Source organism: Gracilinanus agilis, chromosome 4 (genome assembly GCF_016433145.1).
Source record: "Gracilinanus agilis isolate LMUSP501 chromosome 4, AgileGrace, whole genome shotgun sequence".
NCBI lineage: Eukaryota > Metazoa > Chordata > Mammalia > Didelphimorphia > Didelphidae > Gracilinanus > Gracilinanus agilis.
In genome coordinates this window covers 133,064,567-133,195,970 of record NC_058133.1, presented here as the reverse complement: position 1 = coordinate 133,195,970, position 131,404 = coordinate 133,064,567, and the positions used below count along the sequence as shown (strand labels likewise).

At 37.0% G+C, this 131,404-nt stretch overlaps 1 protein-coding gene across 2 annotated transcripts; it reads left to right on the top strand.

Moving 5' to 3' along the window:
* The first annotated feature begins 13,891 nt into the window (after positions 1-13,891).
* Positions 13,892-127,862, top strand: NVL (nuclear VCP like). 2 transcript variants are annotated; one of them, XM_044676361.1, is made up of 20 exons: positions 13,892-13,911; positions 17,351-17,414; positions 19,247-19,504; positions 21,455-21,581; positions 21,859-21,935; positions 22,597-22,731; positions 24,244-24,345; positions 26,741-26,858; positions 31,437-31,581; positions 52,545-52,803; positions 57,805-58,023; positions 66,983-67,087; positions 69,672-69,734; positions 76,688-76,807; positions 81,114-81,213; positions 93,147-93,253; positions 94,712-94,788; positions 98,656-98,744; positions 104,733-104,803; positions 127,767-127,862. In XM_044676361.1, exons 3-20 carry the CDS (start codon positions 19,259-19,261, stop codon positions 127,857-127,859), a joined length of 2,253 nt encoding a protein of 750 aa, XP_044532296.1. In that variant the 5' UTR covers positions 13,892-13,911; positions 17,351-17,414; positions 19,247-19,258; the 3' UTR covers positions 127,860-127,862. The 2 variants fall into 2 exon arrangements, with proteins under 2 accessions (XP_044532296.1, XP_044532297.1); XM_044676362.1 differs by lacking the exons at positions 13,892-13,911; positions 17,351-17,414; positions 19,247-19,504 and having other exon boundaries at positions 21,495-21,581; positions 21,863-21,935; positions 52,545-52,809.
* The last annotated feature ends 3,542 nt before the right edge of the window (positions 127,863-131,404 follow it).

Sequence of the window (131,404 nt, the reverse complement as noted above, 5' to 3'; positions counted from 1 at the left end):
TTTGTTAGACTGTTGATATGGTCAATTATGTGGATGGTTTTCCTAATGTTGAACCATCCTTGCATTCCTGGTATAAATCCCACCTGGTCATGGTGGATGACCTTCGTAATTACTTGCTGGAGTCTCTTTGCTAATATTCTATTTAAGATTTTTGCATCTATGTTCATTAGGGAGATTGGTCTATAGTTTTCTTTCTCTGTTTTTGGTCTACCTGGCTTTGGAATCAGTACCATATTTGTGTCATAAAAGGAATTTGGTAGGACTCCTTCTTTGCTTATCATATCAAATAATTTGTATAGTATTGGGATTAGTTGCTCTTTGAATGTCTGATAGAATTCACTTGTGAATCTATCAGGCCCTGGCGATTTTTTCTTAGGGAGTTCTTTAATGGCTTGTTCAATTTCTATTTCTGATATGGGATTATTTAGGTATTCTATTTCTTCTGCTGTTAATCTAGGCAGTTTATATTTTTGTAAATATTCATCCATATCTCCTAAATTGTTATATTTGTTGCCATATAATTGGGCGAAATAGTTCTTAATGATTGCCTTAATTTCCCCTTCATTAGAGGTGAGGTCTCCCTTTTCATCTCTAATACTGTCAATTTGGTTTTCTTCTTTCCTTTTTTTTATTAGATTGACCAGTACTTTGTCTATTTTATCTGTTTTTTCAAAATACCAGCTTCTAGTCTTATTTATTAATTCAATAGTTCTTTTACTTTCGATTTTATTAATTTCTCCCTTAATTTTTAGTATTTCTAATTTAGTTTTCATCTGGGGGGTTTTAATTTGCTTGCTTTCTAATTTTTTGAGTTGCATGCCCAATTCATTGATCTCTGCCCTCCTTAATTTGTTAATATATGCACTCAAGGACATAAATTTCCCCCTGAGTACTGCCTTGGCTGCATCCCACAGAGTTTGGTAGGATGTCTCATCATTGTCATTCTCTTCAATGAAATTGTTGATTGTTTCTATGATTTCTTCTTTGACAATTTGGTTTTGAAGAATCATATTGTTTAATTTCCAATTGGTTTTTGACTTGCCTGTCCAGGTGCCCTTACTGATTATTATTTTTATCGCATTATGATCTGAGAAGGTTACATTTATTATATCTGCTCTTTTGCATTTGTTTGCCATGATTCTATGCCCTATAACATGGTCAATCTTTGTGAATGTACCATACCAGCTGAAAAGAAGGTGTATTCCTTTTTGTCCCTATTTATTTTTCTCCACATATCCATTAAATCTAATTTTTCTAGGACTTCATTCACCTCTCTTACCTCTTATTTATTTTTTGGTTTGATTTATCTAGATCTGAAAGAGGAATATTTAGATCTCCCACTATTATGGTTTTACTATCTATTTCCTTCTTGAGCTCTGCCAGTTTCTCCTTTATGAATTTGGATGCTATGCTACTTGGTGCATACATATTGAGCAATGTTATTTCCTCATTGTTTATACTGCCTTTAATCAGGATGTAATGACCTTCCCTGTCTTTTTTTTACTCATTCTTGAGTCTTATGCTCATAATCCTTACATTGTATTAATGCTGCTGCTTTTTTAATGAACCTTAGACCTGGTTGTATATTTTTCCATAATCACAGCCAAAGATTGCGCATTAGGCACTTTAGACTTGAACAAGTACAACTATGATTCATTTCCAATTTTAGTATCTCTAACCTTTTCCCTTCTCAACTTGCCTGTTTTAGTCAAAGTAAAAATTCCAGCCTATTTTACACTTCTCCTTTTATCTGCATTTCAGATCTTTTTATCCTTCAAAACTTGAGTTCTGATTCCTATGAAGCCTTCTTTGATTACCCCAGATAAAAGTCTTTTCAAACCTTCCCAGAGTGGCACTTTGGATTTTTCCTTGGCCCCTAATTCTCTTTTTTCATATCACAAACCAATATCAATATATGTTCTTTGAAGATGGCCATTAAAAAAAAGACAACTTTGTAACTTTTGTACCTTGTTTAATACCCCAGGTAGTTGGCAAGACTTTGTTAGTTAATTTTTTCATAAGTTTTTATTGATATTGTCTATCATTTATATCATTTCTTGCCTTCAAGAAAGGCATCCCAATTACTTTTTAAAAAGAAAAAAAATTAGTACATTTGATCACATTTAAAAAGCCCCAAAACCTATGAGTAACACCTCTAGAATTCTCATCTCCCCCAAGAGGGAGACTTTTCATTCATGTCATGCTATAATGCTGTTACATTTAATTTTGATTTTTTTTTTTAAACCCTGGTACTTCGGTGTATTGTCTCATAGGTGGAAGAGTGGTAAGGGTGGACAATGGGGGTCAAGTGACTTGTCCAGGGTCACACAGCTGGGAAGTGGCTGAGGCCGGGTTTGAACCTAGGACCTCCTGTCTCTAGGCTTGACTCTCACTCCACTGAGCTACCCAGCTGCCCCCTTGATTTTTTTTTTTTGAGTGTGGTTTTCTTTTCATCTGTATGGTTGTAATATATATTAGTTATTTTATGGTTGTGTATTTGGCTCTGCTCTTTTGGTTCTGCTTGCTTTCCTCTGCATCAGTTTGTCTAGATCTTTCCATGCTTCTCTGTATTCACACATCATTTTTTATGTCATATTCCATTACATTCACGTACCCCAGTTTGTGCTTCCATTTCCTTACAATCACAAAAAATACTATTGTAAATATTGTGTATATGAGAACTTTTCCTCTTCTTGATTTTCTTGGTATATAAGCTCAGTAATAGAATCTTTAGTTCAAAGGGCAATAAGGACATGTTAGTTCCTTTATTTGTGTAATACAAATTACTTTCCGAAATAGTACCATTTTACAAGTACACCAACAATGCATCCTATCATCCCACAACCCCTCTAATGTTAACTATTGCCATTTTTTTGGTCATCTTTGCCCTTTTGCAAGATGTGGAGATGAATTCACTTCAGGATTGTTTTGATTTGCATTTCTCTTATTAGTGATTTGGAGCATTCTTTCATGTGGTTGTGAATACTTTGCAATTCTTTTAAGAATTATTTATTCATGTCCTTTGCTTATCTTTTAGGGAGTAGTCATTAATTTTATTTATTTTTATATATCTTGATTATCAAGTTAAATCTTTAAAGAATAAATCTCTAACAATATCAATAAAGTACTATTTAAAAAGCCCAGCAGTTTTTGGTAATTAACTCATCATGTGTATAAGTGATAATGTTATACGTTCATGAACTTAATAATAGGTGCCATAGTGGTCAAGTTTTACAGAATACTTTCTATACATTATTGTATTTGATCCTCTCAAAAGCCTTAGATACTGTTATTCTTTTTTCACAAATAAGTAAACTAATGTTCTGAGAGTTTAAGTGACAGGCCTGTTTCTGCAGTCTTAAATATACAAGGTAGAATTTAAATTTGGGACTTAATTCCCAGTACCACTCTTATGTGGAGATTAATTTGGACTAAATAGCATATTTTCTTCAAGAATAATATTTTTAAAGAAAATTGACCTCTAGTCTTCCCAAAACAATTCAATTACTCTTATTGATCTCTAATATAGAATTTTAGAGTTTTAGAAAGGTCCTTTGAAATTATGTAGTCCAATTCACTGTTTCTTAGTAACTTTACTGACATTTATCCAACTAGTGCAAGTAGACTTCCACTGAGTCTTGCTCAATAACAAGTTTATTTTATGTTTGTAAGGCCTTGACTTTTAGAAAAATTTTGTATTGAACTGAAATTGGCTATCTTACATTTCCATCCATTAGTTTTATTTCTGTTTCTTGAAGAAACTGTAAAAATAATGGGTAAATAAATTGATTATTGTTTATAAACTGATTTGATACTCTGCTTGTTGTGCTTACAAAGTATCTTCAGTTTATATAATTGAAGTGAAGTTCATAAGTGAACTTCTCTTCAGGGCCAGGTGCAAGGATGTAAGGAGACTCTTGTTAAATAAAAATAAATTATTTATTGAGAATATAAGGATAAAAAAAAAAGATTTCTAACTCTTAAGGGATTCTAACTTCACCCAAATAAAACTCCCTGATTCCACAAGGAACCGCTTCTCCTGTTTCATAAAGCTACACTGATCCTTCCTGATCTCACTAACCCAAATTTTCCCTAGTCTACAATAAAACTATTATTAATATACAGTCTCTAGTGTTTCTGAAGTTGTTAAAGGAAAATCACTTAGCTCCTTCAGGTTTTTCCTTCCTTTCCTTCTACCTCAGACAAGAGAGAGAAAAGATGTCACCTCCTCTCAGCACTGCAAGAGAAAGTAACCGCTTACTCCTGCAGAGTAACTGCCACACCCAAAGAGAATAACCCTCACAGAAAAACGGTCAAACTGTCAACATTTAAAACTAACACTCTGTCTCAGATCTGTTTAAAACTCCAATTCTTTCTCAAGCCAGCTTCTCTACTTCTTATCTCTAAACTAATATAACAAGATTTAATTTCTAATATCATTCTTATAGTACAGTGTCTAATTCTTCTTCCATATATAACAGCCTTTCAAATACTTGAAGATGGCATTAATATTTTCACTACATATTCTCTTTTCTATATTAAATACACACAATTCCTTTGTTTCTCTTTTGACTTTTAAGAAAAACTTCATTTCTTAATTTGTTGCCTTTATATACACTCTAGTTTGTCTCAAAAATGTGGAGCCTCGAACTGAATATGATAATTCTAGATGTGGTCTGACCAGAATAAGTAAGACTTACTCTGGACAGTAAGTTTCTATTAATGTTTTATAATAATAATAAATATTATTATTATTTCAATTATTTGCCGTGTAATTAAGTTGCATTGTTAACTACTATTTAGTTAATTTATACTCTTAATTAGACTTATCAACTTATAGCTAATTTATAACATGTTTATTCAGTTTATAGTAAACTGTTCTTTTTGACCCAAACTGTTCTTATTTCTCCTCTTTCAAATATGAGCTTCTGTTTTGTTTTTTAAACTCCTACTTTTTGCCTTGGCACTCTATAAATTGTTCTACCTAGCTGCCTTCTGTTTTGTTTGGTAAAACCTAACTATAGGACTTCACACCTGTTTCTGTTTGGACAGATAAAAAAAGAGAGTTGGGTTTTTTTTGTTTTCTTTTGTTTTTTTCAGAACATCAAGCCAGGAAGAAGAAATGTGTAATGATTTTATAAACTTACTACATATTTTCCCATGAAAGTTTGCTTTGGTTAGGATAGAATATTTAGTTATCCAACCATTGAAATATTGAAAGTGGTTTTTTTTTGTTTGTTTTTGTTTTTTTGCTAAAAGCAGAGCAGATGGAAAGTTCAAATAGAATTTAGGTCTGGAAGAGACCTTAAAGATCATCTGGTTCAGTGGTATCAAACTCAAATAGAAATAGGCCATATATTGACTTACAAAACCACAAATTAATATCTATGTTGTATAATATTTCCTTTTATTATCTATTCTATATCTCTTCGATTTATATTCTTAGTTACATTTTTTTTAAACTGTTGCTTTCCGTCTTAGAATCAGTACTGTGTATTGGTTCTAAGGCAGAAGAGTGGTGAAAACTAGGCAATAGGGCTTGCCCAAAGTCACACAGCTAGGAAGTGTCTTGGAGCCAGATTTGAACCCACGACCTCCCATCTCTGGGCCTGGCTCCCAATCCACTGAGCAATCTAGCTGCCCCCACTTAGTTACATTTTAATTCGGTTCCTGATCATGAGTTTGACACCTCTGATCTAGTCAAACCTGCCTTCTCCCCCTCCCCCCCTTAAATGAAAAAGCTAAGACTCAGATGGAAAATGATTTCCTAAAGTTACAAAGCTGTGAAGTATGAGAGCCAGGATTTGAATTTCACACAGTGTTCTATTATAGCATTGCATTTCACTGATAATTTCATCTTCAGAAGATCACACTACAGAGGGAGACTGTTGTGTTGAACTCTTAATTGGACCAGATAGGAGACATCATTTGGTGAAGTGGAAATGACTGCAATATTGGGATAACCATGGCAGCCATTTGAGTTTGTGTTAAAAGATACTAGGTATAATAAAACTTACCAATGATTCTGAGGGAACTGATTTCAGAGTTTAGATAGAGTAAGTATAATCCCATTGCCTTTTGGCTGAAGAGGAATGGGAAACACCCGGGAACAAGATTGCACCATGTAAATGTGAATTATTCTGATAAATGAAGAGTTGGGGTGTTGGAAGGAAGATGTCAGGTAGATCTGGCTAATTCCACAGATAAGTCTGGATTTCAGTTTCTCTGATAGAAGCTTTCATGAGGTCCTGACATGGAAAATGTCTTAGATAACTGAATGGTTAATTTAATTTGGAATTGGTTGAATGATCATTAATCCATGTGGAGTGTCACAGGGCCTATAGCGTTTGGGCCTAAGTTGTCTTAACAGTTTAATAATTTACTTGGCTGATGTTATAAGTTTACATTTTATTATATTTGCAAATTACATGTTATTGGGAATACCTGAAATATTGGATGACTGAATCAAGATTTAGAAAGACATTAAAAAGCTAGAATAGAAAATCTAAAATTATTATTTGTTCCTATTCAATTTTGAGTTCTTGTCATAGACTGCAGTAATAGAGTGTCCAGAATGAAACTACTTATCATCCTGCTAAAGTATTCTGATTCAGATCAAGTCTGAGATAGTATGTTCAGTTCATTTCCAAATGCCACATTTTAGAAAGGATGTTGGCAGTCTAGAGTTATTCAATTAGATATAATAGGTGTGGCAAAGATTATGAGGGAACTTGGTTATGCTATGTGAGAAAACTGGCTAAAATCAGCAGAAATATTTAGAGAAGAAAAAGACTTATTAGTAGGACTTGTTTCATTATTTGAAGAGTAGTTGTGTAGAATAAATTTATTCAGTTTGTCCTTAGGAGAAGATCTAGTGGAACTGAATAGAAGTTATAAGGAGGCATATTTTTAACTAACTGTTAAGAAAGTACTCCTTGTTGACCAAGAGGGTAATGGGCTATATATATTGGCAGTTAGTATATATATAGAAGGTTGATTGTAGTCAGGTTTGAAGACATTTTATATGCCAAAAAGTTAGTATTGTAACCTTTAAGAATTGTAAGCTCAGAGGAGTCTAAAAGTTTTTGAGCAGGAAGTGACATGATCAATCTTGCACAAGATTAGGAGAATTAATTTGGCACAGTTATAAGGGATGGATTGGAAGAAGAGGTGAGAGAGAAAAAATTGGTTAGGACCATTATAATTGTTGGGAGAGAATGAGAACTTGAACTACAGTGGTGGCAATGGTGATAAAAGAACAGGAATTTTGGGGTATGAGATGTTGCTGAATTGGAATTACCAACTCAGCCAATAGTGGCCTCCTTCTTCTCCCATCTCTAAAGGAATCTGGTCATCCCATTTTATTAAAAAATATATATATTTAGGCTAAAGCCCAAAAGGTTAAGTGATTTTGCCAAGTTCATAAGGGGAATAAGGAGCAAACTTCAGATCTGAACCCAGGTCTGTTGATCTTTTCTTTTGAATTTCAATCACTTCAAAGGTAGTTCTCTTGCCATTGTACCAAAGTGCTACTTAGGAAAATGATCATTCTGATTTGAACTTGAGTGACTAAGATAATGGTGCTGTTGTCAACAGAAGTAGAAAGTTTAGAAGTAAGGAAGATAGCAAATTAAGTTTTAGAGAAGTTGCATTGTGATGATGTGATATCTAGGCTGATGCCCACCTTGCAATTTGAAATACAAAACTGACTCATGGGAAATCTTAACCTTAAAAATAACCCAGTTGAGGATAACTCAAATGATAGTCGAATCTCTTAGGTGAATTCACCATTTGGGAAAACAGAGGGGAGAGAAAAAGACCAATGACAAATTTAGGGATGAGAAAGTGAAGAGAAATACTTTTGGAGAAGACAGAGAAGGCACTTTTGGAAAAGGAGAAAGAAGAATAGAAGAAAGAATTTAAGTAGCAAAACAAGGGAAAATAGAAGGAAATACAGAAATAATTTTTATAATTGGATGTGAGTAGAAGTTACTCATAAAATGAAAGAGAATAGAATGATCTAGGAGGCAGAATCAGACAGTGTTATTTACAAGAAACTATTGAAACACAAAGATTCAGAGTTAAAATGAAGAGCTGGAACAAAATTTATTATCTTCAGCTGTACTCAAATAAAGAGGTATTAACAATCTACTGAGCAGACAGCTAGGTGACTCAGTAGATTGAGAGTCAAGCCCAAAGATGAAAGGTCCTGGCTTCAAATCTGGCCTCAAACACTTCCTAGCTGTGTGACCCTGGGCAAGTCACTTAACACCCATTGCTTAGCCCTTACCACTCTTCTGCTTTGGAACCAATAAAAAGTATTGATTCCAAGATGGAAGGTAAATCTTTAAAAAACAAACAGTCTTAAAAGCTTTTTTAAAAGCACCGCAGATGGTGAATCAGTATCATTATTTTATATGTGTGTGTGTGTGTGTGTGTGTGTGTGTGTGTATACAGTATATATATAATAATGTAGCATCTAAATAAAATTTAATTACAAAATTAAACTTAAAAGAAAAAATCAAATTAGAGGGGAAATAGATAGGAAAACTGTAATAATGAGGAACCCATTTATCCTTACACAAATCTAACTAAAAGATAAACAAGAATTAATTAAGAAACATGAATTAGATATCAGAAAATTTAGAGATGGTAGATATCTGATAATTACTGAATAGGAAAAGGAAGAAACTTACTTATTCTTTAGCTATATGGGACCTTTACAGCAATTGACTGTGTAGAGGGACATAAAGACCTCACCAAAAGATGTAGAGAAGCAAAAATATTAAACACAATTACTGGTCACAATGAAAGAAAAAAGTTTTAAAGGTAATTGGAGATTAACATTATAAAAACTGGCAGGTCAAGGAACAAATTATAGAAACAATTTTAAAATTACATAAAAGAAAATAATAATAAAGAACAACATTTAAATATAGCCAAAGCAATTCTGAGGGGAAGATTTTTATCTCTAAATATTTTCAACAAAGGAAAGAATAAATCAATTCAGCATTCAATTAAAAGATTTTGAATAAATTCTGAGGATTATAGAAGAGATTAATAAAATTGAAAGCAAAAACACCATTGAGTTGATATATAAAAACGAAGGTTGTTGTTTTTTAAGGTAATTAAATAAACAGCTAATCTAATTTAAAAGGAGAGGCAAATCAATTTGGTCATGTGAGAGAATACTCATATAAAACCAAATCCCAAAATAAAAAAACAGAAAGTGAAAAATAGTATGCTTCAGTCTGCATTCAGATTTCATCAGTTCTTTCTCTGGAGCATTCTTTATCATAAGTCCTTCAGAATTGTTATGGTTTTGTATTTGTATTGCTGAGAATAGTTAAGTCTTTCACAGTTGATCATCATACAGTATTGCTGTTATCGTGTACATTCTTCTCCTGGGTCAGTTCACTTCTCTCTGCATTAATTCATGTAGGTCTTACCAGGTTTTTCTGAGATCATCCAGCTTATTTCTTATAGCACAATAGTATTCCATCACAATTACATGCCACAGTTTGTTTAGCCATTTCCCAGTTGGTCATCTCCTCAATTTCCAATTCTTTCACACCATAAAAAGGAGCTGCTTATAAATCTTTTTGTACAAATAGGTTCTTTTCCCTTAAAAAAAAAATCTTCAGGATACAGACCTAGTAGTGGTATTACTAGATCAAAGACTATGCAGTTTTATAGTCTTTTGGGCATAGTACAAATTGCTCTCCAGAATGCTTAGATGGGATCACTTCCAGTTTTGCCCCATCTCCTCCAACATTTATCATTTTCCTTTACTGTCATATTAACCAATCTGATAGGTGTGAGGTGGCCCCTCAGAGTTGTTTCAATTTACAATTCCCTAATCAAGAATGATTTAGAGTGGGGCAGCTTGGGTAGCTCAGTGGATTGAGAGTCTGGCCTAGAGAAGGGAGGTCCTAAGTTCAAATCCGGCCTCAGACACTTCCTAGCTGTGTGACCCTGGGCAATTCACTTGACCCCCCATTGCCTACCCTTACCACTCTTCCACCAAGGAGCCAATATACAGAAGTCAAGGGTTTAAAAAAAAAAAAAAAAGAATGATTTAGAGCATTTTTCATATGACTAAAGATAGCTTTGATTCCTTCTGAAAACTTCCTGTTCATATCCTTTGACCATTTGTCAACTGGGGAATGACTTGTGTTCATAGAAATTTGACTCAGTTCTCTATATATTTGATAAATGAAACCTAGCCTTAGATTTTAAGCTTGTTAGGGTCTCTGATTTCAAAGCTTTCCTTAGTGCTTTTGCTACCTGATCCAAATAATAGAGTTGGAAGAGATCTTGGAAATTTACTTAATCTAATTCTATCATGATATGATGTATTATTTGTGCATTGTGTTCTATGAATGTATATTGAATTTCTTGAACAAATAATATACAAGATAAAAAGATAGAGATCTTGTTTATTTATAATGGTGTACTTTCTACTTAAACGACTTTCAGGGCACATTGTTCCCAATGTAAACCTTGTTCTAAACCCTGATTTTGCCTGAAGCAAGAAAAGCCAATCTTTGTCCTTAAGAACCTGCCACTTTAATGGAGCAGGACTATACATAAAAATAGAGAGCTAAAAAACTGGAAAGGGGGTGGAGGTATAGATGAACCCATTAGGAAGGCATTATAATCACCTTGTGTTTCAGATTGTCAAATTGGCAAGGGGAGTTATCTTTGCACTCTTTTTTCTAGCCCTTGAAAGTTAAACCTAACTAAGCCTGTTAGAATAGTGTAGTCATATCAAATTTCAATTTGGGAGTGATCTACAGGAGGAATAACTGATTTCTGCTTAAAATCCAAAGTATAAGGAATCATTTCATTTCTTCTGTGACGTTTGGATCGAGTAGTTAACAAATCCGAGAGTGGAGCTATCTATAAAGTTGCTGCTGAGGCAATTATTTTTAGGAATTTTCAGGTTTGCCTTTTGCATGGTATTAAGTGAATTTAGTAAAAAATAAAATAGGATGAGCCTAACACGATTTTAATCAAATCAGGCATTAATAGCACTGAGAAGACCTTTATTAACAGGTAAAATGAACTACTGAACTTTATAATTTAGGGAAAGTTGAACTAGGCATTTGATGAGTTATTTCATATTTCTTTTTTTTTTCCTTTCCTTTGGTTTTGTTTTATTGTTTCTTGATGTCTAGTGAAGTCATTGGCTTCTATTTGCCCAACTCTAATTTTTTTTTTAATACTATGTATTGGCTCCAAGGCAGAAAAGTAGTATGGGCTAGGTAATTGGGGTTAAGTGACTTGCCCAGGGTCACAGACTTGGGAAGTGTCTGAAGTCAGATTTAAACCTAGGACCTCCCTTCTCTAGGCCTTAGGAATTTTAGATCTCTAGACTCTTTTTCATTGGATTTTTGTGCCTCTTTTTTCATTTGAACAATTTTGTTTTTAATTTGTTATTTTCATTTTGCATTACTTATATTTCTTTTTCCCATTTTTCTTTGACCTGTCTTATTTTTTTTATTCCTCTTTGAGTTCTTCTAAAGCAGTGATTCCCAAAGTGGGTGCCACCGCCCCCTGGTGGGTGCTGCAGCAATCCAGGGAGGCGGTGATGGCCACAAGTACATTTATCTTTCCTATTAATTGCTATTAAAATTTAAAAAATATTTAATTTCCAGGAGGCTAAGTAATATTTTTTCTGGAAAGGGGGCGGTAGGCCAAAAAAGTTTGGGAACCACTGTTCTAAAGGCTGAGACCAATTCTATTTTGCTCTGAATTTTTGTGGATCTCACGGCCCCCTGTTGATTCTGTGCTTTGCTTTGTCTCCATAGAAATTTTCTAGGGTTAGGTGTTTCTTTTGCTGTTTGTTCATTTTCCCAGCCTTTTTTTTTTTTTTTTTTTTTTTTTTGGCCTGTGGACAGAGAGTTTTGAAAGCCATTGATTCGGTCTCCTCTGCTGATGGCTTGCGGGTCTCAGAACTATTATCACTACAGCACAGTCTTGAATGTGCCAAGCACTATGGACTTCTGGGGCCTCATTGTAGGCTGGTAACAGGGCCTGGGACTTCAAGGGGTGGGGGTGGGATGTAAAGTGCTCTGTTGTCAACATAGGCAAGATTCTGGGATCCCAAAGTTGGCCTATGCCCGGGCTCAGAATCTGGTGCAGTCGGTGGGAGTAGTTGGCCAGCATTCCTCTGCTTCTCTCATGAAAATCAACTCTCTTTCTCTCTCTGCCTACCTTTCAAGTTGTCTTCAGTGGGAGCACCCCCCTACTCCAGCTTGCTGTTGGTTTTTGACTCCTGTCGTTTTGAGGCACCTTTTAAAGATTGAATTGGAAGAATTGTCAGAGCAATTTTGGCTTTCACTGCTACTAAGCTGCCATCTTGGCTCTGCCCAAACTGAACTAGACATTCAAAAAATTTAGAACTTAAGTGTTTTTTGCTGCTACCTTTTGCCAAAGAAGCTATTACTCATTTAGACTTCTAGGCTTAGTTTTGAAGCAAGGTCATAATTTTTGATGGAAAGGAAATAGGCTCCTCTTCCATTTATTTCTAATAAATGTATTTTGGGGTTTACAAAACATAAATATTGGTAAAATTGAACCCTGGCCTTCAACTTCTTATTCTTTAAGATGTACTCTGTTCTGAGGATTATAGTTATTGATATATCTTATTCCCCTAATAGATTGCAAGCTCAGCAAGTCCAGAATGAACCTCCTTTATGTAAACTGTAAACTTCTTCAGTACCCTGTAAAATGTAAACTTCTTAAAGGCAGAGATTATTTTATTTTTGTTTGTATATTATAGCATAGTGCCTGGAACATGCCATGTTTAATAAATATTTTAGTTTAATTGGTAAACATAGAATTGAATCATCACTTTAAAATCTCTATTCTCTTTAAGTCACTCTCTAGAAGATGGTCTCCATGTTTGGGAAGAGGCTTCATTCCTCCAAATTGTACTAAAAAAAATTATTTTTTCACATTTTATTTATTTTTTAGAATATTTTTCCATGAATTATTGTTGGCTCCAGGAAGGAGAAGGGAAAAAAGGAGGGGGAAAAACATGAGTCATGTAATCATGGAAAAATACTTTTAAAATAAAAAATAATAATTTTAAATAGAATATTTTTCCATGTTACATGATTCATGACCCTCTACACCTATAGTCTCTCCCATTGATTAACCAGTTTATGTCAGAATCTCCATTTTAAGAGGCCCAGGCCACCTGTGTTCATTCCTTTTCAGGCTGCACTCCTGACTCTTCTCATTACTTTCTTTACTATGCCTTTCTGAAGGGTACCTTCATCTCTATCACCACCCCCTCCCAGTTTTTCAGCTCTCTATTTTTATGTATGATCTTACTCCATCAGAGTGGCAGGTTCTTGAGGGCAGAGATTGCCTTTCTGTTTAGCACTTAGCATAGAGTAATCCTGACACATATTAAGCTCTTTAAAATGCTTGTTGATTACAATTGGGAAACAGGTCTTGATCAGTGACACGTTAAAACCAGAGGAAATACACATCAGCCATGGGGGTGGGGAGCTTGGGGGGGTGAAGGGGAAGTAAGAGCATGAATTATGTAACCATGTTAACTTTTCTAAAAAATAAATATTAATAAATGTTTTAAAAAATTAAATAAAATGCTTGTTGGTTGACTGGCAGCTTCTTCTTTGTTAAACTTATTTCATTGACTTTCAGTGTAGACTATGGCCGGAGGAAGAGAAATGCTTTTAGAATTCAGGTGGAAAAAGGTGAGTTTCCTGATATGTGTTAAAATATTAACAAACATTGTAGAAAGCATTCTTACTTAATGGAAACTTTTGTTCTAGTTTTTAACATAATCAGGAGAGAGAAAGAACTTGAAGACCTACCTGAATTAGAAGATGAGCACCGGGCAAAAAGAGCAAGACAAAGTCAAGAGTTTAATGAGTGAGTATTAAAAGATAGGTGATTAGAGGCAAGTGGCTCAGTGAATTGAGAGTCAGGCCTAAAGACAGGAAGTCCTGGCTTCAAATTGACCTCATACTTCCTAACTATGTGACCCTGAACAAGTCACAAAACCCCCAATGCCTAGCCCTTGCCACTCTTCTGCATTGGAATCAATACGTAGTATTGATTCTAAAATGGAAGGTATGGATTAAAACAAAAAGGAGAAGATAAGTGATCTTATTTATTAATTTTGAATATAGAGGTCATTTTTATGTTTATATTTATAGCAAAACCAAAGAAAAATAGATTAAAAACTGTCTTGCTTATGTTTTTCCTTCTAAATGTCCTTCTGTTTCCCTTTGTGCACTTAAGAAAATTCAATTTCAATAGCTGTCTCATTTGTAGCACAATTTTTACCCAATGTTCCCCTCCCTTCCAATTAAAAAACTGAAGGAAAAAATACTGGTAAGACATCATCATAACCAATCAAAATTAATCTATACTACTATCTTGTCAAATATAGTGTTTCTGCACCATAAATCTATTACCTCTCTGTCTTTTGGTGAGTATGGTGAATAATAGTATTTATAATGGTATAGTTTTATAATTTTAAGGTCTTCTGTAGTTGGTCATTGGATCAGTGGACCAAAGATAGATTTTTCAAAGTTCTTTTTTCTTTACAATGTTATTATGCTTGTACAAAATGTTCTATTTATTTTCATTTTACTGTTCATCTATTAATAATACCCAAGATTCTTGGAAATGATGATTTATATAGAGACTACCTACTGTGATACAGAGAGGAGGGCTTAACAGTTTGCAGGCTTTTGCTGAGTGCTTATGTCAGTTAAGAGGTTTTAAAATCTTGGAAGAGTTTCAGTTGGTCCTGGGAACTCGTGGAGGGAATCAGGGCCAGCTGAGCTCCTTCTGGAGATTGAAACCTTAGCCTAGTTTTGCAGTTTTTTGATATTTGTTAATTTAGATAAAACCTTTGAATCTCCATACCCTACCTCATTCCCTATCTTCATTTCCCTTACCTAAATGTCTGAGAGGAGTGAATAAGGAGAGTGAATCAGAGAGTTAGTTCAAATCTGTGAGAGTTTAGCCCTACCCTTGCAGTAATTTATATAGAGAGGTTTTGTATCCATCATCCTAATCCCTTTTGATTTCAAAATCACCTTGAGATCTGAGTAAAGGCAGAACCTTTCTCAGACTCCCATTCCTGCTTCCCTTCCCCCACCTGAGGTTTCTTTAAGCAGCTGTTAGGGCTTCCTTGATCCCTTTACCCTGACAATCTATCCTGAGAAGACAATAAACCCCTTTGTATTTAAAACAGACCTTTTTGGTTACTTCATTAGTTAATTAATAAGAAAGGGAAGAAGAGGAATAGAATCAACATACTCTGGGTTTGAGGGAAGTCTGGGTATCCATCTTGAAGGAAGTGTAACTTCAAAACAAGTCCCTTCCTGTGATATTAACTAAAGCCTGTAGTTAATTTCAATCAGTCTATTTCCCTTAAGTGTTTGTCTTTAGCCTAAGTCCTAGTCTGTATTCCCAACTGCTGTTTGCCTGTTTTAGATTAGTTCATCCTCTCCCTGGCAATCCGTGTTACCTCAGTGTTATATTCCCTGAACTCAGACATTCCCTTATTTCTCCTACCACCTCAACTGCCATCCTTCATCATTGAACCTTCCTTATCTACTATATTGCCTTAACTTCCCTACTACCTAGTCTATTCACTTGATTACCTCCAGCCTTGGATCCCTTGCCTTGTCTTATTCCCCGATCCTACCAGTTATTACCCCTAGCTTCAGCCTCATATTATATTCTGCATCTCCCTATTACATCCTACCTAATCCCCATATTACCTCCCTTCCAAGTCCCCTATAACACCACTATGTGTGTTGAATGCTTTTTATAAACCCATAACAATGTTAGGAGTTAGTGTAAGAGGGAGATTTTAGGTATTTATTTACACATTAGCAATTATTGCCCCCATTTTATACATGAGGAAACTAAGGCAGAGAGAAGTTAGATGACTTGCCCATGGTCAAAGAGCTAGTATAATGTCTGAGATCAGATTTAAACTTGGATCTTCCTGACTACGCTGTGCTACCTAGCAGTCTCAGAAGAAAAGTCTTCTCTTTTGTTATTTCTTGCTTTATTGTTTTTTTTATTGGTTAATTTGGAGCACAACACTTCAAAAAAGAGATATGCCTGATGACTCTTGGTCAGGCTATTCATTTCTTATATTAATTCTAGTAATTGTCGAAATCTTTTTTCAGGAATGTTACCCTTAATAAATTAAGCACAAACAAAACAATTGCAACCAAGATTAGAAGAAAAGCAGAAAAATGGGGGAAAAAATTTATAGTAGATATCTCTGATAAAAGTCTCATTTTTCAAATATGTAGAGAATAGTCAAATTTATAAGAATACCAGTCATTACCCAATTGACAAATGATCAAAGAATATGAACAGGTAGTTTTCAAACAAAGAAATCAAAGTTATCTAGAGGCATATGAAAAAAATGTTCCAAATTACTCTTGATTAGAGAAATGTAAATTAAAACAACTCTAAGGTACCACCTAACATCTGTTGTATTGGTTTATATGACAGGAAAACGATAAATGTTGGGAAGGATTTGGGAAAATTGGGACACTAATATACTATTGGTAGAGTTATGAACTGATCCAACCATTCTGGAAAGCAATTTGGAACTGTGCCTAAAGGGCTTTAAAACTGCCGACCCTTTGGTCTAGCAATACTGCTATTAGGTAGGTCTATATCCCAAAAAAGGGAAAAGGACCAATTTATAAAAAACTATTTGTGGCAGCTCTTTTTATCTGAGCAAAAAATTACAAATTGATATCCATCAGTTGAGTAATGGCTGAACAATATATGATTGTAATAGAATACTGTGCTTTAAGAAATAATGAGCAGGGTGATCTCAGGAAAACCAGGAAGATCCTATATAAACTGATTCAAAGTGAGTGAGCAGAACCAGGAGAATATTGTACAAAGGAACATCAGTATTGTACGATGAACAATCATAAATGACTTCCCTGTTCTTAGTAATACAGTTATCTAAGATAATCCCTGATGATGAAAAATGCTGTCTTCTCCAGAGAAAGATTTGATAGAATCTGAATGCAGACCAAAATTAATTATTTCACTTTTTTAAATTGTTGTTCTCTTCCACAAAATGACCAATATGGAAAAATGTTTTACATGATTACATATATAAAATCTGTATCAGATTGTTCTCTTCAAGAGAGAGGAGGGAAAGACAGAGGGAAAGAATTTGGGTCAAAAGGAAAAAAACGAAGGTTAAAATTTGTTTTTACGTGTAATTGAGGGGAAAAATTCTTTTGAAAAGAACATTACCCTATCAGTAATTTTATTTAAAATGTTCCACTTTTTCCTTTCTTCACTTAAGATATATAGCAAACAAAACAGATGATGATGATGATTCAGATGTGGATGGTTTCCAAGATCAACAGGTGAGCCAAATATTTTAGCTACCATATTTTTAAAAAATTATGAAACTTTGCAAGCATTATTATTGACAAATGTTTATTGAATATTATTTGCTAGATGCTTTCTTAGTATACATCAGATTATTTATTCTACTATGTGTGTTTATATTCAAAATTCAGAAGGCAAGAAGAGAAGAATTTGAATGTAGAACAGAACTGAATTGTTTCACTGACAGGAAAAGATAAGAAAGGGAGGGAAACTGAAGTGAACTAAATTGGAGAGAGATTGGAGAAACTGACAGTCCAAGGAAGAACAGTCTAGGGCAGGGGTTAGCAACCTTTTTGGCCATGAGAGCCATAAACGCCACATTTTTTAAAATGTAATTTCGTGAGAGCCGTACAGTGCTCACAGTGTGCGCTCCTGTAATAGCACCTGAAAAAAAAAAATTGACTTTATGGCTCCTACAGAAAGAGCCATACGTTGCCAACCCCTGGTCTAGGGGGTCATAAGTAAGTCAAATCAACAGAAATCAAGTGCTTTAAAATGCAAGTTCTGGGTCTATAGGGACAGAATGATCTTCTAGGTTAAAAGACTGATTGTGACATGGTAGCTAAAGAAGTTAGTCAGGAGTGGGCTCTAAAAAGGAATGAAGGAATGATAAAAGGATTATAATTTTTAAAAAAAAGGAATTTCAGAGTTCATGAATATCAAAATCAAGATCTTATGAATGATGGCAACATTTGAGGTATCTTTGGGTATAGCAGAGTTGGAGAAATGGGTCCTGGGAAAAGAGTAGTTAGAAGTTATTTAGTCCAGCCCTCTCATTTCACCAGGAGGGAACTGAAGTCCCCAAAAGTTCAAGACATTTGCCTAAGGTCCCATATGTTATACTAAGTGACATAGGAAAGAACTTTTTAACTTTAAGTGACTGGGTTCTGCGTTATTTAGAATTACTGGGGTTCTATTTGGAAGTATTGAGCCTCAAGATATGCAGTGTTTGACAAACTTCCTGTGGACATATGGGGAACCTTGGAACTACATTTCCCGTGGTCCAACGGGTTTCCTATTTTAGATGACTTCTTCAAGGTGAGGGACGGCTTTGAACTGTCTCTTTGCTACTTGAGCAGGCTCACAGGCGTTCGAGAGAGACAAGATGGAAGAAGATAGGTACTGGCGGGCATTTTGAATAGATCTTAGCCAGGCACGTAGTCGATTTATCTCTATCAGCATGGCTTTAATTAAAATACTATTTTAATATCAGCCTTCATCATTTTTAAAAACAACAGTTTTAAGTAATAATATGTAGTATTAGTATGTTGCTACTTTAAAAAACATTGATAAAGTGAATTTCTTTACTTTTACTTGAACTTAAACTACTCTCTTCAGAGATCCTTGTTATTTTACTGGATCTTTTTTTTTTTTGGCCTTTTTTTTTAATATGACTCTAACTTTGTCAATTCCATAAAATATATCAAAGCTTTGATTTTATGTTACTTTTCTGCTAAAAGTTAATTTTCTCACTTCAGTTAGAGGAACTTATTTGTATGCTCTTAAAAAAATGATGCTTCTTACTAATTCAGTTATGAGGACACAATTTACTTTATATTAAAAAAAAAAATGAAGTCAGAGCTTTGATGTGGTTCCTAGAGTTGAAAAGCTTTAGTTTTATTTGGTTGATTGACACTAAGTGATAAGGGAAGGAATTTTAATTGTAAGTTACTTGTTTGTTAAATCACTCTATTTTAGTGTTTTAATATAAACAGAAGTATCATGCCAATGTAAGACCATTGTTAATATAGTTGATCATATTTATCTGAATGTTTGTGGATTCATTTATGTAATCTGTTTTTTGCAGTCTGCAAATCACATGAACAACTCTCTGCTGTCTTTGTACCGGAAAGGAAATCCTGACATTTTACGAGAAAGTCCTGAAATTGAACAAGGGAAAAATAGTCTCTCTATGCCAAAGAATGCCTTCCCTTTGATAACACCAGCCTTTACCAGGGTTTCTGAAGGTGGATGGTTTATTGACAAAAACCCAATTGGAAAAAAAGAGAATGCTTTTTTAGACCTTTCAGATGAGCAAATTAACAATAAGAAGCCAATTTTTGAGGTACAATTATATGTGTTTTCATAAGTTAGTCTTATTTTTCTAGTAGCATGCTCATGTCCTCTAAATCCCCATCCTTCAGTGGATGCTTTTTCAGGTAGATATTTCTTCTGTGTAAAAGAAGCAGGAGATTTTTATATTGCCTTAATTTAGCATGTCAAGTTTTAGAGAGTACTTAGGGTCAAGTTCTAGTGGTATTGTCTTTTACTTGATTGCTAATTAATCATGTGGAAAGTTTTTGACTATGAAACCTTGCTTTGTTGAACAGTAATTTTTAGTTCTCAATAATCCTATATAAGTGATATGCTGAGAAAATGGCTTGAATGAGTATCATTGTTATCTGATTCTTCATGTCAGATGAAATGATATTAAAGAAATGTATCACTAACCTTTATTGAGTAGTATACTGAAGGTTGTTTTAGACAAGGGCTAAGCAATTGGAGTTAAATGACTTGTCCATGGTCATAGAGCTAGGGAGTGTCTGGGGACAAATTTGAACCCAGGACCTCCCTTCTCTAAGCCTTACTCTCTACCAACTGATCTACCTTGCTGCCTTTATTTAACTTTTCCTTTAAGAATTTAGATATTGTGTCATTTTATACATATACAAATATATACATATATTTAATGTTGATATTCATCATTTGTGGAGCCTTTTTTAATAATGTAGTTTCCTTGTTTATCTCTTTATTTAGGTCTACTTTTGCTTTTGCTTCATTTGAGGACAACCCTGCCTTTTTTACTTCTGCTGAAGCATAATAGATTCTGCTTCATCCCTTACTTTAACTCTGTATCACCTCCATTCTCTGATGAGGCATTAGATAGGACACTTTGGAAGTTCTGCAATATTATACTTTTAAAAATCTGTTTTAAAATCTTTATTACTATAAAAGAACACATAAATTTTAAGATAACTTATTAAGTGAAACATAGGTAGCAAAGTAGCATGTAGCCGCAATGAGAAAACATAATTACTAGAAAGTAATGGGATCAGTGTCTGTCAGCCCAGGAAGCATGGAAAGTATACTTCTGTTAGGAACATTTGGAGAGGTAAGTTCTATTAAGATGTAATAGAGGGGCATCTGGGTAGCTCAGTGGAGTGAGAGTCAGGCCTAGAGACAGGAGGTCCTAGGTTCAAACCTGGCCTCAGCCACTTCCCAGCTGTGTGACCCTGGGCAAGTCACTTGACCCCCATTGCCTACCCTTACCACTCTTCCACCTATGAGACAATACACTGAAGTACAAGGGTTAAAAAAAAAAAAAAGATGTAATAGAACTAGGGGCAGCTGGGTAGCTCAGTGGATTGAGAGTCAGGCCTAGAGACAGGATGTCCTAGATTCTAATCCAGCCTCAGACACTTCCCAACTGTGTGACCCTGGGCAAGTCACTTGACCCTCATTGCCCACCCTTACCACTCTTCCACCTAGGAGCCAATACACAGAAGTTAAGGGTTTAAAAAAAAAAAGATGTAATAGAACTAAATAGATTGGATGCTTGAATTTTAGCTGGCTTTGTTCTCTTCTTACTTGAATGTAGCCAGGAACTCTTGATGTCTGAGAGAAAAAATGTGAGAGGCAGGAACAAATAAAATTCTTGTCAGTACTGTTCTTTAAAGATATCAAGACTTTAAGGGGGCAGCTAGGAGGCCCAGTGGATTGAGAGTTAGGCCTCTAAATGAGGGGGTCTTGTGTTCAAATCTAACCTCAGATGCTTCCTAGGAGTGTGACTCGAGGGTCAAGTCACTTAACCTCCGTTGCCTAGCTCTTACTGTCCTTTTGCCTTGGAACAGTACATAATATTGATTCTAAGACAAAAGGTGAGGATTTTTTAAAAGTTATATACATTTTGAAGAGTAAATGAGAATCAAATGGAATAACATGCTTGAAATGCTTTGGAAGCAGTAAGAACTTTATATAAATGTTAAATAAATCATCTCATTTGGTGTCTTTCTAGGATCCAAAAGATAATTCTTTTCCAGAGGACGACGGAAAAAGAAAAAGCAGATTTAAGAAAACCAAGAGGAAAACCGAGGATCTTCAGAAAGTAGACAGAGAAATAAAAGATATTTTGCAAAAAAAAGGTTAGACTTAATGGGTAGTTTACATTTATATGGGTGTGGTAAGTGGTCCTAATATATTATTAGGTAATACCTAGCTTTGTATTTCAGGAACTAGCTTGGGAAAGGTAGATGCAGAGCCCTGGGATTTTAGGTTTTTGAGGTGGGAGTGAAGTATAAGGAAGCCTCCACTAGAAAATATTTCTTATATATAGTAATATACTTAGTAGAGGTTATTAGAGTTAGGTATTCCTTTTGACTTGCTCTGAATTCTTTATGATTCTTCTTTTCTGCTTGGTAGCCAGACCTCAACCATTGGAGCTACAGATTCCATCTGTGAGATTTGAAGATGTTGGGGGCAATGATATGACACTGAAGGTAGGTTACTATATGACTTGATCCTGTTGTGCTACTATTAGTGATAGAAGGAATTTTTTGCCTCTCTCAAATATGTATCCATAGCAAATAAGACCTTGAGGTGGGTTAACCTATTCTTTGCCTTTTTTGAGGCAAAAATAAGTGACATAGAACATAACACTTTTGATTTAGGGTCATTTGAATTGTTGTTTGACAAAGACTACTTATTTTTAAAATAGGGCATTTAATTCAACTTAAATGTATTTTTCCCCTTTGGTTATTTTTTTTGAACCTTTACCTTTCATCTTAGTCAGAAGAGCAATAAGGGCCTAGGCAATTGGGGTTAAGTGATTTGACCAGGGTCACACAACTAGAAAGTGTCTTAATGCCAGATTTGAACCTGGGACCTCTCATCGCCAGGCCTGGTGAGTCACCTAGCTGCTCCTCCTTTTGGTCATCTTAGTAGAGGCCATGATATATAAGAAAGAGTATTGAATCTAGTCAATTTAAATTCTACCTTGGTTCTCTTATTTGTTGCATTACCAGAAGTAAGTCACTTACCTGCATTTGAAAATTTTTATACTCTAGTGCATATTTCACAAGGTTGTTATGCTGATCAAATAAGATAATTTATATAAAGTCCTTTACATGACAGTATTATTTCCTTCTTTTCTCTTGACAGGAAATATGCAAGATGCTTATTCATATGCGTCATCCTGAAGTGTATCGTTACCTTGGTGTGGTACCACCTAGAGGATTTCTTTTACATGGACCTCCAGGTTGTGGAAAAACATTACTTGCACAAGCAATTGCTGGGGTACAGAATGTTGATACTTGCTATTTCTTGCTTTGAATTTCCTTAATTTATTAACCGATGGTGTCAGGAAAAGGACAATTAGGAATTATCTTTTTTTTGTTTTTTTTTTTAAATCTTTTTAAAATTCTCTGAATTTCTGATAATTTATAAGAGGCATTCCAGTTTAGTATTCACGTTTTCTATATTCCCTTAGCACCCAAACTGAAGACAAAAATTGTCATCTGACTGCTTTATCCTCTGAATGATTTTCTGAGTAAAAAAAAGTATCTCTGAGTAGAACACTGGTCGGTGAAAATAAATCACCTTTAAGGTGATCATAATTACCCTATTTATTGCCAATGGTACAATGACTTCATATAGCTTCCCTCTAGTAATAAGGCTTCTCTCTTCACACCTGAATCCCTAAATTTGTTAAAAGTGAAAAGAAAGTTTTGGGTGTGTGCCTTGTCAGATCAATCTCCTGTTCCTGTTCTCTAGTGTAACAATTAAATTTAGGTTTTGATTAAATGTGAGAGTTATAAAAGTGAGATTGTTGTGGTCGCTGTTTATAAAAATAATTAACTTATTTTTATATTATTAAAAATAATCTTGGGGGCAGCTGGGTAGCTCAGTGGAGTGAGAGTCAGGCCTAGAGACAGGAGGTCCTAGGTTCAAACCCGGCCTCAGCCACTTCCCAGCTGTGTGACCCTGGGCAAGTCACTTGACCCCCATTGCCCACCCTTACCAACCTTCCACCTATGAGACAATACACCGAAGTACAAGGGTTTAAAAAAAAATAATCTTAAGTAAAAAAAAATCTGTTAGTGGCTCTTAATAATTTAATATAATATAAGTGCAGCAAAAGAGAGAAATGTGGGGGCAGCTGGGTAGCTCAGTGGATTGAGAGCCAGGCCTAGAGACGGGAGGTCCTAGGTTCAAATCCGGCCTCAGACACTTCCCAGCTGTGTGACCCTGGGCAAGTCACTTGACCCCCATTGCCTACCCTTACCACTCTTCCACCTATGTCAATACACAGAAGTTAAGGGTTTAAAAAAAAAGAGAGAGAGAAATGTAAGAGAGAAGTAGAAAATATTTCCTAGCTAAATATCCTAGCCAAATACCCTACTCTTATCGAAAGGACTCACAAGTTCCTGACTGAGTTAAAAGGGTGGGGCACTCCAAAGTACTTGATTAAGTTAAGATAAAGAAATTCCCTTTCACACTAGGCAAATGATATTTTAGAATATGTCTGCCAGCCTAATCTAGAGTTTGGGAAGATTATAGCTCCTTAGGTTTCAGACTAGCTTTTCTGGAGGAAGAAAACAATCTTTAAACTTTCCTCTGCCAATGATAGAACTAAAAACAAATATAGAGTCTTCAGGCACTGTCTAAAAAATATGAAGCAAAAATATCATTGATTACAGTGTTTCATTTGCATTGGACCAGCATAGCTTATTTCTTTTGGCTGGGTGAGAAGGAAGTAATTCGTTTTAAAACTTGGTAATTTCATCATTCTTTTGTATTTATATTCAGGAGCTTGAGATGCCAATTCTTAAAGTAGCCGCTCCGGAGATTGTGTCTGGATTGTCAGGGGAGTCTGAACAGCAGCTAAGAGCACTCTTTGAACAGGCTGTGGTAAGTTAAGGTGACTTCTAGCTAAACAAGTTATTTTATTAGGAGGTTATTTATAACAGACTCTTCTCCCATTTCTTTGGCATCACCAACATTTGTTCATTCATTGAATTGACTGAATAACACTGATTGCTATGCCTACAGGGGCAGGAGAGAGTTAAGGAGGACTTCTAAGACATCAGCAACTGTGTGAAAGAGACAAGGCCATCCTGTAGATGGCCTTTAGAAGCCACTTTAGTGTTTAAGAGAATACTCTATCTTATTTTGGATTTCATGGGGAAAGAAAGCAAAATGTAAACCGCCTCATGCCTAGTAGAATTTAAGAATTTAAAATAAAATTTAATTGTCTCCCGTGAAGAGGAAAGTCAGTTATGTTTTACTCGAAAGATTCTGGATTATTTCTATCTTATCTAAAACTTAGGTTATTAAAAATTTTAAATAACTGAAGAATATTACAGAGACATATATAAGAATAATATTTGTATTCAGTTAAAGTTTGTTCCAGTACTTGGCTATTTCATTTTTAAACCATTACAGCTATTCATTCTTGAATGGAAATTAGGGACGAATAAACTTTTTTCTTCATTATTTGGAACAATGAAAATTTGTGTCTAATGAGTTATGTCCAGCCCAACTGGAAGTACCACATTATGAATGGAATTGAAAAAGGGAGATGTAGGAGAGAAAACAAGGAGAGTTGGCAATTTACTAGATTTGGTGGGAAATTCACATTAAATACAGTGGAGGCAGTACAAGGTAGGAACAAGAAGAAAGTGCAGTTAAAATTATTGTATTGCTCAGGCCCTTGAACTGATAAATAAGTGTGAAGAATGTGGTCAGTTATTTTGTGACATGATTTGTATTTGTATAACATTTTAATTTAAGGTAGAATTGGGATATTTCTATATAGAGGCAAATGAAATTTCTAGGTTTCCATTCTTCTTGGTCGAGTCTTTTGTGAGAGTTGCAGTGATCTTGTTTAATAAGATTAGTTACTATGAATGGTTGTTTTTTCCCCAGTGACATAACTGTCACTGGTTCACCAGGTAAGGTATAGATAGGAGAAGAGGTAGCAGGACAGAGCTGGGATACCCAAGGTAAAGGGATGTGACCTGAATGAGTTTTCAGCAAAAGAAAATAAGAGGGAGCATTTATGGTTAGAAGAACCAAGAGTGAGTAATGTCCTAAAAATCTAGAGAGAAGAGAGTACCAAGGAGAAGAGGATGATCTTCAGTGTCAAGGATGGCAGAGAGGTCAAGAAAAATGAGTTTTGAGACATTTCATCTTGACCCAAGCATTTTCACTGACTGTCTTTATATTTGTCTTCTGTCCTACCTCCTCACTTCTGCCTGACTTCGTCAAAGAAAAATTGAAGGAAAACTACTTAACACAGCAACAATACCCCACAGCATGTGTTAATTCCATTCTAGAATCTCTTCCCATGTCAGGTGGCATCTAGACTGTTTTAGCTGTGGGATAAGTAGCCAAGGAAGTCTATACTGCTTGCTCAGCTTCAAACCAACCCTTGCACTTTGACATGCCCACTCAAACAAAAGCTGATGGAATCTGTCCAGGCTATGGGGAATCATTTCAGGGAACAGAGAGTCATCAACTGACATTTCTTATTCATGAAAATCACCTTCTGGGACACTAGGATTTACCATCTATCCTGGAGGTGAACCTTTTTTGACTAACTGGGTCATGTCCATTTCGTAGCTACATTCTTCTTTGTATTTTCTCCCCCATTGGAATATAAGATCTTTGAGGGCAGTAATTGTCTTCCTTTTGTACATATATTGCCATCACAATGCTTAGCACATAATAAGAACTTATTAAAATACTTTTTCATTCATTCTTGAACTCTACAGCTCAGCCAAACTGGTCTTGTTACTGTCCTCACATGTCACTATTAATTACATCTTTGTACTGACTGCCATTCATGCTTAGAATATTTCCTTGAATCTGCCTCTTGAAATCCCATTTCCTTAAAAACTCTTTACTATCTTCTCCATAATTTCCTTTTCCTTACCTTCTCACCTGCTAATACTCTACTTTTCCCCCAAATGTACTTTGTATTTATTTTGTACCTATTAATGTAGATTGTCTTCTCTTTTGGGTAATTGTTTTTTTAATCCCTAACTGTGCCTATCACATAGTAGATGCTTAATAAAATTTTATTTTATTGAAATCTAGTTTTTTTTTCAACTATATCTGCTCATATTCCTTCATAAGTTTCTTCAGAACCATCTAGAATCCCTTTGGGTCAAAGATATTGGTATTAATGTGTGATCTTAAAATTTTTAAGTTTTTTAATGATGTGTGAGTGCTTTTATAAATTGTTATGGTATACCATTGTATGACTGATTTCTTCATTAAATGATGGCATTCTTATTTTTAGTCAAATGCACCTTGCATCCTTTTTATTGATGAAATTGATGCTATCACTCCCAAAAGAGAAGTTGCTTCAAAAGACATGGAACGGAGAATTGTGGCCCAGCTCCTAGTCTGCATGGATGGTTAGTTTTAAATAAATATTCATTTGAAAAGTATTTTTTAAAGATATAAATTTTTATTATGACTAGATAATCCCCATTGTGGTATGTTACTTGTTTTGTGCACCTGTTTTAATTTGCAGTAGAAATATGCTTGATAGCCTTAGCAGTTATGTAACTTTCTATGATTTTAAAAAAAAAGTGGATCTTGCTATTTTTTTTTTTGGTTACCTGTTTCCTGTATTCTTTTGGATTTTAAACCTTAATACATCTTTCTGATGAGAGTTTACTCTAAGATTCCATGCTGGGGATCATTCAGACTATAGTTCATATTTATAGTGCTGCACACAATATCAAAATACATTACAAACATTATAATAATTAATTCTCAATAACTCTCTGAAGGTGGTTTTGTTACTACTGTTATCTTCATTTTTATTCATCACAAAATTGAAGTAGAGAAATGAACTGATTTGCCCAGTTATACCACTATACATCTGTAGAATAAGATCTTAAACCCAGTTTTTGTGACTTCAGATCCATTTATCTTTTCCATTAGACATGACAGCATATCATTTTAAAAGTCTAGTATCTTTGAACCTGGATCAGTTTTCAAAGTATTATCCTTTTAAGCTGATCAGAAAATTATACAATTTTAAAAATCATGGAGTATAACCTTCTTTTACATGAACTCAACACACAATTGGCAATCAGGTGGAAAAGGCAGAAAAATATGTAAAATAAAAATTTTCTAAATCTGCACCATTTTCCCAAGCAGCATAAAAATCTCACAACATTTCACCCAGTCATGCTCATTCTCTTTCTTAGAAGGGATAGTATCACTCTTTACATTGTTTTGTGCCAAACATAAGCCTCTTCATCAATATTTGCCTGGAGTTCTTCCTTGTAATAGGTCATATCTGTGTCTGACCACTGCTTCTCTTTGTTTCATTAACACTATTTATTAATAATGGCCCTAACGTACAAGAGTAGTAGTTCTGGTAGCTCTGATAAGCTTAAGAAAAGTCATATAGTGTGTAGGTATGTTTTTATAAGAAATCCTTCTTAAATAATGAGGTTTGTTATTATGCATGGAGAAAGAGTGAGGATGTGTTAAGTAATAGGTTGGCAAGTAGAATAAGGCTATATGAGAGAAGTTCTTACACTTGATAAAAGTAAGAATGAATATGATTTGACTGCCAGGAGGATTTAGGAGACTGTGCCTCAATGATGTTCTAATGTGATTTTGATTCAATTGAACCGTCTATGTTTCTAAGTAACTTTTCCCTTCATTCTCCCCACCCCCACCCCATTCCCAAAATAATCAGCCCTGAGCCTTTTTGCATTGTAACCTTTGGCAAAACCTAGACAGAATGTAGCTCTATTCCTGGTCATGTGGCGCCCATGATTGTTATTCAGTTAGGCACTTTGGCAGTGGGAATGTGAGAGAATGATAACATGCCATATTCCTTGTACTTGAAGGAACTTGACCAATTTTTAGTGATCTGGCCCTTCAGTATCAACCTTCAGTTTCATTCTTATCTCTAAGCACTTTTCTCTCTTCTGTCCTGATGATATTATAGAACCTACCATGCTATTATCAGAATTTATTTACCTAGTAAAATTTTAGTGGGAATATTCAGGTAGTTTTAAGTGTTACAGTTAATTAAATTTTTTTTTTTTACTTTTCTATGCATATTATGGATGGATCCTCAAGTAATATGAGCTTCCTGAAAACAAGAACTGTATGATTCTTTTTTCAATCTTCATTGCCTAGTGTAATGGAGAAACCAGGGAAAGGTGCCTTAAACAGTAAACAGGTGGGTGTGTAGGAGACAGGAATGACAGGAAGGGGCCCAACAAGTAGGGAGACTAAAGTTTAACAGCAAAGGGGTATCTGTTACTGAATTGGCTGTTAGGTCCAACTGCCACTCTGAAGCACCAAGACTAGGCCTATGGTAATCAGCAAAGTAAAGGCAAGAGTTTATAAGTTAAGGCAACACCTTTAATCAAGGACAAGCTAAGATTAAGGAAAGGAATAGGGTTTACTACACTTAAAAGCTAAGGGCAAACCACAGGGGCAGGGGAGGGACTTATCTACACTAAACTAAGACCTAAGCCAGGCAGGGCCCAGAGAATAACAGGACTGGAGTGGGAATCCTCACAGTAGAGTCCAGAGATGTTATCAGGATGCCAGGAACCAACTCCTCCAGAACTGATGGTCCAAAGCAGCCTAGTAGGGAGAGGAGTCTGCAAGCTGTCCACCAGATCACAGATCACACCCTACTCAATGCTGTTGTGCAGGATAGATGTCCTCTGCTTCCAACCTTCACCACACTCCAGGATCCCAGGGAATCAGTTACTGCCTGTAACTCCCACCATGGAGTCCTTCTCAGAGAGTGCAGGCAACTTCCTGCTTCCCCATTCCATGGGGAATTCTCCAGCCCTTCCTGCTAGGTCCACATTAACTATATATAAACTAATACCTAAATAATCCTCACAACACTAGTAATAGCTTTACATAGGTTAATAATAAATATTTGTTGGGGTAGCTAGGTGGCTCAGGGGATAGAGCACCAGGCCTGGAGTCAGAAGGACCTGGGTTCTAATCTGGTCTCAAACACGTTCTAGCTATGTGACTGGGCAAATCATTTAGTCCCAATTGCGCCTAGTCCTTACTGTTCTTCTGCCTTGGAACTGACCCTTAGTATTTTTTCTAAGACACAAGGTAAGGTTTTTTTTTTTTTAAAAAAACTGAATATTGAATCGAATTGAGGAGAGATCATATATGTAGGGGAACTAGAAGGTGTGTCAAAATGCCCAAAAAAGATCCTCTCCTAGGAGGAGGTTCCATTCAGTGATGGCAAATGCAAGGTTAGGAGGATGAGGAGAGTGCAAAGGCCCCACTACTTTTGGTGTTATTTTTAGTGGAGAATATTTAAATGCTCTATTTTTTTTTATTTTTTATTTTTTTAAACCCTTAACTTATGTGTATTGGCTCTTAGGTGGAAGAGTGGTAAAGGTAGGCAATGGGGGTCAAGTGATTTGCCCAGGGTCACACAGCTGGGAAGTGTCTGAGGCTGGATTTTAACCTAGGACCTCCTTCCTTTAGGCCTGACTCAATCCACTGAGCTACCCAGCTGCCCCCTATTTAAATACTTTAAAAAGTTATCTTTGTTTTCAAATACTTAGAATACCCTTTTGTTTATGTTAATTTCAAATAGTTTTTTATTCATTAAAACAGATCTCCCAGATATTACTGCTATTCGGTTAACTAGCTTCCATACTATTTCAGAAAGCAGTAAAGCTTCATTTGTTCAAAATATTTCATAAATCAAAGTAGCCTTAACCTGAAATCAGTTTTGAGAAAAATATAAAATTCAGTTTCCTCTAAAAATGTTAAGAAACTAAAGCCAAATCCCAGCTCTATTTGATTTCTTTACCTCTAATTTTATTTCTTTTTAAAGAATGAGGATTATAATGATGTTTAAAAGAGTACCTTTCTTTTTGTTTTTCCATATTTTTTTTTGATATCTAGTATTTATATTGCCTGTGTGTATGACTCCATCCCTCCATCCACCCAGGGAGTCAACCCTTTTAACAAAGATTTAAAAAAAAAAAAAAAAAAAAAGGAGGGTAGGGGGAAAGCAGTTTAGTAAAAGTAATCAACCTGTCTTTGTGCCCCAAAACAAATGTATTATTCTGGACCAAGAGAAGGAAGCATTTTTCTCAACTCTTTTCAGAGCAAGCTGGAATGTCTTGGTGTAAAGGTCTTTTTATGCTAGTGATTAAATAAATTGTTGAACTTCCTGATTAATTAATTGATCAAATCATTATAGAACACAGCACTAAGTTGAAGATTCAAGACATACAAATGAAGTAGAATATTTAAATCTTATCTTCATACTTACCACCTAACCTCACAATCTAGTGCAAGATAAAATGTGAAATAATAAGCACATTGCAAAAACAATGTGTAAATTATATGGTATGGATTATATATATATAAATGCCAGTGACCTTTTACATAAAGAGACCTTACGTGAATTTAAAATACCAGAATAGCTGGTGGCATGAACATTGGGCTTCTTGTGGATTGGGGTTGAGGTGGGGAAAGGTTCCTGTGATTTTTTTTTTTAAGGCCTCTTAAGTGCTGTGCAAGCCTACTTAACACTTAAATTTGAATTCATCAAGCATCTTTTCCCTTCAGAATTGGATGGCACACGTAGCCCAAATCAATTTTTTTTAAATGTCAAATTATCATAAATGAGAATTTCCACTGTTTAGAAGGGAAAAGCTCACTGTTTGACATAGAACTGTATCATTTGACTTCTCTGCTTTAGGTTTTCTAGAAATGGGAATAATAGCTGCACATTTCTACTCAGATATTGTGAAGATAGTTGAAGTAATGTAGTTAGAAGAGATCTCTATAGAATGATCAAGGTTAAATAATGAAAAAAAAACATTGTTTTCTGGAATCAGAAGTGTACACTGGGCTCTTTCTGGACCAGTATCAGTTGTTTATTTTGAAACATAATTTTTCAGGTAAAACCAAAAGGTTAATGTTTTCACCAGATCCTTGACTAATTCTTTTTCTTTTAGACCTGAATAATCTGGCTGATACAGCTCAAGTCCTAGTCATTGGAGCTACCAATAGACCAGATTCCCTGGACCCAGCATTAAGACGAGCAGGAAGGTTCGACAGAGAAATTTGCTTGGGTATTCCAGATGAAGCATCCAGAGAAAGGTTATTTTTTTTTCTAATTATAAAAACATTTATTTTTTTTAATGTCAATTTCTGAATTCTCTCCCCCTTCCTCCACCCATTCAGAAGGCAAGAAATATATCAGTTACACATGTGAAATCATGCAAAACATTTCCATATTAGCCATGTTGCAAAAAAAAAAGTAAAAATTTATGTTTCAGTCTGCATTCAGACACCATCATTTCTCTAGAAGTAGATAGCATTTTTTTATCTTAAGTCCTTCAAGAATTTTCTTGAATCATTGTATTTATCAAAGTAGCTAAGAAATTCACATTCATCATACAATATTGCTGATACTATTTATAATGTTCTCCTGGTTCTCTCATTTCACTTTATATCAGATCATGTAAGCTTTCCCAGGTTATAGTATTCCATCAGGTTGTTCAACCTTTCTCCAAATGATGAGCATACTTTGTTTCCAACTCTTACCACCACAAAAGGAGCTGCTATAAATGTTTTTGTACTAATAAGTCTCTTTTTCTAATAGAGGTATTGCTGGGTCAGAATGTATGTTGCTCTCTAGAATGGTTGAATTAGTTCATAACTCTACCAGCAGTAAATTAACGTCTCAATTTTTCCACTTTCCCACCTACATTTGTCATTTTTCTTTCCTATCATATTAGCCATTCTGACAGGTATGAAGAGGTATCTCATAGTTGTTTTAATGTGCATTTCTCTAATCAGTATGATTTAGAGCATTTTTTCATACGACTCTAGATAGCTTTGCTTTCTTCTACTAAAAACTGCCTATTCATACAATCTGACCATTTGTCAATTGGGGGATGATTTCCTATTTCATATATTAGACTCAATCCTATGTATATTTGAGAATTAAGACCTTTATCAGAAAAACTTGGTGTAAAAATGTTTCCCCCCAATTTCCTATTTTCCTTCTAATCTTGGCTACATTGGCCTTGTTTGTAAAAATTTTTAAATATTTAATGTAATCAAAATTATCCATTTAACATCTTATAATCCTTGCTATCTCTTGTTTAGTCATAAATTCTTCCCTTGTCCATAGATCTGTTATAAATAAAAATCCATCTAGAGGCCTATTACTAGATTTATTAACTTTTAGTAATAAAGAGAAAGAGAGAAATAGGTTTCTGCCTTTCTAACTTTAGGTAAAAAAATCCAGTCCTCCATGGCAAGCCAGCACTCTGAGCCTTGGCAATCACCAAATAAGTGCTGCCTGAACAGTTATAGTCAGCCCAGCCAGAGAGATGGGAGCAAAAGAGACCCCTTTCACTTCAAAGGTTGGCTTTTCAAAACTTCCACTTCTCCCTCTCGGTCCTGGGTCTTTGCATAGGCCAGTGGCTTGCCATCTGGCTTCTGTCACACCGGTACACTGATGCTAGCTGCACCAGCATGCTGGCTCCATGACTCCTATGTTGAGTCTTTCTAAGATGGACTAAGGTAGAGGTACCCTAAATATTTACCTTACACGGTTTTAAAAATAAATTTTTCCAAGATGACTTTGATACTTGTAATTATAATCCAGAATTTAAAAAACTTTTCCATTCCTTCGTTACCAGATCCCTTTGAAAAGGACCACAGAATCTTAGAATTGTAAAGGGTTTTTGAAGTCATCAACTCCAAAATCACAAGCTACTTGTATGTAAAATACTTCTGCAGGAAGCTAGGTGGCTTAGTGGATTGAGAGCCAGGTCTAGAGTCAGGAGGACCTGGGATTCAAATCTGACCTCAGACGTTTCCTAGTTGTGTGACCTTGGGCAAGTCACTTAACCCTAACTGCCTAGCCCTTACCACCCTTCTGCCTTGGAACCAATAACTTGTATTGATTCTAAGATAGATAAGGGTTTAAAAAAATACTCCTAGGCACTCATGTTAAAGATACTCTGGAACTAATGGGAAAAAAAGATTTTTATTTTTTGGACAAATATCCAAAGATTATGTACAGCAAATGATGTAATTCAAAATAAGATCCCTATATAGGCTATGTACTAAAAATTACAAAGTAACATTATCTTTGTTTTATTGTATTTTTATTTAGTTGGTTAAACATTTCCCAATTACATTTAATCTGGCTCAGACTATTATCTCTGCTATACAGCATTAAAAAGAATGTTGTAGGTGACATTCCTGGCCTACCATCAGTAAAGTAAATGCTTCTAGTCAGGTTAGGGACAGTCAGACTATGAATAAAACAAACAAACAACTAGCCAGCCTATATGTAGCTTCAATCTTGGTATCATGAATATCATTCATTTGGTTATTCAACAAGTATTTGTTAAGCTATTTTTGGAGATGATTCACTGTGTATTCAGAATATTTTTCCCAATCAATATCATGCCCACAGAACATTGCTAGTATCTCCCTAATAGATATTTGAGGAACATGAACAGACTAATACACTATCCTTGAACTAATAAGACATGGTTCTTATTACTATAGCAACTTACTTGGAGTCTAGCAATTACATTGTAATCACTTGCACTGATGGTTTCATAACTCCTTTAGGCAGCAGTGTCAGCAGTCAGTCAGTGAATATTTGTTAAGCTCCTACTATGTGTCAATCACTGTGTTGCATCCTGGGGATACAGAAGGTAGTCTTTGCCTAACAGGAGCTCACAGTCTAAGGGGGGAGAGAACAGAGAGATAAAGGTTGAACACAGGGCCTGGAGTCTGGAAGACCCGAGTTCAGATTCCACCTCAGAATACTTACTAATGGTGTGATTCGATGTAAGCCACTTAACCCATCTGCCTACTCTTCCTCCTTTGTAAAATGGGAACAATATACAATACCCATTCCTATCAAAAACACTAGAAAGCTTAAGAATAAATGGATCACTCCTTAAAATAAGTAGTATCTACCTAAAACCATAAGTAATATCATCTGCAATAGGGATAAATTAGAAGCCTTCCCAATAAGATCAGGGGTGAAGCAAGGATGCCCATTATCACCACTATTAGTTAATATTGTATTAGAAATGCTAGCTTTAGCAATAAGGAAAGGGAAAAAAATTGAAGGAATTAAAGTAGGCATTGAGGAAACTAAATTATCATCCTGCAGAGGATATGATGGTATACTTGGAGAATCAACTAAAAAACTAGTTGAAATAACTAATAATTTTAGTAAAATTGCAAGATACAAATTTTTTTTTACAAATTGATAATTTAAAAAATAAATCCATGTAAATCATCATCATTTCTATATGTTACAAAAAAAGTCCAGCAGCAAGAGTTAGAGAAATTCCATTAAAAATCACTCTAAACAGTATAAAATACCTGGGAATCTACTGGCCAAGGCAAGCACAGGAATTATATGAACACAATTACAAAACACTTTTCACACAAATAAATTTAGATCTAAATGATTGGAAAAATATTAATTGCTCATGGCAGTGCTAGTATAATAAAAATAACAATTCTACCTAAACTAATTTTCTATTCAGTGCCATGCTAATCAAACCACCAAAAATTATTTTGTAGAACTAAAAATAATAATAACAGAATTCATCTGGAAGAATAAAAAGTCAAGAATATAGAGGGAACTAATGAAAAAAATGTGAAGGAAGAAGACCTAGCAGTACTGGATCTCAAAACTCCACTATAAAGCAGCAGTCATCAAAACATTCTGGTACTGGCTAGGAAATAGAATGGTAGATCAGTGGAGTAGATTAGATACATAATATACAGGGGTAAATGACCTTAACAATCTAGTGTTTGATAAACCCAAAGATCCCAGCTTTTGAAATAAGAAATCACTATTTAACAAAAACTGCTAGAAAAATTGGAAAACCGTATGGCAAAAGCTAGATATAGACCAGTATTCACAATAGAGTGATACCATGACTAAATTAGGGGAACACAGAATAGTTTACCTGGCATATTTTTGGAGAAGGGAAGAATTTATGACCAAACGAGATAGAGAATATTATAAGTTGTAAAATGAATTTGATTACATTAAATTAAAAAGCTTTATACAAACTAATGTAACCAAGATTAGAAGGAAAACAAACTAGGGAAGAGTTTTTATAACCAATGTCTTTGATAAAGGTCTAATTTCTTAAATGTATAGAGAGCTAAGGCAAATTTATAAGAATACATGCCATTTCCCAATTGACAAATAATCAAAGGATATGAACAGGCAATTTTCAGATGAAATCAAAGCCATCAATAATCATATAAAAATGTTCTAAGTCATCAAGCCATTCCCCAATTGATAAATGGGTAAGAGACATGAAAAGGCCATTTTCAGGTAAAGAAATCAAAAGTATCAATAAGCACATGAGAAAGTGTTCCAAATCTCTAATAATTAGAGAAATGCAAATCAAAACAACTCTGAGGTATCACCTCACACCTAGCAGATTGGCTAAAATGAAAGAAGGGGAGAGTAATGAATGTTGGAGGGGATGTAGCAAAATTGGGACATTAATGCATTGCTGGTGGAGCTGTGAACTGATCCAGCCATTCTGGCTGGCAATTTGGAATCATGCTCAAAGGGCTATAAAAGAATGCCTGCCCTTTGATCCAGCCATACCATTGCTGGGTTTGTACCCCAAAGAGATCATAGATAAACAGACTTGTACGAAAATATTTATAGCTGCGCTTTTTGTGGTGGCAAAAAACTGGAAAAGGAGGGTATGTCCTTCAATTGGAGAATGGCTGAACAAACTGTGGTATATGTGGGTGATGGAATACTATTGTGCTAAAAGGAATAATAAACTGGAGAAGTTCCAGGCGAACTGGAGAGACCTCCGGGAACAGATGCAGAGCGAAAGGACCAGAGCCAGAAGAACACTGTACACAGAGACTGATATACTGTGGTAAAATTGAATGTAATGGACCTCTGTACCAGCAGCAATACAATGACCCAGGACAATTCTGAGGGATTTATGGTAAAGAACGCTGCCCACATTCAGAGGAAGGACTGCAGGAGAGGAAACATATAAGATAAACAACTGCTTGAATGCATGGGTCGGGGTGGACATGATTGAGGGTGTGGACTCGAAACTACCACACCAATGCAACTACCAACAATTTGGAAATTGGTCTTGATCAAGGACACATGACAAAACTAGTGGAAATGTGCATTGGCCATGGGTGGGAGGAGTGCGGGGGGCGAAGGGGAAAGGAGGAGCATGAATCATGTAACCATGTTAAAAATGAATATTAATAAATGTTAAAAAAAAAAAAAAAGGTGTCCTCAGGCACTGGGAAGAGGGAGAGCAGAGCAGGTTCCAGAGTGCCAGCTGTGCACATATGCTGTGGCTTCGCCAATGAGGTTATAGGGCATCCCAAAAGTCTTGGTGCTATTAATACTCTATTATTATTTAATTTATTAAAGTTTAAAACTACATGAAGACTTTGGGGACACCTTGTGTGATTTATCAACTTCTAATAGCTATTTTTATTCAATCATTTCCAGTCCAAAGTCATTCTCCTTGGCAAAAAGAATAGCATAATTAAAGTTGAGCATTAGATAATGGCTGGATTAAGAAACTCCACCTGCTAATTCAGGTCAGAACCTTTTCTACAACATAAAATCTCAGAGAGTTCTCTCCTAAAGCACTAATTTCATGATTTTCCCAGTCACATAGCATGTGTCATTTTTTTAGTCACACACACACACACATTTCATTGAATCCAGGTCTTCTTGGCCCTGAGATCTGTTCTTTTAGCCACTATTTATACTGAGGGGGGAGCACAAGCAGCTAAGGTGGTGATGGCAAACCTATGACATATATGTCAGCACTGACACGCATAGCCATTTTTTATGACATGGGGCCTCATGCTGAGGATGAAACATTTGCTGTAGTGTTTATTTCATTTCATTTTGTTTATTTTATTTACCTATTTTGGTTTATTAAAATAATTACAATTATACATTTATGTTATTTAAACTATAAATATCATGAAATTATGGTTTTTTTCTCAAAGTGACACAACTCGAGTTATGCTTGTTTTTTTGGCAAATTTTTACACACCAGGCTCAAAAGGTTGCCTATCACTGAGCTAAGGGAACCAGAAATTTTCCTCTCTCAAAATTCAGTCTCCGTCTTTTTTTTTTTTCTTCTTGGTTCCAAAGTTATACAAATTACCTTCAAAATTCCTTCTCCCTTTTCAGTTCATCATTCTCCTTCTACAAAATCTTATTTCATAGAAGTCAGAAGTAAAATGCCTGGCAATAAGAGTAAAAAGCAAAGCATCAAAACCATACTACGTTCAATCAGGATCAGAGTCAATAAACATTTTATTATACAGTTATTATTTGCCAAGCACTGTGCTGAGTTCTGGAGATACAAAGAAAGACCTGCCCTCAAGGAGTTCACTCTAGTGGGGGAAGCCAATGCATAAAAAAGAATTTGTGAAAATGAATGCTATAAAAAAAAAAACCACTGATTTCTGGGCCAGATCTTATCCAAGTTCCCATTACAGGAAGTCTCCTGACTCACTTACCAATATATTTTCCACTCCATCCTGGCTGCCTCTATAGATATAGGCATCAGCAATAAGGGAACCTTAAAAAAAAAAAAGTTCTAAGTCACTCTTGATTAGAGAAATGCAAATTAAACAATGCTGAGGGACCATCTCATTCCTATAAGATTGGTCAATATGGCAGAAAAGAAAAGTGATAAATGTTGGAGGGGAATCTGGCAAAAGTGGGATACTAATGCATTGTTGGTGGAGTCATGAATTGGAGTGCAACTTGGAACTATACACAAAGGGTTATAAAACTGTCTATACCCTTTGATGGTTTGTTTTGGGGTTTTGGTTATGTATGACTTTGCTCTTGCAACAATGATCATTGTAGAAGTGTGTTTTGTATGACAATAAAAAAACAAAAATCTAAATAAATAAATGAGCAGATCAAATGGGGGAAAAATGAGAGTGATAACACTACCTACATCATAAAGAGTTTAGCATAATGTCTGCCACATAGTAAGAGCTATTTGGATGTTAGTGATGAAGATGATGGTGTTGATGAAGAACAAGCCAGGTGAGAAATGCTAAAATAGCTGCCCTGAACTCTCAACCTTAAGTAGAAGATTTGGCAGGGAGCTCTCCAGGCAAAGAAAGAGAGGGAGTGCTCAGGAGGAAGGAGTTTCAGACTCAGTGTAGTCTCAGCAGGAAAATGAGTTTGTGGAGACAGTGGTGAAGATCAGGAGTAGAACTAAAGATTATAATACAGGTGATTCCCCTGACTAGCTGCAAGGCTGGTCACAAAGTAGGGAAGTAATGGTCTTTGTAACAAAGACATACCTACCAGAAACACTGGATTGTCTAAAAAACAGAGTGAAAGCTTTAAAAAAAAAAAAAGATATTGTTATCACAGCAGGGTTATCTTCCCCTCTCCATAACACATAGCTTTGTCACCATAGGCTTTTAAATGTTCTGTGAATGAATCTGACATGTTATGTTTCCATCATATATATGAATGCATTGCAGTAAGGGAGAGAGGCATGAAAAGTAAAGAGAAATAAAAAGAATTCTAGAAGAAAAATGGGAAAATAGAAGTGATTAAAGAAGCACAAAAGGAGAGAGAATAGAAGAAGCGGTCTAAAGACATGACTTTGCTCTAGCTGATCCTGCCTTTTACTGGAATCGGTATAAAGCACTGTGCTAGTCCCTTTCTGCTCTAGCTCCCGTGATTCTAGTTACATTACATATAAATACACTTATAAGTGTGTGATTACAACAGAACTGGATTTTTATTTTTTATTTAAATTTTTATTTTGAATATTTTCCCATACTTATATGTTTCATGTTCTTTCCCTCTCCCCCAAGGCCCACTCGCCCCTGTCACCGACGCACAATTCCCCAGGTTTTACATGTATCATTGATCAAGAGCTAATTCCATATTATTGATAGTTGGAATAGAATTATCGTTTAGTGTCTACATCCTCAATAATATCCCCCATCAGCCCATGTGTGGAAGCAGTTGTTTTTCTTCTGTGTTTCTACTCCCACAGTTCTTCCTCTAAATGTGACCGGTTTTCTTTCTCATAAGTCCCTCAGCCTTGCTCTGGATCCTTACATTGCTGCTAGTACAGAAGTCCATTATGTTTGGTTGTATCAGTCTCTGTGTAAAATGTTCTCCTGGATCTGCTCCTTTCACTCTGCATCAGTTCCTGGAGGTCATTCCAGTTCACATAGAATTCCTCCAGTTCTTTATTCCTTTGAGCACAATAGTATCCCATCACCAAAAGATACCACAATCTGTTCAGCCATTCCCCAATCGAAGGACAGTCCCTCATTTTCCAATTTTTTGCCACCACAAAGAGCGCGGCTATAAATATTTTTTTTTAATTTTTTTTTTTATCCTGGGACTCCTTTTTTCTAGGAGCATAGGGACACAACCAGTAGGCAATGGGACACACAGTTGCTCAGGGTCACCCAGCTGGGAAGTATCTGAGCCCGGGTTTGAACCTAGGACCTTTCATCTCTAGGCCTGGCTCTCAATCCACTGAGCTAGCCCAGCTGCCCCTACTTTAGGTTGCAGTTTCTTTAGCAGATGTAGTTTTTACAGGGTGGGGTTGCTAGCCCCACACCCAACCCTCCTCCTTTTTTCATCCGGGCTAGGGACCGTCCTTGGCCCAGGAGTAGTAAGGGTGGGCAGTAGGAGTCAAGTGACTTGCCCAAGGTCACACAGCTGGAAGTGTCCGAGGCCGGACTTGAACCTAGGACCTCCAGTCTCTAGGCCTGGCTCTCAATCCACTGAGCCACTCAGCTGCCCCTTTTTATATTTATAAAAATATAAAATATTTTTATACAAGTCTTTTTCCTTATTATCTCTTTGGGATATAAACCAACCAGTGGTATGGCTGAACCAAAAGGCAGATAGTCTTTTTTTTTTTAAACATTTATTAATATTCGTTTTTAACATGGTTACATGATTCATGCTCCTACTTTCCCCTTCACCCCCCCGCACTCCCCCCATCCATTGCCGTCAGCAGATAGTCTTTTAAAGCCCTTTGGGCATAGTTCCAAATTGCCATCCAGACTGGTTGGATCAATTCACAACTCCACCAGCAATGCATTAATGTTTCAATTTTGCCACATCCCCTCCAACATTTATTGCTTTCCTTTGCTAATATGTTAGCTAATCTCCTAGGTGTGAGATGATACCTCAGAGTTGTTTTGATTTGCATTTCTCTAATTTTAAGAGATTCAGAACACTTTTTCATGTGTTTGTTGATATTTTGATTTCTTTATCTGAAAATTGCCTGTTCATGTCCCTTACTCATTTATCAATTCGGGAATGGCTTGATTTTTTTATACAATTGATTTAGCTCCTTATATATTTGAGTAACTAGACCTTTGTCTGAATTTTTTGTTATAAAGATTTTTTCCCAATTTGTTGCTTCCCTTCTAATTTTGGTAGCAATGGTTTTGTCTGTACAAAAGCTTTTTAGTTTAATGTAGTCAAAATTATTTATTTTACATTTTGTGATTTTTTTTCTAACTCTTTGTTGGTTTTAAAATCTTTCCTTTCCCAGAGATCTGACAAGTATACTATTCTGTGCTCACCCAATTTACCTAGTTTCCTTCTTTATATTCAAGTCATTCACCCATTCTGAGTTTATCTTGATATAGGGTGTGAGATGTTGATCTAGGCCCAGTCTCTCCCATATTGTTTTTTAATTTTCCCAGCAGTTTTTGTCAAATAGTGGGCTTTTGTCCCAAAAGCTGGGTTCTTTGGGTTTATCATAGAGTGTTTTGCTGAGGTTGCTTACCCCTAGTCTATTACACTGATCCTCCCTTCTGTCTCTTAGCCAGTACCATATTGTTTTGATGACTGCTGCTTTATAGTATGGTTTAAGACCTGGTACTGCTAGGCCACCTTTCTTCATATTTTTTTCATTATTTCCCTTAATATTCTTGGTCTTTTGTTCTTCCAAATGAACTTTGTTATAGTTTTTTCTAATTCAGTAAAAAAGTTTTTTGGTAGTTTGATAGGTATAGCACTAAATAGGTAAATTACTTTGGGTAGGATGATCGTTTCTATTATGTTAGCTCATGCTACCCATGAGCAATAAATGTTTTTCCAATTGTTTAGATCTAGTTTTAATTGTGTGGAAAGGGTTTCGTAGCTGTGTTCATATAATTCCTGTGTTTGTCTTGGTAGATAGATTCCTAAGAATTTTATATCGTCTAGGGCAGTGATGGGCAAACTACAGTTTTCAGGCCAGATGCAGCCCCCTGAATTGTTCTATCCCTGCTGGCCATTATTGCTAAACTGACGAATACAATGAGTAGGATACAATACAATGAAACTTCAAAAGAGTTGCCTTAGAAACAGACTGACAGATGAACATTTCCTTTCCTTTGGCCCCGTCTTTAAAAAGTTTGCCCATCACTGTCTCAGACCATTTAGTACTCCAACCTCTCCCTATGAATAATTCTTCTAATTACTATAATAGTGAATACATTTTTTGAGAATTACACATTTCTCTATATAGGAATACAAAAATTTGATCTTATTGAATTTTGGTAGCATTAGTTGTGTTTGTACAAAAACTTTTTAGTTTAATATAATCAAAATTATTTATTTTAAATTTTGTAATTTTTTTCTAACTATTGCTTGGTTTTAAAATCTTTCCTTTCCCAAAGATCTGACAAGTATACTATTCTGTGCTCACCTAATTTACTTATAGTTTCCTTCTTTATATTCAAGTCATTCACCCATTCTGAATTTATCTTAGTATAGGGTGTGAGATGTTGATCTAGACCCAATCTCTCCCATATTGTTTTCCAATTTGTGTTCATATAATTCCTGTGTTTCTCTTGGCAGATTCCTAAGTATTTTATATTGTCTAGGGCAGTGATGGGCAAACTGTGGCCTGCAAGCCAGATTTTGGGGGAGGGGTGGGATGGCCTGAAATGTTCTATCACACTATGGGACATTATTCCTAATCTGACTAATACAATGAGTAGGAACAATACAATGAAACTTCAAAAGAGTTGCTTAGAAACAGACTGACAGCTGTGCATTTCCTTTACTTTGGCCCCCTCTTTAAAAAGTTTGCCCATCACTGGTCTAAGGTGATTTTAAATGGAATTTCTCTAACTCTTGCTGCTGCAATGTGTTGGAAATATATCGAAATGCTGATGATTTATGTGTGTTTACTTTGTATCCTGCAACTTTGCTAAAGTTGTTATTTCCACTAACTTTTTAATTGATTCTCTAGGATTTTTTAAGTAGACCAGTGGTTCCCAAACTTTTTGGCCTACTGGCTCCTTTGCAGAAAAAATATTACTTAGCCCCCTGGAAATTAATTTTTTTTAAATTTTAATAGCAATTAATAGGAAAGATAAATGTACCTATGGTCATCACTGCCTCCCTGGATTGCTACAGCACCCACCAGGGGGCGGTAGCACCCACTTTGGGAAACACTGACGTAGACCATCATATCATCTGCAAAGACTGATAGCTTGGTCTCCTCACTGCCTATTTTATTACCTTCAATTTCTTTTTCTTCTCTAATTGTTACTGCTAGTGTTTCTAGTACAATGTTAAATAATAGAGGTGACAATGGGCATCCTTGTTTCACTCCTCATCATATTGGGATTGCTTCTAATTTATTCCCATTGTAGATGATGTTTGTTGATGGTTTTAGATATGTACCGTTTATTATTTTTAGGAAAGGTCCTTCTATTCCTATACTTTCTAGTGTTTTCAATAGGAATGGATGTTATATTTTGTCAAAGGCTTTTTTAGCATCTATTGAGATAATCATGTGGTTTTTGTTGGTTTGCTTGTTTATATGGTCAGTTATGTGAATGATTTTCCTAATATTGAACCACCTTGCATTCCTGGTATAAATCCCACCTGATCATAATGAATAACCCTTGTGATCACTTGTTGGAGTCTTTTTGCTAGTATTCTGTTTAAGATTTTTGCATCTATGTTCATTAAGGAGATTGGTCTGTAATTTTCTTTCTGTTTTTGATCTACCTGGCTTTGGGATCAGTACCATATTTATGTCATAAAAGGAGTTTGGTAGAACTTCTTCTTTCCTTATTATGTCAAATAGTTTGTATAGTATTGGGATTAGTTGTTCTTTGAAGGTTTGATAGAATTCACTTGTGAATCCATCTGGACCTGGGGATTTTTTCTTAGAGATTTCTTTGATGGCTTGTTCAATTTCTTTTTCTGATATGGGATTATTTAAGTATTCAATTTCTCCTACTGTTAATCTAGGCAATTTATATTTTTGTAAATATTCATCCATATCACCTATATTGCTATATTTATTGCCATGTAATGGAGCAAAATAGTTTTTAATGATTGCTTTGATTTCCTCTTCATTAGAGGTGAGGTCTCCCTTTTTATCTTTGATATTGATAATTTGGTTTTCTTCTTTCCTTTTTTTAACTAGATTGACCAGTTCTTTGTCAATTTTATTTGATTTTTCAAAGTACCGGCTTCTAGTCTTATTTAATAATTCAATAGTTCTTTTACTTTCAATTTTATTAATTTCTCCTTTAATTATTATAATCTGTAATTTAGTTTTTAAATGGGGATTTTTAATTTGTTGGCTTTCTAGTTTTTTGATTTGCATGCCCAGTTCAATGATCTTTGCTCTCCGTAAATTTTTTTTTTTTATTTTTTTTTATTTTTTTTTTTTTTATTAAAACCCTTACCTTTCGTCTTGGAGTCAATACTGTGTATTGGCTCCAAGGCAGAAGAGTGGCAAGGGTAGGCAATGGGGGTCAAGTGATTTTCCCAGGGTCACACAGCTGGGAAGTATCTGAGGTCAGATTTGAACCTAGGACCTTCTGTCTCTAGGCCTGGCTCTCAATCCACTGAGCTACCCAGCTGCCCCTCGTAATTTGTTAATATATGCACTCAAGGATATAAATTTCCCCCTGAGTACTGCTTTAGCTGCATCCCACAGGTTTTGGTAAGATGTCTGATCATTGTCATTCTCTTCAATGAAATTATTGTTTCTATGATTTGTTCTTTAACTTATTTTGGAGAATCATTATTTAATTTCCAATTAATTTTTGATTTGCCTATCCAAGTGCCCTTACTAATTTATTTATTTATTTTTTTGCATTATGATCTGAAAAGTTATATTTATTGTTTCTGCTCTTTTGCATTTGTTTGCCATGTTCCTATGCCCAAGTACATGGTCAATCTTTGTGAATGTATCATATGCAACTGAAAAGAAGGTGTATTCCTTTTTGTCCCTATTTATTTTTCTCCACATATCTTTAACTCTAATTTTTCTAGGATTTAATTCACCTCTCTTAACTCTTTCTTATTTATTTTTTGGCTTGATTTATCTAGTTTTGATAGAGGAAGATTTAGGTCTCCTACTAGTAATAGTTTTACTATCTATTTCCTCCTTGAGCTCTGCCAGTTTCTCTTAGAAATTTGGTTGCTATACCATTTGGTACATACATGTTGAGTATTGTTATTTCCTCATTGTCTATATTACCTTTTATGAGGATGTAATTACCTTCCCTATCTCTTTTAATCAGATTTATTTTTACTTTGGCTTTGTCAGAAATCATAATTGCTGCTCCAGCCTTCTTTTTCTCAGTTGAAGCCAGTAAATTTTGCTCTAGCCTTTAACCTCAACCCTGTCTATGTCCACCTGCCTTATGTATGTTTCTTGTAGACATTTGGTAGGATTTTGTTTTCTCATCCACTCTGCTATTTGCTTCTGTTTTATGGGTAAGTTCATCCCATTCACATTCAGAATTATAATTATCAGCTGTTTATTCCCCAACATTTTGGTATCCTCTCCTCATTCTGCCCCTTCTACTTATTCTATTTCCTTTTAAACCAGTGGTTTGTTTTAAATCAGTACCCTTTATCCCCTCCCTTAGTTTACTTCCCTTTCCCACCCTCTCCCTTTTTGTTTGCTCTTATTTTTTTTTAGGGCCTGATGAATTCCTTCCCCCTTCAGTTCCCCTCCCTTTTTGAACTCCCCACTCTCCTGCTCCCCTTGGTTTATCCCTTCCGACTTTCTCAGTAGGGTTAGATAGAGTTTTATATCCCAATGGATAATATAGCTACTCTTCCCTCTCAGGGTTAATTCTGCTGAGAGTAAGGTTTAAATATTACCTATTGTTGCTCTCTTCCTCTCCTTTTTATAATAGTATTCATCCCCTTCCCTTCCCATGCCCTCTTTGTGTGGTATATATTATCCTATTTTTCTTATTCCTTCAGGTTTCTCTTGGTGCCATGTTCTATTCCCTGCCTCCTTTTTTTCCCCCATATCATGTTAGACCATTTAGTATTCCAACCTCTCCCTATTAATAATTATTCTAATTACTATAATAGTGAATACAGTTTTTGAGAATTTGACATAACATTTCTTCATATAGGAATACAAATAATTTGATTTTATTGAAGTTCTTAAGCAAATTTAAAAGTGAGAGTTTCCTTTCTTTCCCCTCTCTTTCTTATTTACCTTTTCATGTTTCTCTTGATTTTTGTGGTTGGATATCAGACTTTCCATTTAGTTCTGGTCTCTTCTTTGCAAATACTTGGAAATCTTCTATCTTGTTGAATGCCCATACTTTTCCCCTGGAAGTCTATAGTCAATTTTAATGGGTAGGTGATCCTTGGTTGTAGATCCAATTCTCTTGCCTTTCTGAATATCATATTCCAAGCCTTGAAGTCTTTTAGTGTGGAGGCTGCCAGATACTGTTTAATCCTGCTTGATGTTCCTTGATATCTGAATTGTCTCTTTCTGGCTTCTTGTAATATTTTTTCCTTGACTTGGAAACTCTTGAATTTGGTAATTATATTTCAGGGGGTTGACTTTGAGGGTTTAGTGTAGAGGGTGATCTATAGATATGGCAGTTTTCTTGGATAATTTCTTGTAGTATGGTGTCCAAATTTCTATTAATTCCTGATTTTTCAGTAAGACCAATGATTTTCAAATTGTCTGTTCTAGACCTGTTTTCTTGATCTGTCGTTTTCTCAGTGAGATATTTCATGTTTCCTTCTATTTTGTCAGTCTTTTGACTTTCCTTTATTTGTTCTTGCTGTCTTACAAGATCATTGGCTTCTACATGCTCAATTCTGGTCTTTAGAGACTGGTTTTCTGCTTTAATCTTTTGATTTTTCTTTTTGATTTGGTCTATCCTTTTTTTCATGGTTTCCTGCTGTTTAATTTGGATCTCCAATTTGCTTATCATTTCATTTGATTTTGGGGCAGTCTTTCTCCAAATGGGAGTTTCTGTCTTTTAAACTGTTAATTTCCTTTTGAGCTATTTCCCACTTTCCTTGCCAAATCTCTTCCATCTTTCTCATGATCTCAGATTTGAACTCTTCAAGAGCTTGTGACCAATTTTCATTTTTTGAGGGAAGGTTTGGATGTGTTTATTTGTTTGTCCTCCTCTGCTGTCTACTCTGTTGTCTGGATTTTTTCTGAGTAAAAGTTATTGAGTGTTAATGCTTTTTTCTGGTTCTTTCTCTTGGTTAGTTCTTGGGCCTTGCTTACCATTATTATGCTTGTTTTTCCTTCTCAGTCAGAAGTCTGGGTGAAGCAGGCAAGCTTTCTGTGTATAGAGTTGTAGAGTAGTTTTTGCCTGAGGTTACTTTACGAGTCACAGTGCAGTTCTACCCCTCTCAGCTTTATCCTCGCACCCAAGGTCCAAGCTCTTTAGGCTCCTAGGGTCTCAAAAAAAAGTCTATCTGTTCTCAGGTCAAGCCTCTTGGTAGTCCCAGTCAGCTGCCAGGACCCCAGATATTGCCCCACACTTGTTCCTCTGCTTGAGGCTCCTTTATGAGTCTCAGTGTGTGCTGCTTCCACTGTCAGTCACCCCTCCACTCTAGGTCCATGCCCAAGGTCTGCGCTCAAAGTCCGCATTCTTAGGCTCTTGTCTTAAGTCTTGCTACTCTCAGGAGCAAACCCCTGGTAGTCCCAGTTAGCTGCCAAGAATGCCCCATGCTTACTCTAACTCTTGTGAGCTGGCTCTGAGGCTGTAGGTGGAGTGGGGGAGGGTTGATCAGCTCACATTTTAATGGGAGCTATTTTACCCTCTTCTAGCATGAAAATGCCCAAAACCCAGGTACCTTTAATGCTGTGCCCTATTGTGTGGTCCCTTCATTCATCTGGATTTGGTTTTCTTGTCCTTTTGAGCTATCATGTATGGATCAGTGGTGAGGAGAGTTAAGTGCCCTGCTTCTACTCTGTAGCCATCTTAACCCAGAAGTGGATTTTAATTTTTTAAATTTTTATTGGAAAATGAGCATAGAAAAATCTGAGTTCAAATTTCTACCTCTGGCATATACTGGCTGTTTAATCCCAAGCTATTAATCTCTCTGAAAGTGGATGCCAGACCAGGTAATATATGATAAATAGAAGTATGTGACATGGCCCTCTAAAAATAGTTTAAGGAGAGGTAAAGCTTAGAATGAATTTTGGCTGCCATTAGAAGCTAAAGACAATGAAAAGGGATTTTAGTAATGGAGAAAAAAGGAGAATCAAGTGAATAGGACCTCTGCTTGTCATGGATAACTTAACAGATAGAAGGCAGAAATGCTTGACTTTTGTTTTTTTCTGAAAAGGAGAATAACCTTTATACTGGAAATGACATTGTCAGGAGAAATAATGAAACAGGAAGTTGTTACCCAAGATAAGGAGATAAGAAAATTTAGTAAGTTTCCTTGATAGTTCAGATTGCCTAGAGCAAAGAGAGTATAAATGAGAAATACTGCAAAAGCAACATTCACAGAATTTGAAAACTCCTGGCATTGACACCTAACCTACTGGTATAACCTAAGGATACTGTGACCTTTCCATCTATCCTGTCTCCTTTTTTCTGTAGTGTTTCCCCCAGAGTATGAGTGTAAGAGACTGTCTTATTTTTTCTATTCATATCTCTTGCATTTAACACAGTACTTGGCACGTAGTAACCACTTAAGAAATGTGTTAATTCACTGATTCATTTATTTGCTTTTTCTAAGGATGACATTATCATTAAGGCAAGCCATAAATTTATTAGTTACTCAAATTTTGACATAGTGTTCCAGAAGTTGTCTTCATAGTTCCAAGTTCTCATTACCACTATCTACTACTTGGCTACTTTCTCAATCCTTTGACAATCACTTATTATGCATATATACTGTGTGAAATAATGTGGTAAACACCACCTCGTTTAGTGTCTTTCTGTACATAGAAAGAATGAAACAATTCCTATCAGGGAGCCATACCTTCAGACATGCATATATAAGTATAAACAGAATAAATATATAAACATAGAGATAGGGACTAGACCTGTGATTTCATTAGTATAAAGCAGCATTGGCGAATGTTTTCAAGATCCTGTGCTCAAACTACACTTTCAAGCTGCCTGTGAACCCCCTCCCACCTCACCCCCATTACCCCAGAAGGTGGAGGGAAGAAGTTCTCACATTATGTGGCTAGGCAGAGGGGCGAGGCATGCAAAAAAATGCCCTCGGATGCTGTGGAGAGCCCTGTGCCATGACTGTACCAACATGAGTATAAGGAATTCTCAGATGAGGAAACTCCTTTCACCAGTGCAGCACTTTTCTGAAACTTACAGGTTTCAAGAGACTTGCAGGTTTTCTTGAATCCTAGTCTTCTGACTTTGATGCTTGCTCCCTATCCACTATGCCATTTTCACTCTCATAATTAAAGAAAAAAAAGAATCAAAACATATCAGAAGTTAGGACTATCCTCAGAAGTTTCACTTAGACAGTTTTTATCTTAGTTAAGAATTTGCTAACCTGGGGTTAATGATGCCATGGTAGTATGATGTTTTGCTGTGGGTTTTTTTTAATAACTATTTCAATATATGGGATTTCTTTATAATCCTAAGTATTTTATTTTGAAATAAATTTATTTATTTTTAAGAATATTTTTGAAACATTTCTTGCAGTTTTGGGGCTTCCCCAAAAAAGCTAAAAATCCCTTTTCTAGGTGGCATTTAGCATATTCCAGTGACGATATATTTTGCTTTCCAGAGCAGTATCTCTCTTCTACTTCCTCTCCTACTAAGTGGCAATACAAGGAAACAAATTTGAATTCATAAGTATCATTAAGATCTTTAATTCACCTTGCTTTTTCTACAGTACATTTACTTAATGGTTAGATATCTGATACTGTGGGTTTTTAATTGCTAGTTCCTTTCTTGGATTTTGTGTCACTTTGTGGTTGATATATAGCTCTTTTATAGCCTCAACTTGGTGGATAGATTTTTCTTTTTCTTTAGTTTAAATAAAAATTTTCTCCCTTGTCCTTTTTAGTTTAATGTTCTTTGGATTACATTTTCAAGACTACGTAAAATATATTTGAGATGTTTTTTATTAGGAAATCTCCATCCCTTGCCAAGAGTCTATCATTCTTGTATGTCAAAATTTGATCTAGAAGTTCAAATATCATTCTTAGATGTCTTTTTTACTTATAAGTTTCTCTTCCGAAGACCTTACTTTGAAATGGCAGCAGTGAGAGAAAGCAATACCTGGGTCTCTATATTCTTCAGTTTCTTGTCTGGGATTACTATTTAGCATTGATTTTCTTCTTGCTCAATCATTTCTGAATAGTAGTTATGAGAATTTGATTAGTCTTGGCAAGTTCTTTATCTAGTATTGGAGACATTTTTGTGGAACATAGATTTCTCCATAATCTTACTCCTCCTCTTGGGGAATTAATTTCTCAGGTTCTTTTGATCTATATAATATGATTTATGGTTCTGAGTCTAATATCTTCTACTTTTGATAGGTGTTAATTTGCTTAACTATAGGAAGGGGACTTAGCAAGTCTGGTTTGCTACTTTAATTAACAATATACTCTCAAACAAGTCCTTTTTCCTCCCTGACATCCATTTCCTCTTCAGTGAAATGAAGGAGTTGTACTAGAATATCTCTGAGATTTCTTTCAGCTCTAAAATTCTTTAACTCCTACTTTTTTTCTTTTAATTATTCCCATACATGCAAAACAGTGTGATGTAGTGGAAAGAGTTAGAAGAACACAGTTTTAGTCCTAACTGAGCAACAAATTGCAATCTCATACAGATCATTTACCTTCTCTGAGCTGCTGTTTTCTCAACTGTAAAATAACAATTTGTAAGCACTTATGAGTTTGAAATTTACATAGCACTTTTGCAAAATAACCATGTGAGACAATTATTACAGTATTGCAGTTATTATTAGCCTAATTTTCCGTTAACAAAAATGAATTATAAAAATGTTAATCATAGTCATATAGCTTAAGAAATACCAAAATTGGAAACTTAAACCCAGGTTTTCTATTTCTGAGTAAAATGTTCTTTCCACCAGGCCATGAGTCTTCTCATGAAAAATTTGATGTCAAAAATAGCAACAATGAGGGGCAGCTGGGTAGCTCAGTGGAGTGAGAGTCAGGCCTAGAGACAGGAGGTCCTAGGTTCAAACCCGGCCTCAGCCACTTCCCAGCTGTGTGACCCTGGGCAAGTCACTTGACCCTCATTGCCCACCCTTACCAATCTTCCACCTATGAGACAATACACCGAAGTACAAGGGTTTTAAAAAAAATAGCAACAATGTTAGTAGTAGTAGTAGTAATAATAATAATAATAATAATAATAATAATAATAATAATAATAATAATAATAATAATAATAGCTAACATTTATAGACAGTTCTTGCTTTACCTGTGGACCAGTTTGCCTAAGTAAGCAATTCCACAGACCTCTATGTAAAGCAATTTTTATATAATGTGCATTTTCCCACAGCTAAGGGGAAGGGAGGAGGAAGAAAGTACCTGTGGAGGTAAGGGACCAGCATTCAGTTTAACATGACATGAAGTCCTGACTGGAACCAAAAGGAAGAACATGCAGAGATCAGATACTTGTTGGGGCCAGACATGGACATAGATAAGAGGGGTCTGGTGACCTGTGGGAGTGGAAGACAGACATGCAGCCAGACATGAGGGCTTGTAGACAGAGCAGAACAAAGGTCCACTTTCTCAGAGTTTCTCAAGCCAAGCCCCTGATCCACAGTGCCCAGTGTCAGTTACAGGTCTCTCCACCTCTCTCTTCTTCTACTTTCACTTGGAAGGAGTTTTCTTAGTGTTGTGTGTGTGGTGTTTGTTTTTTGTGAGGGTGAGTGGAAGGCACTGAACTGAGCGGCAGGATTGGAAACAGTAGTACTGTACAATACTGTACAGGAAAGTTAATATAGGTGTTTTTTGGATTGTCGATTTCTTTCAGAATTCCTTAGGTAAAGTGGAATTATATAATGCAAATTTATATATAGCCAGAACTGTCTGTATATAGCACTTATATGTTTGGCAGAGTGCTTTATAAACAACTCAGTTGAGCTTCACAGCAACCCTGTGAGTTAGGCATTGTTATTATCCCCAGTTTACAGATGAAGAAATTGAGGCTTAAAGAGGTTAAGTTACTGGCCTATCAGGTTTTGAGGGAAGACTCAAACTTAGCTCTTCTAGACTCCAAGTCCCAGGTACTGTGCTATACACTATGGTTACAAAAAGTCAGGAAAGATATGGCTCTTCCCTCACAAGTCACATTTAATGAATGAAACAATGCACAAACTTTGTACATACAAGATAAATATGAAGTAGATGCATAACTGTCTCAGCAGGACAGAACTAGTAGTGGAGGACACCACGTGGCTTGAAGGAAGCCAGCAGGTGGAAGTAAGGGAGAACATTTCAGGCATGGGAGACAATCAGTGAAACTATCGAAATAGTAGATGAGCTCTTTCATATGTTCTTTCACTTCTGCTGTTCCTTGATTGTAGATTAGGCAGAAAAAAAACAGAGTTTATAAACTCTTCAAAGGAAGGAAGGGGTTTTTTGATTTCATTATGTCATCACTTTATCAGAAAACTTTGGAATCATAAGCACTCATTAAATATTTGGATTAGATTGAGTGAATGAATTTGATTTTTTGCTCTTCTATCATCTTTAAGTATTAATTTTGACAGATCATTTTAAATATTTTTAATGGATACTTGAATTTTCATCTGTGGTTTCTCCCCATAATAGAATTCTTCGGACTTTGTGTAGAAAGATGAAGCTACCGGAGACTTTTGATTTTCAACACTTAGCCCACCTGACACCAGGCTATGTTGGTGCTGATCTAATGGCACTACGCCAGGAGGCAGTCAACTGTGCCATTGACAGGGTCCTGTTAAAGCTGAACATGCCAAAGCAGAAAAATAGTCCGTCTGAAGGTGTGACAACTGAGGGAAGCCTGGGAGAGCTGATGGAAACAGAAGATGGTTCAAAACCACAAGACCTTTCTGTAAAGGTATTATAAATAGCCATACACCTTCTTCCTTGGGCCCTTTATCTTTTTATTCTTTAAAATCCTCATCTTCTGTCTTAGAATCAATACTGTGTATTGGTTCCAAGGCAGAAGAGTAGTAAGGGTGAGGCAGTGGGGATTTCTGTGACTTACCCAAGGTCACACAGCTAAGCTGTGTCTGAGGCCAGATTTAAGCCTTTATTTTAAATAAGGAAAGCCACCTTATGTTTATGAGCTCTATTCATTGGCATAATTGCATAGAAGCAATTAGATAATTATTTACATAAGAATTGAAGGAAAGTCTCTAACTCTAAAAACTTTACAGTTATTTCTTTCTGGTTTATGTTAGGTAGATTGGATCTATAGTAAATTTTATATAGCTCTAGAACTTTTAAGCAGTAGACTTATGGTTGATTATTTAAGATAATATTTCCTCCCAACATAACTATAGTACCTGTTTCATGTTAGGTACAGTTATGGAGTTCACTCAAATTAATCTCAGGAGAATCTGTATCAGGCAAAAACCTATTAAAGAATAATACTTTATGAAAATTTTGAAAGCAGTTATTTTGGGTCTAGATTTAGACTAGATGGGTCCTTAGAGGTTGTGAACCCTTTATTGTAAAGCCAAGGAAAACCCTGGAGGTTAAAGAGCAAACTGGCAGAACTCGGATTTGAGCCCAAAACTTCCATCTCTAAATCCAACCTTTATGTGCCTTTCTGTGTCTGTTTAGTTCTTATTGGGAACTACAGCATACTCCATATTAAGTAAATCAATTTAACTGTTATTTATTAAAAAGTAGATTAGTTATTAGGAATGTGTCCATGTACAGATTCATTCAGTATAGAATTAGTGCAGTGAGAGTAAAGAAGAGAGCTGATGAAATTTGAGGAGAACATTTGGAAATCTAGGTAGTTTTTAGGAAATTTCAGTGAGAAGAATGAAGGAATGGAAGCGATGGCTGATTTAGATTTTGGAGATAAACTTTCAGAATTCTTACTGAGCAAAGAGTAGGTGACCAATTAATTAGTTGTTGGGGATTGTAATGGTGGGACACCAGGGATGTTAACTATTATTATTGAAATGTAATCTAAATGGTTTGTGGGTTCACACTGGGTTGAAGGAGAGACTGGACCAACCAGGATAGGGAGACCAGGGTTTACTGCCACACTGTTAACTGTCACAGGAATGGCATTTAGGCCCAACAGTCACTCAGCCCTCCTAGGCTAGGGTCTATGGAAACAGCAGGCAAAAGGTAAAAGTTTATAACAGTTTAATTGAGGGAAACAATAATACAGGATGGGAATAGGGGATTCTATACTTACAACCTAAGGGCAAACCACAGGGCAGGGAAAGGACTTGACTACACTTTTCTATTGACCTAAGCCAGGCAGGGCCCAAAGAAAGCAGTACTGAAGTCACAGGGAAAGCTCCTCCAAACCTGGTTCCAGCCAGGTTTGGTCAGCTCAGCTAAAGGGCCTGAGGATGCCTTTCAATTGAGGTCTCACGGTAAATCCAAGGATGGTCACAGGATGCCAAGAGCCAACTCCACCAGGACAGATGATCCAAGGTACCCAGGTAGGGAGAGTGAGTTTGCAATTCTGTCCACCAGATCACAAACCATTTTCCCACTTGGTGCTGCTCTGCAGGTCTGATGTCCACTGCTGAAAGCCTCTACCTCTAAGGATCCCAGGGATTCTGAATGCAGTTTTCCCTAGCTCTGAGATCTCCCAGGGTTAGCAACAGTTATGTCCCCAACCACTAATGGAGTCTCTCTCAGAGTCCAAACCCCCACTTCTGTTCCTTCATTCGATCTTGGAATCCTCTAGCCCTTCCTGCTAGGTCCAACACTAATACTAAATTAATCTTCCTCACAACGGGATATTGTAGTAGGGATCCTTATTCAGGTATGATTTAGATTAGAAGATGCCATCTAACTCTTAAATATGCAAAAGTTAATGAAATAGTTATAAATTGAACCACATTTAAAATTTATAGGGAAAGAACTGTTTTAAAGAAGCCCATGGTATGTTTTTGTTTTTTTTTTAATTCAGCTCCTCCTTTCCTCCCTACACCATAAAATTAGTATATTCTTTTATAAAGCATAGAATCCTCTTTTAAACTTAACACAAATGAAAGGATAATTGACGTTTTCATTGTGCCCATCCACTGCTCTGTGCTTAGATAGGCTGGTCTCACTATCCTATAAGCATGCCCTGCTTTTCTGCCTTTACTCACATTCTTCTCTTTTTCCCTTTCCTCATCATCAATAAGCCTGAACTAGAGTCTTACTTCTTCCACTAGACTCTTATCCTTATAGTTTATAGGCATCACACACTTAGCTACATACTGAGGATAATGTACACCAGAGCCTGTCAGGCTTTTTGTGTGTAAAATTGTCTCTGACGATCACTTAATTGTAGATGGGAAAATTTGATCTGGTCTTCTGTCTGCATCATGGTTAATATTTAAAACATTAAAGACTGATGGTTATATATCCAGTTTTAAAAGCTATTCTGAGTTAATGTAATCCATATTTATTTGTTGGTTGGTTTGTTCATAGTGATTCCATAGTTTTTTTAAGAAAATCTTTTCTTTTTAAAATAGTACAAAGATATCATGTCTAGTTTATGTTTTCCTTTTACAAATACAAATTTATTGCAATTTTCCTTTGCCACATGTTTTCTTTCATAGGTACATATTCTTTTAGACTAAATAATTAACCATACCTGTCACTCTTCTATATAATCTTCTATATAATCCTTAGTTCCTTCTATCCTGTATTTTCAAGATTGGAGATTTCATTAGTTATTGTGATTGCCTGTTTAACTATGTACTTAACCCATACAGCTCTATGTCATCTTGACTACTCTGCTGTTAAGTGTATTTCCTTTAGTTTTATTCTCTTAGTTAAAGAAGGTAACAGTTAAAATTCTGCAGTTAAAGAGTAATGAAAGAGCAGCTTGGCTAACTTCCAATCCTTTGAACATCTTTGTAGCACCTATTTTATTATTTCAATCTTTCTTTAATGGGAGTTTATGTATTTTCTTGATCCATTGATCTTCATTTATCTTTGGAAATTTAATTTAGATGCGGGGGTGGGGAGGAGAACTCTTCTTAAATTGATCATCAAAAAAAAGGATACCAGAAAGAATATATTACTACAAAAAATGCATTTTTGTAGAGACCCATGTTTGCATTTACATATATAAGCACAAAACTACCATGCACAGTGGGGGAATGATAGATGTCAGGTTAAGGTTAACAGTTTTCAGAACCAAGCTCTGTTTACTTGGGGTATACCAAGAGGAAATATTACTTTTTTCTTTAACATGGACTGTTGTGGTTTATTGGGTCAAAGGATTAAAACCTCTTTAAGTATAAAAATTGGTCACTGCATGGACTTTAGAGGTGACACAAAGAAAAGTAGATAAAGCTCTTGAGAATTTATTTTTTTAAAGTGGAGGGTGTATTCAGGGAAACAATGAAAAAAATTATTAAATTGTGTAAAATTGGGAGTGGGATAGATAGGTCAATGTTTTTATTTAATTTGGAAGACAAGACTTTCAGGAGGGGAGCTACATATATCTCTGTAATTGACCCTTGGTAATTTTAATAGTGTTATAATATCTTTATGCATTGCTTTAAAAATCCTAAGAGTACTCAGCTTTTGTAGCTGGAAGTTCTGATGCCATTTATTCCACGTGGTACTCAATTCTAGCCCTGGAGCTCTCCTTGACCACTGCCCAGTTCAGAGCCCTAACCAACAAACTCCATTAATCACCCTTGCTGCCTTAGCTCTCCCCACTAAATTACTGCATCATAGAAATTCTATCTGCTAGAACTTCTGTTGCAGATTCTTAAGGTATGTGGTAGAGCTGAGATTTATGAGGATTCAGGACTTTGGCCTACTGTATCACTCCAGTTTAGCTTCATTAAATAGGCTTGTGTACTACTTTGGGAATGATTTCTATCATTGTTTCCACAAGAAAAGGGCATTCTGAGCTCTAAACCACCAACTTTGTAAATAGATGAGTAAAATGCAATCCATTTATAATTTGGGGACTACTTGTATCTAAAAATACCAATATTCTTCGAGCTGATGTACTCAATTGCTATTTACATCCTTACTTTCAAAATTAATATATTTTGCTCCTAATTCTTTTTGTGTGCTTTTTAATGTCATTACATCTGCTTGTAGTGTTTAATATCATTACATTTCATGAAAGCATATATTCATATTATATGCTTTTTAACAATAATTAAAGCCCAGAGAAAGAGGTTCACTATCCCAGTTTAAGTCATTTATTGATTTGTGCACTGTTTGCCTTACATTTTTAAGATATAAAACTTTGAATTATTTGATTTTATATTGCTTTTCTTTCAAAATATCTGATGTCATCCAAGATATTTCCCATCTTCAGTATGTCAGATTTCAAGAACTTGTTCAAATAGTACATTAAATAAAAGGTCAAAACTTTATAAAAACAGAGCAAAAAACCCTTTTCATTTGGTTAAATGAGCAAAGGAATAACAGTGTAACTTTATAATGTCTCCTAAACCACCCCTACCTAATAAGTAATTTGGTTTTTACCTTTTGAAATTCTACCATCTCCTTAATATTTTCAGCTTCTTAAATGGGAAGTAATGAAGTTGTTATTGAAATATTATTCTGAAGGCTGAACATTGGTGTGTGTATGGCTTTTATTTAATTTGTTATACTTATATTTAGTAAATGATTGGTTAATCATATAAAAAATTAATGTAGGACTATTTCATTTCAGTGTGTGTAACTATAGTTGGCACCAAGTCAAATTTAAAACAATGTCAACTAGGAAAGCTATTTGTTTTTTAAAAAGCTTATTCTAGGAACAACAGATGTCTTCAGAAAGGGAAAAAATAAGTATAACAATATAGATGTGAACTTTTCATTAAACTCTAAATGATATCTGATTTTCTCTCCTTTCCGTGTCTCCTCCATACCTCCTGTCTTGAAGAATGAATTACTGAGGCTACTAGAGTTGCTAAAGGATCAAAATTCCATCCCAGAAGAACATCTGCAAATGCTGTGCATAGAAATGAATGATTTCATTGTTGCTCTGTCCAAAGTACAGCCTTCTGCTAAAAGAGAAGGCTTTGTCACTGTTCCTAATGTGACGTGGTCAGATATTGGAGCCCTGGAAGATATTCGAGAAGAGCTCACCATGGCAATATTGGTAGGTATGCCTGATGCTAAATCATGGAAAACAATCAGAGGCCAAGATTTGTGCTACTGTATTCTATTGTGTTGATAGCTTATTCACTGTAAGGTTTTATTTTATGCATTCTAATTGAAATTAATACTTCAGGAATAGTGTGTGTTTTTGAGGCCTTCATTTTTATTGTGTGAGTATATGTAGCAATGACTGAACCAAAGACCAAGTTTCATTTTGAGACCAAATTGTTCTTTTTTAATATTTTTTCCAATTACACATAAAAACAATTTGCTTTTTTATAGTTTTGAATTCCAAATTCTATTCTTCTTTCTCTCCCCTCTCATTGAGATAAATGACATGTACACTCATGCAAAACACATTTTCATATTATTTTTCATAAAAGAAAAAAGACCAAAAAAAAACAAGAATATGAAAGTTTTTAAAAAAACTTATGATTTGATCAGCATTCAGACTCTATCAATTCTTTCTTTGGAAGTGGGATAGCATTTTTCATTTTAGGTCTTTCAGAACTGTCTTGGATCTTTGTGTTGCTAATAACTAAATCATTCACAGTTGATCATTGTGCAGTATTGCTATTACTGTGTACAATGTTCTCCTATTTCTGCTCACTTCACTTTGTATCAGTATATGTAAGTTTTCCCAGGCTTTTCTGAAAGGATCCTATTCATCATTTCTTATAGCATAATAATATTCCATCACAATCATATACCACAGTTTATTTAGTCATTCCCTAATTGATGTGCATTCCCTCAGTTTCCAGTTCTTTGCTACCACAAAAAAGAGCTGCTATAAATATTTTTCTATCTACAGTGCTCTCTCTCTCTCTCTCACACACACACACACACACACATACACACACCCTTAGAAGTGCTATTGCTATTGTGCAAAGAATATGCACAATTTAATACATCTATTGCTCTCTAGAACAGTTGGATCCATTCACAATTCCGCCAACAGTGTAACGGTATTCCCCCAATATTCCCACATCCACTCCCAACATTTGTCATTTTCCTTTTATATCATATTGACCAATCTGATAGATGTCAAGTGGTATCTCGTATTTTGAATTTACATTTTTCTAATCAGTAATGACTTAGAGCATTTTTTTCTCATGAGCAGCTAGCTTTGATTTCTTTTTCTTAAAACTGCCTGTTGATATTCTTTGACCATTTTTCAATTGTGGAATGACCTCATGTTCTTATAAATTTGACTCTCTTTTCTGTGTATCTAAGAGATGAGACCTTTATCAGAGAAACTTGCTGAAAAATTTCCTCCCAGTTTTCTGATTTCCTTTTCATCTTAACTGTATTGGTTTTGTTGTGCAAAAATTTTTCCCTTACCCATAGATCTGACAGGCAAACTATTCCATGCTCCCCTAATTTGCTTATGTTAGAACCCTTTAAGTCTAAATTATGTACTCAGTGTGACCATATCATAGTAGGCAGTGTTAGTTGTTGGCTTATACATAATTGATTTATACCTGCTTTCTAGTTTTCCCAGCAGTTTTTTTCAGATAGTGAGTTCTTACCCTAAAAATTTGGATCTTTGCAGTTATCAAACACAAGATTATTGTGGTCACTTTTTTTTTTAAGAATTTAAGTTTATTTCTTTATTTAGGGAGTTTTTCCCCATGGTTACATGAATCATGTTCTTTCCCTCCCCTCCCCTCACCCCTCTCCCTTCCACTGGGTTTTACATGTGTCATTGATCAAGACCTATTTCCATATTATTAATATTTGCACTAGGGCGATCATTTATAGAGTCTACATCATATCCCATCAAAACCATGTGATCAAGCAATTGTTTTTTTTTCTGTGTTTCTACTCCCACAGTTCTTTCTCTGGGTGTGAATTACATTCTTTCTCGTAAGTCCTTCAGAATTGTCCTGGATCAGGGGGCACCTGGGTAGCTCAGTGGATTGAGAGCCAGGCCTAGAGACGGGAGGTCCTAGGTTCAAACCCGGCCTCAGCCACTTCCCAGCTGTGTGACCCTGGGCAAGTCACTTGACCCCCATTACCTACCCTTACCACTCTTCTGCCTTGGAGCCAACAATACACAGTATTGACTCCAAGATGTAAGGTAAAGTAAGGGTTTTAAAAAAAAAAATTATTTTTATTGTCCTGGATCATTGCATTGCTACTAGGACAGAAGTCCATTACATTCGTTTATATCACAGTGTATCAGTCTCTGTATACAATGTTCTCCTGGTTCTGCTCCTTTCACTCTACATCAGTTCCTGGAGGTCATTCCAGTTCATTATTCCTTTTAGCACAATAATATTCTATCACCAACAAATACCACAATTTGTTCAGCCATTCCCCAATTGAAGGGCATACCCTCATTTTCCAATTTTTTGCCACCACAAAGAGCACAGCTATAAAAATTTTTGTTACAAGTGTTTTTCCTTATTATCTCTTTGGGATACAAACCCAGCAGTGGTATGACTGGATCAAAGGGCAGGCAGTCTTTTAAAGTCCTTTGGGCATAGTTCTGAATTGTATTATGGTCACTTCTTACTGTGTATTGTATACTTAATCTATTCTACTTTACTTCTTAGCCACTACCAGGATGGTGTTTTTTTAAGCATTTATTAATATTTGTTTTTTTGAAAAGTTAACGTAGTTACATAATTCATGCTCTTACTTTCCCCTTCACCCCCCCCGACTTCCCCCTTCCCCCATGGCAGATGTGTATTTCCACTGTTTTTAACATGTGCCATTGATCAAGACCTATTTCCAAACTGTTGATAGTTGCATTGGTGTGGTAGTTTCAAGTCTACATCCCCAATCATGTCCGCCTCAACCCATATGTTCAAGCAGTTGTTTTTCTTCTGTTTCCACTCCTGTAGTTCTTCCTCTGAATGTGGGTAGCGTTCTTTACCATAAATCCCTTAGAATTGTCCTGGGTCATTGCATTGCTGCTGGTACAAAAGTCCATTACATTTTATTTTACCACTGTGTATTGGTCTCTGTGTACAATGTTCTTCTGGCTCTGCTCCTTTCACTCTGCATCAATTCCTGGAGGTTTTTCCAGTTCACATGGAATTCCTCCAGTTTATTATTCCTTTGAGTACAATAGTATTCCATCACCAGCATATACCACAATTTGTTCAGCCATTCCCCAATTGAAGGGCATACCCTCCTTTTCCAGTTCTTTGCCACCATAAAAAGCGCAGCTATAAATATTTTCGTACAAGCCTGTTTATCTATGATCTCTTTGGGGTACAAACCCAACAATGGTATGGCTGGATCAAAGGGTAGGCATTCTTTTATAGCCCTTTGAGCATAGTTCCAAATTGCCAGCCAGAATGGTTGGATCAGTTCACAACTCCACCAACAATGCATTAATGTTCCAGTTTTGCCACATCCCCTCCAGCATTCATTACTCTCCCCTTCTTTCATTTTAGCCAATCTGCTAGGTGTGAGGTGATACCTCAGAGTTGTTTTGATTTGCATTTCTCTAATTAGTAGAGATTTATAACACTTTCTCATGTGCTTATTGATAGTTTTGATTTTTTTTTTTTTTATCTACCAGGATGGTTTTTTAATTGCTCCTTTCTAATGCAGTTTGAGATCTGGTGCAGTTGGCCACCTTCACACACACACCCTCCCCCTGTTTCCCCCTCCAATTCTTACCTTTTGTCTTAGAGTATCAGTTTTAGAAGAACAATAAGGGATAGATGATTGGGGTTAAGTGACTTGCCCCAGGTTACATAGCTAGTATAAGGCCAGATTTGAACTGTAAGTGTGGAATTGTGGTAAATCAAGGATCACTAAGTACTCATCAACCTGCAAGGAATTTGTTCTTGCCACATCCATTGATGCTGTCCCAAAAATACCAATCTTGTCATTTTACAAACACACGGGGATGCAGGTGGAAAAATCACAAAAGTCAAAGAAAAATCAAGAACAGAGATATGTGTAACCTGAGGTGGCAACAGAAGGAGACAAAACCAATATAAAACTTTTTTTGCTTTCTCAGGGGAATAGCAAAAAGTATTTGAAACAAAGCTTAACTGAAGTCCATCTTGTTAATGCAAAAGACAATGAAGTAGGGGGGCAGCTGGGTAGCTCAGTGGAGTGAGAGCCAGGCCTAGAGACAGGAGGTCCTAGGTTCAAACCCGGCCTCAGCCACTTCCCAGCTGTGTGACCCTGGGCAAGTCACTTGACCCCCATTGCCCACCCTTACCAATCTTCCACCTATGAGACAATACACCGAAGTACAAGGGTTTAAAAAAAAATTGAAAAAAAAAAAGACAATGAAGTATCAAAGAACCCAAACTGCAAAGAATTTATCCTTGCAACAGCTCCCAAGGGAAATTCTGTATCAAAAGTACCAATTCTTGCACTTTCCAAACACATAGAAATGCATGCAGAAACATCAACTAGATTAAATGACCTTCAAAAGCAAGCAAATGAGCAAACTTATGCAGAAGCTGGGGAGAATGAAAAAGAAAACAGAAATACAGAACAAACTATCTACTAATAGTCTGCTAATGCAAAAAGTAAAGAGACAACGAAGTCTTGCAATGAAACCTTTAATCACAGACAAATTTTTCTTGAGTCAAACAAAAATGAAGATCAAACAGAAATGATCAAGAACACAAAAGAATCTTTTCCTTACCCAAACTCAATAATACAAACAGAATCAAATGATACCTTAACAGGCTATAATAACATCTTATGTGATACACATGTAACAATGATATTCCTGAATGTAGTGGTCACACAACAACACAATCACTACTGAATGAGAAAGATCAAGGGGAAGTGAATCTCAAAGGGAAAACAAGCAACTTTGGAGGGAAACAGACTGGGGTGGATATAGCACAAAGGAAAGACTGTGATAATATCGTCTCCATCAATCCACTGGCACCAGTCCGCCAAGATAATGAAAAGAAAGAGTCACCCGTGACAATTAGAGTTGCAAATGACATTTACCCCATACCAAATAATTCAAATACTACAAAAACTGTCTCCAAACCATCTCCAAAACATAGCAAAGTCAGTAATGTACCACAGGAGAAAGAAAGAGAAACTACAGAAGTAGCTGTACCCATGAGCTATTTTCCTAGAACCAATTCCTAGAATAGAAAGCAATGAACCATACATGACTAGCATGTTACCAGAAAATGATTTAACAAACATGGACATTGAATCAATTTTAGCATTATATATAGTTCATACCAAACCATCATGAACATACCCTATTTACACAGACTCTGATGACATGAGTTCTGATGACGAAGGGGAAATAAAAACACTATATCAAGAAGCAAATGTACCAGCAATCATGATACCAGATATAAGCACTGCAGAAAGACAATCATGGTTAAGTTATCAATATGACACTAGTTCTGATGAAGAATAACAAATAGAAATCCATATCTAAGAGAAACTAGGCACAATTTGGAACACGAAGAGAGAGTAACAATTCAGCAACTCTCACACCTAGAGTCTGAGTGGCATAACTTCAGGTCTAGGAATGAAGTCTATAAGAAGAAAGTCAGCAAAAGAATAAAGAAAACTCTGGGGAACATATACACTTACAATTACATAGTGCACGATAGAGAGTAATACCAACAAAGTGTGGAGTAGACTGTAATAGGAAAGGCACAGCAGTTGGATGGAATCTGAGCAACATTGGGGGCTAGTTCCAATGATAGAAAACATTATACCTCCAAAGAAACCTGTATGCCCATGGATATTGAATCCACAAACCCACCTTACATCAAGGCAAAAGGTTTCAGAAGGAGTGTATATAAGGAACACAGAAACCATCATCTGACAAGTGTAAAGCCAAGATACAGAGAACTCACACACAAAAAAAGAGCATTGCAAAATTAACACCCAAATCAACCAGAAAAATGAACTCAAAATCAAGAAATAAACATACATCTATATATAACATACACACACAATCATATGATAAACACCACTGACAAAACATCATAATCTATGTTGTTCTGGTATCCGGACCAGAGACCATTTCAGCTAGCAAGTGGTTGGACTACCAACAAAATGTGACGGGGATACAGAGAAGAGGAAAAGAATCAAGAGAAGAAAAGGAAACCAGAAAATCACCAAGGAAAAGTTGCAAGGAAAGAGGACTTTAAAAGAAAATGGGAAAGATCAGGATCTTTGCAAGGAGGACAGGGAACAGGAGTTGTAAGACTAGTGCAGCAGTAGCACAAAAACATATTAACTTCACACTATAGAAAATTGCATCCACATTACATAAAACTCATCAAGGAAGAGAACCTACAGGCAACTTGAGAAGCTAGACAACTAGAAACATAAAAAAGGACATGAAACCCAACACAAACTGATAATTAGTCAACACTGCATAAATAAGCCAATGTCAAAAGACCGGATTGTATATATGTATATGAATTTATAAGAATATACATAAATGTGAATAGTTAGCAACTCAGGAAGATCTTAGCCAAGTATGAAATTGAAAAGCTTTGTATCTGGTTAACATTGGAATGCAGATTGCAAAAACAATGTGCATAGTTTAAAACTCTTGTGAATAACTGTATTATAGATGGAAACCTTAGAATAGGCTGTAAATACTTCCAAACCATGTAACTACTAAACATACTAATAGTAGTAGAAGTAATTAGGATAGACATAGGGACAGAGATAATTAGGGGAAATTCAAGGAAGAAAGAATCAGGGAGAGAATAAGAACATAGGGCTAAGAATAGTTTAAAAGACAGTAGCAGACGTCACTTATCCCAAGTCTATTCCACTGATCCTCCCTTCTATCTCTTAGCCAGTACCATATTGTTTTGATGACTGCTGCTTTATAGTACAGTTTAATATCTGGTACTGCTAGGCTATCTTCCTTCACTTTTTTTTTCATTATTTCCCTTGATATTCTTGATCTTTTGTTCTTCCAAATAAACTTTGTTATTTTTTTCTAATTCAGTAAAAAAGTTTTTCAGTAGTTTGATAGGTATGGCACTAAATAAGTAAATTTGGGTAGAATGGTCATTTTTATTATGTTAGCTCGTCCTACCCATGAGCACTCAATGTTTTTCCAATTGTTTATATCTAGTTTTAATTGTTTGGAAAGTGTTTTGTATGTGATGGCTGGAGAGGCCGAACTTCTTGGGGGGAGGAGCAGCTTTGAATGAGGCAGGGATCCTTTCCTTAATCCTGCTTGAACCCTTTGATCCTGTTACTTCCCTGTGATATATTAGATAGAAATATTAGATAGGAGACTGTAGGGGAAAGAGAGTTAGCAACTCTGACCAAGCCACTAAAGAAGTCCAGAGCTGCTCTCTGGGGGGAGAAGACATAGTTGATAGAGTAATTCATCCTTTTCCTACTTCCTTTATTCTTCTAAACCTTTTTCCCCTGTTCCCTGAGTTTGATTTATCCATTAATAAATCCCTGATAGTTGATACTTAGAAGTCTGGAATAGTTACATTGGAGGGAGGAGATAACTGATCTTGGAAGGGGGGGGCCCACCATTTACTGGACTCCATCTTGAGGGGTAAAGCTGTTTGTGTTTAGGAGGTGGGGGAGGCTTGTCTCAACAGGGCTGGCTCTGAGGGTGGGATCCCATCCATTAGGGTCACAACTGATCCCCAACACCATCCTTCAACATCCCCATTAAAGCTTTGCTAGTTTGGGAAGCTCACTGAGTTATTCCCTCATAGGTCTTCCCTCGGGTGTGGGTGAGTGAATTGCTGACTGGGCCCACTGAAAGCTAACAAGGGGAGAATCCAGATACCCACTCATTTACCATCAATACTCACCCACATACAGAACCCAGAACTTCCTGTCTCTAGGCCTGGCTCTTTATCTTCTGAGCCACCCAGCTCCGTTGTAATTATTTTTTCTAGCCTTGTAAAATAATTTTTGGTAGTTTGATTGGTATGGTACTGAATAAATATATTAATTTATGTAGAATTGTCATTTTTATTATATTAGCTCAGTCTACTCACAAGTAATTACTCTTTTTCTAGTTGTTTAGATCAGAATTTATTTGTGTGAAGATTATTTTGTAATTGTGTTCATATAGTTCCTGGGTTTGTTTAGGCAAGTAGATCTCCAAATATTTTATGTTGTCTACAGTTATTTTAAATTAAATTTCTTTTTCTATCTTCTGCGTATGGACTTCATTGATAATATATAGAAATGTGGGTTTGTTTTATGTCCTGACTTTAATAAAGTTGTTAAATATTTCAACTAGTTTTTTAGTTGGTTCTCTGAGATTCTCCAAGTACACTATCAAATCATCTATAAAGAGTGATGGTTTTGTTTCTTTATTTCAATTCCTTCAATTTCTTTTTCTTCTCTTATTGCTATAACTAGCATTTCTAGTACAATATTTTAATAATGATGATGATAGGCATCTTTGCTTTACCCTTGATTTTATTGGGATGGCTTCTAATTTATTTCTGTTACAGATAATATTTGTTGTTGGTTTTAGATAAATACTACTTACAATTTTAAGGAAAGCTCCATGTATCCCTATGTTTTCTAAAGTCTGAGACCAAGTTCTTTAGTCAGTCAGTGTTCCTGAAATTGAGTACATTTAAAAAATGAAAATTAATTTTAAGTTAACTCAGACTTTTAATTTTATGTGAAATTTGTTTCTACTCTTATTAGTCAACTTTAATAAAAATTGAAATCAAATCTGTTGTTAAAATATACGTTTACTAAAAAGAAAGGTGAATTTAAATTGCAGAGAGTATATCAGGCAGCCCTCTATTATTCTGGTTTGCATAAAATTTATGTTTTCCAAAAACCTGAACGATTTCTGAAATCTCTGTGACAAACATTTTTATATTCAGTGCCTTTGAATTCGTGTATTCAGGTGCCCATTTAACAAGATCTTTTGTACTTTTGATGGGAACATCAAGACTGAAAACCATTAGTTCCTTATGGAGGTCATATTGACAAATTAATAGATAATTAAAATATGTTGGGATTTTTGTTTCTAGGCCCCATTGCGTTATCCAGAGCAGGTTAAAGCTCTTGGATTGATGACTCCAGCTGGTATCCTTCTTGCAGGGCCACCTGGCTGTGGCAAGACACTCCTGGCAAAGGTGGGTACTCAGCTACATATTTTAAAATATTTGTACCATACAGTAGGTTAAATTTAAGTGTGTCCATTGTGATAAACAGAAACATGGTTTTTCTCAGAAGTATCCAAGTAAAAGGAATGAAACTGATCATAACACTTTTACTAAGAACCATGATACTTAGGAGCCATTGTCTTTTTTTTAGCTATTTTACCTTTAAGAACTTGTACCTGATTCTTTCAGGACTCTTCTGGATACTACAAGAAAGGATTTTGAGAACTTAGAAGTGATGGAGGAGAGCTTTTTGAAACTGAAATTATGTAGCAGTGGATCTGTAAATCTCATATTTCTCTGGTCATAGTTGCATTTAGGACTTTTAAACAAGTGCAATGAAGGCATGGTTGGATAAATAATTTATAATCCATTTAATCTCATCTTTGTTTAATCTACTAACTTTTTTTATTTACTTCTTATCCACCAAACAGACATTCAGCAGTCTCAGTTTGAAACTTAGAAATAAGAGAAGTCAAGAGGCATTGATAAAGCATCAGTATGCTAGACCCTGTGCTAAGCACTACAAAACAAATGAAAAAAAATATATCAGCTCTTAAGAAGTTCACTCTCTAATGGAAAAAGCCCGGAGTGGCAGAGTAAAATAGTCCTCATGAAATACATGTTCTTTGCTCCATGGAAAGACATGGATGGAGCATCTAGGTGGCCCAGTGGATTGAGAGCCAGGCCTAGAGATGGGCTTGCTCTCAAATAATACCCAGTCTTATTGTTCAGCACAGGAAACAGTGCATCTTTTCAAAATTGGTTGAACTTGTCAGAACTTGTTCTGTGATGGCTTTTAAATCATTCCACTCCTCTCCAAGGAAGAATGAGACTTAGAACTAAAATGAAATCAATTGTTTTGAATTTCACTTCTCCTAAACCAGGTTAGTCAAAGAAAATAAAATATAGCAAGAAAAATATAATCAGGGATTTTTAGATAAGGTAAGAACCTTGGAAATTGCCTAATCAAATCACTTCATTGTACAAATAAGGAAACTGAAGTCCAGAAAGGCTACATATCTTGCCCTTTCAGATCTCTTTCTATGGCAAACCTTTTAAAGACTGAGTACCAGGCCCCACCCCCTAGACTGAGTGTTATGCTGCTGCTGTGCCCTCCCCCCATGCATACACACACACACATACACCCCCCTAAACTGTGTGCCAGGCCCTTCCCCGCAGAGACTTAGTGCTGCATTTCACACCCCTTTACCCAAGATGGGACGGAGTAAGCACTCTCATTAGGCTGCTGGGCAGAGGTGCATGTGGAAAGGGAGAGGGGAGTCACCTGAGCACTCTGCTCCCCTCCAGCTCTGCTGCCTGTGAGCTGCCCATCTTACTCCCTCTGGCACCTCATTAGGCTGCTGGGCAAAGGAGCAGAGGATATTAAAAAATGCTATGAGGCATGGGGGGTGGGGGGAGCAGTTCTGCCCTCTGCCTTTCTAGTAAGGTTTAGGGTTAGAAATCGGCGCCTGTGTGCCCTCAGAAAGTTCTCTGCATGCCATCGGTTCACCATTGCTGCCTTATACAGTTCTCCAGTTGCCTTGTATGTCTTGGAGGTATAAATCACTGTTCCAAAGTTCTGATTAAATCTATTCAGCAACTTTTGTTTCTATGTGTGGATTCTAGTTCCTGGCTTATTCATCTGTTCTTTTTTTTTTTTTTTTTTTTATTAAACCCTTAACTTCTGTGTATTGGCTCATAGGTGGAAGAGTGGTAAGGGTGGGCAATGTGGGTAAAGTGACTTGCCCAGGGTCACAAGCTGGGAAGTGGCTGAGGCCAGATTTGAACCTAGGACCTCCCCTCTCTAGGCTTGACTCTCAATCCACTGAGCTACCCAGCTGCCCCTTATTCATCTATTCTTTTTTTTTTTTTTAAACCCTTGTACTTCAGTGTATTGTCTATAGGTGGAAGATTGGTAAGGGTGGGCAATTGGGGGTCAAGTGACTTGCCCAGGGTCACACAGCTGGGAAGTGGCTGAGGCCGGGTTTGAACCTAGGACCTCCTGTCTCTAGGCCTGGCTCTCACTCCACTGAGCTACCCAGCTGCCCCCGTCATCTATTCTTAATAGCCATGTGTTATCCTTCAACTTTGAATCTTATATAACTTTTTTTTAACCTTTATCAAAATTATGTTTTAATTTATACTCATTGTCATTTAGGTAGTTTTTAAGCTCCATTTTTTTTTGACATAAAAGCATTTGAAATGCAAAGTTACCTCCCTAAAAAGAAAACTTTAAAAAAAAAGAAACATTTATTACCCCTTGAATAAATTCTAATGCAATTTTCCCTGAGGGCCACATCCAACCTTGTAAATGAAGCAAGGCGTATTGTTATTCATTTATAGTTTGTGTTATTTAAATATAGTTCATAGGTTGTATAGATAAACATTTTGTTACTGCCTTCCTTTGATTTGGTTCTGACCTATTTCTTCCTTATCACTTAAGGTGATTTACCAGGATTCCCTGAAGATGAGAGAGATAAACAGAACCATAAAGAGATTTTGGGAAAAATAACAAGAGTCTATTCAACTTATTTATTTCCCTTTCTTTTTATAGGCTGTTGCAAATGAATGTGGGCTGAATTTCATTTCTGTGAAGGGCCCTGAATTATTAAATATGGTGAGTATGTTAGTGGCATTAGCCATTGATTAAGATGTTTTTAATTACTACCATAAGAAAAGTAAAAGTATTTCTAATTATACCACAAAGTAACTGAATTTCTCACACACAGAATTCTTCATTTTTCTTATCCCTTACTACATAATAATCCATTGTGTTCATATGCCAGAGAAGTTTTTTAATTCTTTTTATGTGTGCTATCATTCATTCATTCATTTCCAATTCTTTGTAAGTGCTTCTGTAAATATTTTTGCATGTGGTGGACCTTTGTTTTTCTGTCTTTGACTTTTCTTTTGTTATTTAGCCAATAGTAGTGTCTCTGGGTCCATGATTATACATTTTAGTCACTTTGCATATTTCCAGATTGATATCCAGAATACTTTGCCTTTTTGGTAGCTCTTTCATCAGGGTATCAATGTGCCTGTTTTTCTATAGCCTTTCCAACACTGGTTGTTCCCATTTTTTATCATCTTCTATAAAGTTTAGGAGACTGAGATATTGTGTGGTCAGTGATAGAAGTATTAATGTGATTGTTGATGTTGCTTAGGATTGTGACAAGAGATGTGATAGAGAGAAAGATTGTGTGAGTCAAATGTTAATGCCATTAAGAAACTTTAAGAGAATGATCTATAGATAGGGTATATGAAAACTTTGGAGGAAAAAACTCAAATAATTCACTGCCATGTGTGGATCTTGCTTGAAGATGGCTTGCTTAGAAATGCCATTTCTGTTATACTTAGGAGTACATTTTAAATGTTTTTTTGAATTAATGTAGTATGTGTGTGAATCATGATTTAGCAATTCAGATTCATAACATATATGGAAAATCAGCTATAATTTAGCTTCTGTTTTTTAGACTTTTAAAATTCTTTTTAAGGAATTGTTTTTTATTGATATCTTTGTTTTTACCTAGTCTTCATTTTCAAATCTGTCACCCTCCCTTGTGACAAAAAAATGTAAATGAAAAAATATTTTAACAAAATAACCAACATATCAATTTAATCTAATAGGATATAGAGTTTGTTTTTTAAATCCTTGCCTTCTGTCTTAGAATGAATACTAAGTATCAATTCCAAGGTAGAAGAGCAGGAAGGGGTCGGCAATGGGAGTTAATTGACTTGTCCAGGAAAACACAGCTAGGAAGTGTCTGAAGCCAGTCTTGAATCCAGGACCTCCATTGAGCCACCCAGCTGCCCTGGATACAAAAAAAATTTTAACACCCATTGTCTGAAAAGAAGAATAATAGGAAGGTACAATTCTCTGAGGGCTATGCTTTGTCATAATTGCATAGTATTTTCACTTTTTTGAATTTGCACTCTGTAATATAGAAAATCATACTGCCGTATTTTCATTGGGCAAGTTGGCAGTTTGCCCTAGTTAGAATATAGAACCTGGCATGAGCCAAGAGGCAGCTGGCATCTGGCAATTGGAGCTGGGCTATATAAGAGCTTGCAGACCCCTGGCTAGTTCACTTCTCATTTGTCTTTCTACCTTTTGGGTTTCTAGGGCCCTGGGAGGCGGGAGTGAGAATGTGGGATTAGTTTTTAGGCTAGGTAGGATCAAAGTATCACTCCAAGCCAAATCTGATTCACCAATTATTCCTTTACCAAACCCAAAAGAGACTACTTTATTTTCTGACCCAGGGCTGGTCCCTTGGGTCAGCTGAAGATCATCCCAGGAAGTCCTTCAACATCTTAAACTTAGATTTAAGAAAGTAGCTGTTAGCTAGTTCTTAGTTTTACCTAAGAACTCATCAATCTCCTTTACCTAAACTTGATTATTCAATAAACCCTTAGTTTTAATCCAAGAACTAGTTGTTTGCTTACTTTCATCTAAAACCTAATAGGGGGGCAGCTGGGTAGCTCAGTGGATTGAGAGTCAGGCCTAGAAAAGGGAGGTCCTAGGTTCAAACCCGATCTCAGCCACTTCCCAGCTGTGTGACCCTGGGCAAGTCACTTGACCCCCATTGCCCACCCTTACCACCCTTCCACCAAGGAGCCAATACACAGAAGTTAAGGGTTTAAAAAAAACAAAAATTAAATAAAACCTAATAGGGATAGCTGCTTGAACATTCTAAGTGCTACAGCAGAGATAAACTCCATTACTGAGGACAGGAAGTGTCACATCTCCCTTCTTGTCTCACTTCTAGAAATACCAATAAGAAGTCATTTCCTCATCAGGACAGGGGCTGTAGAACATTAACCTTAAAGGAGCCTGGTGCCTAGCAGAGTTTCACCTATCTTTCTGGTAGCCTGGGGCTGAATCTTTGTTTCATTCATATTCTCTTTCAAGATCACCCCTGGTACTGGCCCAAACCATCCTCTCTATTGCTAGCTCTTCCTCTTGTTATCATTATTACTAGCTACAGCCCCTTCCTTTATTCATTACAACTTACATTTATTTCATTTTGTATATTATTTACCTGGCTTACTTACTTTACTCTGAAACCATTGATATAAGTTTTTTTCATGCTTTTCTGAATACTTTATATTTGTCATTTTTTTATGTTTATGTGCTACAATTTATTTAGCTGTTCACCAGTTTATTGGTATCTGCTTTGTTTCCAGTTATTTGCTACTATCAAAATTGTTGCTATTAATATTTTAACATATATTATTAGATGTATCTTTCTGGGTTTATTTGGTTTTTTTTCCTCCTTAGGGTAGCACTGAAATTTCTGGGTCAAAAAATGCAGACATTTTAGTTTAGAGTTGTTTTCTTTTTTTTAACCCTTACTTTTCACCTTAAAATCCACACTGTGTATTGGTTTCAAGGCAGAAGAACAATAAGGGTTGGCAGTAGGGGTTAAGTGATTTGTCCAGTCATCCAGCTAGAAGTATCTGAGGCCAGATTTAAACCTGGGACCTCCTATCTCTAGGCCTGGTTCTCAATCCACTGAACTACCCAGCTGCCCCCCAGTTAAGTTTTTTTAACATAATTCCAAATTGCTTTTCAGAATTCTTGAACTAGTCCCTAATTGGCCAACAATGTTTTTGTCTGTTTTTCCATAACCTCTTCCAATTCTGCCCGTTGCTATCTTTGCCAGTTTGCTAGGTTGGAGGTGAAATCTCAGAGGTTGTTTTTATCTGCTTTTTTCTTAGTGACTTGAAGACATCTTTCATAGGGTTAATAGCTTTCAATTCTTTTTACAAGTGTTTCTTTATATTCATTCGAATTTATTAAGAAGGTCTAGACCTTTTAGAGATGGAGGAAGCCATTCCATTGACCTGCAGGGCAGAGGGGCAGGGGAGGGGAGTGGCCCAAGTACTGTGCTTCCCTCCAGCTCTGTGGCCTGTGAGCCACCCACCTTAACCCTATGCTCTCCCATTGGGCTGCTGGGCAGAGGGCCAAGAGATGTGAAAACATGTAATCATGCAGAGGTGGAGGGCAGCAGCCCTATCCTCTGCCTTTAATTAATTCTGGTCAGTAATAGCACATGTGCCCTAAGAGAGGGCTCTTTGTGCCCTCTTAGGCAGGCTTGCCATAGGTTCGCCATCATGGGCCTAGATCATTACACATTTATAATTTTATGGAGATTGATAAAAGGCAGTAAATTATTTTCTTATCCAACTCAGTTATCACATGAACTGAGAACATAAATAGGTGATAACACCAGTTGGAAATGGAGCCATTGAGACCATTGCTTCTAGACAAGTCAACATATATTCTGCCTCTGAAGAATTTTAAAACCATTTCTGATAGAATGTCTTAACTAGAGAGAAAGCAATTAATAAATGTTTATTATTTGAAATAGAAATGTCACTTGCCTTCTCAGCAAGTTGTTTCAGCCCTATAATGCAAAGTATCTTGTTGGATTTTAAAGACATTTCTGTTCTGTACTTAGTAGAAATGAATTCTCCAAGGGGCAGCTAGGTGGCTCAGAGGATTGAGAGCCAGGCCTAGACACAAGAGGTCCTAGGTTCAAATCTGGCCTCAGATACTTCCTAACTGTGTGACCCTGGGTAAGTCACTTAACCTCCATTGCCTAGCCCTCTTCTACCTTATTCTAAGACAGAAGGTATTAAAAAAAAATGGATTCTCCAGTAATTAGACATATCCAAGTGATTTCTGGAATGGCCTATATATTTTTCTTGAGCAAGCATCAGACTAACCCAGATAGGGCAAGAATATCAGATGAATTAGTGTTTTCTTCCATTAAATCTCCATAAACTGATTTCCCATCAGGCTGTCCTCCTTTGGATTTCTCTATCATGACCACAGAAATCTCATCCAGCAAGATCACATCAGCTTTGGTTCTCAGACTTCATCAGTTTCTTCTGCCCCTGGGACTTCTTTGATTGTAAAGTGGAGTGGAAAACTCCTCACAAACCCTCCTTCTAAGGAGAGCAGCCAGGCCAGTCATATCTACATTTCCTTTCCAGCTGCACTCCTTTGAACTTCTCCATCATGCCTTTTCCTTCTGCTCCCCCTTTTTTGGTATTCTCAGCACAGTACCCGGCACACAGAAAATGCTGAAATGTTTATTTACTGATCTGTGTTGATTTTACTTTTCTTATTGTTTTTATGTTATAAATAAACATTCTGTTTCACTATCAATCAAAACAAATAGGGTATTGAATATATGTATCATAGGTTGCCATCTCGTAATAATAGCATACATTAATAATGAATCATTTATTAATCACCTATGTCCCAGGCTCTGAGCTAAGTGCTTTATAATTATTATCCCGTTTTATCCTGACAGCATCCCTAAGAAAAGTAGTTGCTACTATTATCTCCATTTATAAATGAAGAAATTAAAGCAAATAGAGGTTGACTGACTTGTCCAGAATCACTCAGCTAATGCTGTCTAAGTTCATATTTTAACTCAGATTTCACCTATTGGCCAATCTTCTAGAAGAAATAACACTACAACTGAACTGTAGACTTTTTAGCATTGTACAACCTGCTTGGGATTTCATTCTCCAGGTATAGCCTTTGAGACCTCAGGGTCACTGCCATATCAGGATGAATCATTCAAGTTGAACTTTTATAAGGGAGAAAATAACCAAAGTAATTGAAGTAGTATATAATGTTATTTTAAAACAGAATTATATAGTTTATTGTACAAAATGTGTCACATTAATAGTGTGAACATTAAGTGCTATAGGATTTCAGAGGACTAAGAGATATATTCTAACTTACCTTCTGACACACTCCTGTTCTCTAACAACAATAACAATAATTAAAAAATATATTGATCTCAACTAAGTTTTTCAACTATAGCATGTACTTTTCATCTGGGTCAAAAAAAAAATACTCATTTAGATCAGTTGGGAGCTTTCATCTCCTTTCATCATAGCCACAAATTCATTCTTAATCACATTATTCTATCCTTTCTAGTCTGGTGGTTTTCCCTTTTTAATGGAAGAAATTAAATCCAAAGAGTTGAATAGCTTAGTTTCTCTCTGCCTTATATTAAAATTTTAGCAAGTCTCCTATACAACAAACCTACTCATCCTTATTTTGTTTTTACTCAGAACTTAGCTAAAGAGGGTGGCTAGGTGTCTCAGTGGATTGAGAGCTAGGCCCAGAGATGGGAAGTCCTGGGTTCAAATCTGGCCTCAGACACTTCCTAGCTGTGTGACCCTGGGCAAGTCACTTGACTCCCATCGCCTAGCCCTTACCACTCTTCTGCCCTAGAACCAATACACAGTATTGATTCTAAGACGGAAGGTAAGGGTTTAAAAAAAAAAAAAACTTGGCTAAAAAGGTTCTTTTGTTGTTCTTGCCATTTTTCAAGCTTTTATGGGCATGTTGTAGGCTTCTGTTTTTTTAGTGCCATTCTTGAAGGTCTCTGCTTCTTTAGTATATGTCCTTTTTTTTAATCTTTATTTTTTGTCTTAGAATCGATACCAAGTAATGATTCCAAGTCAAAAGAACAACAGGAAAGGCTAGGCAGTTGGGGTGAAGTGACTTGTCCAGGGTCACACAGCTAGGAAGTGTGTGGGGGGCCAGCGTCTGGCTTATCTACTGAGACAAGTAGCCGCCCCTCCAGTATCTGTCTTTAGTTTCATTTTCTTCCTTCATTTTTCTGCATGCCTTTTTAGAATCTGAGTTCATCAGAAGGCTCCTTGGACTGTCATCGTGGTTCCTTTATGTTTCCCCCTTTCTTATCAAGAGTATTCATGATTATATCATCATATTTTTTTCTAGAGGGCTTCTCGTTCTTACTCAGTCGTCCCTTGTAGATCCTTAAACCACAGAACTTATGCCTATGATTTTACAAAGTCAAGGTTGTAGCTTGGCTATTATGAATTCTAAGATGTCAGCAATCTTTTCTCAAATTTTTCTTGCTGAGGAGCATAACTATTTCCTCTGTCACTTTGTTGTCCTCTGAGAAATGAAATAACCAGTATAGGTGGTTAGCCACAACCTAAGTTCTTGTGGTGTCCATCACCTTCCAGAGTTCTTCTCTCCTTAGATCTTTGTGGTTTCAAAGTGCTGTTTCTTCTGGGTCATTGCCAGTCTCTGAGCTCAGGGATGGTGACCCTAAAGAACCTAAGCATAGGCTGTTATAGTCTGAATGCTTGGGCACCATCCTAATAAATACTCACCCAAGGCTTCAGACTCCCCAACCAGGGCCTTCCTAAAAATTATGGGGTTTTCTCAGGAGAACTTTATCCTCTTGCTTCCTCTAGACAGAAACTTGTTGGCTGTATGTGTGCAGTCTCTGATCATGTTGGCATGAGTTTGACTGGGGGGTGAGGGTGAAATGGTGGGAAGGGGGTGGTAGAAGAGTTTTTTCGTTTCCTGTATATTAGCTACCAATTCTAGTTTTTCTTTGGATTTCTTGTTCATTTTCAGAGTTTTGCTGCAATTGATTATGGAAAGAGCTGGGCAGCCTGTTTCCCATTCAAATGGCCATCTTGACAGGATACTGTTAGTATTGTCTTGTTTTTTAAACTCCACTCAACTTGAGCTGTCTCCTTTTTTTTATCATACATGTTTAGTATGTTGGACAGAGTGAGTCAGCTGTGCGACAGGTTTTCCAGCGTGCCAGAAATTCAGCTCCATGTGTTATCTTCTTTGATGAATTAGATGGATTATGCCCTCAAAGAGCAAAAGTGGAGGTAAGTCTCACAGATGATAAATTTTTATGTATTCATATCTCATTTTAAAAGGGTAAGTTTAACATATCCTTTTCTTAAGAAGATGAGTTTGTGAAATATTAGCTTTTTCTGGGATGTATTACACAGACCCATGATTCTTTTCTCCCTCATTTTTCCTTGCTTATATTTCAACTACTCCACTACATTGATAATGTCCTTCTCTACATTATAACAAAGGTGGGTGGGGGAATTAAACTTTGAATTCTCACATCATTTCTTGCCACCTTGGGGGCTTTAGAGAAAGAAGGCTTCCAGGCTTCCCTGACCACATAAACCCAGAAGTGGATTTTTTTAATGCTGCAACCCAGGAAATCCCAAAGTGCTAGGTTTCTAAGCAAAGCTTCAAGAGACTCACTTAAAAGTGGGATTAATAAAGGAGTGGTTCAGAGATCCACATTTGACCATCTATGTTTATTTTTCTAGCTGAACTATCAGACTGGACTTTGACTACAGTTTTTTCTGAGTTAAACCAGTTTTAGAAAAGCTCAAAGTGTTCTAATCATTCACTTAACAACCTCTGCCCTTTCCATTTCTTTCACTTTTAACATTTATATTTTCTCAGAACACAGAGACATTTTGTGTTGAATTATCCTTTAAAAAAACCCAACTTAAAGTCTTCTTAAAGATTTCCTTTGAATTTGGTATAGGAAAAATCCAAATCTTATTTCATTTCTCTTTTCCCTTTGAAAAAACAATCTGGGGAAGTAGCTGGGTGGCAGAGTGGATTGAAATCCAAGCCTAGAGACAGGAGATCCTAGGTTTAAATGTGGCCTCAGATGGAAGGTAAGGGTTTAAGGGGAAAAAAAGAAAAGAGAAAAACAATCTGGAATTAGGCTACCTTCTTGTCAAAGACTTAGATATTGAAAAAATGAAGTTCTAAATATGATTATATTTTTCATTTAATGTTCAAATAAAATTTTTGTGATGAGGCAAAAGAAGAAAAAATATATTCGATGTGGCAGATTGCTTCAAATGTAATGAGTATGTAGGGGCAATGTAGTGTAAGCAGAGAGACTGCCTATTTTAGAGGCATGAAAATTTCAGTTCAGTCCTGCCTCTGTTCTTTACTAACTGTGACCCTGAGCTTTAAGAAGTCCGCTAGGGCTTCATACTAAAGTATAAACTTAGTTTGCAATCTGGATTAGTAATATGTATGGCTTAACCTCTTTTGTGTCATGGATCCCATGGGCAATCTCTTGAAGACAGTGAACCTCTTCTCCAAATAATGTTTTTAAATGTATATAGTGAAATACATATGATTGTAGAGAGTGTTGAAATGTTTTGAATATATTTATATGTTGAAATATTGCCATCAAATTATTTTTAAAAACTAGTTCATGAACTAAAGGTTAAGAACTTCTACCCTGAGTAGAGAGCAGCCATATTTCACATTTTAAAAGGAAGTCGATTGCATGGTGTGTGAAAACATGATACTTCAAAGTGCTTAGTGCACTGAGTATTGATTATCCAAAGTTTTTACAAAGTGAGAAGGCAACATGAGTAATTTCAATTATTTGGGGCAAAATGTAATTCCAGGTTTTGTGTATTAGGAAAAAATAAAGCTTCATACTGGGATAAGTTCAATTTTTGTTGTATACATTATCTTGTGGTCTAACAAACAAAGAGTTCAGTGCAGGGTACCCCAAACCAGTATTTTCCCTATAGGCAATACAATACATCTGGTTCTAAATCGTGCCTTCATACTTGGCTGTCTCTATAACTTTGACTAAGTCCCTTGACATGATTTGACTTCAATTTCTTCACTTATAGAAATGAATAGGTTCGACTTGATATCCAAGATCTCTTGCAACCCTAAAACTTAAGATTAAATACACAACCTATTCCCTTTTTTTTTTTTTTAACCCTTAACTTCTATGTATTGGCTCCTAGGTGGAAGTCTTAAGGTTGGGCAATGGGGGTCAAGTGACTTGCCCAGGGTGACACAGCTGGGAAGTGTCTGAGGCCGGATTTGAACCTAGGACCCCCCATCTCTAGGCCTGACTCTCAGTCCGCTGAGCCACCCAGCTGCCCCCCTATTCCCTTTTATCATTAAGATGATACCTATTAGATACTTACTCCATAAGAGGGAGAGAAGAGTCACTGTAGCTAACAACTTTTGTTATTGAATTTTATTATTTTATTATTGCTTGCCTCAGACACTTCCCAGCTGTGTGACCCTGGGCAAGTCACTTAACCACCATTGCCTACCCTTATCACTCTTCTGCCTTGGAGCCAATACACAGTATTGACTTCAAGACGGAAGGTAAGGGTTTTAAAAAAAAACAAAAAACAACTCTTGTGCATTGCCCATACCCAGTTCTAGGTGGCAGTCCTAGGGCAAAGTTTCAGAGTGAGGAGGAGTACTAGTACACACCAGCATTTGCAGACACAGGGGAACTGGGAATTCCAAGAGGTAAAAAAAGAGTACTTGTGGTTACTCACAGACCAGAGTACTGGCCAGGACAGTATTAATCATACTTCTCCTTGCATCATACTACCTTGTAAGAACTAAAAGCAGATAGATCCCCAAAGCCAGCTCTGAAGGCAGCTGCATAAAGAACCTGAAACTTGGAACTGTGCTCATTTCATCATAGTTACATAGCCTAATTTTTAACAGTTTTTTAGATTAAAAGAAAAGAAAAAAGGCTGGAAAGTGAGCAAAAAAAGAAAAAGAAACTCAACTTAGAAAATTATTTTAGTGACAGAAAAAAAACAACAAAGTCATTTCTGCTGCATCCAAAGCCTCCAAGAAAAATATGAATTGCTCTTGAGCCCAAAAAGAATGAATGGAGGATATCCAAAAGGATTTTTAAAGTCAAATAAGAGAGGTGGGTGAAAAATAGGGAAAAGAAATGAAAATGTTACAGGAAAATCATGAAAAAAAGAGTCAACAGCTTGATAAAGGAGACACAAAAAAATGCTGAAGAAATTAATATCTTAAAAAACAGAATAGAGCCAGTTGGCAAAAATGAAGAGAAAAATTTCTTCAAAGTTCGAAGTGACCATATGGAAAAATAGGTACACAAATTAACTGAGGAAAAGAACACTTTACAAAAAGGAGGTACAAAAGCTCATAAGAAGTAAATCATGCTTTAAAAACTAGATTTGGGCAAGGGGAAGTTAGTGACTCCAAAAAACAAAGAAACAATCAAAGTAAAGAAAATTTTTTTAAATACAATAAAATGTGAAATAGTTCACTGGAAAACCAACTGACCTGGAAAATAAATCCAAAAGAGATAACCTAAGAATTACTGGACTACCTGGAGAGTTTAGACATTATCTTTCAAGAAATTATAAAGGAAAATTGCCTTGATATTCTAGAAATAGAGGGCAAAGTAGAAATTGAAAGAATCCACCAATCACCTCCTAATATTCCCAAAAGGATCCCCCCTCAGGAATATGATAGTCAAATTTTAGACCTCCCAGGTCAAGGAGAAAATATTTCAAGCAGCCAGAAAACCACAGTCAGGATTACGCAAGATTTAGCAGCTTCTACATTAAAGGATTGGAGGACCTGGAATATAATATTCCATAGAGTAAAGGAGCTAGAACTTGATCCAAGAATCACTCAGCAAACTGAAGGGAAATAAGTATAAGATTCCTACTATGTATTAGCCAGTATGCTAAGTATCTTTATAAATATATTATTTTATCCTCACAACAACCCTATGAGGTAGGTACTGTTATTATCACTGTTTTGATAGTTGAGGAAACTGAGGCAAACATACTAAGTAACTTGCCCAGGTTTACCAAGCTAAGAAGTTTCTGAGGCTATATTTGAATTTAGGTCTTCTTCACTCCAGCCACTGTCCCACCTGGTTCCTCTATCTTTGTATACATCTCTCTATATAACTATCTATATGTAGCTACTTTGCATCTTTATCTTACCTCTTAGACACTGCAGTGGAACAGCTTACACTTTTGTCTAAAGAGCACAATAAGAAAAAGAAAAACACGTACAAATCTTTGTTGGAAGATAAGAAAACTCTAAATTTAAGATTTTAATGTAAGCTTGAAAATTATAGATTATCCAGGGTTTTTCATCATAATCTTAGGTTAAACTCCCCTCCAAAAAAGATCCGTCTTTATGAATGGTGCATATTGCTTTGGTGTGCTTGGACTAGATTTCCTGCTACAAAAGTTGTTAATCACAATTTAACAAACATACTGTTTGATGGAGGACTTTTCTGTATTAGTTAAATAAAATTAGTGTTTATGTTTTTTGTTTCTTATCTTGTATTTCATGAAAGCCCATTTCTTTTTTCAGTCAGCTGTCAGTGACCGGGTAGTGAGTCAACTTCTTACAGAAATGGATGGTGTAGAATCACGGCAGCAGGTTTACATTCTGGCAGCCACCAACAGGCCAGGTGAGAAACTAGAATCTAAAATGAGACAAAAGAGCTTACAGAACTTATAAATAAGTGTGATTTACTTAATTTATGGTAAATACAGATAAATTTAAGTAGTATGTTCAATTCAACTCCTCAACTATTTACAGAATGCCTAGTAAATAAAGGAAAGCATTGTACTACATGCTGGAAGAGCAATTCCTGCCTTCAAAGAATTTGAAAATAAGACCTTGAACTTTTATGTATTATGGAAAAAAGAAATAACTCATTTAAAATTATGATTTTTTTCCTGACCTGTCTTTGTTCTTATTGCCATTGGGTATTATCATTATTATTATTGTTATTGTTATTATTATTATTATTATTATTATTATTATTATTATTATATACCTTTGATCTATTATCATGTTTTGATAAAAGTATTCTCAGAGTAGAATGCCTTGTATTTTTTCTGAAGTATATAGAAACATAAATCAGAGAAATCCTTCTTGCTTTGTCTGATCAGTTATGACAAGTTTGCATCCTAGGACTATGACAGCTTCTAACTATGTTCTGGTTCAGTCTTGACCTATCTATGCTGAACATAGACACATACTTTATAAAGTAGTTGTTGCCAGGGCAAGGCAGGCAGAGGGGCAACAGAATATAATGCTTTACAAGATCTAAAATGTAGCTTTAAAAAAAATCTACATGGCGGGGTATCTACATAGCTCAGTGGATTGAGAACCAAGCCTGGAGACAGGAGGTCCTGGATTCAAATATGGCCTCAGATACTTTCTAGCCACGTTACCCTGGGCAAGTTACTTGACTCTAGTTGCCTAGCCCTTAAAAAAAGTTTACATAGACAGAGCCTTTTTAAAAATGTGCCACCCACTTACCTCTGTCTACCATTGTTCTCTATCTGTTACAAGCTACAACATTTATAGTAACTGCATGTGGATTCCTTTTTGTGAATCTTGAAACAGAGCTCAGTAAGCACTATTAAGTTTGATCAATGAGAACAACTAAGAAGTACTCTATAGTGCTAAGATTTGTCCTGTTTATACATTTTGTTTTTGTGCTTTTCTTCCCCCTTACCAATCAATTAGTTGGTATTTATTAAGTTCTTCATGTGTCAGGCACTGTGCTGTGTGCTAAGGGTAGCAATATAAATCATGAAAACAATCCTGTCTCTCTGGGAACTTTCATTCTGAGGCAATAAGTACATGTATGTATAGGTAGAGTTAACATAGAAAAATAAATTGGTGATGTAGACACTGAACCATAACTCTAGTCCAGCTATCAATAATATGGAATTAGGCCTTAATCAATGATACATGTAAAACCCAGTAGAATTGTGCTTCAGCTAAGGGGGGTTGGGGGGATCTTGGGGACAAGGAAAAAACAAGTCTTACATAAAGTCTTATGTAAAAGATAGTTCTCAAACTGTGTCTTGAATGAAGAGAAGTATTCTTGGGTGTGGAGGTGAGAAGAAAGTGCATCCCATTCATAGGTGGGATGGGGGAAAATTGACAAGTGCAGACATGGAAATGGGAGGTAGAGTGTGAAGGACAAGATTGCCATTTTGGCTGGATCACAGGAGGAGGAGTAATGGACAGATTGGAAATTTAGGTTGGCATCAAATTGCAAAGGCTTTTTAAAAGTTAAATAAAGGAGTTTATATTTTATACTAAGGAGTTGAGAGGAGGTACAAGGTCAAATAAGACAATCACTTGACAGCCATTTTGGGAGGATGGAGTGCAGTGAAGAGTTTGATGAAGCAGGAATACCAATTAGGAGGCCATTTCAGTAGTCTAGGTCAGTGATGACCAAACTTTTTAAAGAGGGGGCCAAAGGAAAGGAAATGCTATTCTGTCAGTCTGTTCCTAAGGCAACTCTTTCAAAGTTTCATTGTATTGTATCCTACTCATTGTATTCGTCAGATTAGGAATAATGTCCCGCAGCTGGATAGAACATTTCAGGGGGCTGCATCTGGCCCACGGGCCATAGTTTGCCCATCACTGATCTAGGTGAAACTTTGGGAGGGGGTGAACTAAGACATTGGTTGTAAATGGGTCAGATGCAAAACAAGTAAATTTGGAAGATAGGTTTTGGGGAGGAGGAGAGATAATGAATTCTGCTTTGGACGTGGATTTTGAGATGTCTCTAGGACATCCAGTTTGAGTTCCAATTCCCTATAGGCAATTACTGATGTGGGACTAAAGTTCAAGGGAGAGGTTAAGCTGGACACATAAATTTGTGAGTCCTAAACTCTAGACTTCTGGTTGCCAAAAATGTAAGATTAAAATTAATATTGATAACCCCCAAGTATTATATTTTATAAGATTTATTAGTAATCACTTGAAGTAGAAGTGAAATAAATAGAATTACAGAGCTTAACTATGACCACGTAAGTAAACTTTCCTGCCAAGCTCTCCACCCAGCCTCCAGAGCCTTGTTCCAGGAAGAAGTATAAGAATTTAAATTTAGGTTTTATGCTAAATATGATAGTTATGAAGTAATATTGAGGTCAACAATGTAAAAATATTATAGCTTAAGTCAAAATTACTTTTAGCAGCTTTTTTATAAAGAGGTGGAAAGAGTTAAAGTGGAAAAATGTAGATAAAGAAACAGAGTCTAATCATCCTACCAGCTCTTCTCCAGTGAAGTGAGACTCAGCCCCACAGGGGCTTCCCCACATCCCTTGTCCCACCATGGATTCCCCAGTAATCCTTAGCCAGAGGTCCCAGTGGTGTCTTCAGCCAAGGTTCCACCAATGCAGCCTCCTCCAAATCCAAGGAAGGAATCTTAGTCACCCACCCAGCAAGCCCAGGGAAAAGGTCTCCTTCAAGCCAGGAAAGGAATCTCTAGAACCAATTTCTCCAAATGCCAGGAAAGGAAGAATCTTTGGAACCAATCTCTCCAGAAGCCAGGAAAAGAAAGAATGCTAGACCATGTTGGTCTCTTTTTATACACCTTTTTTGCACATCACTTCCTGTCATTCCTTCACAGAAACCAATGGCAATCTTTCAGTTTGCCTAGAACTGCCCAAGGGGGAAGAGGGGGAGTGGTCTTTGGAGTTGTCATTCTAGTAAGTGACTTGTGAACTCTCATAATGATAAGTAGGGGTACTTTAAGTTCTTGATTTGATTAGCTAAAAATAGACAAGGGGAGAGTTAATCCTATTTTCACAATCCCCCCAATGATTCTTTGGGCAACTAGTCTCCCCAATGAATCATTTAATATAATTAGCTTATTCCTTTAAAGATATTCTAGCTAAAATTGCATACAATATTGCACTAAGAGGAAAGTACAATAGTTGGAGATAAGAGGGAAATAGAAGAGAGAGTGCAACTGTTTGCTAGACACATTGACAAAAAGCCAATTAGGGATAGTCCCCTTTGGCATAAGAGTTTACATTCAGAATAAATGTGTTCAACTCCCTTAAGTTCAGTCAATTATATCCCAAAGTTCATTCCGCATCTTCTGATACAGTTTAGGTTTCTTTTTAGATTTCTTTATGGCACCTTCTCCAAACAGTTCATTTTCTTGATTTGGGGAGTTAACAATCTTCTTTTCCTGAAGTTTTTTTCTCAAAAAATTTTTAAATATGGTTTTTATGAAATTTACACAGAAGACCAGGGAGGGAGGAGGGGGAGGGACTAAATCAAAATATATCCTCCCTACCTTAGCACATAGTGTAAGGACGCAAATGGGATGCTGGGTAAGATAGTTCTGGGGAACAAATTCCATCTACACAACACAAAGATGATAATTAAATTCATGGGAGCTATAGCCAGAAGAATCTTAAGTGGAGTGAATTACCCCGTAGAATCCCAAGAGAGGGACAGTTAGGGCAGTTAAGAATGTGGGTATAAAATCAGCACCCCAAGCTTGAGTGACCTCACTCTATTTGGGGGAGAGGGTGCTGGGTAGGTAAGGTGGGGGGATTACTACTTCTCTTTGAAGCCTAGCATAACTGACTTAAGGAGCTTGGTGGAATGTAGCTATTTACCCATATAAGCAATCAATAAGACTGTCTCACACAGACCCTGACTTAGATAACTGCTGCAAAGGAATCCAACTAGCAATGTCTCAACAAAACCTGAATCTACAGATCTCCAATCGACACTCTTAACCATCTTGCATTTTTTCCTAGTTAATATAGAGAAACAGATTAGCTTGTGAGGTAGTTAAGGAAAGAAGATCTCTGTTGGGGTTTTCCCCATTAGGGGAGAAGCTGTCCTGATAACAATGAAGATTACTAAACAGATCTTACCTTTCCCTCTTTCCTGTACATCTACCCCAAACCTCCAAGTTATTTAGGATTTTTTTAGATAAACCTCCAAGGGTTTACCCTTGTTTTAGTTAAGTCAGTGGGTGTGAGAATCCTTTAACTTAAACTATTTAGGCCTGAATATATACATTACCTAAGCCAGCCTCCATCTTGGTAGCCTCAGAGGCAGTTAAGATCCTGAGGGAGGAGGCAGCTGGGTAGCTCAGTGGATTGAGAGTCAGGCCTAAAGACAGGAAGTCCCAGGTTCAGGTCTGGCCTCAGACACTTCCCAGCTGTGTGACCCTGGGCAAGTCACTTGACCCCCATTGCCCACCCTTACCACTCTTCCACCTATGAGCCAATACACAGAAGTTAAGGGTTTTTAAAAAAAAAAAGATTCTTAAAAAAAAAAGATCCTGAGAGAAAAGAATCATCTGTGAAGACATCCTGAGCCAATCTTTTTTTAGGGGCTAAATCTCAAACAGCTAAAGTCATCAATTTCCTGTGAAGATATTCACATTTGATATCAAATTCAGCTCTGGAAAAGCTTGTCAGATAAGCCCCATACTGGTCCACAAACATTTTCAGTTAAACCAGCTCCCAGAGTCCTGAACTGCCAAAGGGTAGGAGAGTTGGAGTTCTATCTACTTGCTTCCCTTCCTCTGCCCAAGGCTTGAATTTCCAGCCCATGCTCTAGGCCTGCAAGCTACATTTTTTTTTTTAATTTTTTTTTAAACCCTTAACTTCTGTGTATTGGCTCCTTGGCGGAAGAGTGGTAAGGGTAGACAATGGTGGGTCAAGCATGTGCAGAAAGCAGGCTAGCCAATAAAAAGTTATAATGATTCATTTTTTTCAGCCCACAACAGGAAAAAAAAGATCTATGGACACTGAGGTTGTGGGCTGCCCAGGAGCAAGAATATGCGCTCTAGAGGCTGTGGCATGAGAATCACTCAGGTAGCGAAAGAGTCAGAAAGAGATTACAGGGGGTTCCTGTGCTAGCACTTAATATAAGATCAGGCACCATTTGGCAGCACTGTTGCCATTAGCAGTTGTAGATGACATTTCCAGGGCATAGAGAAATGATAGCAGTTTTGAGGGACCAGGGCTGTACCTGCAAAAGGACAAGAGCAAAGACCAGAACAATGACTAGAACTCTCCCCAGATCATGCCACTGTGAAAGCACTGAAAACTTATAGCCCCGCCCACCCAAGACCACACTGTGAAAGCAATAGGACATAAAAATGAGAAGATGAGGCCAAACATTTCCTGTTCTCCAACTCTAGTCCAATCTAGATGAGTAGGTTGTCATTGTACCACAGTGTTTTATTCTTATATTTAACTCCTTTTTTTATTCTCTTTGACTGAATTCTCCAAATTTTGTTGGCTTTCAGGAAGAAAAACCTTTATAGAAAGTACTTAATAAAACATGACACAGCATATTTTTATAATTAACTTTTCTCAGAACCCTTTTCAAATATTTAAGTTAGCCCACATATTTCTCTGGTAAAATAAATCATGGCTGCATAGTTAAATCTTCATTTTCAGCTAAAGAAACAGAAGTGTGTGATTTTAAACCTTTCATCATTAGCCATGTATTGGACTAAAAAAAAAAATCAGACTGCCTGGCTTCCTTTGTCATGTTCTGTCAAGTAAATCATATTTCATCCTTTGGCTTTGTCTTGTGATTAGGACAATAGCTCCTCCCCTTCTCCCCAGCACCACCCATTCCCCCTTCCATACCTTAAATTCTTAAGAAGAATCTTAGCAAATTGAATCTGGTGAACAATAATTCATTACAGCTGTATATATAGTGTTATAAACAAAAAGGGAGACATATAGATGTACAATGATATTGATGTATCTATCTGTATTCTCCTCAGCTGCAGATGATGGAGGAATAACCTTGACAGTTGCTGTAATTTTCCCTTTCTAACAGTTGCCCAGGGAGGACCCTCAAGAGGTTAGATGGATGGGTAACCTTTCTAGGTCCAACCTGGGGTTGGATAGATTAGTATTGGGCTATTGATTTGCCTTGGGTAACTTTTGGGATCTGACTGCGTTTGACTCCCTTCCCAAGGGCCGTGATATAAAACCACTCAGGAAGGTACTTGTTGAACATTCTTTATCTATACTCAGGGAAAGGATCACAATGACAAGGATTGGGGATTGGAGACTCTATTGGTCTATTATCTATAAACTAGTTGACAATCAGGACTGGAGGCTATTGATTAAGTGAAAGCTGGAGATTTGCTCACTCCCACTCCCTGGACAGGCACTGCCACAGCCAAGCCAGAGAATAGGGAAGCTATTGATGCAGCTGTATTGATGGTCTTATTCTCTCAGCTTTCTCACTATCAGTGTTGGTGATGCACTTTTCTCACAGTCTCTCAGGAAATAGCTTCAGAGATATTCCAACCCTCTTCTTCATAGACCTCCCTTCCACCCTTCACTCCCCACTCCAAGATTCCCAGTCCAGAGACTCCTGTCCAGAGACCTCCAGAGAGCCTCCCTCAAAGTGGCTGTCAGAGGTATTTATACCGTGGGGCCAACTGCCTGGTTCATGGCACCTGGGAGCATTCCGAGTCTTCCAACTGCCATCCCTGTCAGTCAAGGTGGCATCCATCACTTCCCAGATTATGAATATAACATAAATGCTGTTTTGTTTTTGAAAATTTCAACCTGCAAATTTCCTGATGATCTTCTTCATTGGTGACTTTCTACTCTATGCTTATCTAAACTTATGTGTTCCTATCCCACTAACTACCCTTCCCAAAATAACAAATCTTATATTAGCTAATGTCCTATCTACCTATCCTTACCTAATGCTAATGACAAGGTTTGGGATAGATTTTCTGGGAAAGTATGGGATTTGAATACAATGTTTCCATAAGTCGTAACATTTGAACACAAGTATAACATGTAAGCATTATAAAGACATTTAACAATAACTATCTTCTTACTTCTTCTAAGTCAATGTAATCCTGCAACAAACTATCTTAGGTTTCTAACGCTGAACTTTAGATAAACATCCCTAATTCATAATAAATTCTAACATTTTTCATCTCTTCGGTCCCTAATCTATGGTTAGATGATTAGTATGTATAAGTAATTCTTAAACTATTGTTAATGTATTAGTTTATTAGTTTCATTGCTAACTAACCTTCACTATACAATGTCTGTCTGACATTTCTATTGACTGTCCTATTTGAACATTCATAACTATTTACACTGTCCCTATGCTAACTAGAATTGAATTTCCTTTTCACTACTCTCTCCCTAGAGGTTAGTAATCTATGCATTATTCGTTAGTAGCAATTCTTTGCATATATACAAGGTTTTCATGTGATGTTCCTATTAAATATGAGTACTTTCTGACCTTACAAGGAATCTGAGTTCTCTTGTTTATTATGGCCACTGTACTTTGTACTCAAATCTATTTACATCTATTTATACTGTGTACATGTGATGTGACTTTACTGTGTCTATGTGTTGGACTTATGACCTAATATTTGCTGTCTGGTTTATACTCACCTTCTTCTTTCAGAATCTCTCTGTTAATAGTTTATATTCTGTTGCATGCATCCTAGTGTGTGCATTTCCCTTGTGGTTTGTGTCTGAATGTGAAAACCTTGCACTATTCAAACCTAATCCTGATCTGCTCATCTTCTCTCCTTGTGATTCTTCCGGAGATGTTGTCCAAGTCACATAGGTGTTGTCACAATTCAGTTCCTTGTACAGTCTTTTTGTGCAATGTCTCTCATGTTGTCCTGGTGCTGGTCCCAATGTCCTGATTTTTCTGGAATCTTTGGAATCTTCGGAATCTCATCTCTCTTCTCCTTTGCTGGATACACATCTTGTCAGTTGTCGACTTGATTGAAGAATTCCCTGGATCAGGAACCAGTGTGTGATTGTGTAGTGTTGTGTTAAATTTTGTGTTGCCACAAAATTTTATTTTTATGAGATTTTTTATGTTTTGCACTTGTTTTTGATGTTATTAAGGTAATGTTCATTCTTCTTCACCACTGCTGAATTCTGATAGGCTTACCTGTTGATCTTCATGTGTGAATGAGGTATTTGTGTAATCTAAATCAATGCTTTGAGTGTCTTGCTCCTGGTGTTTATGTCTTGGCTATCTGTGTGATCTTGAGTTTCATTCATCTTTGTATCTGTGTCTTGGTCTCTTTCTATTTGAGGCTTTATTTCTAAGTGTGATATTTTTTTGCTCTAAGGCTCTATTTCCATGTCAAATTCTGTTTCTTGTGTTTGAGGCTGAATTTTTGAATGAGGTCTTGACTTCACTGAGGACTTGATGTGTGTATAATGATACCATGCATCTTTTCTTTTGATTTTTACAGCTGTAGGTGTAACTAAGATTATTTCATGTGGACCATACCATTTCTTCATCCTTTCCTTCCTCCACTTATCTCTTCCTTTTTCTTTGTCTCCTTATAAATGGTAGATAATTGCTTTAACTGTTGAAGTAATTTTAAAAGAATATTCTGTTAATGATTTTTATTTCTTACACAAAAGACATTTCCCCACTATCTCCTGTTAAAGCGTTTTCACATACTTAAATTCATCTGATTTTTACAACAACCCTGTATGTTAGACATAAATTTATAGATTAGGAAACAAAGTTTTTCCAGCTTATTCATCTTTTGCAAAGTCAATTGGTAATTGGTAGACATACCTCTGACTTTTTCTGATTACTGAATCCAGTGCTCTTTGTACATTGCCCATACTGCCCTTTGCCTCTCTAGTCTTACCTCTTTTGATTATGAATTCCTAGAATCTCAAGAGTCAAAAATAATTAGTCAACCTCTGTTTACCTAGGAACCCTTTTACCACTTCCTGGACAAGTAGCTGCCCAGACTCTGATGTAAGATCTCTGCTGATAAGGAGCTCTCTAGCTCCTGTGAAGCCAATTCCACTTTTAAAAAGCTCTGCTTTGGAGCTTTTTCCTTAAGGAATTAAAATTTGCCTCTTTGCCTTCCAAATATTGTCACCAGTTCCATCATTTAGGACAGTGTTTGTTTTTTAAAAGAAGTTTTATTTTTAGTTCCACATTCTCTTCTTCTCACTCCCTTCTCCTGCATTGAGAAAGCAAGGAAGGAAAAAACACAGTTGCAAACATGTACAGTCACAAAACAAATTCCTACATTAGATGTGTCAAAAAGAAAAAAGAATACCCCCCAAATCTACACTTTTGAATCCAGTATCTTTTTATCTAGAAGTGGATAGCATATTTCATTTTGCATCCTCTGGAATTGTGGTTAGTCCTTGTGTTAACAGAATTCTCAAATCTTTCACATTTGTCTTTATATGATTGTGATTATTATATGAATTATTTTCCTGAATCTGTTCACTTCACTTTCCATACAAGTTCATACAATTCACAGATTTCTCTGAATTTATCATCTTCATTAATATTCTGTTGGCTTCATAAAGCATCATTTGTTCAGGCCTCCCTCAATTGGCAGGTATCCCTTCAGTTTCCAGTTCTTCACTACCACGAAAAGAGCTGCTATAAATATTTTTGTATGTTGTTGTGTTATTCAATCATTTCTGTCATATCCAACTCTTTGTGACCCTATTTGGGGTTTTCTTGGCAAAGATACTGGAATGATTTGCCATTTCCTTCTCTAGCTCATTTAAGGAAATAAGGAAACTAAGGTAAACAGAGTTAAGTGATTTGCCTGGGGTTACACAGCTAATAAATGTCTAAAACCATTTTGAACTAGGGTCCTGCTGACAAGTCCTGGTACTCTATCCATCTACTATATCAACTAACTGTGAATTTCTGTACTTTTTCTTTTCTCTCTTTTGTTTATAAACCTAGTAGCAGTATCATTAGGGCAAAAAATATGCACATTTAATGGCCTGTTGGTATAGTGACAAATTGCTTTCCAGAATGGCTATACCAGTTCATAGTTCTATTAGCAGTATGTTAATTTACCTGTTTCCCACAATCACTTCAAAATTTGTTATTTTCCTTTTTTGTCAACATAATTAATCTGGCAGGTGTATAATTATTGCTCAGAGTTGTTTAACTTGCATTTCTCCAATTATTAATGATTTAGAACATTTTCTTTTTCATATGGCTCTTGATAGCTTATATTTCTTGTTATTGTTATTAATTATGAAAAATATTTTATTCAACAGAACAAAATGGCAACATATAGTAGGTTCTCTTATAAGAAGGTATCTTTCATCCACACATTAAAATCATACAAGATTTGTTGATAATATAACTGTAGGAAATAATCCTGTGATAGCTTTTATTTCTTCCTTGAAAAATGACTATTCATATCCTTTGACTGTCTTTTGTGGATGACTCTTATTTTAAATTAAACTCATTTTCCATTATATCTTTAAAATGAGACCTTAATCAGAAAAGCTTACTGCAAAATTTTTTTCCCTATTTCCTGTTTCTCTTCTAATTTTAGATGAACTGGTTTGGATTATGCAAAAACTTTAATTTTATTTCATTAAAATTACTCGTTTTACACATGTTAAAACCAGTGGAAATGTGTGTAGGCTATGGGGGGGTGGTGGTGAAGGGGAAAGTAAAAACATGTAACCATGGAAAATTTTTCTAAAAAAATAAAATATTTAAATTTTTTAAAAATTACTCATTTTACCTCCTGTGATATCTAGCTTATTTTGTTCATGAACTCTTACCCTATCCTTAGTTATATCTAATAAATAATTTTTTCCTTTATCCTATAATTTGTTTATGATGCCTTTATGTCTAAATCATTTGCCAGTTTGGGGCTCTAGGTGATACTCTTGCTGACGAATCAGGATTTCAATTATAAACTTCTAATGTACCACTCATTCCTATCCCTCATGGATAACAAACTCCCATATACATAGGAAATCAGTTCTTGTGAATTTTATCTCCATGTTGTAATTTATAAAACATAAGAAGTTAATAGCCAGAAACATTTATAGTGAATAAGGAACCTCATGTTTGTAAGATATTTCTACAAGACCAAGAATGAGACTGAGTAGTACTCCATAAGAATTGCTGTACTGGGCCAGCCTAAGAGGCTATTTCTGAATTAGCTCTGAGAATGTGGTTGCCTTCCACAATATTCTCCTCATAAGTACTAGTGCTGAAAAAACTATGAGGCACCACTAAATTAAATTCAGTGAAATTGCTAAAAATCAGAAAACCTCTTGTTGGATAGCTTGCCCTTCTCTATCTTCCTCACACATTTCAGTTCATCCTCTTAACAATATAAACTTTTTTTAAAAAAAGGTTAATGTTGGGGGCAGCTAGGTGGCTCAGTGGATTAAGAGCCAGGCCTAAAGACAGGATGATTTGGGTTCAAATCTGGCCTCAGACACTTCCTGTCTAGCTGTGTGACTCAGGACAAGTCACTTAATCCGTACTGTCTAGCCCTTATTGCTCTTCTGCAAATACACAATACCAATCAATACCCAGAGTATTGATCCTAAGACAGAAGGTAAGGGTTTAAATTTTTTAAAAGGCATGGGGTTAATGTTGTGCAACAAATATCCAAAGAAAAGTTTTTAAATGTTTCAAACCCTAGCTACACATTGAAATATACACTTAGTTTTCTGAACTGACAAGGATAGATTGTTGCTAAAAAATGTGGTTTTTCTATCTCCCATGCAAATTGTTTTTAGAAGAATTTTCGTTTTCAATTTTTTTTTCTTTTCTTAATAGATTCTATTGACAGGGCCATCTTGAGGCCTGGCCGGCTAGATAAAACCCTTTTTGTGGGTCTCCCATCTCCTGCTGATCGTTTTGCCATCTTGAAAACTATCACAAAGGTGAGTAAAGGAAATCATGTTTATCATCTGCTAATGGCCTCTGTTTTGGGCATATCATCACGATTTAAGCAGTAATGTAATTAATAAGGTGGTTTTAAAGCAGCAACCAAGCCTTTTCTTTCTATAACTCTGTCTGCTTAGCTTGGAGCTTAAAGTATTTTTCAGAATTGAGAGAGTTTAAATTTCCATTTTTCCTGGGCCCAATCAACTAATCAAATTAGGATGATTAGGTAGGTTATTGTTTAGATTTTAATGCTTGGTTAATAATATTATCTACTTAAACAGAATTTTTAAAAAAACCTTTTTTTACATAGTTTTATTTTGCAAAGTTTCACTATACTATATTAGACATATTATCTTACTATGTCTGAGCTTAATAGCATTTTTACAGACGAAAAGGGCTATAGAATTAGACTCCTCATAAATATCTGGGGTCTTACACTACAGAATAGAATTTTAAATGCTGTTGTTAAATGTTGCCTTTCAATATCAGTAATAAATACCTAGTTTTAGAACTTTTTTTTGCATAGTAGTGTTCTTTATTTTAATTAATGCCTTTTATATCCCAAAGTCACTGATAAAGTAAATGGATCCATTTATACCAAAATATGTGTGATAGCATTTATAAAAGCAAAGTACTGGAAGCAAATAGAGATCTATTGTTTGCAGAGTTCTCAAACAAATAGTGTAAAAAACAAAATAAATATAAAAATCAGGGAAAGATTTACATAACCTATTGCAGAGTAAATTAACTAGAGCCAAGGAAACGATATGTACAGTGACTTAAATAGTATAACTGGAAAAAATATAAGATCGGAATTTTTTGATGTATTGCTGGATTGTTTTTTCTCATATTCAATTATAGGGAATCATTCTCTGGATGAGTTCTGAAAGTGTCAGCAATGTAAAAACATGACATCAATAAAATATCTGTCACTTTAAGGTTTACAAAGTAGTTTTATATTTATTATCTGAGCTTTACAACAACTCTATGAATAATATACACAATATAGAGATTTTATAGATTAGGAAACAACGACAGGGAAATTAAATGCCTTCCCCCTACTCAAACAGCTAGTATAAATAATAGAAGTGAGGCATAAACCCAAGTTTTTCTGAGTCCCAGTTTAACACTCTTGTCATTATTCTGTGCTGGTAATACTAAATTTAGCCATATAAAGAAAATGAGTGCCTGTTTTAACTTATGGTTTAGAATCGTGTTTTTTCCCTTGAATAACATCAAAATTCTTTAATATTCACTAATGTGGATTATTTCTCTTAGTATATAGACTGTGCAGATTTCATCACCCATTTCTGAACCTTTTGTCTTTTGAGATGAAATATATTAGGTACCATTAGTAATCAATTACCATTATACAGTCATAGTGCCTAAGCTTAAATGAACATTCCAACAAAATGCCACTGAATAATCTCCATTTCTCTCTTCCCCCATTTTAGAATGGAACCACACCTCCTTTAGATGTTTCTGTCAGCCTAGAGGCCATTGCTTATGACTCTAGATGTGATTACTTCTCGTAAGTATTTACTGTTTCCTCCAATTTAACAAAAGGAATGTTGTTGTTTTGTTTTGATGTTTAAACCCTTAATTTCTATGTATTGGCTCCTACTTGGAAGAGTGGTAAGGGTGGGCAATGGGGGTCAAGTGACTTGCCCGGGGTCACACAGCTGGGAAGTGTCTGAGGCTGGATTTGAACCTAGGACCTCCCGTTTCTAGGCTGGGCTCTCAATCCACTGAGCTACCCAGCTGTGCCCCCAAAAGGAATGTTCTTGATGAGATAATGAAATATGTAGTACTGTGAATAAAAGGTTTCATCTCCTGACCTTTAATTCCTAAATACCGTTTTTTGGTTTTGTTTTTTTAAACCCTTGTACTTTCGGTGTATTGTCTCATAGGTAGAAGAGTGGTAAGGGTGGGCAATGGGGGTCAAGTGACTTGCCCAGGGTCACACAGCTGGGAAGTGGCTGAGGCCGGGTTTGAACCTAGGACCTCCTGTCTCTAGGCCTGACTCTCACTCCACTGAGCTACCCAGCTGCTCCCCCTAAATACCCTTTTCATTTTTTCCTCTATACAAATTCTGTTTGTCTTATTTATTCTTTCTACCTAGGTATAAAAGCAGATATGAATAATTGCCAAGTCGTTCAAATTGATAGAAATACTGAAAATTTTCATGGACAAGGGCTTAATGGGCTTACTGTTGGATGAATTATTTACCAAATAGGATTTTCTGCTATTAATTTTAGCCAATTTTATTTTCTGTTATAAGAAATGAAATGTAAACAAATTGGGGCTGTAACACATCAAGGGTGAGATTACAAAATTCACTCCGATTTCCCAGACTTCTCACATGTATTAAAATTTTTGAGGTTATATCACTGTTGTCAATGTATTTTGTAATCGTTATTTTGTCTTTGTAGTTCCACCTTACAGCAGAATGTTTTCTATCAAATATTATATTCTTTAACATGCACTTTAAAATACCAGAAATTATATTGCATGATAGAAAGTTATGTAAGCTATGATTCAGACATTTCCACCCTTGGCTTTTAAAATGTATTTATGTAAATATCCTTAATTATTTCTAGATATAAGAGCAAAAAATAAAACTTTAATTTAGTCAACACTAAAATGTACTGCTATTCTTTTATGCTCCAGGAACTCTGAAGTCTCAGTGTCCCCCTATGATAAAGCGGAATTAATATGGTGAATTTTAGCCCAATTAGCTAATGGATTTCTCCCTCATGATTTGGAAGTTTTCTAAGTAAACTTTTGCAAATGAAAATGAAATGATTGTTCTACTGACAAAACATAGCTGTTTTCAAGTATTGGGGATAAGCTTCACTGATCTATCTTTGCCTTTTTATCTTTTCCCATACTTGACTACATTTGGCAAAGCTGAACAGAATTCTGGTGCCATAACAGAATCCTTGTTTCTTTGCACCTAAACTTTATAGGAGCCAACCTAGCCCCCAACCTTCACGTTGTTAACACCAGGCTTGAGCTAATTCAGTAAATGAGCCTAGACAAGAAGCGTTAAATGATCTTAGAAGCCTTACAAGAGCTTTATTCATTCCTACTTTTCAGAAATAAAGATAAATATATTTAAGACAAAGGGAGTTTTGTGAGTTTAATTGGTTAAGATTTTAGCTTTTGGTTTTCTAATAGCATAAAGCAAAGCCTTCCCATGAAACATGATTTTTATTTCCATAAATGTATGTTATGTAAGTAATGTTCATGACCAGGAATGTGAAAAGTTTTCTAACAAGTAGCTAAGGCAGTCCTGATGAGAAAAGTTGGTGGGAGGAATAAAAAAGCCAGTATATTTTTAGAATCATAAAATTCTTTAGTTGCACTTCCTCAAATTACTATTTCTTAAGTCATTTTGAGGGTCTTTTAGCTTTATATAGTAAGTAAGTTTTTTGTCTAAAGTGACGTTCTTTTTCATCCAGAGATCATAATGCTACAAGGGAGAACTCTGGAGGCTTTTGGTAACTAAGCTCTTTTTTCAAAATAACTGTTCCCTCCTAAGTTATACAAGTTGTTTTTTTTTTTAAACCTGTAATACAGGCAAAGTAGTATTTGCTGCTTCCATTGGCCAGGAGCATTCAATTGAGTATAACAAGTTAATCTTGTACCAGAGCATTTTGTCAAAGTAATAAAATGGGCAAAGTCCCATCAGCTTTTTGTGTCTTACTTAATAGTTGATGATGTATCCACTTGAGATTCCTTTTGCATGAACAGAGCACACGAGAGGTTTCTTGGTGTTTATATTCTCTCCATTTGAAAATGTGATATAGGGCAGCTGGGTAGCTCAGTGGATTGAGAGTCAAGCCTAGAGATGGGAGGTCCTAGTTTCAAATCCGGCTTCAGCCACTTCCCAGCTGTGTGACCCTGGGCAGGTCACTTGACCCCCATTGCCCACCCTTACCACTCTTCCACCAAGGAGCCAATACACAGAAGTTAAGGGCTTTAAAATAAATAATTTAAAAAATGAAAATGTGGTGTACATGTCATTTTCTACATTTCATAGGTCCACCAGTCATGGATTTTATGGATGAAAATGTGGCAGCTAAGAATTTAAAAGTTGGTTACTTAATTCTTTTCTTTTCAGAGTATAAAAAACATTTGGATGTTGTAATGAATAAGTGAGACAACAAGGGCCTTGAGCTGGTAATAGGCTAGCAGGTGGATAGTGCTAGTTGTTAGGATGGAGTGAGCAACCTCAGTTGGGCTTGAAGCTTGTTTATGGAAGTACAAGGATCCAAACCCTGAGAACTGAGTGCCCTGTGAAACCTCATTGCTACCCACCAGGCTCCTTTAAGATGTCAGGCAGCCGGCCCCTCCCTGCTGAGGAAACTGCCTCCTTTTGGTTAATGGCAGACTGGCAGGAAGTGGATGTAGAGCTTCCTGCCCCTCAGCAATGGAGTTTGTTCCAGCCCTCGCTGCTCAGAATCCCTGCCTGTTGCCTGTCCTCCTAACCTTTGATGGTAAGGAAATAATCACAGGATTCACTGGTTAAGCCTATGGGGTTTATTGGTAATTGGGGAAGGAACAAGGCAATGGTAAGAGGGCTTGGTAAGGCAGGCAGCCCTCGGCCAGTGAAGTGGTCTCTGGTTAGGAAATTGAGTTGATCTTTTGGCTAATCTTGTAGATGATGTTAATAATAACATTGTGTTGCTCTAGTTGATTGGGTCCTAAATCCTAATTTCCCACGTTCTCACTCCCGACACCTTTTTCAATCCCACCCTTTACTCCCACCACCTGGGCCCAGGGGAAGGGTAGATGAGTGGTCAGGATGAAGTCAGGTCAGGGAAGAACCTGGCTCTGGGTTTCCAGGGCTTTTTATACTCTCAGCTCAACTGCCAGTTGGAATCTGCTAAGTAGCTGATGCCCTCTTCAACATTCCATCCAGGGCAACTGACAGGTTTGCCCTAAGCCAAAATGGCAAGGCTAAAATCCTTTATTACAATGTCAAATATAGATATAGCTAATGTAAGGTCTGTAATGAGATAGGCTAGTTTTATTCATTTTCTAATTTTAGGAAGAAAAGGAAAAGTATTCTTCCCTTCCCATCCCCAAAAAAAGCTCAGATTGCCTTCCTTTCAGTCTTGGCTAGTTCACTTCATTCTCTTGGGTCGATTTCTTCCCTGAATATTTAGTTTAAGATGTTTTTGATCAACGTGATTTTTGCCTCTGTCAGAGATATTCTTCTCAATTTTGCAATCTCCATTGTATGTGATAATTTTAGGCAATAAGATAACCAAATACCTCTGTCAGAGATATTCTTCTCAATTTTGCATTCTCCAGTGTATGTGATAATTTTAGGCAATAAGACAAACAAATAACCACCTAAGCACCTATTTTATTTCTCTCTATGCTACAGAGGTGCCGATCTCTATCTTTTGATAAGAGAAGCTTCCATCTGTGTCCTAAGACAGGAAATGGCAACTCACAAGAGTGGTAACAAAAAAGGTAAGTATATCTCTAGGCCCTTCAATTACAGCTTAATTTTTATTGTTGGGAAATCTCTTCACAAGAAGAATTTCTGGTGGTATGAAAATCTGGCCATAGTAGCTCTGTAATTATCACATTAAAATGGACATTTTTCTGATGAGATTTAAAACTGCTCTAGAGGACAGTCTCATTTCAACAACTGATAGCTTTTATGGTAACACTTATATAGGGGTCTGCTGTCATCAATAGCACAGAAAACTTTAGCTGTTTAGACATGATAGACTAGTTCTTAATAACCCTCAAAATGGGTAATGTTGGAAGTTTACAAACATTATTTTATTTGAGCCTCTCAACAACTCTTTTGAGCCAAGTCATATCCATATTTTACAGATAAGGACACTTGAAACTTTACAGAGGTTTAAGAGAATAGCCACATCACTAATAATGTCAGAGGCAAGATTGAATCCAGATTCTATATGTTCTATGCTATGCCTGGAATATGCTCTCTCTCTCCCTTCTTCCAAAAGTATACCCACATTCCCACTATAAGGAAAATAATAAAATAAATATACATTATATCATGACTAAGAACTTGACACTAAACACATGAACTGAAAATTGTATTAAATTTTCTACTTGTTGATTCCTCTTGATTGCTGTTTTTAAAAGAGGGTATGTTTAGAACATATACATTGCTGGTGGAGTTAATTGATCCAACCATTCTGGAGGGCAATTTGGAATTATGTCCCAAAAGGTTTTGAAAGAATGTAAACCCTTAAATCCAGGAACACCACTCAAGGTCTGTATCCCAAAAAGTTAAAAAAGAATGGGAAAGGACCTGTTTGTACAAAAAATACTTATAGCTCCTGTCATAATCAGACTCTGGAAGCTGAGAGTCTCACCTTGGTTGACAGGTGAAGACAGTTGGAGTCAGTGGAATATTCCCAGAGGCCATGAGGACAGGAGGAAAGGCAGTTGGTCAGAGAGGGTATAAATACCCTGGCAGCCCCCTGACCAGAGACCCTTGGTCTTTTGGGAACCCTTTTGGCTTTGGCTTTGCCTTGGCTGAGCCCTGCCTGAAATCCTTGGCCTAAACTCTTGCCTTGGATATTTGATCTTGAACATTGATTGACCTGTAGTTTAGACCGTGGATCCTCTGATTCTCTCTGAATCCCCTAGATATTTAGGCACCTAAACCATCTCTAGATATTTAGGTATACCGAGCCGGGGGGAGAGCAGGGGGAGGAGGATCCGGGAAGTGGGTAGGAGAAGAAGAAGAGGGTGATAAGGGTGGTATTTCCTGAAGGCTGTAAACTGACACAACAACTAGCAGTAAGAAGCTGAGAGAAATCATCAATATTTGTGTCATCCAAACAGATTGCTTACTCTGGTTTGGCTGTGGCCAGGCTGAGCCAGAGGAGGTGAAGAATAAGCCCAGCATTACTGAACAGCCTACAGTCCTAAGGGATTAGTGTCATAGATTTAGTGATAAGGTCTCCTATTCCCCAACCCATTCCTGATCATTCCTTTCCTTTGTTAACAACATAGATAAAATTTATTAAGTACCTTCCTGGAGTAGTTATTCCATCACCACTCTGGGGAGGGAGAAACACTGTCAGATGATCGTTATCTAAGACTAATAGAGCCCATACCAATAATTAATCAACCCCAGGTGGGACCTGAAAGGGTTACCCATCCATTGACCTTTAGGGATCCTGCCTGGGCAGAATCTTTTCGCTTTCAGGTTCCTTCTTCTGTTGTCAACACAGTATTATGTTCTTTCATTTACTTTAATCTTTCTAAAAAATGGAAAAAATGGCCCTGTTCCCACTCTCCCCTTACTCAGATCCCCTTTTCTCATTTGATATTCTGCCTTCCTCTTTTCACCTTCAGCAAGTGTTATACCTTAGTTTTTACGTTTCTTTTTTTTTTTATTTCCCTTTTCAGAAAGGATTTCTCTCTCTGATTCATGACTCTGATAATTATCTGATGTTTCTCTCTTCTCTGTATTTTCTATGCAATCAAAGCTTCCACAATACCCATTCTTAACTCCCATCTAGGCATTCTGCCATTGCCCTGAAGAGAACCTCTTCTCCAACCATGTCCCAGATTATATAGCTCCCCACTGGTCTGTACCTTCACTTGACCTCTTTTTTTCCCCTACATCTACCTGGAAATCTCCCTGTGTCCATGCTCTCCCATTCCTCTAGGTGCTAGCTGCCCCCAGGTGTTATACCTCCCACCCTAGGTATCACTAACCATCTCTCTTCACTCATGGGAGTGTTCATCAGTAGAACCTCCCTCCCATCATCAAAGTAAACCCCCTGCCCCCTTCCAATCTTTAATCTCTCCTCTTCACCAACTCCCCTATAGGCTCTAGTCAGAAAGACTAGAAACCACAGAGCTCACCTTCCCCTCATTGGTACCTTTGATTTTACCTAACACATCACGAACTCATATCTCATTGCACCTTTTCTCCCCTTTTATGTATCTCCCCATGCTGTAATGTCATCCAACAAAAGAAGCTTTTACCTGTAGACAGGATGTTTCCAGGTATCGTCCATGATACCCCATTTGCTTCCACCTCCACCAGGTTTTCACCTTCTCCCTGTTTTCTCATGTACATTTAGAACAAAGTCTTTCACTGGTCTCCATTGTCCCTCTGATGCTGTCCCTCACCTTGCCTGCTACTTTTATACATTTCTGTATTCTTTGAGGTGTTCAAGAGGCAAAGAATCTGGGTTTCTTTCTGAAGATGTTTTAAACTCTTCTTATTTATCAAATATCTACCTTTTTGCCTGTCTGGTTAAGCTCAGATTGGTAGGATAGGTCACCCTAGATATATTTCCTTCTGTTGTTACTATTTTTCTTATTGATTTATCTGTTTATGTTCAAATTCTTTGAGTTTTCTTTTCCCTAGAATCTTTGCTCCTTTCAGTCTCCTTCCCTTTTCTTTCTTTTTTTAAACTGTCTTGGTGATAACAGTATTATCAGTCCAAGGCAGAAGAGTGGTAAGGGCTAGACAGTAAGGGTTAAGTGACTTGCTCGGGGTCACACAGCTAGGAAGCAGTGTCTGAGGCCAGGTTTGAACCCAGAACCTCCCATCTTGGCTTTCAATCTAATGAGCCACCTAGTTATCTCTGACCCTCCCACTCCCCTTATTTTCCTTATTACAAATTTCCTGACTCACTTCCCTCTGGCTGTCATTTTCATGGCAGCTGTATCTCAAAGTATCTCAGCCTCCTCCCACAGTGAGTAATTCATGGTTCACCAGCCTAGGTCTAGGACTTTGCCTCAACTGACTTTAGGGTGGTTCAGCTGGCCCCAACTTTGGCATGGCAAAGTGCTGCACATCCTCCTCTCCAACAGGGTTCTGTCCTGGTGACTGGCCTCCTTCCTGCTGTTCTTCAGTTCTCTGACCCAGCACAAGCAGTTAGAGCTTCACAGCACTGATACTGCCAGGCTACTACTGAAGGGAAATGACCAAACTGGCTGTAAAGGCCCACGCGCTTTCGCAGCCTGGGCTGGGGTCTCTGTGGCACCAGGAAGAAGGAGAGGAGACCAGGGTGCAGGGGTGGGTCTTCTATCTAGCCTTGCAGCCATAGCAGGAAATCAGGGAGGGGTTACAGAGTGAGAATCAGGGTCAGTGAGGGTCCTTCCTAGATTGTTGTTGTTTGCTGGAGGGAAGCTGAATTACATTCTTTTGGATTCTGAATGTCCTGGACCATGGAAACAACTGAAGTTATTTTTTCTTTGGCCCATCATTTCTGTAATGGAGAGGTTTGAGAGGTTATGGTTATCAGAGAAAATGTCTACCTTGGCATCTTATTACCCACATTGCCTAAACAACCTATAGCTACTAATTTATAGAAGTTGAGATGCGCTTTAGTAGAGGATATTCCTCTAGCTTTACAATAACTTTTTGAGTAGTCTAAGTAACAACTTGATTCCATTATTACTAAATCATAACTTTTCCAGATCAGCTTATTTCAATATTAATCTCAGAGGTATAGGGGCAGCTGGGTGGCTCAGTGGATTGAGGGCCAGTCCTAGAGATGGGAAGTCCTGGGTTCACATCTGACCTCAGACATGTCCTAGCTGTATGACCCTGGACAAGTCATAACTCCCATTTCCTAGCCCTTACTGCTCTTCTGCTTTGGAACCTGTTATAATTAAAATAAGTAAGGACTGAGAGTAAAAGGAGAAGTAATATTTTAATCAAGGTTATGTTGGTAGAATAAAATCGACCGTGTACCTGACTAAGATCTATTCAAATTGCCGCCATTAGCCATTACCTTCTCTCACCTCTCCTACATAAACCAAGAGGAAGTCTCAAGCCCGACCTCCCAATTTAAGCTACGCTTTACCTTTGTACATGTCATCACATCAAAACCGGAAACCCATTGAATCATGGAAAATGTAGTTTCAGAGTCCCCTAAACATCCACAGGAAGTTTGTCATATATCTAGATATTTTAAGGCTCAAATGAGCCCCAAATACCTCTCAATGGAACCCCCAAAATTCCAAATAACACAAACTAATACATAGTATTGATTCTAAGACAGAAGGTAAAGGGTTTTTTGTTGTTTTGTTTTTTTTTTTAACTTATAGGCATAAATAAATGTCCTTTTTTTTTTCATCATGTTACTTTTATCAGAAGGCTTTCTAGGGGGCAGCTGAGTAGCTCAGTATATTGAGAGCCAGACCTAGAGACTAGAGGTCCTAAGTTCAAATCTGGCCTCAGACACTTCTCAGCTATGTGACCCTGGGCAAGTCACTTAACCCCCATTGCCTAGCCCTTACCACTCTTAGAACCAATACATAGTATTGACTCTAAGGCAGAAGGTAAGGGTTTGAAAAAAAAAAAAAAGAAGACTTTCTAGCTTATTTCTTAACTATAGATAATTCAGTTTAGGAACTCATTCCTACCTTCTTCTGAAGCAATTTCCCTAAAATTTTCCTTTTTATCTCTCCTGGGAGTCTTAACACTGTAAGAGAAAGTTATACAAAGCCTTTCTACAGACAAGAAGTATTAAAGTTTGTGAGATGAGGATCTTGCTTATTAGAAAGAGAACTTTTAATATTGATTTTAAGATGGAAGGTAAGGTCTTCAAAAGAAAAAGAATCTTCTATTTTATTCTTTTTAGAGATTAGTTAAAAGTTTCCTTTCTCCACAAGGGTCTGAGTTAGTTTGCATATAATACCTAGATTTTGCCACCATCAGCTGCTTCAAATATAAAGTATCACTACAGAGTTCTTAGAAACTCTTCTCTGACTCTACACCCTACTTGAGAGGCAGACTTGTTTAGTGAATATAGAAGGTTGATTGTCCTTAGAATGAGTCTCACATATAGCTGATATTTTGGATTTATGGGGATCTAGAGCAATGTAGCACTGATAAAAGTGAGAGGAGTTGCTAATAAATTAGTGAAGTGAAATTGAATCTTACTAAATCTGTATTGAAATGAAATCATTTGTAGGAGAAACTCCTGTCTGTTTATTTTTTGTTTTTGTTTTTGTTTTAACCCTTACCTTCTGTCTTGGAGTCAATACTGTGTATTGGCTCCAAGGCAGAAGAGTGGTAAGGGCTAGGCAATGAGGGTCAAGTGACTTGCCCAGGGTCACACAGCTGGGAAGTGTCTGAGGTCAGATTTGAACTGAGGACCTCCCATCTCTAGGGCTAGCCACTGAGCTACCCAGCTGCCCCGAATTAATCTGTTTTTAAGTATTAGATTATTCATTATTCATTCAGGTACAATAAAAGAGGCCACATAACACATTGGAAAGAGTAGTGATATGTCAATTCAGTAATCTGGGCTCCAGCCTTAACTATTCCCTTAGCTTGCTGTTTGACTCTTAACTGTGTTAATTCACCTTCAGAGACCTGTTTCCTTATCTCTAAAATTAGGGGACTGACCTCTAAAATAACCTTTAAGCTCCAACATTCTGTTATTCTAAGTTAGCAGACCAAACAGTGAATCAGACTCGTGTTTGTTTTTTCCATAGGAGAAGTCAAGGTTAGCCAGGAGCACTTTGAAGAAGCTTTTAAGAAAGTGAAACCTTCTACATCAAAAGAGGTAAGAAATGTCCTTTATTTTAAAAGGGGGGGGGGGGGACAGAACTGGAGCCATTTCTAGCCTATCTTCAATATACCATTTCTTTTTATGGTAAAATAAAATTGTTCGATTATTATTGGAATTAGGAACAAATTGAAGAAAAATATTTTGCTCCTGTTTTGTCATCCATAAAATTATTTCTCATGTCTACTCTTATGCAAAAAAAATTTAGTCAAACTACTTGTAAAAACTTAAATATCCATTCAAGAATCCATTGAACCCCATACTTTTTACCTAATTTGCTTATCACAGCCAAGTTTTACTGAAGTTAAGCTATTAGTTAGAAAAGTCTAGTGATTTACATGTTCATTCCAATGAAGTAGAAATAATATCTGTACCTTTTGATGGGAATGAGGTTAAGAAATTACTATGATGCTTTCTCTTTTTCCTTCCTCATATCAGATGTCAGGTTTTAAATGTCTACTTATGATTGTTGAGGTGTTCTGTTTGTAATCAAGGAAATAGGAAGACTTGTTATGAAATAAAACCAATTCTCGTGAAGATTACAGAAGAGAAGATATGCATATACAAAGATGGATCTGAATTGGATACTGTTAGGAAATCCATGTTCACTTGAGCATCTTATTGTTTCCCCACTCCTTGGATAGCATTCACAAAGTATAATGTTTCTCCAAGAGAACTTGTTTTTTTACCTGAACTGTTAATTATGTGGCAGGCAAGAGGAAGATGGTGAAGGTTTTAAAGTCATAAAAGGGTAGGTTCACACTCTGCCTCTGATACAACCATGACCTTTCCTCTGGATCCCTCCCTACCCCCACACTCCCAATAAATTGCAGAATAGCTGGCAGATTGCATTGGTATAGAGGAAATTTCCTCACCAAAAGTTTCCTACCCCAGTGAAATCACAGGGTAAGGTGGAGGCTCACATGCAGCCTGAGAGTGCAGTTTGAGCACTGGGTCTCTAAAAGGTTCACCATCACTGGCTTAGGGGAAATCAAAACCAACAAAAAGAGCTAGTGTTGGTCTCTTCCTCTCCTCAGGCTACAAGTACTTTATATCCATTAAGTGTATTATAAATGTTAATTAATATATTCCCTTTTAATAGAAAATTGTTGACTCAAATTTACCCTAGAGGGTTTTGTTGTTGTTTAATCAAATAATTTGAAACTATTTTGGTTACAGGAAAATGAACATTCTCTAGTTTAAATTAGTCTTACTTGTAAAGAAGCTTTGTAAAATAATTTTCCAAAGTATTCAATTACCAACTAAGACTAATCTAAACTAGAGAATGAAACAGACTATGTAGTTCAATGTAACAAGGACTCTAACCTTAATCCTTAAAATCATATATAGATATCTGTAGTATAGTACAGTGCTGGACTTAATCATGGAATCTGAGTTTGAATCCTAGCTCTGATGCTTAGTCCTGACTAAGTATTTGTGATCCTAACTAAGAACCCTAAGCTTCAATTTCCTCATCTATAAAATTAGAATTAATTATATTTGTACTCTACTTTCCCCGGGATACTGTGAAGATAGTGCTTTATAAAACTTGGAAGCTCTATATTAATTCAAGTTGTGATGATGATGATGATATCATGGGGTGATAGTTTCATTAATACAGTAACCCTTTCATTCAGAGCAGTGCCTGTGCTAATGAAGTGCACAGTTTATAATTTGACCATTGTTTTTCTTTTATCATTGGACTTATTTCTTGTCCATAGCCTGCCTTCTTCAAGTTCAGTGCATTTCCTTTCAGATGTTTGGTTTCTCAGTTTCTAGTTTTCTTTAGAAGATTTGTTTATTCCCCAGGAAACCATTCCATCTTCTCAGTACTACTAGCTTGTCTTAGATAAAAAATGGTGATGAAGTTACTAGATCAATTAGAAATTCTCAGACTTAGTTTGAGCTTTTCTGTGGTTTTGAGCTTTAAAGTTTTCCTTCTCTGCTTAATAGTTAAGAATGAGATAATTTTTTCTAATTCTTTTTTTTTTTTTTAAATAAACCCCCTACCTACTATGTATTGACTCCAAGGCAGAAGAGTGGTATGGGTAGGCAATGGAGGTTAAGTGACTTGTCCAGGGTCACATATCTGGGAAGTGTCTGAGGCCAGATTTGAACCCAGGACCTCCCATCTCTAGGACTGACTCTCTCTATCCACTGAGCTATCCAGCTGCCCCCTCTAATTCTTTAATTAACCCAGAGCAGAGCCATATGTATTTTATACTGATTAATGCATTTTGTTACATTTGGACCTCATTCCTTATCTGATTCACCAAAGAGGTCTGGTGAAGTTTCTTGCTGTTATTTTCCAAACTTCTTCCATCTCATTCCAGAGATTGCACCAAGAGTCAACAAATATTTATTAAGTGTCTATGTTCTAGGCATTGTGAGGCAAAAATAAAATAGTCTCTACTTCAAGAAATTTACATTCTTTTGGGGTGGGGTCATGATTTGGAAATAATCAATAATTGGAGAACAAGATTTGGAAAATTGAAAACAAAGGAATAACAAATTAAATGTGGATAGAAGGCCACTAGGAACTAGTGGAATCACAACAGGCTTCCTGCTATAGGTCTTCAGATGAACTGCAAAGGAAGCCTGAGATTCTTTGAGCCACAAGTAAGATGGTAGAAAGCATTCTAGTCCAGGGAACAACCTGTAAGAAGCCATGGAGATGGGAGATGTAATGTGGAGACCCTCTCAATACCAATATCTCCTCCACATGCCTTTTGTAAAATTTTTATTTAATTTTCAATTAACAAATATTTAATTTTTCTCTTTTCTCCATTCCTTCGGGGCGGGGGGGAACAAAATCTAAACCATTTTAATATACACATAATATACACATGTTGTTTTTAAAAATCCCCACATTGTCCATGTCTAAAAATAGGTGTCATTCTGCATATTTGAGTGTATCATCTTATTCAGGAACTAGGTAGCATTCTTCATTATTGGTACCATGAAATTATGGTTGATTTTTGCGTTGATCTTAAGTTTTTCAGAGTTGTTTGTTTTTGTTTTTTTTTGTGTGTGTTTTTTTTTTTTTAATTTTTTAAACCCTTAACTTCTGTGTATTGACTTATAGATGGAAGATTGGTAAGGGTAGGCAATGGGGGTCAAGTGACTTGCCCAGGGTCACACAGCTGGGAAGTGTCTGAGGCCGGATTTGAACCTAGGACCTCCTGTCTCTAGGCCTGGCTCTCAATCCACTGAGCTACCCAGCTGCCCCCGAGAGTTGTTTGTTTTTACATGGTGTTTGCCATTGTGTAAATTGTTCTAGTTCTGTTCATTTCACTGTGTCAGTTCATGCAGGAAGCCAACCCTTTTATTATCTCTTATGGCACACAGATGTGAATTCTATCACATTCAACTTACCATCATTTGTTTAGGGCGATAGGCATCCCCTTAGTTTCCAGTTCTTTGCAACCATAAAAAGAGCTGCTGTAAATATTTATGTATATATATATATATGTGTGTGTGTGTATATATATATACATATATATATATATATGGGATTTTACTTGACTTGATATGAGTCGTTTTTCTTTGATTTGAGAGAAAGGCCTACTGCCTTTTTTGATCCACAAAAGTTAAATATTGGACACTTCCTCTTTGTCCTTAAAAGCCAAACTAAAGAAAAAAACTTGGGAGTCCCATGACAAAGTCTTTTGAGCAGTGCTGGCTTTCACACTATTGTGAACTGGGGAAATGCTCCTTCTTTCTCTAAGTAACTTTCAGCCTCAACTAATTCTTTCTCTCCCGTGGTAAAAGTTTCCTCCTATTTCCCATGTCCTCTTATGGCATCTGTGTAACCTTGAACAATAATGACTTTTGCCTCTATGACCATCACAGTCTATTGATGTGTTGAGAAAGAGCTCACATGCAGTTGTCATTTTATTCATCAACTCCTTCATAACATTGCCATTTTGTCTACTCTAGAAGATGGACAATAAGGTAAAGATTCTCTTCTTCTTTGCTCATTTATTCCCAGTAGATATGAATTTGGTGTGGGTCAAGCCCTTCCAGTTTTATCTAAAGGTCTTTTACCACTCCTGGTAATGAATTGTTTCACTGTGTTACAGTGACACTCCAGGATATCTTCTCAAAAGAACCCTTGATCAGCTGACTACTTTTGTAGTATACTTAAGTGATCTTAGAAGACATATGTGATATCTTTTTATAGATTTGTTTAACTACACAAATAATACTTTTTTTCTAAGCTCCCAATCAGACCACCCTGATAGTTTAACACGTAGGATTTTGTTGGACAGATAAATTCTAACATGATTTGTCACCCTTGTTTCTTCTCCATCCTGTCAGATGTTCACTGCAGGTATCCATTCAGCTAAAAAAAACTTCTCTGGCTCTAAATGTTTAGTGTAAGTAAGACTTTGTCATTAACCTATAATGAAACCTACAAAGAGTTTTTATCACTGATATTCACTATAGGAGCTTGGGCACACAACCTAGCTCCCCTAAAGGAGCTATCTATACCTATCATTTTCTATAACGTAACTTAGTGGGAGAAAAAGCAGGTAGATCAAAGTCATTGTTTTCCCCCTCTTTATTTGCATACCCAGTTCCATCATAATAAATTGCTTAAGTTTGGAAAAATCCACGATCTCAATAATCTTAAATACCCATGGATGATGGTTTTGGGGACATACAGCCTTTCCCTGGAAAGTTTAACAACAAAGTAACTAATTTTTTTTACTAAACATGCCAGAGCTTCAATATCTAAATCAGTGATGTCAAAGTAATGACCTCGGCAAGCTATACATATACAGTGGTATTTCTGGGTTCAGAACATTTTTAGAATTCTTTTTTGGGGCTTGTATTTGAAATCTTCTAGCTCTTCTTTGGGGACACTAACTTTCCCCAGGAGTGGGTTAAAAAAATCATTTTCCTCTGCTGCCATAACACTTTTGCTTCATAGAATCCCACTCTCTTCTCTCTAGATTTTTTGGGACCCTCACTCTCTCTCATACCCCACTTTCCTCTGACCTATCTGATTTCATCTATGCCATCTATTATATCTATCTATTGTGCTGGATCCTCTTCCAGATCATGCCCCCTAACCTTAGATATCCTTTAGGTTCTGTCCTGGGCTCTCTTTCCTTCTCCCTCTATACGGCTTTGGCTTCACTTGGTAATCTCATCAGCTCTCATAGACTCAATTACTATCTCTATGCTCTGGATTTTAAAATTAATATTCAATATCTCCAAAGTATAATACTTATAGAGATTTATTAATATTTAACTAGAAAGCTAGAGAACACAGGGAACATTCCCCACTCACTTCACATGGAAGAGAGAGTTAGAGGGGCATTACCCAAAACTTATAAACACACGTAAACAGAAAGGAAAAGGAATTGTGGGTAATAGAGAAAGGAAATTTAGGTAATATAGTTTTAGGGATTCAAGATTTTCCAGCTATACAATGCTGATGATTCTACCTTTCCTGCTCTAATTTCTCAGTTGGCCTCCAATCTCACATCTTGAATTGGGTGTTCAGTAAATTTCTTTAACTCCTTATGTCCAAAAGAGAACCCATTTAACTTTACCCCTGAATCCTCCCTACCACATCATACTCCCAGGCCTTGGGCCTGAAGCCTAGGAAGCATCCTGGATTTCTCCCTATCCTTCCCCACTTCCGTGCCCTCAATATCCATACTCTTGCCAAGGTCTATCTCTTTCACCTTGGCAGCTGCTCTTCCATATGCCCCCGACTGCATTGTTGTGCAGGCCCTCTTCTTTACCTCACATCTTGATTATTGAAATAGCCTGCTTTTGGGTCTGTCTCTCTGTAGGCTCCTCCCACGTTAATCTATCCTCCATTCAGCCACTAAAGTGATTTTCCTAAAATTAGCAAATCACTTCCTGTTGCCTTCAGAAACAAATACAAAATACTTTATTTGGCATTCAAAGCCCTCTATAACCTTGCCACCTTCTACCTTTCCATTTTTCTTACATCTTATTCCTGGACCCATGTTTTTTGTTACAGTGACACTGGCCTCTTGGCCCTTCTGATATTTAAAACAATCCACCTCTCAGTTTTGGGCATTCTTATAGCATAGTTGGGTGCTGAAATGTAAATGAGTAGTTTAAAAGTTGTCTCCAACTTCTTCCTGCAGAAGGAAGTTGTAATTTAGCACTTCCTGCCCTGAGGAATCTCTTCTGTTGCTACATACACCAAGGAAAGCAAAATCTCAGGACACTAAGCAGTCTCTAGATCAGACTCCCCAAAGCTAGTTGAACTCTGGGGAAAGATTGTTAGTAGAAAACAATATCAGATTGAATATAGCAGAAAGAAAGTAAAGACTCAGCTTAAAGGGACACATCGTTTATGACTGTAAGAAATTTATGACTTAAAAGAATGTTCAAATGAGTTCTGTAAGCACTTTAATTTCGTTATTAATAAATGGCCACGGTCACCATTTGCATATCGTCTCCTCCATTACATTGTAAACTCCTTGAAGGCAGCAATTATTTAGCTCTTTTTTCATCCCTCAGTACTGGTGTACATAGTAAGCATTTAACATGTTGGTTGATTGGTGTAATTGTTGCTGGGAGGACACGGGTTCAAATCTGACCTCAGACACTTTCTAGCTGTGTGACTCCAGGCAAGTCACTTATTCCCAGTTGCCTAGCCATTGCCTCTCCTCTGTCTTAGAATTGCTACTAAGCTAGAAAGTAAGGTTTTTTTTGTTTGTTTGTTTGTTTTAAGGAAACAAAAGACCCATATGTGCAAAAATATTTACACTAGCTTTTTTCATTGTAGTAAAAACCTGGAAACTAAGGGAGTGCCTACCTTCTGGGGAATGGCTAAATCATTTAAGATATGTGAGCTTAATAGAATAATGTTCCACAAGAACATGAAATGACAGAATGAAAGCTCTCTGAGAACGAATGCAGAGTGGGGTGATGTATAAGGTGACCACAATATTATGAAGTAAAATAACTAAAAGACTTCAGAACTCTTACCAATACAATAACAAACCAGAATACCAGAGATCAAAAATGAAACAAACTTCCCACCACCTGCACAAGAGGGAATGGACTCCAAATGCAGAATGAGATACAGATTTTTGGACATGATCAATGAGAGAAATGGCCTCTTTTGACTAGGCATGTGAATATAAGGGTTATTTTTTTCTTTTTTAAGGTTCTATCAGTCAGATGGGGAGATTCTTCTGGGGAATGGGAGAGAGGGGAAAGAAATTATTAATTGGTGGGTAGGGGTGTGTGTCTGTCTATCTGTCTGATACATTAATAAGGGAATGGGAAGGACTCTGCAAATGACCCTCAGGTAAAGCGCTGTGTGGGATTTGTTTTGACTGGAAAAATAAAAAATTCTTTACAAATAAGAATTAGTGAATGCTTATTTATTCCAGAAATATAACTTGCAATTTGTAGACTAATTCACAGCCTACTTCTCCTCCTTTTACATCTTGTAAGTCTTGCCCCATAATTTTGGCGAAAATCGAGACAGCTGCTTTTTGTAGCTCTCTAAAGAAGTGCTTTACTGAATCTAAGAAATAAATGTAGTTGACATTTTAGCCCTCTGCACCCTTGATTGCTTTGATAGTTACACTATCTTGAAAATTATTATCGATGCAATAACGCAGCCATATCTGTTTTCAAGAACCAGAAAGCAAATGTGAAAGAAAAAGAGCCGGTGCTTCCATTAGATCTGGAGTACTTTGCTCCCTAATAAGCTCTAATAATCTCTGCATCAGGAACTCTTATGTAAATGTCTTGCTCTTCCGAGAATCCCTCTGCCCAAAGGGCATTGTTGACATTGAAATGTACATGGGGGGGGGGGGGGTTGTAATTCAGCATTTCCTGCCCAGAGAAATCTCTTGTATTGCTATGCTGCTCCCTGCACCAAAAAGCAAAATCCTAGGACACTAGCAGCCTTCTTTGTGCTACCACTGCTTGCTGCTCCCTCTCCCCAAAGCTAGTTTGTTCCATTTTGTTCTGCCGGCCTTGAATAGTTGAACTCTGGGGGAAATTCACCACAGGTGTAAGTAGAAAACAAGGTCTGATTGAATGCAGCAGAAAGAGAAAGCAAAGGTTCAACTCAGTGCTGGGACACACCATTTATGACTTAAAAGAATGTTCAAATGAGTTCTGTAAACACTTTAATTTGGCTATTAATGTATGGCCAGGGTCACCCTTTCTGCCCCAGCCCTCCCCCCCCCAAACTTTGCTTACCAGATCAAAAGAGAACCTTTAAAAAAAAGAGAGACAGAGAGAACTTTTTACCACCTTATGCTTTATACAAACAACTCTAAACGAAGGTCACTTGGGATCCTTGCGAAAAGACATGCGACTGGGGTTACAGAATTGGACAAATATTGTCAGCTTCCCAATAGCAGTGACCTAATCCTCTGTTTTATTTTGCTCACTCTCCCTGATATCTTTAGGATCAAATGATGTATGAAAAACTTCGACAGTCCCTCAGCTGATTGTGTCACTCACTCCCTGTGTCTTGGTCTGTGGAAGAAGAATGTCTTGGTTTCACCTCATATTTTGGTGTGGCAAAGAAGACCTTGACAATTTCATTTGACAGTTTGCTCATTCAAGATGGCCCTGATTTGGCAGTGGTTTCACATGTGAGGTGCTTAATAACAAATGGTAAACGTCAACAACTGCTGAAGATCCCCTCGGTGCAGCAAAAGTCAAACATTTCACCTCCTTTTGAGGAAGTAAAGGAACCAAAATGAAATAAATTATATCTTTCTGCTTTGTTTCTTCAATTGAGCATATCTTACTCTTGGTAGATGTCTTCAACTGAGGAGCCTGTTAGTTTTGGAACAGTTTCTCTTTTGGAAAAAGCACTGTTTTAAGATTCATTGACCTGAGCTCCTTGCTCCATTGTTAGACTTTGTCTAGACACTCAAAATTTCTCCACATCTTAATTTAGTCATCCCTATAAAATTGAAGTACTACCTGCCCTGCCTTCTTCAAATGGTTGTAATAGATGAAAAGAAATTTATCTATTCTATGAACTGAGTTCATATTGTTTGCATTACTATAATTATTTTCCCCAAGTCTAATTTCTATGAAATTTAGATATATTTTATAATCTCACATAATAGTTATAAAGATGACATATATTGTGGGAAAATGAAAAAATGATAAAGCAACTAAAACAGTGACTAAAACATCTTTGAATGGAAAGAAATTTTTTTTAAGTCTTAGCAAATTTATTTTTATGTAATAATTTCATGTGATAATTTGTCAGTATAAAATTATATATAACATGTAAATATATGTGCATTTCTTTTCAAAGAGTTTTCTTCTTGGGAGAGAAGCCTTTATAATTTAGTGTACATTTTCATATCAGCAATCAACTTATACTACTTTATTCCCAGAAGGGAAAGGAATCTGTGCAGATAAGAAATAAATCATGTTCTCTGCATAGAGGTCTGTTGACTTTCAGCCATGACATCTTCAGACTTCAACAATGATTAATAAAAAGATTTAAGGTGTGGAAAGTAGGAAATATAATATGGATTAAAGTAAAAGCTTTTTTTAATCAGTTTTTCCTTTATAGACTTAATTAAGCTATGGACAGTGTATTTGGGGGGGTGGCTTCTGGTGAGAATTAAATGTGGGACTGAGCTTAAGCATCATGTAATGGAAAAGAACACAATATTTGGGATTAGAAGTCTGAAAATTGAACCTACATATTTTGGTTAAGTCTCTTCCCTTCTATAGGCTTGCAGTTTCTTCATGTGTAAAATGGAGTTGAAGAGAAGAATTGAACTAGACTACCTCTAAAGTTTTCTCCCAGCTCAAAATTCCTTGAACCTGTGACCACTGGCTTCAAATTAGCATTTTGGAGCAGCTTTATTTGAATACATCTTGCATTTTTAATCTTTCCATCTTTGGAAATAGCATTTAAATTGTGAAATATGTGCTTCATTTGGTACTTCTGTGATTATTATCTTTTCTCTTAATGGATCTCTGTTCTCCTGAGTGTGTGTGTGTGTGTGTGTGTGTGTGTGTGTGTGTGTGTGTGTGTGTGTTTCTCTAACGTGGGTGTGGGTGTCTTAGAGAAAAAGTCAGGATTTAAGGAAATTTTCTCTTATCTTTCTATCTGTGCCCACATTAAATCTCTGGTGTTGAATTACAACTATATCTGCTCCTTCTAAACAAATACTTCATGGGATTTTATTGTAACCTCATGACACTATCTTCCCTTGGCCCTCTGAAGAGAAAGATATAGTATTATGGATATAGGATTATCTGTGCTGTTAATATTTTGGGGTGAAACATGTCTGCCATTTCTATACTCTTATTTGAGTAGCCCCTAGAATAGCAGTATTCACTATTCTATTTTCTTCAGTTAGGTACAATTACTCAAGAAGTTGTTCTCAAAGCATAAATGTTTAAGGAAAGTCAACACATCTCTTATTATAATTTGATGATAATCTGACCCAGCGTTTCTAAACAGACAACAAAACTTGCCCTTCTGCTCCAACTAATTGAAGTTGATGTGTCTTTTACTTTTTGTGTACTAGAAAGCTCAAAGAATTTCAGGAGGGAAATGAGAATAAAATCAGAGAAAATAGAGTGGGTGACTTAATATAGTTCAGAAAGCCAAGAGTGTAAAATAACACACTTGAATTACTCTTTAAGTTTATAATATACATTCACTATAGATCTTGTAAAGATTTTTATCCCTCTTCTACTGATGAGAAAATAGGTTAAAAAAAAAAACTAAGTGATTTATAGAGCTAGTAAATATTGAATCAATGACTGGAATCCAGGTCACTTGGTCCTAGATTCAGCATTCTTTCAACTGTTTCATAAACACCATTTTTTTTCCCTTAGACCTGCTCCATCACCTCTTCTCTCATAATCTTCTTTATAAAGAAGAGAAAAGGAGGGGCAGCTGGGTAGCTCAATGGATTGAGAGTCAGGCCTAGAGACGGGAGGTCCTAGGTTCAAATCCGGCCTCGGACACTTCCCAGCTGTGTGACCCTGAGCAAGTCACTTGACCCCCATTGCCCACCCTTACCACTCTTCCACCTAGGAGTCAATACACAGAAGTTAAGGGTTTTAAAAAAAATAAAATAAAAAATCTTAAAACAAAAAAAAAAAAAGGAGAGAAGGAAAGTATAAGAGAAAAAGATGAAGGAAAACACACGATTTTAAATTTGTGAATGTGAAAGGGATGAAAGCATACAACAGAAGAGGATAGCAGAATAGATGAGAAAGGTGAAATAAATTTGTTTATAAGAAACATAGATGAAGTCATACAGTTAAAGGACTGAAATAGAATGTATTTATATTTCAGTTGAGGTAATAGACCCAGAGATTCCAATCAGTCCAATGACTCACCACAATTCCAGAGGTCAATAAAACATGCTACCTGACAGGTGATGAACTCAGGGTGTAGAATAAGAAACATTTTTTGGACACAGGCAATGTGAGAATTTGCTTTGCTTGATCATGCATGTGTATTAAAAGAAGAGGCTTTTTCCTTTTTCATTGGAGCAGGGAAGTAGAAAGAAGAGAAATTTAATGGCTATTGATTAAAAAGTAAATTAAATTCAAGTTAAATGTTTTAAGAGGCCCCAAACCACCCACTTATAATCATAAAACCCTACTAATTGGCATCTTCCTTAAATATTGTTTTAGCTGTTCTGATACATTCAGGCAGCAGGGCAAAATTGATGGATTTCTGGGATTGGAGGCAGAAAAGCTAGGTTCAAAGGTTTTTTATATATTCTAGTGATTTTGCTTTTTTTGGAAGTTGTAATTCTGGAGATCCAAATATTTTAACAAGCAAAAAATGAATGCCATTTTATTTTGCCATATTTTTACCTGGTGCCTACATGCTGTTCTACGTTCCATTCGCGGTGGGAGTTTATGGGGGGGGTGGGGCTGGGGAACAGCTAGACCAGCTGTGCTGGAACGTGCACACGGGGTTCTCTCCTCCTTCCCTTCCTCTCCCCAGATGCTTCTAAGATAGAAGGCAAATAAATAAACTCGTGTTGGCCAACTGACATACTTTGAAGATACTCAACAGGTAGAATGGCTGTCCCGTCCAGCTGCTCCCACGGACATTTTATCTAAGGCCATGCTGTTTGGGCGTGACGGACTTCCTCTCCGCACACCTCCTCCATGAAGTCCCTTCTGCTTTGATTGCTCAGTTCCCTCCCATGGCTGTCAGGCCACTTCGTGCTTCCTTTGGAGGCCATCCTGCCAGGTCAAGCCTGCAAGTCTTCTTGGCTTTCTGTTTTCTTCCCAGTCTGGCTCTGCTTGACCTCCAGTTCCTCAGCTTCAGCCAGACCCGCCTCCTCCTTGCCGGCTCGCCCTTCGGTGTCATTCCTCTGAGTCCAAACTGCCCCTGGGACGGGGCTGGCACGACACACCATAGGCCCAGCTTGGGGAAGTGGGCCGCGGCCGCCACAGGAGCTCAGCCGCAGAGCTGGGAGAGGCCTGGAGAGGTGTTGAGGAAGGGAGCCCTCGAGACGGGCTTCCAGGCGAGGCCCCCTTTCCCCGCTGTCGGCTAGCAGTGAGGCGGCCTGGGCAGGAAGAGCAGCTGAGGTCGGCCTGAAGGGGCTGGTCAGAGATGGGTGATGGACGAAGGCCATGAAGGAAGGCACGTCGCTGGCTTCGGTGGAGGAAACTCGCTGTTGAGTGATGGAAAAGAATGGAGAATGCCGTCATGTGGCAGACCTGGGCTAGAGCCTCATTTATGAAAAACAATAGAGCAGAGGCCTCAAGATAGAGTGCAGAACCCATCATATGGCCCAGCTGGACCAGATTTAAAAATTGGGAAACATTTAACAAAATAAAAATATATTAAAACATAAATAATATGTCGTTTTCTAAGTCAAAATGCAGCCAACTAAGGATTCTTATATATGGGTTAGTGGATCCAGTCTGTTTGAGTTTGACTGTAGAAGATAGCACTAATTATCTAGATAATTTAGCTACCACATCCCCCCCCCAAAAAAATTTCTTTGGTTTAAAGTAACTAATACAGATGTGGTTTCACAGTCCGAGAGCAGAACCTGAATGAAAAGGGCCCCCAAGGAGGCAGCTGGGTAGCTCAGTGGATTAAGAGCCAAGCCTAGAGACTGGAGGTCCTGGGTTCAAATGTGGCCTCAGACACTTCCCAGCTGTGTGACCCTGGGCAAGTCACTTGACCCCCATTGCCTACTCTTACCACTCTTCTGCCTTGGAGCCAATACACAGTATTGACTCCAACACAGAAGGTCAGGGTTTTAAAAAAAAAAGGGGGGCCCCCAGTTCTTGGCTTCTTCTCCTTTAACTATAGTGATGAGAACTCTACCTGGTGTAGATTAAAAGGTACAAAACTTCTTGCCCTCATGTTCTCTCCTCCCTCTTCCTCCTCCTTTCCCATAAAGTGAAACCTGATTAGCTGGCTCTGTAGTATTTCCACATTTCAATTAAAAGTTGCTCCACCAGGTTCCCAAAGGTTCCTAACCGAAGTAAAAGGGAATTAAGATAAGGTTTTGCTGATAAACCTGCTAAAAAGAGCCTATGAGTGCCGCTGGGAAGGAGTCACAGCATTTATAGGGACTTCATTCTCTAATCCCCATTCTGGGGTGCCATTATTTCTGGGGAACTATTCAGGTCTAACTTGTTAAGTGAGGAGATTTGTTTTTAACCTGGAAATTCCAGCAGGATAAAGTAGGATAGAATCACAGAGTAACGTGGTTTCTCAGTCCTTCTGGGAGATTCTGATGTTTTCAGATAAAGATGGCATTTTGCTATCCCCTTTGTGATATTTTAAAATCAACAAAGGAAGGCGATTTTTCTTTAGGTTCAAGAAAGTCTTTAGGTCAAATATTAGCTCAACGATTCTTTATGGTTACCATCAGCCGTGTTGGATGGATGCAACCCCTGAGGAGTACAGAGTGACCAGTCAGGCCAGCAGCGTGGAGCTGCTTCAGAGCGGAGGGAACTCAGTGGCACCAGGTAGTCCACTGGCGTGGTCGTGAAGGCAGTAAAGACTGGGAGTGTTCATGAGGAAGGTTAATAAGGGAACTCCCCGATGAAGACACTCCTACTGAGGAAGGTCAGCATTCGCTTTTACTGCCTAGGAGAGGTTTGTGATGCTTCCAGGATGACTGCCCCTGGGTTAAGGCAGGAACCCGAAACCAGGCTTCCAGGCACCAGCACTCTTGTCCGCCGTGGGATGTTGCCTCTTGTCGTAAAGCGACAAGGTGTTTCATGCCATATTGGTTTTAAAGACAAAATAAGTGCCATCGCGCTAAAGGGGAAAGGGGGAAATAAACAGGCCATTTATTAAGTGCTTGCCATGTGCCAGGCACGGTGCTAAGCACTCTACATTATTTTTTAAACCCTTACCTTCCGTCTTAGTATCACTTCCAAGGCAGAAGAGCGGTAAGGGCGAGGCAAAGGGGGTTAAGTGACTTGCCCAGGGTCACACGGCTAGGAAGTGTCTGAGGCCAGATTTGGACCTAGAAACTCCCCTCTCTCAATAGGACTACGCACTGCACTCCCCAGTTGCCCCAACATCAATTCTTCCTCACGGCTCCCCTGGGAGGTGGGTGTTGTTACAGCTTCCATCTCCTCGTCGTGGTGTGGCCTTCTGTCCACTGTGCTACTTCGCCGTCTAGCCGGGGGAGAGGGTTATAGAAGGAACTGCTCAGGAAAGGCTTCCCCATGAGAGCCTTACGGTTTCAGAGTCTTCAGTGACGTCTTTGAGGTTAAAACGTTAACTGCACCACCACGCCACTAGTTTTTTCTGTTTGACTCTCATCACATCAGCCATAGAATCCCATAATCGGGGATCAATAAACCAATTTGTTAAGCACGATGTGACAGGCATTTGGACAGTCAAATAAGGTCAGCATGGGACCCTCGAAAGAAGACGGCGTGAGAGAACCTGGGTTCAGGTCCTGCCCTTCCACTTGCTTCCTGTGTGACGGTGGGGCCAGACACCACCTTTCCCAGAGCCGCCATCCTGGGAGCTCATTTTCTGAATCCACTGGAAGAACTGATGCCAAATTCAGCCAACCTGGTTTTTCAGGAGCTCTGAGCTAAGAAAAACTTTTACATTTTTAAAAGAACTTTTATTATATTTTAAAATGTAAAAACCTCATTTAACTTGAAGGCCATACAAAAACAGGCATTTGGTCCCATTTAGCCCTCATTCCTAATTTGCCAACTCCTATCATGGAACAAAAAACAGCAAATAATGAAAATAAAGTTGAAGTTCAAAGCCTAATTTTTTTTTTTAATAGCTAAAATCCATTCATGGAACTATGTCCAGGAATTCTGCCACCTTGGGAAAATTCAGGTTAGAGAGGAATAGAATATAAAGGGAGTCTTATCAGTAGGGTGAAGTCACACCCAGAGTGGAGGCAGCTCACCCCCAGAGGTGCCCCAGCCCCGAAGCACCACAGGGTAGGCACAGAATAGTCAGGCAACTCTCCAGGTAAGTGTGGGAGGCAGACAAAGGACCAGACAACACAGCCCACAGTGACCCCTGGATTTCAGCTCCCAGGGATAAAGTCCCTGTAGCCTTGCCCCTAGATAGAGATCTGACAATGCAAAACTAAATTACAAACCCACAAAGCAAATGGGGAAGGTAAAGATAAAATCCTAGTGTAAGTTCTATTCCAGAGGATATAATGCACATAGAAAGAACCCAGGTTCTATTTTTTTGTTTATTTTTTTCCCAGTTCCATGTAAAAATAATTTTTGTATTTTCTGACATTTTGAGTTCCCAGTTCTCTCCCTCACCCCCTTCTCTACCCACTTCTAGAGAACAATATTCTCTAAACAAAATGGATCTACAAAGTTCCATTAAGAAAACATGTAAATTTTAAATCTCCAAAGTACATTATCATTGAAAGTAGCTTATGCAATAAGTATTGGCTTCTGAGTCAACAGAACCTAGATTCAAATTATAGGGCTGAGCTTCCAAAGTGTTGGAGGGCTTATGTAAAGATAGGCACACCAAACATGGTTGGTGGAACTGTGAAAGGGTGCAACCCTTTTGGAAAGCAATTTGAAATTATGCAAATCGATTAAAATGTTTATACCCTTTAAATCTGAGTTTCTGTTTCTGGGTTTATACCCCAAGGAAGCCATCAACTAGAAAAAAGTCCCCACATACACCCAAATATTATAGCAATACTTTTGGTGACACTTAAGAATTGGAAATAGGGTAGATGCCCGTCAGTTGGGAAATAGCTAAAGAACTGTGGTACATGAATGCAGCGCAATCTTACTGTGTTGTGAGAAATGATGTGTGATATATGCATGGAAGGATCATCGTGAACTGATAGAAAATGAAGTAAGCAGAGCCAAGAAAACTATTCACTGGGACCACAACAATGTAGAAGAACAATAGCGAACCCTCCAAAATGAAAAGTAAATGTAAAAAAAAAAAATTATAAAAATCGAATGGGACTCAAATAAAGAGATTTGAGAAGATACCCCCCAACCTGCCCCTTCTTGGAGATGGGAGGTCGACAGGGCCAGTGATTCCTAAAGTGGGCGCCACCACCCCCTGATGGGTGCTGCAGCAATCCAGGGGGGCAGTGATGGCCACAGGTGCATTTATCTTTCCTATTAATTGCTATTAAAATTTTTTTTTAATTAATTTCCAGTGGGCGCTAAGTAATATTTTTTTTCTGGAAAGGGGGCAGTAGGCCAAAAAAGTTTGGGAACCACTGGGTTAGACACTACCCATGTTTTCAGAATTCATCAATATAGCAATCAGTTGTGCTGACTTTTTGTTTCCTAAAAATAATTTTTTAAGTATTTATCCTATTGTTTGTCTTGTGGGGAAAGAGAAGAGAAGAGGTAACATCCTCAAACAAATCAATAAACATTTATTTTAAAATCCTGTTAATTTATGAATTGAGTAAAATAAGTGATTGCAGCTAAAGGATATGATGTGTATTAAGTTTTTATTAGCTATAAGTAAGTGTAAAGCTGTCCTTTTTCTTCACTTCTCTGTGTAACACTCTTCCACTCTTAAGTTTTGCAGTACTAGTCTCTTCTCCACCTCAGATCACTGGATTGTGAAGGCACACTTTTACTCCATTGATATTTAGTTAATTGCCCATAGATTTTCTTTTTTCCCCACTATCCTCAACAGTAGAAAGGATAGATTTCTCAATTTACTTTGTCTTCTTCTCCGAGAGGGAAATCCTAAATCCTCCACCTAAAATACAAATAATAATGACTCAGCAGTGGCAGAAATTCTCTGCAGATCACTCTAAACCTTCCCTGTTTTCCATATTTGTTGAGATTTGCAACTATGCTTTTTTTCTCCCAAGAGAAATTGTAGATGCTTATGGCTACACTGATAAAAATTTGGTAGCAAATTAATTCCTCTTTATAAATTAACAACCCCAATTATAAAAGTACACCTCCTCCGTTTTCTCTTGTTAATAATTTCTTCTTTATTCTGTCAACACGCCTCACCTACCAATCCAGTCTTTCAATTTTTTTTTAATCCTCCAGCTGTTTCACTTTCCTTTCCTTACCTTCTTAGTTTGCCTTCTGCTGTTACGATTAAAAATTATAAAGACTGATATAATAATAGAAATTAGTATTTTAATTAAAGCCATGGCCATGCTGGTAAAATATATATAAGACCGCGCCTATCTTTTATATTTACCGCTGGAGCCCATCTTCTAGCCAGTGCTCAGGAAAGTCAAGAGGCCTCCTCTAGGCCCTCCCCCTGAATTTAAACTCCCCCTGCGTGGGGACCTTCAATGTTCTCAGGCCCTAAGACCCATTGGAATCATGGGTAATGTAGTCTCAAAGCTCCCACGTGTCCACGAACACTACTTTTAAATGGCACCTCCCCAATTCAAAACAACACTTCTCAACTATTTTCTTCCATTTCATTCTTACATCTTCCGTTTCAGGTTAGCAATTTTCTTTAATCTATTTTGTCCTTTTTCTTCAGTTTTCTTTCAGAAAAGTAGAAATCAGTCAATATGAATTTATTAAGTGCCTCCTATATGGCAAAAGGGCAGCTAGTTGGCATGGTGGATAGAGTACTAAGCCTGGAGTTCTCAAGATCTCTTTATCATCTCTGATAATCTGATAAGGAAATAACGGACACTGAATATCTTTTAGCTCATGCTTCCAGCTCTGCCTCTAGGAACATGGAGTTTATTATATATATTTCAAGACTCATTTCACACAAAAGAACCCCGCCCAAAACTTTGCAGATGCACAGAAGTTATACATTGTCATATCAAAACACAAAAGGTCTCATTGGCTTCAGAACGGTCCAAGGCCAAGGCTGAATTTTGACTGGGTTCTTATCAGAAAGCCAAGTCAGGGAATATTTTTCTCAGGGTTGAATTGCCCCTGCTAAGGTTTTGGCCTTGGCTATACCAGGCAGCTGCATTCCTGGCCAAAAGGGGAGAGTGTTAACCTTTTAAATGCTGGCCCGCTAGGAACCTAAAGCTCTTCAATAAGGCCACAATACTTTTCAACAAGAAATCACAAGGATCACAAAAGGGGTCAAAAGAGGAGTCTCAGATTTTTATCTATTCTCTTATTGGCTTCCCACATGGAGTCAGGAAAATTCATCTTTCTAAGTTCAAATGTGACCCCAGCCACTAGCTATGTGACTCTAGGCAAGTCATTTAACCCTATTTGCCTCAGTTTCCTAATCTATAAAATGAACTGGAGAAGGAAATGGCAAACCTCCCCATTATCTTTGCCAAGAAAATCCCAAATAGGGTCTCAGAGACTCAGGTGTGACTGAAACAAGTGAACAACAACCATATGCCAAGAAACAGTTCTTGCTCTATGCTAGACACTGTGTTGTACAACAGCTTCAAAGACAAAAATCATAAAGTACTTGCCCTTAAAAAGCTTACATTCTAATGTGGGAATACATCTAAGTATGGACTTAATATTTACAAAATGATTACAAAGTGTTTATGGAAGGAAGGGCATAAGCAACCAGGGGATCAGGAAAAGATTCATGTTGAAGTTTCATCTTAAAGGAAACCCAATGGAAAGGCAAATTAAAAATTAATTGGAAACTAAATAATTCTTCAAAATGAGCAGCTCAAAGAACAAATCATAGAAACAGTCACTGATTTCATTAAAGAGAATGACAATGAGTCCACATATCAAAATTTATGGGATACAGCCAAAGCCGTAATCCCCTCTGATTTATATCCCTGAATATATCAATAAAATAGAGAAAAAGCAGATCAATGAATTGGACATGCAATTCAAAAACTAGAAAAAGAAGAAATTAAAAATCTCCATTTAAAGGAAGCCCAGCTTTTGAAGAGCCAAAACTGAGGAGGAAGTGTGATCTGGGCATAGAGGAAAGTCACCACAAAGGCAGAGACAAGACAAGGAATGTCATGAATGGAGGAAAGCAAATGAACCACTGTGGCTGGGTCCCAGAATATGAACAAGTTGCTTTGCAAATTGGCTTTCCTGCCTCATGGATGCCAAGTAGTTGTGAATGGCCAGCCCCTACACAGGGGTTGCCCTCTTCGATGATGGCTACAGAGAATGAGTTAGAACACTGGTGTAAGCTTACCCACCCATCAGTAAAAGGACTACAAGAGGAGCCATAAACAAGGGTCTTTAATGGAGATGAGGGAATTGCAGTCCTGGGCATCACAGAACAAAAGTGCTGAAGTTCCTGAGAGGAGAAGAGGGAGCCAGTTAAAGGCAGAGCAGGGGGAAATGGTGGGGGCTGCAGTGAGGAACACACAAGTAGTGCTTGGGAGAGACAGTATCTAGAAGAGTTAAGTTGTTTTGCCCACGAGCCAGAGGTTGGGGAGTGGTGGCATTGTGTCAAAATAGTGGCCAGCCACAGGGAGTGTCCAAGGAAACAATGGAGCTAGTTTTTAATTGCTTTGGACCATCTCCACTTTCCTTGAGCATTTCTTGGCAAGATCGGCTCCTACCTAACTGCATTCAACAGATCCTGCTAACAACTCTTTGCAGCAGGTACTATTATTATCCCTATTTTACAGGTGGAGAAACTGAGAACTTAAGTGACTTGCTGAGGATCACATAGCTAAGTAAGAATCTGAGACAGAATTTGAACTCACATCTAACTTCTTCTGAGTCTAGCAATGTCCACTTGACCACCCAGCTCCCTAATTTAGTAGTCAACTATTGATGTTCTTGATGTTCATGAGTAAGAATGACAAAGTATTTGCCATGACAGTGTAAGAAATAAAATGGATATAATAAACTTTAAATATCCAGTCCAACCATAATCCTTCCATTTTCCCCTTTTACAACAGCACATGTATAATCTATATCAGATTGCTTGCCTTCTCTAGGAAAATGGGGAGGAAAGGAAAGAATTTGAAATTCAAATTTTTTAAAAATAAATGTTTAAAAAATTTTGTTCACATATAATTTTTAAAATAATTAAATGTTAAAAAGGAAATTAAAAAGAACAATGGTTCTATTCTCCACAGGTTCTGTTCTCTTTTCAATAATGGCTGGAGGAGCCAGGTTGGAAGGGCAGATGGTGTAGTGATGGTGCTGGGGGAGAAGGGGAGACTGCTGTTCCTAGGGGGCTCTCTCTAGTGGTGGTCAGGATGGTTTGAGGTACTCCCCAAGACACCTAGTTAAGACAGTAATTTATTTCTTTTTAAACCCTTACCTTCCGTCTTGGAGTCAATACTGTGTATTGGCTCCAAGGCAGAAGAGTGGTAAGGGTAGGCAATGGGGGTCAAGTGACTTGCCCAGGGTCACACAGCTGGGAAGTGTCTGAGGTCAGATTTGAACCTAGGACCTCCCATCTCTAGGCCTGGCTCTCAATCCACTGAGCTACCCAGCTGCCCCCAAGACAGTGATTTAAATGAGATAATCTGTGTCATTTCCATGGCTGTGATTCTATTGGTAGAATTAACTACAGCACTTTAAAGATCAGTAGTTTCCTCCATAGTGAGGAGGATCAGAACCTTTATGTGCCTTAATAAATAATGAATAGCTGTATCCAGAACAAAAATCATCACCCAATAAAGAGTAGACACATTCCATTTCTCCCCTCTATTTGGTCTCCCTTTTAAATCTACAAACACTCTAGAGAGCATGGGGAATAACCAAATTTCAAGCCAAACTCACTCATTCCAGGCTCATTTCCTCCTCACCTACTTTTCACAACATTATGATCTGGAACTACTGAACCTGTTCTTCCATTCTCTATTCAATAAGTTTGTGCTCCAAACCCATTTGTCATTGGTTACTTTAATAACCTGCTGTTTGCCAAAGAGCTTTGGTGTTTGCTGACAAAGAAAATCTCTGGGCTTCTTTATTTTATTTAATTAAAAAAATTTTTTTAGACCCTTACCTTCTACTTTGGGACCAATAAGGCAGAAGAGTGGTAAGGGCTAGGCAACTGGTAGTTAAGTGACTTGCTTTGGGCTTCTTTTAACCTTGTTTTGCTGTAGTTAAATGAGGGGGGGCAAATCATACTTTTGGGACTGAGTCTCTCCTAGAGGGAGAAATCACCTGCTATAGGGCCACATGCAGGGCTTTTAAAGATTACAATCACAAGCAGGAATGGGATGATGGGCTCGGGATCAGTGCACAGTCATGAGGAGGACGGAATGTCCAAGCAGGAAAAGTTATCACCTTGTGAACAGGAGAGCAGAATATCCTTAGGGCACCTTTCTTAGAATATCTCCTTGGGCATCCTCTGTGGCTGAACTTTGCAGGAATTCCTGACAGTCATACAATTATCATAATTATTACAATTTAAATGTCCTCAGTTTTACCATATTATATTTTAAATAGTCACAGTTTCCAATGCTCTCTTTGAGGGTCTAAAGGACTTTCTAAATTTTAGACCGTTTGCAAATAACAAGTTTAAGATTACACTTAGAATTGCTTTTTTTAAACCATCTTTTTTCCCCCTTCTTATATGAATAATTGTACTTCTCTATGGAAGTTAAAATTTTGGGGAAAAAATGATAGAGCCAATATCTTATCATTTATTCCTTTCCCACTTTTCAGCTTGGGTTTTTTTCCCATAGTGTTGCTACTTAGTCTCATCTTTATCTTTTCATCTAATTGGGTATTTACATCAACATTTACTTTAACAAATTAATGAGCTGATTTGCTCTTACATAAATGATTTCTCAGTAACTGTTAGCCTTTCATTGTTTCCTGGCTGTTAAGATAGAGCTGATTTCACTTTTTATGGTATTGTTTGGTGCTTTCAAGGGCCAGGGCCCTCCATCTCTTTTCTTGAAAGGCAATTTATCATTGCATATAATGCCAGACACATTAAATATATTGGTTAATTTTATTGTATTGCTTTTTTTCTCTTTACTTTTTATTCTTTGTTTTAAGGAATGGCTTATTTGGTGGAGAAAAAAAAGGGCTATATTAGGCAATTAAAGTAATAAAAAAACTAAATATACTAAAAATATGTTAAAGAAAAAGTATCCACAATATATATATGTGTGTGTGTATTGAGAGGCCTCTAAGTAGATTTCATTTGTTGATCCCAAACCATTTTTTAAATTTAACTTTTTTATTCTAAACTTAACACCAGAAAAAAAATGATTATTCCATATACAGAATAGAATAAAAAAGGAAGTACAACTACAATCTCTATCACATTTAGCTTACTTTATTGAAAAGTATATAATAAATTTGTATTACTTTCAAAGCTGTCCTTCTTGTCTGTACTTTCTTCTATATATTTTTATTTTATTTTATTTTATTTTTAATTTTTAAACCCTTAACTTCTGTGTATTGACTTATAGGTGGAAGATTGGTAAGGGTAGGCAATGGGGGTCAAGTGACTTGCCCAGGGTCACACAGCTGGGAAGTGTCTGAGGCCGGATTTGAACCTAGGACCTCCTGTCTCTAGGCCTGGCTCTCAATCCACTAAGCTACCCAGCTGCCCCCACTTCTATATATTTTTAAATGTTTCAATGACTCTATTTTCCTTCTTTTCTTTTTTTAGGGCAACAGCGTCACTTGGAACATACTTCCCATGATTCCCACCCATTCTCCCACAGATAGAAAAGAAAAAAATACAAATTCTTGTAGCAAATAAGCACACACAAGCTAAATAAATCCACGTTTGCCTTTGTTTTTTTTTTAATGTGTATCTCATTCCCATCTGGAGTTCTTCTGGAAGTTCTTCCTCCTCACTCCTCCTTGAATCATTGTTGAATAATGTTCCATTGATCAGAGTTCTTAAGTTGTTCAAAGTTGTTTTTCTTTAGGCTATTATTCCTTCTTATTGTTGCATGAATTGTTCACCTGGTTCTGTTCAATTCATTCTGTGTTAGTTAATTTTCCTTTTCCCAGCACTCTCCAAAACCATTTGTCATTTCCTACATTAATATAATTTGTCAAGCCATTCTCTAATTGATGGGTACTTCCTTTGTTTCCAGTTATTTACTACCACAAAGGTGCTGCTATAAATATTTTTCTACATTTGGATACTTTAACTCTTTCTTTGATTCCTTTGTGATGTAGACTTACTAGTAGTATTGTTGGGTCAAAGGGTATGTACCCAATGATAACTGTCTTTAAAGAAAATCAAATGTTTTCCAACATCCATTTTTCATGGTCTTCCCCTGCAACCACTTTTGCATTGAAGTCCTTGAGTATTAAGGTATATGTTGGCTTCATTTGAAGCCCATCATGTAGGTCTTCATTGAATTCCTTTATTTCATCCTCTGCCACTCATGTTGACTTTATAGTGATCCTTTTGTTTATATCACCAATGCTGCCTGATTCTTCCGGGCTCCTACCCCCATAGCCCATCTCCAATCATTGGGTATTCTTTCTTTCAGATATCTTACAAGTCAATTCATCAGTATCCTCAGAATTGTGATTCTCAGCAAGAAGGTTCAAGTCCTATTTTCTAATACATTCAGTCAAATATTTATTAATCATCTACCATGTGGCAGGCATTGTGCTAAGTACTAGGGCTACAAATTCCCCAAAAGAAGAGAAAAAGCCTTTATTGGCAATACAATGATCTGGGACAGTTCTGAGGGTCTTATGACAAAGAATATTATCCACCTCCAGAAAAAGAACTATGGGAGTCAGAATGCAGATGAAAACATAAAATTTTTCTATTGTTTATTTGGGTTTATGTTTTAGGGGTTTGGTTTTATAAGATGACTCACTTGCAAAAATGAACAATATGGAAATATGTTTTAATTCTTGCATAATCCAGATCCAATCACCTGCCAGCATTGGGAGAGGGGAGGGAAGGAAGGAAGGGAGATACATTTGAATCTCTAACTTGGGAAAACTTAAATGGAAATTTATTAAAACATGTAATTGGTTTAAAAATAATTTTTTAACATTTTTTAAAGACTTGAGCTGCCAAAAAAAAAAAAGATAGTCCCTGTCCTCAAGTGATTTATAATCTAATGGGGGAGAGGGAAGGAAAGTACTCAGCCCAGGAGCACAATGAAACCCAAAGGAGTGTGGCCCTGAGCAGCACCCAAAGCTGGGAGCATCCCGAAAGACTTTTCCATGGGGAGGGGTACCTGAGCCTGAACCTTGAAGGAAGAAAAGGAATCTGAAAGGTAGAAAAGAGAGAGGAGTGAAAAATAAGTGGAAGCAAGATTGGGGACGGCCCTCTGTCAGGCTAAAGAATCTGCATTTCATCATACAGGAGGTAGGAAACCACTAAACGTTTCTGAGCATGAGGCCTGTGCTAACTTAGAAGTTGTGTAAATGGTGAATTTGAGAGGGGAAGAGATGGGTAGGAAAGCTCCTTCTGTCATCCAGGCCAGGGAGGATGAGGTCTTGAACCACTGTGCCAGGATGGTGTGAATGGAGATTAGAAGCAGGAGGCAAGAGATGTTGGATTGTGAAAGTAGAATCAACAAGACTTCACAACCAATGGCTCAGGGGGCCAAGGGAGAGAAAAGGATGGAATATAACAATGTTTGGAACAGGGAGGGGTGGGGGGCAATTGGGTGATGGTTCCCTCAGTCTCACATATGTTTGCTCAGATTTCCCGGGTGCTATATCATGAACCAAATGACTGAGAACTACCCCCATTCCCAGCCCAGCGGACCTGGGCCTTTGGGTCATGAGAGAGCCTTGCAAACAAAGTTAAAATGACCTCATTTCTCTAAATGCAGGCTGTATTCCTCCACACACCCCAATGTGGCTTGTAGGACACTGGAGTTTAGCCTATATTCAGTGATATTTGTCCAATATGTGCCCATAGATAAGTAGAAATATATGTATACAGTCTTAGTGCCTCCACATGGAGAGTGGCTATCAGATTGCTCGCTTTCTCAATGAATGGGGAGGGGGCTGGAAGGAAGGTAAGAATTTGTAGCTCAAAATTTTTAAAAAGAATGTTTAAAGAAAAATTTTAAATGTTCAGGTTTTAATAATGTAGATATTATATATTATTAGATGCTTATATTTATATATTGTATATGCTTACATTATTATATTATATTCTTCTATAATATTGTAGTATCATGTAATAGTATATTATTGTTATATATATAAGCATGCATAATATTATATTGTCATATAATACAGGATATATTATTTGTTATATGCTTATAATTATCTATTAATAGATGGGGTCTGGGGGAAATGAGTCAAGAAGCCAATAGCCAAGCTGTTCTTTTTTTTAAGCCCTTACCTTCATCTTAAAATCAGTCTTGTACATTGGTTCTAAGGCAAAAAGAGTGGTAAGGCCTAGGCAATGGAGGTTAAGTGACTTGCCCAGGGTCACACGGCTAAGAAGTGTCTGAGGCCATATTTGAACCCAGGACCTCCCATCTCTGGGCCTGGGTCTTAATCCACAGGGCCACCCCCTAAGCTGTCCCTTCTCAAGTCTGAATGTTCTTCCTACTTTCTGCCCCAACTCTGCTTCATCTGAGTAAAAAGATGCAGCTGGAGTTAAATAAAACCACTCATGGGTTTTTTATTTTAAGAACAGAAAGACCTCAGTTGGGCTGATGGAAGTAATTGGGAGGCTAGTTCATCAGAGAGAAATATTTAAGAGTATATAATGTTGCTGATTTAAAGCATCCCCTGAAATGGGCCCACTTTAATAACTAAATTAAAATTCTCTTATACCTGGCAGTAGCATTCATTGCAGCCTCTTCTACTGCCCTATCATCTCCTTTACATCATCCATTTTCTTAGCAAAATATGGAAGTGTAGGACAGCCAGCCCAGAGGATCACAACATGCCAGACACACTCATCATTTTGCCTGTCTTTTCCGCTGGCTCTGATACGACAGTGACTCTAAGTCCCATGGCCAGGCTACACTGAAGCCACAGTGGCGGCAGCGCCTCCAGGATCTTTTAGGGATACAGAGACAGGTGAGCAGGCTCTGTCTTAAATGACTTACCCTCTGCTGGGGCACAGGTGAGAAAATTCAGGAGGAAAATAAGCAGGATCCACCTACTCTGCTTGGAAGCTGCCCAGGCATTCTCCCACAGGACAAACCAAGACTTGGCACCTGACCAGAGCCTGCGGGCACAGATGACTCCATGGTGGAAGGACAGCCATGAGGCCTGTGACAGGCCAGGCAGTGGGGAGAGCTTAGGGGAAGAGGAGCTCTGTGACACTCGGACATCAGACTGAGACACCCGCTA

Bases quoted from the DNA above. Each gene is read 5' to 3' on its own strand.
- NVL (XM_044676361.1), top strand. From the start codon at position 19,259: ATGAACAACTCTCTGCTGTCTTTGTACCGGAAAGGAAATCCTGACATT. The intron at 58,024-66,982 runs GTAGGTATGCCT...TTTTGTTTCTAG, and splicing joins AGCTCACCATGGCAATATTG to GCCCCATTGCGTTATCCAGA. The intron at 69,735-76,687 runs GTGAGTATGTTA...ATACATGTTTAG, and splicing joins GCCCTGAATTATTAAATATG to TATGTTGGACAGAGTGAGTC.